The sequence below is a fragment of the Rhea pennata genome, chromosome 2, assembly GCF_028389875.1.
Source record: "Rhea pennata isolate bPtePen1 chromosome 2, bPtePen1.pri, whole genome shotgun sequence".
In the NCBI taxonomy this organism is placed as follows: domain Eukaryota; kingdom Metazoa; phylum Chordata; class Aves; order Rheiformes; family Rheidae; genus Rhea; species Rhea pennata.
In genome coordinates, this window is record NC_084664.1 from 16455809 (window position 1) to 16567733 (window position 111925).

Genomic DNA, 111925 nt, shown 5'->3' on the forward strand with positions numbered 1-111925 from the left:
CAGGCTATCCAAGGTAACAGGGAGAGGACGAATTAGCTGAAGGAAAAGAAAAAAAAGTAAAACATAAAAATGAGATTGTAACACACAATGTTTAGCCTATATGCATTTCAAAATGAAAATAAGGGGCTGATGACTCTACAGGAAAAAAAATGAGGTTTTGCACAACAGTATGGCATATCTGCATCTTGTATACTCCGGTTGCAAGTAATTTGAAGAGAAATAACTATACCCTGCAGCTATATCTTTTAATAGTATATTTGTATTTTATTAAGTATATTCTCTCTATATAGCGTAGATACATTTATATTACTGAATGAAACTAAATTTATCAAGTGCCTTGCTTACCTAAGATAACAAGAGGGCTATTTTGATATGCATCTCCAGCAAGTAAAGAGAGCAGCATAACTCAAATTCTTGGCATTCCTGAATCCACAAAACTGGGACTGGAGAAGGGCTCAGAGGACCCCCCAAATGCATGCTTTCACAACAGTGTATCCACAGCATCTCTTCCGAGTACCAAGCAGCACTGATGGTCCTCTATCAATGGATGCAAATTGTCTTCTGCAAAGGTGGAGTCAAGTAGAGAAGAATAGCTGATCACAAAGTACTGGTTTTATTTGGGCAGCTGCTGTGCCAGTGGGTGCTTGATTTGGCTTTATTTCAGCAGCAGTGCTGAGGAAGTGAATTAGGTTAACCAAGAGCATAAATGCCTGTGTTATCCTATCTGCTTTTCAGCTTCGCGGGCGGACGCAGCGCTGAGCGGCCCTGGGCGCCTCGTGCTGCTGTGAGAGGTGTTCTGCAGGACCAGCCTGTGGGCCGCCAGCTCTTGGCAGAATATTTCGTGCCGGTCTCTTCGTGAACGGGGGCGGACGAGTCTATGAATGCTTCTAACGCAAGCGATGCTTCTTGGAGAAAGCAAGTCTGCCGCCCGGGCAGCCTTACGCTGCCCTCCCGGGGACCCGGCACCAGCGGCGCGTCCCTCCGCGGGGACAAGGGGGGACCTGGCAGCTTCTCCCCGTGGAAACGTGTACTCCGGCAGGTGCCCGGAGGCTCCGCGGCTCGCCGGGCGAACGCCGCAGCCGCGCGGGGCCCTGGCAGTGCCCCGCCGCGCGAGTTGTAGTTTTAAAAGAGAAGTTTTCAGTCCCCGTGGGCCTAGGCGTAAGCTCAGCTGCCTCCAATTCCGCGTGCCGGCGCGCTCGGAGCGGCAGAGCGCGGCCGCGGGAGGGAGGGAGGCCGGGAGGCTCCAAGCGCCTCTGGGCCGCCCCAAACAGCGCCTGAGCTGCGCTCGCAGGAAAGGTGTAATTTATCGTTTTCAAAGGATCATTTATTTTTACGTTCAGATGTTAATCCTCTCTAATGGGCGCGTAGCTCCTCTGTGTTAAAATGATTGGACTTTTTGCATTACTCTTATCAGCATTTTCTTTATTTTTGTTCCCCCCACCTCCCCAAACGCTACGTTTTCTCACATTCGCTTGCCAGCCGACACCGGCAGCTGGGTGACAGCCCCGTGCAGCTGTGTTGTCAGATGCACGAAGTTTTGTCGGCTTTTGCCAAGTTGCTAGATATTTTTCTTGCTCAGAACATGTCTTAGCGATGTTGTGGAAGGGTCTTTCCCACCCCACAAACCTCTCCTCTGCCACGCGCCCACTGTCCAAGTGCATCTCAACTCCGAGCGGGCGCTTCACCCACTTCTTTTATTACTATCTAGTGTTTCGGAGCACATGCTTGGCCTTGCCAGTGCTGAGTATAGGGGAAAACTTAAAATAAACCATTATTTTTGCCAGCAGCTCTGCTGCAGGCGTGCAGAACGAGTGCCGTTCGTTACAAAGGGGGAGCAGCTCCTCCGTGGGCCTTCCCATGTTGTTATACGCAAAGTGGCGGTGCTAAAACTCCTCCACAGTCACACAGAGGTGCCTAGAAAGAAATCTTGACAATAAAATGCTGTGCAAGGCTGCGCATTATGTTTCTGAATAAATACCATAATGTTCTTCTAGACATTTCTATACCTTAAGTAAACATATTTTTGCATGAAGAGATTTGCAAATACTACAGTTTGATCTTTGAACTGCAAAACAGTGTGATAAGAGGCAGAAAAAGAACTCTGTGCAATGGGTGAATCACTTAAATGTACTCGTAGGTGAAACTCTGAGATATTTTTGTATTTTCCTTTCATTTCTAACTGACATGTCTCCACCAATCCACAGCACATAAGCAGAATAAAAGAAGTGGGAAGAGGCATTCCAGATGATAAATGGATTTTTCCCCCCACGCTCTTTATTTGGGAGGACTATCAGTTTCCCCGGGCAGCCCTGTACAATGGTGTTGGTCCGTAATAAATGCAAATAGTCTTAAATAAATGTCTCCTTCCCATGGTTACAAAGAGCGGCATCCAGCTCCAGCACAGGATAATTCAATCGCCATGCGGCAGAAAGCAAGGCCCTTAGCCTCCTGCGGGCTAATCAGAGACACGGAGTGCTCGGAGGGGACCAAAACTACCCTCGTAGCCCAGGGCGAGTTCATTAGCCTGGAGCCTCTGGCGCGATTGAGCTGGGAACCGGGAAAGGAGAGAATATGCGTAAGCAGATTTAAAAATATGGGTAAAAATTTCTTGATTTTAGTAAGTTTTCCTTCTCCTTTTTATTTGACTCTAGCTAGAGCCTTTCCCGGAGCTGTCGGGAGAGGGGAGCTGTATCCACGCGTGTAGGGGAGCAGGAGCGCGTGCGGAGCCGAAAAGGCAGACCTCCGTGCACCCGGGTGGTGAAGCTGGCAGGGATCAGGTCCTCTTAGCTGCCAGCGTGACAAACGGTGGAGACGACCTGAGCACTGGGCTTTGACCAGGGTTAGGCAACGTGGGATAAGGCAGGGCTGGTTAGAGAAACGGGGTCCGGGGTTGGCAACTGAGGTTTAAAAGAGCTGCTGCAGACAGGAGTGGATGATCGCAGCAGAGAGACCTTGGGGCTCGCAGGGCCCACGAGGGCGACCTGAGCCTCCACTGCTCATCCGCCGGCCTGAGAACGGAGCCGCTGGCCCTAGACAGCCACGACAGCCGGCTCGGAGATGTCACTGCCCCGTCTCCCCTGTTGCTTTTGCCCCTTCTGCTGCATGCGTGGCTGGAGCATGACTGATGATGGGGCTTCGTTAGGCCCAACAGCGAATGCAGCTCCCTTTCGAATTTACAACACAGCTGATGTGTAGACACTCTAGAAGGTACAAGATACTAAGACCTTGAGACAACTTGCAAAGAGGAAGAGATTTGCAAGGACAGGGAATTCAGCCTTTATTGTTATAACGTTATTATTATGACTAGCCTCAGGGTTTTGCTCATCCGAACGTCAGCAGGTCTGCAGGAGCAGGAGGACAGGCAGGCCTCCAGTTGGCAAAGCGGGGCTAGATGGTGCTCCTTTAACTTGCTCTCAGCTGTGGATAGCGCGTGTTTCTAAACGGCTATTTTGCAGCATGTGCTCAGTGAGGGCAATGCTTCAATCACAGCTTGGGATAAGATCTTATGGGGACTAGTTATTTTAAATAGCAGATGCTATTAAAGCATCTTATCCATGTCCCCTTAGAATTACTCTAAATATTCTCATATTTTTTTCTTCCTAATTAACAAAAGCTCTTGGAGCCACATCTGGCATGTTTTATTGATTATAATGTTATGGCTGGAAGCTGATCTCAGTAGCTATAGAAACAACTTTTTTTTTTTTTTTTTTTTTTTTTTTTTTTTTAAATCAACATAACTCTGCAAAAAGTCAGTAAGGGGGAGCAGGCCATTTAAATTATTGAGCAGCTAAAGAGCATTTTTTTTTCTGTAACTGGCACTGAGTTTTCTAATTTGATACAGTAAATACAGATGGGAACAAAATCATTTGACAGCTACATTTGCTGCGGAAGCTCATGAAAAGGAACAGCACGGATGCACATGATGTCTCGAGAGCCCTTTCCAGCACTCCTGCATGGCTCCCTTCTTCCGCTGGCCCGCAGAGGCTGCGGACCCAGCAGCGTGGCTCGGTGACGCACCACGGACCCCTGAAGGAAAGCAAGCGGAGGAGCAGCACGGCGGAGCACGCGTTCAGCGCCCTCCCTCCGTTACGGCCCGGCAGGAGGACCTCGTGCGCTTGCACGCAGCCGCAGCGCTCGCTGGGGCTCTCCGGAGCAGGGTGCCTAGGTGCTGATGACAGGCACCGGAACTGTAAAGCTCCGTAAATGCTCTCAGATGCCCAAAGACCCCTATGAGGGAGTGATTTTGTTTCTTGGGCACTGCCACCTTCTTCCTTTCAGAGACTGTCACAGCTATGTCTACTCAGGTGCTTTTCACCTCTCCAAAGCAGGGGGCTGCAGGTAGCCTGGGCCATGTGTCCCCAAGGGCTTCTCGCAGTGCAAGTAGGGGACATCTCTGAACCTCTGCAGGAAGCAGAAGGGCAGAGCCAGCTGAGCTGTGGTGGCCTGCCTCTTCCAGGTCTGCAAGAAACTAAGAATATAAATGGTGTCTTTTTCAAGTTTCAAGAGATTTAACCTTCTGAATCATTGTTTAAGCAGGTGGGAAAATGTCAGCTCTTTGGAACTGCTGGAGACCACCAGGTTGTGGTCACCAGCAAACCCCCAAGGCTCCTTCTCCACTGCTCCCCACTGAGGTGTCAGGAAGCCGCTCCAATTAGGTCCCCAGTCAGTGATCACTGCAAAATGCTTTGGTGGCCCGATAACACTCCTCAGCGCGTGTCTGCATTACCAAATCCCCACTCCCGAAATGGGAGGTCTCCCTGGGCATGGTGGGCTCGGCGCGGGCCAGCGAGTGGGAACAAGGCGCGGACTCTTCCTCGAGGCCGGGAGGAGGCGGGAGAGCTGGGCAGGGAGGGGAGCGGAGAGTGGGGACGCACCGCCGGCCTCTCGGAGCCAGCAGCGGCAGGTTGCGGAGGGCGCAAGGTCGCTAAGGGCAAGTGCAATCCTGACTCGTCGTGGCGGGAAGATTTTGGACTCTGAGATCTTGTTGCTACTGAATAAAAGAGAAAGTTTCCTCCTGAAAGAGTCAGACCATCTGCCCTCGGCACAAGTCCTTAGCAATTAGCTACGCCCTAATTCACGCTGCTAAGGGGTTAAAAAATCCACGGGCATGAACGTGGTCTTCCTGGTAGGGCTGCAGACAAAACATTGGTGATGTGTATGAGCCCTGGCAAGCGTGCAGTGTCTGCCAGGCTCACCCACGTGGAAGCAAGCGCGTGTGCGTGTCTGAGTGCAAGTGTTTGCAGGCCAAGCCCTGCAGCCAGGAAGGGGAGAGGCGGAGGAGGCTGGGGCGGAGGCGCTCCCCTCGGCTGGTGGTGGCATCCAACTGGACATGACGTGTCTTCGTGCTGCGCCCAAAGAGCTCCTCAGGGAAGGAGATAATGATTAGGAAAATATTTATGCAGCTACAGCTGTGCCAAAGATTTGATGTCACTAAGTATTCCTGCCGTTACTGGTTTCTGCTGGTTCGAATGTACCTTGCTTGCTTCTTTGATGTGCAGAAATTTAGTGAAGCAAGGCAATGGGTCCACCACCAGCAGTGAGGAGCAATCAGGCAGAGGGTCCGTCACCACCAGGAAGGAGCAGTCAGGCGGTGAGTCCACTACCAGCAGGGAGGAGTAGTCAGGCGGTGGTCCACCACCACCAGGGAGGAGCAGTCAGGCGGTGGGTCCACCACCAGCAGGGAGGGGCAGTCGCTGGCATGGTTGTGTTGCTCCCAGTTCAGCAGGTTAAAAGTGCCTTGCTAAGAAGAGCTTGCAATTTAATATCAGGGAAAGCAGAAGAGGAAGACCAGCCAAGCTTGTTCATAAGAGTAAACAAAACTAAGGGTAAACAGAAACTTAGAGATAAGTTCAAAGAAGAATTGGTTTATGTGGTCTGGGGGAAAAGCAAGGGAACTTCTCCAGAGAAGTGTGTGTTGTTTTCTGGCTGGAAAAGATTAAAGGTTTATAGATTTTTTTTTCTCAGTTTAATTTCTTCCACTGTCCCCATGTTTACCCTAATGCTATCCCAGGAAAAGCCTCTGGCCAAATATTCTGAAGCCTCTGAAGAATATATTTATTTGCATTAGCCTAGCTTAGGATCCCTCTCATAAATGTAAAAGTTTGCCTACTGCTCTTAATAGCAGTGAAAAATGTTATTAACAAGATCATCAGCAGAAAATCTGGTTCCCCTGGGGAGGTTTAGGACTCCTACAGACCTCAGACATTTTAAAGCAACAGTAATGAACACTGCCTTTTCTTAAAAAAATCCTGTTTTCATTTTACAGCAATGTAGATGTACACATCACTGCGCACATCCAAGAGGAGCCTGAGCCAACCTCACAATCCAACGTTTTGGTGTATTCACCGTACCCTGCCCTCATTCTGCCATGCCCTAGCTCTGCTACCAACTTCATGCCCGAAGCCACCAAAGTCCTTGCATGCCTGTGGCAGGAGGGCATCACTCTACGGCGCCCGTGAGCCAAGCGCAGCGCTCCTGGCAGCCTGCGCCCCATGGGAACCGTGCTGAGCCCCGCTGGGTCAGCAGACCCCTCTACAGCAGGATGTGGTAGTCCTTGCTGTGGCAACTGTGCTGCAGGAATGCTCCAGGATTTTGTGTTCGGTAATTATAGGAGCAAGGAGAGGGAAAAAGTCTTTTCCACTTTTGCTGATGAATGGTGACCTCCAGACCAGAGAATCATGCTTATTTAACTCTTGGCTTCCATGCAAAAAAAGGGAGAGCTTCAGCAGGGTAGTGAGAGTACACAGTTGGCCTTGGGTGGAGGAAGGGGCTGGACTAGGGTTTCCCACAACTTAGCTGGCATTTTAACCACAAAAGGTGGAAGTAGCAGCAAGGACAACAAAACCCCAAACCTAAATGAAACAAAACAGAAAGTCATGATTCATGCACAGGTCCACAGAGAGCATTCCCTGCTCCCACTTCCTCTGTACCTTCAGAGAGCTGAAAAACCTTTACCTCTTGCTTCTTAAAAGGTGAGATTAGATAGTTTTAAAGAATTTATGAAGAGAGGCGTTTAAACCCGTGCATGGAAAGGGGCTGGGATCGACCCTCGCTGGCAGCTCTTCCAGAGTCTGCTAGGGCGCCGTGGCACTTGCTGCGCAGGCGTTTGATGTTGTGGTGAGGCGCCTGCCTTCCCCAGGCCTGCTGCGCCGCCGGGATGTTGCGAATCCTCAGAGGGCCCTGTTGCAGCCCCAGCCTTCCCCGTGACCCAAGGCCCAAGACGTTCCCAGCCGTGGGTGACGAGTCCTGCGGGCAGTGCTGGGTAGCAGGGCTGTTCTCTGGGCTTGGAGCCTGAAAATGCCGGGTAGAGAAGGGGAGAGAGCAGGGGAAGGCGTCTGGCGGGGGGCAGCGTTATGTGCTGCACTGATTACTTACACAGTCATTTACAGATCCCTCAGCGGGTTTGCGTCCAAGATACGTTCTCTACGAGCCGTTCGTTAGGGTCAGACGGAAGCGAGCCGCTAGCTCCGATACCCCAAACGCCTCGCGCTGCTCGCGGCCCTGCGCACAGTGTGCGGTGTTCACCCAGGCTCGACACCCACGCGCTTGGCTATAGCTACACGTGTGTCGGTGCGGCGTGACTGTGCGTGTGTGTTCCTCCACTTGGATTTCTCATTCCTCTGGACAGTCCTGTTTTGCTGATCCTTCGATACAGAAAGAGGCTTGCGGCGAGCGCGCCGCGCTCCGAAGCGCAGAGGGCCGGCCAGCGCCGCGGCCGGGCTCGCCGCCCACCCCGCTCCGCTCCGCTCCACCGCCCTTCCTGCGCGGGCGCCCCCGGAGCGTCACTGGAGCGTAGGACCTTCTCCTCTACTCTGATTTTCCTGGAAAAATGTATGTCACTAAGTATCGACTCGCTCTGCAGAGACTAACGCCCTCCGAGCAGCTGCGGCCCCTCCTGCCCTCTGAACGGTCTTGTGCAGAGTGAGGTGGAACGTGGTCCCCTCCCAAACCTCGGTTTTCCTTGAAGCATGTGTGTGTGTGTCAGCGAGTGTGCAATACTGTCACGGAGATTACCCGAGGGAGCCACGTGCTGGAGACGCTGCGCACTTCATTTCTGTAACAACACTTCTAGCACCAAAACCTTTAAATCGCCTTTTAAAAATGAAAAGCAAACAAATGTTGGGAAACTCCTGATCTAAACATGGAAAATGGCTCCTGGGGGAAAAGAGCAGCAACATCTTTATTTCGCTTAGTTTATGAAACACTTCATAGAGGCCAAACTACTTTTCTCTGTTTGCAGATGACAAATGATTTTCTGAAGGACTCATAATGCTAGCTGCAGAGATAGACTATCTGTTATCAGTTAGTTTTAAATAATTCATCTTAATAATTAATTAAGATGCTGATGGAGGGCATGAGGGTAGCGGGGCTGCGTTTGCACCGAAGTACCTTGCTGTCAGTCTGCTTCCTGAGCTGCTTCCCTCTTGCTTTCCTGGGAGCTCGGAGACCATCCGGCTGCCTTGCCTCTGGCTGCAAGCCGGGGCTGCGTCTGAGGCCGTCCCTGCCTCCCCTTGACCGAGAGGCTCGTGTTTGCCCAAAGGGAAGGGAATATTGAAAAACAAACCCACCCAGTGCAGGAAAGGGCACTGTGCTTTGGGCTGAAGCACGCGGAGCAAGACAGCTTGCTCACTCGCTCCCCGGTGAGTCATGTCCTTGATGCTCGCGAGCAGCAGCCACTGCCTGAACTTTAATCAGGATGTTGACGGATTCCCAGGGCAGCGATGGGCATGTTTAGACTAACCCAGAGGCTTGCTCGGGGTAGAAGGGCTTCGGCAAGCACCACCCTTCCCGCAGACTTGGCGCAGCGGGTTAGGGGCACTTTGCGTGCTCTGCGGGTGCTCTTCGCTGCTCGTGGCAGCGTCCTGTGCGTCACCGGTGAGACTGCACCACGCTTGGGTAACTCCAGGGACAGACGGACAGAGGAGGTTTGCTGAGGGTGTTGGGGCAGGGAGGAGCCTGTGGCACCGGCGCATGAAAAGACTCTGTGAGTCAGTGGCAAGAGCCCCAAGGGGCGCTGGCAGCCGCGGGGCATGCCACCGCCACCACTGCCGCCGGCCTCCGCTCTGCCCGCTGGCGAACGGCCGGCTGGGGGGGGTCTCTGCTACCATTTCTCTTTAAAAGTTACGAAATTAAATTGTTTTGGAGAAGTAGTATTCATAATAATGTTTCACTGGATTAACCTTTAGGTCGGAGGTGAGACCAAGAAAATGCTGTGTTTAGAAATCAGGAGGTCAAAATGTTTTTCCTATTTGACTAAAGTATGTACAAATTTTGCTTTTGCGCCATGACAGGGGAACATCCCCCCAGCTGACCCCTGGACTTTTTGGTGACACTATCTGTACTTCAGATCTGTCATAATTTTGTACCTGAATGCCTGACTTGGACAGGTCAAACATCTGCCTTAGTCCCATCAATCCTACACATAAGAACGCAAAGAAGTGCAGAAGCACTTGTCAGGACAATAGTAATTAGCTGCAACTTCTGATTTGAAATATGCAATTAATGCTCTTTCACGTGCCAAGTATCAGTCACGCAATGAGAGCGCTCTGACGGTAATTAGGAATTCCAGAGTTTTAGGGCAATTGCTATACCAAAAATGCTGCTCAGCTTGTACAAATTGTCCTTGAGCAATTATTAATCCATTCTGCCATTAGTCCATTTCTCCCAGCAGCGGGACTGTTTGCATCTCTGAGGAACTCTCTTGCAACCTACTCTCTAAAGAGATTGAAATTTTTCTGTATTGAAGTACGTTTGTGGATAATAAAGTAACCCCAGAACCTGCTCTCTCTCTGCAAGGATCTGTCAGCGAATACTAAAGCTCCTCCTGCTCCATGCTTTCCTTGCTTGAAATCTCCCGTGTAACCTCCAAAGCCTCTCTCCCTCCCTCGCAAGCCTCTCCCTCCTCTATGGAGACAGCAGGGAAGAGGAGGACGCAGGCCTCTAACCTGCCAACCCATACAAGAGCCCGGGGACAGCGGTGACACCACTTCCCTCCACTGCAGTCACTGGAAGGATATACTAATATAGCACGTGGGTGACTCAGGAGGGTGTCTCCCTGGCAGCGGCCTGGGAAGAGATCTCCTCACCCGTCCTTCAAACATCAATCAAGCAGAATATCTTGTGTTCCGTGCCTGTTGTGGCAGAGGGTTTCTAAGCATGAGCTCTACACAAAATCATCTTCTTTTGCTAGCTGAGTCAAATAAGGCAGCTTTACAAAATCTAGCAGCTCTTATCTGCTGCCAAGCAATTCGGGCAAACTGAAACCATGGAGTTACGCACAGTTTACCGATGGCTATTCTGTCTTTGTTTTCACACAACCAAAGCATCTATGCCAGATCTGAGGTATTCAAGCCATGACTAAGTGTGTGACCCACCTACCAACAATATTTTCCCTTGCAAAAACATCCTGCAGGAGAACGCTGCCCAGCTGGCCACGATGCCTCCATTCTCTGCTCCTGACACAGGAGCCAGAGGAGCACTGCTGGATCTGCTCGACTGGGAACCAAGTGGGGTGTTGATTTCCATATGTTTGATTTTTCTCAGTTACAATGAATACAGGTGCTTGGGTATTTGAATGGTCATCTCAAGACATAGCAAAAGATCGGACGAGTTATGTACTAACCAAAGGGTGGACAGACGAGTGGTCTACCCGGTGAGCCTTGGCTGGGCACTCCCTCCCACCCAGTGGCCGTTGCAGGTGAGCTGATGACAGGCCTGGGTTTTGGCAGGAAACCCAGCTGTAGTCGTGCAGGCTTGCTGCACACCATGTAGCCTGGCAATAGGTGCCAAGGTCTGGGCACTAGGGACAAATCTGTTCCACAGCCAGAGTTGTATAGGTGCACTGGATCTGGCCATAGTCAAACTGGCACAGCGGGCCTTGGCTGTGCACATGCAGAGGCTCCAGGGCAGGCAGAGACTGACGTACGAAAGCAGCGTTCTGGGCAGGCTTGATCCTTGCTGCAGCAAAACCCGTGCCATTGCATTTCCCCTAATAGCCTGAGTAACCCAGCCTGAGCAACGGCATGGGTGCTTCAGCTTCTGCTGAAGTTGCCTGGACTTGTAGCATGGACCTGCAGAAGAACCTGTGTGCAGCGACTGTCAGCTGCATCTTTTCTTGATAAATTGTTTCACGTTGTCAAATAATTTAATATGATCAACTTTGAAGTATGGAACTTTGGTAACAGTACGGTAAAAGTATGGAGCATTGATAACTATCATTTCCTCAATGCCTTCTGATTTATTAACTAGGTGTTGTGCCCTTGGGAGGTAATTCACTGTGCAGAGAGAAGTGCTGCGTGATCCTGCTTTTCTGATGTTAGTACATAGCTGTGCTGTGTTTGCCTCCCTGCCAATGATTGCATTTAACTGTATATGACGGGATAACTTGATTTCACTGCTCTACACTCTTTGGCATAAAACTGCATATATGACCATATGAAAATGTCAAGAACAGCAGTCCCTGGTGCTTTTCAGTCCCTTGGTGCGATGTCTCTGTGGCTGGATTAGCTATGTTCAATACTGCAGCGATGAGCATAATAAAAAGTGACCTCAGTAAAATCAATTCCCCTTTTAATACCTGCTGCTTTTTTTCTTTTTTAAATATATGTATATATAAAAAACTGGTGTGTTCCGATGTAATAGATATTTTCATCTACGTGGTTTCCATTTTTTTTTTTTTTTTAAAAGCTACATCCAGAAATCTGTTCCTGCATACCCCAATGTGCACCCATCAACAGCACCTCGCCCAGCAGGTGGAAAAGATGGGTTCGGTTTTCCCTTTTCCTGAGAGAAATCTTTATCTCCCGCTTGTATCCTACAGTTAAGCTGCAGGCCACTGGGTATCCTGTCCTGGGGAGATGATTTCTTACCTCCTGTTTTTGTTGCTACCAACCCTCCCGACCAAAACAAGCACTGACTGTGCCAGGGACACCTTACATGTGAGTTACTGTATTAAACCTGGAAGTAAAAGCCGGAGCAGTCCAGGGCTTTCCCGGGAGCTTCTAGGGGAGTAGCTCCATGCAGCAGGTATAAACTGATCCCTGCGGAGGAAACCGCAGCGATTTCATTCCCTTACCTCCTACCCTATGGCATTTCTAGCATCAATAATATCCCAAAAATAAAAAATTGTACCTCTAAATGGGCCACTGACAGGGTAGGCTTTGCGCACTCTTGGTGCATTAGTTGGTTAATTCTTGCTGAAAGTCAGTGAAACACCGCAGTGAAGCATCCGGCCCTCGAACCGGGCAGCGTAAGGCCGATGCTGTCACTCGGCGACAGCAATTTTTGCTGTCTGTAGCTCGAGATTTGCTGGAAGAAGACAAGGTGGGTGGGGAAGCCGGGTCCCCTCCGCGCGTCCCTGTGTCACGCAGTGGCACGGCTGGGTAGTTCTCGGGGGATCTTCGCCTCTCCCCGTACCGCTGCTTTCTCGTATCCAGTGCCAGCTCCTCAGCCTGGGATCCGCCTTTCGCTGCGTTACCCTGGCTCTCGCTGATCCGCAGCAGCGCAGGCTGTAGCTGCGAACAGCTCTGAATTCTTTACTTACCCTGGGCCTCACTACACGGCTCTGCAAGCCGTCAGCGCACCGGGGGACAAAATAATCCGGATTTTAGTGCTGTCCATTAGCAAGAATGAGTTCACGCACGAAACACACGTAACAAAATTCTAGTGTGAGAAGCCCCTGCAACCTGTACAGAATCAGTTTTCTATTTCTCCTTATGAGGATTAAAAATCATTTTATAGTAAAGTTTTAGTGGCCTTCACATGTAAGTACTTGAAAACAGAACAAGATTTGAACAAATCAAAGGCTTCTTGGAGTACTGATTTTAACAAACTTATTTGTCCTTCTCTTGCAGTGCAATCACAGAATAAAAAAGCTGCAGAATTTACAGAAAAAAAAGTAACCAGCAGATCATCTTGTCAAACTGTGATTTATCTGGAGACTAATGAGCATCAGATTTCCTCAGCCTCAAAGCTGCCTGTGGTCTAGCAATTTCCCAAATTTTCCAGTACTGACACCATGCCAAGCATTCAGGAAACTAAAAGGAGGATATTTAAATATGTGAACTTTTGATAAAAAAATTATTCCAGGGAAGCATATGTAATCTTAGATCCATTCTCTTTTAAGTTATGTGGAATTATTTCACAGTTTTATGTGTAATCTGAACTAAGCCTTCGTGATACACCATAGGCTTGTCCAGTAATTTGAATTGTCCCCATTGGAATTCTGCTTTCCTTGGTCAAGACTGTCACTTCCTTGCGTACCTTACTTAGCCTTCTGCGCTGTGACAAACAAATCCAAAGTTATTTGGGACTTCAAGTAAAGAAGTAAAGGAAGATTCAGAACTATAAATGTAGTCTGCTTATCTCTATAAAAACACCTATCTGTGGGATATCAAATGACTGTAACATATAGTGAAGAAAAAAGGTAACACAGCAAATGGGGGCTGTCATTTCATCTCACATTAAGAATTAATTAATTTTCCTTTGACAGTGATAGCAGTTGAGCTTCAGCATAAAGAGACAATATGAAAGTACAAAAGCTTCCTTTAAAAGAAGCGCCTGCCCGGATCCCAGAACGTGCTGCAGGGTTTTTTTCACACTGGGCAGAGCGGGAGGTAAGTGGTTTGTCAGAGGCTGGAGAAACCCAGCAGCAGTGCTCTTTCTCGAATCAAGAGCTCCTGAAACTTGAGTGCATCCCTATTTCTACAGGGTATTTTCTCTGTTTTTGTTTGAACCTGCTGCTGGTTCAGATGCTCTGCTCCCTGCGAGCCTGCCGAAGGGTGCAAAGGCAGTAACAGGCTTATTTTAAAGTGTGCATGTTTCAAAGTAGCGATGACAAAACCAGTTAATGCCTGCTGTTAACAATTTAAATGGCCTGACTTTATTTCCAGGGATCCGGATGAGGTTATCGGGTAGTCCGCCCAGCTTTTCCAGCAGATGGCAATAAGCCGCAGTGGGTGAGCAGGGCGACGGCGCGGTACAGCAGCCTCCAGCCCAGCACCACCAAATCCCCGGGGTGCCCCGGAGAGGGTAGAAGCAAGAAGGAGAAAGCCGGCCAATGAATAATAGATCACTAACATTGGGCTAGCTAGGAAAGTGCATACACAGGAGACGGGAAGAGTGCATAATTCATCTGTAATTGCTATGGGGGGAATTTTAAATAAAAAAGAGAGACAAGTTGCACATTCCCTTTGTTTCTTTTTGAGGTTTTACTTTTTTGAAGTGTGTTCTCGTTCACTCACCTGCGCCTCAGTTTGCAAAGGTGCCCTAACTCCTGTTGTGCTGACCACCAGGTGACGTGGCTGGTCACCCAAGGGACACCAAAGCACAGCCTAGAAAGGACGACAGCCCGTGACGCCACAGGCAGTGGTGGCGACTGCAGCTTGAAGAAGGTTAGGAAACAATTCTGGTAGTGTGTTGGGGATGGCTATTTCACAGCTGCTGAAAATACCACGGAGGAATTTCTACCTTCTGGTTTATTGCTCATCATCCTGTTCACTTTGCAAGCCATCTAGCTGACGTGAGATTAGCTGTTGTCATATCTAACTTTCCTGCATTCTTACAGAATAAACCAGAGAGAACAACACAGGACAGCTAATCTAGAACCTATAAGTGATGATTCCTCAGGAATCAAGCATGTATGTGTCCAGAAGTGACAATTTTATGTGATAAACTGATATCCTGTGCTTGTCAAGATGTCAAACATTTGCCAAGGTTTGAAGCCTCAAAAGTATTATTTTATCGGGATTACAGAAAGCAATGTAAATACAGTCCCATAATGTCAGATGGACCCAGGTCCATCCATACCAATATCCCTTCTTTAAAAGTCAAAAATTTCAAGCAGTTTTGGAGGAATAGTAAATAAGACAACATGCCCTGGGGTTCTTCTCACCAGGGTGAGGTACTACAGACTGGTTTATGTTGTAAAACCTGAGAGTTTATAACCACTGTTATTACAGTGCTACCTATGTAAAGCTCCTTTTGTTTTCCATCTTGCTGCACTCCTGGACTCAGTGAAAGATGTTGGCAACAAGTCGCAGGTTCTAGCTGTGTGAAAAACTTCCTGTGTTTCTAATCTGTAACATTTCAGTATCACTGAATGTTCCCTTCTTTTTTCTTTTCTTTTTATGAGACAGAGTAATTATGAAACTCTTGATCTACTTTCTCTTTACCATGATATTGTATTTCTTATTATCATATTTTCTTGTGCTGGTCTCTCCCTAAAAAGAAAGCATTTTAATTTTTTCATTTTTTTTAAAAAAAGGCAAAATAAAGTGGCAAGATAGAATGGGTAATGCCTACTTATAAAATTTGTAGAGTAACACTGAGATATTCCTGTCAGAAAAGATAGTTCTTCCCTTGTTACATCTCCTTTGCCCGTTTTTACGAAGCACATGAGAAAGGGCTCAGATCACTATTTTTGGTGGCCATGTGACTGAGATCTTAGTAACAACGTAACTGAAAGCGCAAGAGCTGAAGACCTGTAGCTGTTAAAATATAGCAATCTTCTATTATTTACGCATCCCTGTGCCATCAGACCTATTTTGATTTCTGTTGACATGGCAGATTCTCGGCATTCCCTGCACTGTTTCATAATTATTTTTGAACTGCTGTGTGTTCAGCGCCTAATGAGACAGCCTGTTTGCAGCATGGCTGGAGCATGTGGTCAAGATGGCCAGTTCTGCGTTTGTTTTACTATTCGGTTATGAAAAGTTGATGCAGTGGGGTGAGAGCTAGCAAAGCGTTCAGTGCCAGAGGGACGGACACAGACAACGGCACTTTGAGAGACCCACTTCAGAACCAACTATCTTGCACTCTATTTTCTGGCCAAGAGACAAAATGCCTGCAAATATTGGGCTTTGCTAATGATAACTTCTGGTTACTAATGCATTGAAGCTATTTCCATTAAACAAGTATGGATGATGTATTTCCCAGTGAATAGTAAAATCATGAAAAATATGGTTTCATTCATTCCAAAACTTTGTAAATTTAATCTGAATTCATTTGAATGATGCTGCCTAGAGAGAGAAAAGAAAAAGAAACGTTGCTCTGTTTTTATCACAGCACTGGGGAGGGAGTGGTCTCTGAAGGCTCATGTGGGAATGTGAAATGCGAAAGACAGGCTCAGTGCCTGCTTAGGGGACTCAAGTCCCTTCCATCACCTCTTCCTTAGCACTTCTTTACCCACTAACCACCATGCCAGTACAGATTCTGGGGTGCTTGCAGTCTTTCCTGTTGCTGCTGTTTCACTTTGCATTAATAATTAAGTATTCACTGCCAGAGGGACTGAGCTTCAGATATCACCCCTCCCAGATCAGTGCCTTAGAGATGAAGCTCAGAAGCATTCATGTCCTTTGCTTAAATGACTTCATATATTTTTGACAAACCAAAACTGGGCTGAGCAGAGAGACTGAATGTGGCCCACTTTAAAGCGACTGTCTCATGGTTAGGATGCTACTCTGAGAGAAATGGTAAACATGATTTAAAACCCTGTTTCTGCTTCATTTCAACTAAACTATGAGGTCTTTGTTTTGGGAGAGAAACTCTCACAGCTGAATTTGTTTTGACCCAGACTGAAGGCTAGTTTTGTTTTTAATCTTCTTGCTCCCCCCTGCTTTTTCTTGTCTTGGCAGGAAGCCTAACAACTTTCTCCCCTTTTTCGTTAGCTGTAAACATAACGATGACAAAATTCTAAGCCAGTGAACACCTCTCCCTTGGCTTTGGAGTTTACTCATCCCTAAGGTGCAGTTCTTACTTCATAACTGGAAGCACCTTCTAGGTATTCTTTTATCAGCTGTGTTATACATACTTGGGGCTATTACTTCCTTGTGAACTTGGTTTGGTGTTAACAGCTTTTACCTTGGCTCAGCTGTTTTCTACAGCTCTGGGGCTCCTCCCTTTTAGGACGTAGTTTCATCATGAACAAAACCAGCATCCTACACAGCACGACTCTGTCATGAGGCAGGAACGTGATGAACCATATTTCTTCCCGCCCTGCAGGGGAAGATCTTGACCTCAGTTATGTAAAAAGGTGGCTAGAGCTTACGTATTATGTATTGCTAAAGTCATGACCTAGTACGTGCACTGCTTCTAGACATTCTAATTAGGCACCGAACTAATTAGAACTGGCTAAAATGGCCATATTTTGGACATGTTTTTATTTCGTGGAGTTCAAAGCAGACACAAGCCTCTCTCCCTGCCAGAAACACTCATGAATATTTGCCATTAACATTTGCACTGAAAAGTTCAGCAATTATTAAATTGAAATCTGTTTTTCAAAATAGATTTTGCAATTACATGAATCAGTGGTTTTGATAAGAAGTGAGTGAGCTTTGGGATTGGTTTAATAACAGTTGTATTAGATGTAATTTGTGCCCCTTGCCTCTTGTGCTGTCACCAGGCGCCGCTCAGAAGAGCCTGGCTCCACCGTCTTTGCAGCCTGCCTGAACAGCAGGGTGAACCACAGAGGCAGGGGCAGAAGGAACTGCACAAAGGCTACGGTGCAGAGGAGCAATGCTGTGCCACCGCCTACGCAGTCTTTCTTTCCCCCTTTCTTCATGCTACAGTAACCATAAAGTCATGCTATGATCTAGCCCAAATGACTTGCATATCATCTTGGCGCTTGAAACATGCACTGCTCTGGTCAAAATACTACAACTCTCCATTCTTTCTAATGACAAGTTAGTTTTACTATTAAAAAAATACAAACAGTAATTAAGACTAAAGCCCAGCCAATCTCTTTTGATGAATTTCTTCCATGGTTTGCTCTCTAGTGAAAAAACAGAATGACTCACTTTGGGCTAGAACCAGCTGAGACAACAGAACTAAGGGCAGTGCTGGCTGCCTCACGGCTACTCCAGCCTCAGAGTAATGAAATAATTTGCAAGCATTTCTTTTCCATTTTCAGTGGAAAACAAATGGACAAACAGAAACAGCAAGGAAAATTAGCAGAGAAACTTGCAGGAGAGCAAACATAAGACAAAACAAGGACTTGGATTCCTGATAATCTCTGTTTGAGGAAGGAGCGACAGGAGTTGAACAGGTTTGGTCCCTGAACTCCAGTGACTCCTTGGGAATGACTACGATATGCTGAAATAACTAAGGACTCGGAGCCAGCACATAGTTTCCTTCATACCAGCCCACTCAGGGACTGGAATAACTTTTTTGTTAGAAGCAAAATAGAAAACTGAAAGAAACAAATATGGCATGTCATGGAAATGTCATAACCTGGTACCTGCCTCTTTCTGTATGTACTGGCACAGAAGGTTGGGTTTATCTTTTACCAAATAGAGAATTAAGCAGACAAGAGATAATGCGGGGGACAACAAAGGCAACAAAGGAACTGAAGAAGCAAGAATAAAAGGTGACATCCATACTAGTAAATTAAACATGGTCACAGGCACTGAAACTTGATCGCCTGTACGGTTCAGTTGTGAGAACCGTCCTGCCTACAGTTTTGGGCAGAGGCTCGCTTGCCGTGGCCCACATGCCTCCTGTGATGAGAGCTCGGTCCCAGCGGGCAGCTCAGAACTGAAAGCAGACTCTGAAGAACAGGAGGGTTTTTGGTACAGCGGAGGGTCTCTCCCAGGCCAGTTGGCCTCGCTGCCAGAGAGCAGCCTCAGGCCTCTGCAATTCAGTCACAGGCACAGCCACCGAGGGTCCAGGGGCCTGCAAGCTCACCGCTCACCCTTCCTTCGACACAAGCAACCGGTGCACTTTATCTTTTCTCTAAATGTGTCTGACTGCATCTCGGAAGGAGCTGGACTGTTCCTGATCCCAGCGTTCCTACTGAAGGCTATGTAAAATCTCCATCCTCCTGACAACAAGGAGTGGGTTTTCTTTTCTTTTTTCTTCTTCTTCTTTTTTATTTAAAGGCCAATGTATATCCATTTTGCTTAGAGAAAAAGCTTTTGTCAGTGTTTTTTCCTTAGGTTTATCCCCTGACATGTTTACAGAGAGTACTGAAACCCCTTTTCACCTTTGCTGTATTCAACTAAATACAGGAGAAAGGATATGGCTAGGGACCCCCCCCCAGGAGCTGGACTGCACCACTCAACTATCTCAAACCGCTGTGTCAGATACAGTTTATTTCTTGGGCTGACAAGCTGAATGTCAAATTAGACAGATACTTTGTACTCTTGCCACTACCATCAACAGCAATTTCAATTCCAGTGTCTGTCACGCTTGGAAAGCCTCTCCTAATTTCCAGCTCACATCTCTTTCCAGTGAGAATAGGAAAGCCATTCTGCACATACAGTATTACATACAGCAGCAGCTTGTCCGGTAACATACACAGCTCTGGACACTAAAGCTATATCTGTAGCAGGAAATAAAACAGGCCAGGGCTATACTCTGGCCCTGAGGCAAACTAGCAACATCCGTCAGCCAAGCTCTTTCACCCTCAAAAGCTGAGCGGATGCAACCGAAGTGCTCAGTGGGAGCAGTCCTCGGGCTGTGCTGAGCCTCAGGCTGCTCGGCATTGGCCGAATTCGGTTTGGCACGTGCCAAAACCACACCAGGGACCACGCTAGTAACTTAACGCTGTGGGTGGCCCCGTTTGTTTACTAGCGCAGTCAAAGCCTTAGACTGTTATTTGCAACATGGTTTATTGAGTTGAATATCCCAGTTACCAAATGAAATATTTCTCTGAATCCCTGGATCCATAGAGTGAAATTTCTTTCATTGGGCTGGCTCCCTAGTTCTATCCCCTTCAAGATCAACACCAGGAGTTAGTGTGGTCACCAAGCCAATTTTTTTAAGAAGATCATGCTTTTAGAGCAAAAGATTTCAGTGAAAATCTGAAAAATAACACATGGCTGTGTATTTTGTTTATGCAGCATTAAATTTACTTTAGACAGCTGAAAATTCAACATCTAAGTCTCCTGCGGTCTCTCTATAATTAGTAGGGAAAGATAGGCACCTCCTGAGAGTAATTCAGAAGACAAGTACAGCTGTACTTTGTCAAAACACAGTATATCCCACACAGTACCCTCTGACTGTAGCTAATAACTGAGTCTAAGAACAGCGGAAGAATACAGTGATACTTCCACGGCATATTCTCCCAGGTTTCCCTGATCTGAGCTAGAAGTGTTTTTGTACTTAACAGCCATTGCTCAAGTCTCTCATGAATTTGTCTTATTGTTTTTAAAGACACAAACTTCTGGCATTCACCAGTTCCCATGACAATGCTTTCCACTGTTTAACTACATCAACAGAATCTAGATGCACCCGGTCCGACCACATGTAGGTGCCTGCTTGAAGATGAGTTGTTTTTCGGACTCCTTCGACTACAAAAAACAGATCTTCACAGCTTATAAAGGGAGCTACAGACGTCAGACGTCTAGCTTAGATATAGATACATACTCTTAGACATCTAAGCTAGGCAAGATGAATCCCTCTAACTTTCAGTTCTGCGTATTATGGTGACATGAATCCTATCTATTTGATCTATTTCTGCTGTTCCTCAGAAACAGCATTCAGTGTAAACTGGACAGCCTTGGACAACTTCACATTGACAGCCCATGGGAACTTCCAAACCCTCTGCTAGTGTACGGGATTAGTAAAGCTCAGCATAATTTTGAAACCCTAGTTTCAGACTGGACTCCAAAATGTGTGGTCCAGAAGCGAGCACATTGCTAGTTCAGCCACACTTGGCCCTTGCACTGGAGAGAATTCTGAATTCATATGATTTGGGGAACCAGAAATTACCTCAGGTTTCTTCTTTAACTCTGAATTTTGTGCATTATTAAAAAAGGAACTTCAATATGAATAAAAGTTCATTTAACACAAAAGGCTTAATTTTATTCTTTTTGCACAGCTATGTAATGTCCTTGTATTTCTTTTGTTCCTGCTTATCAGTAATTCATAAATATCACTATTTATTCCTCTTCAGGCAAAAAAATTAAGCTATTTTGAAATTACACCAATTGGTGAAGGACTCTCCTCAACTCTCCAGGTTATAAAGGGACATTTATATTGCAGTCTGTTGAACGTCAGTACCTTTCATTACAGGTTTACTCCAGGAAAGACACATAACTGTTTAAGGATTAATTTTGCATTTGTGTATTTTGTCTGCTAGCCGAAGACATTGTCTAGATCAAGATAAAACTAGTTGTGCTGAGCTGACTGGTTTGACGAAGTTTTAGCTTTGTATTTCTGTGCTTATTCAGGTCTTAAGTCAAGGTAGTACAAAGAAATTTCCTCCTTCACTCATTATTTGCTTTAGTGATTCTATCAGAGAAACACTTGGGTACCTTTCTCCATTTTAAATGTTGTGCTGTGAGTCAGAGAAATACCTTCATGCTCAACACAAAAGTGATATATATTAGAATATTCTGCTCAGAAAGAGAAAAGAGATACACAGTTTTACTTAGCAGGTAACTAACAAGCTTCTCTTCAGCAAGAACAGAATTGTTCCAATTCTGACCAGTTAGGCTGACAATCAGATAGTTGTACGAAGTTGGCCTTTAATCTGAAACTGAGACTGTTATACAATTAGATCTGAGTTTCTGTAACATTTCATTGGATGAGCTCAGAGAAACATAGAAATATTGAACGTCATAGTGCCCACGTGGCAAATGAACAGAACAAGTTAAAAAGGTATGTATTAACCACAGTCCATTCTAATTCACATGATGTAAAAAAATAAATCTGCTGGAAAGATGGAAGACAAATTGCTCTCTGAATTTTCATGGTAAAACAAGCATCTTGTCTAAACTCTTGGTCAACTGTTCTTCCTTAAGGCAGAGAACACTCCTTTGTATTGTAATAGTGGAACGAGTTCTTTGCTGAACTTTGGAGAAATCTGGGTTCCTTTTTTATAGTCTTTGCTTTCTTTGTTCCCTTCTCACTTAATTTTCCTTATAATGTACAGTTACATAAATAAAAATGGCTCATCTGTTAGTTGAGTCAGGAGATGGGGAGTAAATTGACAAGTTCATGCAAAAAAACCCACAGTATTTGCACTTTGTTAAAAACTGCTTTTGTAGTAGTTAGAAAGAAAAGAAAGGAAGAATTGATTGTATGTATATGTGTAGGTGGTATAACTATTTTTAGATAGAGGTGAGAGGCTAGAAGCCTGTCAAAAAACTGAGAATAGGAGCAGAGTAGACAGGAGATGCCCCAGGAGATGTACTTTGTATCAGGCAAATTGAAACATTTTTTAAAATAAAATTTTAAGTCATATTTGAAGCTACTCTAAAATAAAAATATTTTCTATTTATATCAGAATTTTTTGCTTAATTAACTGCAATTCTGATATAAATTCAGAATGGTTTCTCCACTGCATATCACTACCTAGATTATAATATAAAACACAGAGAAAAAGCCTCTGAAAGAAAGGAGTGAAAAACAAAGGAGAAAGCAAAATGAATAGATATAAAGTAGTTACTTGCAGCATCTGTCTCCTAGATGTGAAAAGCATTTGGTGTTTGCCTTTTCAGTGAGTTCTGAAAGAAACAATCAAGTTCATAATAAGATTAGTCTGTTTGGTAAGGCCGGGGGGAGTTAAACAATGAATTAACAATGTGGACTTAATAATGATCACAATTTAGGCAGCACATTTCTATTATTTACCTAACATCAGTTCTGGCATTATGAATAACAGGATGGCAACATATCTTAGAGATGCATTTCAAATGAATCAGAATAACACACTCATCTAGAATTCCTGCAGCTGAGGTATACGATAATGAACAGCCGAACTTGCAGAGCTTTGAATTAGAGGATTCATAGGGGGAAAAAAGTGTCAAAAAAGTAAAATGGGATTTTGGCCTTACAATTTAATGGACTCAGGTTTTTGTACATGTGAACCTGATATTTCTAAATTTTTAATCTAAGTTGAATAAGTATCCCTTCCATGTCCAATTCAAATGCCAGAAATTCAGTTTTCTGAGACTGGATTTTCACGACTATGAAATGTTTCCAACGGATTTGTGTTTTATCAAAGATTGCAAGTATCGGGCCAATCTCTTCTCCATGATTGGTGCCATTTATAATGTCACTTTATTATGTGGCTTCTCTTGCATTCCTTTATGGCTGCCTGTTTTCCCCAAACCTGTAGGAACTTAATTATCTTTGAAGACAATTCCCTTTTGGCAAACAGAGTTGAATTTGGACAATGGTTTTGGAAGATAGGAGATGACAGCACAGAGAAACTCGAAGCAAACACTGACTTTCAATGTGGAATCAGTCTGCAAAGTTAAGAGATTCAGCACATTATGAAAGATATAATACAGAAACATTCACAATTCAATAGATACAAGAACTAGAGTAGCAGTTTCTCCCACAGCTCACTTACACTGTGTACAGCATTTGTATTTAATGGTACTTTTAATCTGAAATTCACTGGATCTTTCAGGCTAATTTATATATATATATATATATAGTCCTATCTGAGGTGTCAGTATGATAGCCATCCTACGCTAGCACATCTCCAGGAAAAGCAAGTCACGATGAATAAATACTCTGAACTCCAGTGAAATTACAGAGATATTTTTCACAGGCAGAATGCGTAACAGATGCTAAAAGTGGAACATGTGCTGGACAGTTTATTTGTAATACAGTAGTATGGAATCTTTCATGACTGTACTTGGGCAGGGACTCAAAATTACATATCTCCTGGCACCTTCAGCTCTATTATGCATGTCAACAGTATGTGGGACCTCAGTTCAACACTGACTCAGAGGGCAGAGTGCTTCACACTGAATCATTAATGCCATATCCTGCAGCACTCTCGTGAAGCCTTAGCAGTCAGGAAAGATAATAATATGGTTATTATGACTGATTTTTGAGATGCTTTTATATATACCTCAGGCATATTAGTAGATAAATTGCAGTGAGCTTGATTAGAAATACTCAAGGCTTTTAAGTGTATCATTTTCTACTGCTGAACTGAGTATACAAATAGAATGCTATGACACAAAAACATGAACTGGACACTGTATCTTCAACTACTCTGTATCTTTTAAATATATATGTATATGCATATATTTACAAAAAAACATGAATGCAAAACTACTTTTCTTTTAAAAGGTTAATTTGCCTTTTAATGGTATAAATGAACATCCAATAAAGGATGATGTTTGCCTTGCATTAGAAACCCTAGTCTCTGCTCTGTTTTCCCCAACTGTAGGTACCTCTGGAGCGACTAGGCGTGACAGCAGCCCGCCCGATCAGCCTCGCTCCATCAACAGCGCTTGCAGAGTTTTATTAATGACGTTCTGTGCCCAGGGAGGTAGCTCAAAGTCGACCCCAAAGTCCTGGGTACCCAGGGGACGTCTGCAGAAGCGTTCAGGTGACAATACTCAGAAGCAGAACTGTAGGGTATCGCAGTATTTACTGTTTGGCTGGAGTGTTGTCACACATCACCTGACAGAAGGTGCTGCGGAAATACTGACACCAGGCGCATCACTCGGTACGAAAACACGTCCAGGCGCCCGGCTGCACCTGCTCACGCCGTCGCTTGCCCGCTCACCGCCCTGTCTGCCATCCCAGCCCCCGCGTGCAGGGCTCTCTCCGCGAGCACGAGGGCCACACACTGCTTTTTAAAGAGAAGGATTAGATTACTTGGGGGGTGAACGCGCTACCGAGGTCACGGCAGCGCTTCCAGAGCGGAGGGCTGATGCGGCCGGGGAGGCCCGGCAGGCCGGCTCCGCCGCAGCTCCCGAGGCCCTTCCCCGCCTCTCCCCCGGCAGGAGCGGGGAGGCCCGGCTCCTCCGCTCGCCAGCGGGGCCGCCGGCGTCACCGGGCCCTCCGCGCCGCTTCGGGCCGTGGCCTCCCGCCCCGCGCGCGCCCGGCCGCTGCCCGGCCCGCTCCGGTCCGGTCCGGTCCGGTCCGGCCCAGCGTCCCGCCGCGGCCGGTCCTAGCGCCGCCCCCCGCCTCCCCCCCTCCCGCGGCACACCCCCGCGCGGCCCGCCCGCCCCCGCCCCCGCCCGCGCGGCCCCGCCCCGCCCCGCCGCGGCACGTGACGCGCCGTGACGCCGCCGTGCCCGGGAGCTGACACTGCGGCCGGCGGGCGGGTGGAGCGGAGCGGCCGCGGGGGAACCGCCGCCGCCGCGGGGAGCGGGCCCGGCGCCGAGGTAGGCGAGGGGCCGCGGGCGGGCGCGGCGCGGCGCGGCGCGGCGGGGGAGCAGCGCGGGCCGCCGGCGGGGCCGGGCCGGGCCGGGCCGGGCGGCGCTGCGCTGCGGCGGGCACGGCGGCGCCCGCGGGCACGCGGCGCCCCGCGGCCGCTCGGGCTCGGCGCGGCGGCGGCGAACAAAGGGCCCCGCCGGGGCGGCCGCGGCGGCGGCGCTGGGCCGCGGCTCGGGGGAAGCGCGGGGCGAGCGGGGCCCGAGCTCTGCGAGCGCGTTAAGGTGCCGAGAGCTGTAGCGTGGCTCCGAGTTGCCCTGACAGTTTAAAATACATCAGTTACTCAGGGCTCTGAGTCAACAGGCAGCTCCTAAAAGGTTACTTATTAGGGCTTTAATTTTTAAGGAGGCCGGGGCTCTGGGAGGCTAGTGTTTGAAACGCTGCTTGATTCCAGTCGCGCTTGTGTCTGAGGAAAGGGTGCAGGATTCAGCTCGTTTTCAAAGGCTTGTGAGTTGCCTGCGTGTTGTGTGTTTGTTCCTTGCACTCGCCTCTGGTGGTTTCTCGTCTTTTCTTTCTTTTTTTTTTTTAATGACTTTACCTTATGAGTGATTGCTGTGAAGTTGCAAGTTGATGTTTCCTGTACGATTCCAGTATAAGAAGAACTTGGCTTGGTGATACTCTGTGATCAGGGAGAGTGGGTTTCTGCGTGTGCTAGATGCGTGTTACAAGTGCTACTCCAAGCTTGCATACTTAAAAGCCTACGCTTTGCAGATGATGTTTTTCACAGGCGCTAGCTCAGGGAGGGCTGATTGTCACTGCTGAATTTGACTGAACTGAAAATTTGGCTGAAAAGTTAGTTCTGCTAGGTAAAGAATGGTATGCACTGGGAAGAAAGGTATAAATAGGATCAAATTCTGAATGAAAGTCTTGTGGGATCAGTCACCCAAGAAATGGGCATGCACTGTATCTCCTTGAACTACTGAGAAAACCGACTGTGGCAGATGTAATCATGAATCTAGTCAGCTGCAGCCAAAGTATTCTGTCTGGCCTGAATTGATAAGAATTCATCCTAATTTAGCTTCAGTAATTGAGTTTATTTCTGTATCAGCATCATGGAAGGGTTCATTTCAGTAGTGGGTGAAGTTTGGTACTGAAAATGGAAAAAGATTATACAAGGCAACTGCTGCTTCTTTGTAGGGCACCATGAACAAGGTCACAGGAAGAATTTTAAGGAGATCAATTGAAATCCTCATTTTTTTTTTCTTTAACCTAACGTTTGTATTATGAAGCAAATAAAAATTTGCTAGCTGTGGTGATTAAGGTTTTTCTGAGAGGGAAATGAAAGAACTAGAAAGAGTTCCTGATGTATTGCAAAATTTTAATAATCTGGTTCTAGAAGATCAGAAAAATGTATTGTGTTATGATAATTTCAGGAGAGGTATGAAACATCTGTTGTGTATGTGTTTGGTTTGGTTTCTATTTTCTGTTTTGTTTTGGTCTGAGTTCTAGGAGGATGCTGAAGTTAGGCATGACTGTAAAATATGTGTACGTACATGCATACATTTATTGTGTGTGTGTGTGTGTGTTTTAGCACCATGCTGGTTTCAGGACCATTTGGATAGGCTTGAAGATAAAGTTAGTGAGCGTTTTTCTGCAGTTAAGATCAGATTGATTTGATTAAATAGGTGAATATGTTACTGTAGGGCTAATTTGGACTAGAAAAGGCTTACTTGTAAACAAATATAAAGATATTTGAAACAAAGCAGTCTAAGAATGTTTGAAGATGTCATGGCAGTAATTCAGATTTGATTAGAAAGGATCCCAGTTTGTCTAAAAATACGTAAAATCTTGTTTTTGTCAAGTGCTACTATGCAGAATAAAATATTCCCCCCTTGAGAAAAGGATTTAATTCCTCCTGGCCAGAGCTGTCTAGTGAGAGCGGGGAGGGCATGCTCCTGTGAAGGAGCAGCGTTGCACCGAGCTGCTGTCGGGGCGCAGGCCCTGCTGCGGGGAGCCGGCGGCCCGAGGGCAAGGGAGCAGCAGCACCCTCCAGGTAGGGCTGGGAGAGGGAAGGGAGGAGCCGACCTCTGTAAATACCAAGCGGTGCCAGTTTTACTCAGCCTTAGCTGAGTAAGAGTTGGGAACGGTTCCCATCGGAAATTAGAGCCTGAAGAAATCTATGCCTGAATACCTAGCAAAAGATCTTTTAACAGGATTTCTTTAGTGTAGGGAGTCCAGTTGGGCGCTGGCTTGCGGCTAGTTTCCTGGTTAGATGAGGAGAGGCAGTGCCGTGTGTATAATCGCCAGCTTGCTTTCTATCTGTGTGCACGAATGCGCTGCAAAATGGTGGAGTGCAGTTCCGTGTGGGCATGTAGTCCACCTTAAATTAACTACCTGTGGCCTTCAGGTTTTTACCTTAGCTAAAGACAAGTGTGGCTTGAGTTTGATTTTTTTTAGTGTTCACCATGAGTTTTGTTATGCCTTTGTTAGTGAGTCTGTCCATGGTTATTAATCTCTTAAATGGGTAAGAGAATTCAGAGACTGAGATGTTAAAGCTTACAGATGTCCTCTATGGAAGCAAATTGTTTTGTTTCATACTTATCATTCCCTAATTAAGGCTCTTGAACCTTCTTTACTGAAGTGGGTATCATCTTGCATTACAGGTAATGGAACAGGAAAAAACACTGGGAGGTTACCGAGTCTGTCCCACTGTGTCACTTCAGTTGCTGACCAGTGGTACGATAAAGTCAAATGCCCCACGTGTTAGTACTGCGCGCTTGCTTCTAGTCATTCTGCGCCCTTTACAGCAGAGGTCTGGCCAAGGCTGCGATGCCTCTTTAGCCCCAATTCACAAGACTGATGCTTGGACCCTTGAAAGAGCATTACAAGTAGCTGTCCCCTGGGGTATGTGTAGGGTCAGGAAGTCTGCCTTCTGTGATGGAAGAAATAAAAATAAAAATAATACCTCCCCGTCAACTTAACTGCATTTGAGTTTGTGAAATCAAGACTAGGGTAGTTGTTTGTAGACCTGTGGAGTTAAGCTGATACTAAGAAAACTGAGTATTGAGCCTGTCTTGAAACAATATTAAGCATGCATGTCTGTGTATATAATTATATGTAATGATTGTTTTTCCCACCTCTCCCTCACTGAGTAGATATATGGAGCAGGCAAAAGAGAAATGAAAATCCAAGTTTTTAAATCCCTGGTAGCTCTGTGGGAAAACAGAGGCTGATGTTTTTTCCCTGGTTTCTGTATGGGATAAGAGAAAATTGAGTCCTCCTCCTTTTCATTTCAAACATAGCAGAGCTTATGGTAGACAGTAACTCAGAAACGCTTGCATTTTTCTGGTTTACGACCTTGAGGCTGTGAAAGGGATTAGTAACAGTTTTGAAGAAGTGTTGGGATGAGTCAGATTTAGTGACAAGAAAAAATAGCATTTGAATGAGACAACTTCCAAAACTAGGGTGAGAGTGACTACAATTTGTATATGTTTATCTTCTGTTACAGTTGCTAAACAACTGTAGATCTATGTAGAACAGCAAGTAAGCTAGTTATGTTTTACTAGTACTGTAAACAGGCTATAAAGCTGCATATTTCAATGTCTGGCTTTATGGCAGAGAGAGTAAAACAGATGATCCTGGTATTTTTTTCTACTATTTTGTGTTTCTTTTATTGTAGCCAGCTTTGTTTGGATGTGGTATCATCATTTCTTTTTGCCTAGGCCTCCAATAAAATTGTAAGTCTGATCCGGTGATTCCATTTGGAATCTTGTAAAGCAATTACAGCTTTAAAGCTACCTGTAGGAAGTACTTCCTGGATGTAAAACAAGATGGACTGTGTGTTTGGGGGGGGGGGAAGGAGGGGTTGGGAAGGGGAAAGGCTGTTTAAACACAGGTGTTTCTTTTTAGGCTGTGTTCTTGAGCTTTTTTAGTTTTTTTTTTCTTTTCCTAGTGACTTAAATGGGAAAGGTATTGTCTTCAGGAATCAGACCAAATAGCAGAAGTGATAAAAGAAAAATGCAAGAAATGTTACAGAAAGAGATTTTTGCTTCGATTTTTCCATAGATGTTTTTATCACTAAGTGACTGTTTCTGCAATTAGGTCCTAGTATGATAGTTGAGATAGTTGAGTTCATGCTGAATATCTCCATGACTGCATGGAATTGCATTAGTTCCACTGGGTTGCGGGTTAAGCTCTGCAGATCTCATTGTAAGGTCTGAATTTGCAGAACTGTAGATTTTTAAATAATTTCCCTTATTCATGAAAAGCTTTTTTAAAAGAATTATTTATTAATCTTTCTAAAATTAGCTATGGCAGCATTTCTATCTAAAAATTCTGTCTGAATGTTAATCTTCCACTCTTGTTATCTGCTTGCTTTTTTTCTAAGAGTAAGAAATAGGATCTTTCTTGTTAACTAGTTGCGTAGTGTTCGGTATAATTTGTTTAGATGAGTTAACAACTCAGGCATTGTGCGTTTGATGCTATATGATTAAACAGGGAGCACTTGGAGTTCATGGACAGGAATACAGTTATCTAGACTATGAGGTGCTGAAAGTCCTTTCCAAAATTTTCATTTATTGTCCTTTCAGTCTATTTATTGTCCATTCTTGGTTTTGGTTCTTACTCTTGTTTTGTTATGTTTTGGTTTTAAGCTCTTGTATCTTTTGGTTAGCTTGGGTTTTCTGTGCAGTAAGTATTTTTAAAAGTTCTTTTAAAAGCAAGGTAAATAGTAGCATTTAGACCACTAAAATCAAAGCATTTCAAACTCTAAAATATTTTAATTAATACTGCCATGATTGTAGGTAAAATTTGCTTAAATTAGTTATGCTAGCAATTTAAAGAAATAAAAAGTAATTATACTACCAGTTTTAAAGATGTCTAGATGCAAAGGCAGTGAGATCTGTATCCAGAGACAGAGAAGGTTGCGTTTTTCCTAGTGATCAGCTTCTGTTCGGTGAAAGTTGGCGTAGTTTGGAGAGCATGCCAGTTGCCTGCGACAAGGACTCCCAGCCTGTGCTGAACTGGTGACCGGGCTGTGATATGGAAGGGAGAATTAAAAGATTTTGTAAGGAATTCTGAGCACTCTGAAAGACTCCTGAGCTGAAAGAGAATTTGAAATAAACAAACAATTTAAATATTTATTTTTAAGCAAAACAAAGCCTATATGTAAGAAAGAGATTGACTCAGCTGTTCCTCCAGAGCTACCTGTCATGCTCCACAAGCCCCCAAACTTGATCAACTTTACTTAGTAACAAAAAAAAAAAAAAAAAAGAACCTGGCTTAATTGGTAACTTGGTAACAAATTTAACCTTCATATGCATACAAACTTCTTGCTATCTCCAGGTTTCACTAATGACTTTCTGGTTCATGAGTGAGGAGTGTGTCAAAAAATTTTGCTATTTTTCATTGATTTATTTGTCTGAGGTCAACATAAATTGAATTTGTGGTGGTACTTGTGAAATGATTTTCCTCTAAGGTGCTCTTAGACAATTACTTCACTACATGTATATCTCTTTTTTTTTTTCTTACAGCTCTGATTAAAAGCAGGAAAAAAAAATTTCAAACAGAATGCGGCTTACGTTTTGCCGGAAAAGGTGAAATCTTTCAAATAGAAATGGCTGACAAAGGCATGAAGATACTTCCAGGACAAATGTACATTGAAGTGGAATATGACTATGAATATGAGGCCAAGGACAAGAAAATTGTGATTAAACAAGGGGAGAAATACATCTTGGTCAAAAAGACTAATGATGATTGGTGGCAAGTCAAAAGGGATGAGAATTCTAAACCCTTCTATGTGCCAGCACAGTATGTGAAGGAAATACCACGAAAAGCACTGATGCCACCTGTTAAGCAAGCAAGTACGCTGCCAAATAGTGCATTGAAGTTGACACATGGATTACAGAGATCAACAGAAAACGTGAATAAGTTACCAGAGCTTTCTAGTTTTGGAAAATCTTCTCCAGTTCAAGTGTCTTGCTTAGTTCGTGATGCCAATCAAAATCTGGGACCAAACAATAGCCCCAGTCAAACTCTTGGTTTGAGTCTGGACCTTACCCAAAACAATGGAAAACTTAACAATGAATTGCAGTCTCCCAAGATTTCCAGTCAGTATAGAGCTCTCTCTGTGGGCCATTTCCCATGTCCAGAGTTCTTGGAAATAGAGAAAACCAGCTTCTTGCATGAGCAGTCTTGTGATTCAGCAGGAGAAGGCTCAGAAAAAATCCATCAAGATTCAGAATCCGGGGATGAACTCAGTAGTAGCTCCACAGAGCAAGTGCAGGTAAATTTTTTTTGTGTGTGTGTTTTTAATCTCTATAGATTTGGGGAGTTTTCTTATTTTCTTTCAAGCATTACTGTAATTGTTTTCCTACTGTTTTGAGTTTTCTACCTAATAAATTAAGATTTTTTTAGACAAAAGTATGTACAAGTAAAAAGTCTTGCCTCTTAATTATTCAAATTTAGAGAGCTGATATGCATCTATTACTTGCAAAAATACATTGATTAAATTGATTTACATTATCCTGTGATTTAGTGTTATATGACATTTTTTCTTTACTAAGGTTGTTCTGAGGTGACATTGAATTTGGGTAGTACAGTGATTCTCTTCCAGAATCAGAGATCCTACTGCTGTAACGTCTTTGTTTCTAGGCTTGTTGAACTTTGAAACTAGTGGAAGATAATGGTGCCAGTTACAGTAGTCAGCTTTTTCTAAGTATGGGTACGGATAGTCCTATGAGCTGTAAATTCATGTATTAGTGAATTTAATATTTTAGAATGGTACATTTAGATTTTGTATAGAGCTTAATTTCCAGCTTTATTATTTTATTTGTAGACTCTCATTGTAATGAGTCAGTCGCTAATTCTGCTTTCCAAAACTTTTTGGTTTTGAGTAAAACTCAAAACAAGTGAGTCTACATTAATTAGTATGGAAGAATCTCAAGAATGATATATTCCCTTCTTAGGCTAAAGCTGAGCATTGATATCTTTATTTAGTAAAATGATTTATTTTTTTTATCAAGTTTTAAATCCCCCCCTTCCCCCCCCCCCCCCCAAAAAAAAAAAATAGTAGTAGTAATCTGACTTCTATCGTCAGGGCAATTGTGGTAATGGTAACCAAGTTAATTCAAGTCTATTGTAATTCCAGAGTTGTTCTTGAATGACTGATGTGTGGGTACATACAGATATGGATGTATTTATGTGTGTGTTTATATAGGTATAATTTTTTTGGCCCCTTATGTTTTTCTGTAGGGATGTTAATTTTTTCAAAATGTCCAGGTTAATAATTCTGTACTCTCTACACTTAATAATATGAAACTTGTGGCTTGAGTACAAACTGATTATTATAGTAAATCTCACTTGCCAGCATCTGATCAGAAAATGAAAGGATCCGACTTTAAGTGTTGTATTCATGTAAAAATTGATATTGGCCTTCTTATCATGGAGAGTTTGCTAGTAAGATACCACTAGGGCAGTGTTGTTTAGTTAACAGGAGTGCATGTGGGAAGACCTGAAAGATAGAATGGATGATTTATTTAGTCTTCAATTGCCTGAGCTCATGTATATATACATATGTATAATGTTATACATATTAATCAAAACTCAGTTGTTCTTTATATCTCATTATAGTGTGAAACTGAGTGAACTCGTCTCTATATTAATTATGCCTATTAATCACTTCTATTTCATATATATATCTTATTGTGCTCTTGACCTCTTTCTAGAAATTCTGTGTTTCTCTAGGTACAGGACTTCATGCCTCTATTTGTTATTTTTTATGACAAATTTAACTTCACTTATCCTTTTTCCCCCTCTCAAAGAATAAAAAGGATTGCTGTATTTAATTCTTCCGTATTTTTTCATACTTATTTAGTGTAAGGACTGTGTGTTTTTTTTTTTGTTTGTTTTTTTTGTTTTTTTTTCCAGCAGTGCCCTAGCTCACTGTTGTTGGTTTGAGCCACTTAAAACTTGTAAGGATAAAATATTTATTTGATATTTACTTTAGCATGTCTTTAGCATGCCCTGACGATAGAAGTCAGATTACTACTACTATTTTTTTTTTTTTTTGGGGGGGGGGGAAGGGGGGGATTTAAAACTTGATTAAAAAAGCATGTCTATTAGCCCATCTACTGTTCTAGTAACTATTTGCCAAATTAATGAGAGCATTTCTTTGAATTTTTGAACATTTCTTTATATCCTACTTTAAGTCGTTTACCATACTTACATTTATGTTGCCTGTCAAGTCCATTCCTTTTGCTGTATTGACTATAACTTGATGCGTCACCTTCTGTATTTAAAGTAGATGAAATTAACATTGCATGAGTGTATTTTGGCAAACAATAGTAAATATATGGCCTGCAGTTTAGTCTCCAGGTGACTTTGTCAATATTGGTATTAGACTTACTGCTTTCAACTTTTTTTTGTGTGTGTGTGCATCCGTCCCAGTTAACTGATTCAACGCCAAAACCTATTTATAAGTCTGGATTTCAGTGGGGCAGATAGGCATGGATACGTACAGACTTTGCTATATTATGCAAGGTCTGAAGATGGGAATTTTCTCAAAGCTCAAAAGTATAGATTCTAAAAACATTATATTTCAGCTATGGAAAAAACCATGGCCTCGTTTTACTAATATTGCAGTGAAACTATTGCTGGTTTTAGTCTTAGACAATAAGAATGTGGATGCTCAATATGTTTTTGCAGCTGGCTTATTTTAAAACTCTGAAGTAACTTAATTTCATCATGTGGAATCATAGTCTCTTTAAACACAATTAAAATATTTGACATTTAGTAGCCATAGGGATTAAAGCAGTAGTAGCACTGATGTCACTGTTAGCTCAGTCTAGATATTATGAGTGCCAGCCTTCTCCACTGGAACAGTCCCATGTTTTTTATAATTCTTTCAATAATGAGCATTGTTTGGCAGAAATCAGCTGTGCAGAAATTAATGGCTTAGAAAGCTGTTTTTATTGCTCTTAGTCCATAGAGAGAACATCAAGTTCCAGGCGTTCACACACAAACACAACTTTCACTTCACGGGACAAGCTGACTGTGGATCTCAGTCCTCTCTGCCTGTTGTGGAATTTAGTTTTATGCAGTCTGTGTCATTAAAAAACTTAAAGTTACAGTGAAGTTTGAATAGTATTTTGTCTTAGATTTGTAAGAGTGGAGGCTTGAATGACCTTAATATCTTCATGTAGATGAAATTTTCTGCCTGCATAAACTCATGGTTTAAAAGCTATCTGGATAGACAGGCAGTTACCGTTGATGCCAGTGCAGAGCAGATAGAGGTGGACGGAGAGTTAAGGGGCCTGGTTTTTGTATCTGTGTCCTTTTGGAGAAGGAAACTTTAATCGAATGAGCTCCATGGCTCTGTTTCCAGACAACTGTAGAACTGAGGGATGGATTAGTCTTAGATGATAACATTCATCCTTAGTCCGTCCTTCAGTGTTTTTTTTTTTTTTTTTGCCTATATCCTGAGTACAAATGTATGAGATGCAAGGGAGTGCTTGTATTATGAGAAGATCATTCTAACAGTTACATTTTTCCAAGATTAAAATAACCTTCAGAGAATAGAGTTGTAAAGTGCAGCTTCTGTAGCCGGGCAGTCTCTGGCTCAGAGGTTTGTTGGCTGTGGAAATGCTGGAGGATCCTCATTCTCCAGTGTGCTCCACAAAGGAAGGGATTCTTTTTTTAGCAGCTGAAATCTTGCATGAAATGAAAAGTAGAGAGGTGACAATGTGAGAGCAAAAGAATTTGCTGATGAAGATATGAGCAAGTGACCTGGTCAGGAGAACAGAAATGAGTATGAGTGCTGATGCCCTTTTATACAGAGAAATATCAACAACTGGGTGAAACTCTAATGCATAAAGTGTTCTAAGAATCAGATGATTGCTTATGGACTTGAATTGTAGGAGGGATAGAGATAATTAGACGGAAGTACAGCTTGGGCAGAAACAAATTCCAATTTAACCAGCTTTAGACTAACAGCAGTCCATTCTGGTGGAGATGGCGACTGCAGGTAGAACCGGGATTGAATGAACTGGATCAGGAGTGCATAAATAGACTTAAGAATCACTGCTTATAGTGCCTGAAGCTGTGAGAATCAATGAAATTTTACTTGAAATTTTAGGAAAATAGTATCAGGTATGAGAAGGACAGAAAATAGTTCTCAGAGGGGGGCTGACATTAGGATAGAAGAAAGCTGAGAGGAGAATTTTGTAGCTGAGATTGGACAATACGTGAGAAGCGGCAGGGAGGTTATGGCGATACGAAGTCTTGAATAATTGTTCTGGAGAAATAATTCTGTATTTAGACCTACCTAATTTCTCAGGAAAGAAGAGTTGAAGCAAAACTGAGAGAAATTAAAAATGGTCTTGAAAAGGAACTTTGGACAGTATTTGCGGGTAAAAATCTATTAATTGTTTTGAAAGAGGATATGCAGGGAGAAAGAGTAGGAAAAGTTTGGAGGTCATGCCAAGAAGGGAGAGAATAGTGTGTTCTCACATACTCTCACAAGAGTGTAAGGCTGGTGCTACAGGACAAAACAGTTAACAGACAGATATTAGAATCTACTTTCAGCATTGCTATGCATAACTTACCTAAAATACTTTGTTTCAGGTAAGGATGAGTGTTCATAAAAAACATGGAATATATAAAATTGTAAAATATTTGCACTGACTTAATATTACTATTTTATGCTTATTAAAAAGATACTTCTAGCAACAGACTACTTTTAATCATTATAAATATAGACAGTGACCTATTTGCAAAGATTGTTCTTTCATCCTCTTTAGTAATTGACTATTGCATAAACTGTGAAGCACTAAAGGGGATTATCACGAGGATGACTGTTTTGCTTTGATTAATTCTGAGTAGTAAAGATCCTACAAGTGGAGCTGTTTCTCTTTGACCTCTGCAGTTTCTGTGGGAATTGCTATAACTTTGTTTTTGCTTGGGTTTTTAAAAAAAAAAAAAAAAAAAAAAAAGTGAGAGTGCTTTATGTGGAGATCTTAGCATTTGTCTTGCCATTTAGTTGATAGTCTAATGTTAGTGATTTTCCACCGGTCATTCTTGTTGGTCAAATATGAATCCTGTAAATAAATGACTGCTGGTTTTGTAGGCCCCATATTTAATTTGCTTCTATTGTAAGAAATGTGCTGCTTTTTTTGAACTTTAATTGGGACCACTATATAAAAAATTTATGCTTAATGAGACTGAACATGTTTGCAGACTGTTTGTGGTAGTATGTATAATTTTAAATTAGGTTTTAAGTGCCATCTTAATCTCTTAGCTTCTAAAATTGCATTAGAATAACTGTGTAAAATGCTGAAATATGACCATTATAATGAGGTGAAAAACACTTCATAACTTTTAATGAAAAGGAGCTAAAAGCTCTGTAACTTAAGGAATCTTGTAAAGTGTTAACACTAGCTTTGTTTCCCCATAACTGCTGGTAGAACCATAATCAACTTAATATTTTCTGAAAATCATATTGGTAGCTGTGAATGCTGTCTCTCCAGAACCTTTCAGGAATGGTGGTGTGTGATTTCCCACCACCCCACCCCACCCTTACTCTATGCTAGCAGGTCTGGATAACCTGAATTCAAAACAGTGCTGGTTTTGATCAGATCTTAATATTTTTAATGTGGAATAATCGTGCAAGTCAGCTAGCAGATAGCTCTCCCTCTGTCAGGATGAGTAATTCTGGAACTAGGCACCCTAAAATGAGAAAACTTGATGTCCCACTAACATATGCCTGTAACATTGTGTGTAGCCTGTATGCTCCTCTGAACTTCACCGCTGCAAATTAAATTGCTCTTCTTGCCTTTTTTTAAGAAAAAAGTGTTATCAAAACAAGACAATCGTGGAAAAAATCATAATATGGGAGAAAAATGTGTTTTAGTTTTCAGGCTTCTTCTAGTACTGACATAAAAACTGATGATTGAGTGTTTGGCTGTGTAAGACAAATCTGCTTGGTATATACAGTTTTATGAGCTCAGAATTGGAATGCAGGTCTAGAGCACTGTAAAAATCCTGCAAGTGCCAACACAGTCTTCTGGCTTTCCGCCCCTATTTACCTTCATTTCATGCAGAAAATGAAGTGGAACTTTCAGCACATCTGCTTTCATTCATAAATGCTTCAAACCTACGCTTCTGATCCTGGTAGGACTCTTTAATAGCTCAAACGAAGCTCAGGTTGCACTGCTTACAGAATAATAGTCATAATATGGAATTAAAGTTTCTGGATTTCACCCAGAAAAGTGTCATTTCTGGTGTGCAATGTGAGTTAGTGCCTGCTGTCCCACCTGTCTTTTCTTTAAGTCCTGAAAAATACCACCCTTAGCAGCAATAACAGCAGCATCTTTATGGAAGACAGAGTAAATGCTTAAACAGAAAAGCAGCACTAGGAAAGTGAGCTGATGTTTTGGCTGACTGCTGCCTACACTTAAAGCAGTTGGAGACACTGGAGATTTCTCCATTGGCAGCTCTTCTGTCAGTTTTAACTTGGGATCCTGCAGGCGTAGAACAAACTCTAACCTGCTTTGTAATAAACACAAACACTACTGGAAAACATTGGATCATATCTTGTTCTTATGCATTACATAATGTGAAATTAAACAATTATATTCTGTCATTATACGTAGTTGCTATCTAGGCAGTTGTTTAATATTGCAATGCTTGCATATTAAACAAGTTTGCTGTTAATTTGTAGAATGTGAGAGAAAGTGTCACTTGTTTCACTGCAGTGAGACAGAATGGTGGGGAACGTATGACCGGGCAGAGTAAAATGCACAGCACTTCTTTCAGATAGGCTGTTCTCTCTGGAATAGTATAGACTTTTGTTTTTTTAAAAAAGGAAATAAAGTCTATGCATATTTAGTACCTGAACAACTGCTATTTCTCTGCTGTATCTTGTTGGATATGTTTAGTAAAAATAACACAGAGAAAGGCGTTTTGTTCTTGCTTAGGTTTTATTGTAATGCTGAATTTGTTCACAGTCTTTTTCCAGTATAGTAAGAATGGATTATGATTAAGAGTTTCAGAAGACTTCTGTGATGGTGAGTGATTGGGAAATCCTGTGATAGGTTATGCTTACTAATTTTGAATTTAGACTGCCTTTATATGTGCAATTGATGGCTTCTGAGTTAGTTCTCAAGAAAGATCTTCACTTTTTACTAAATTATTTCACGAAAAAGTGTCAAGTTAATGCAAACAAGCAGTCAAGCAAAGAGAAGGTCGATAGTAGGAAACAGCAAAACAACAATGTGGAACTTTGCAACTAGTTGAGTGTTATTTCTGTATTTTAAATACTGTATGCAGTTTTTGGCTCCCTTCATCTTGCAAAGGAGATAGTAGAGCTGCAAACAGCATAGAGAAGGGTGAAAAGTATGAACAGAGGCATAGAACAGTTCCTGCGTGAGAAGAAGCGGGTCTTCAGGTTGGAAAAAACAGGAGTGACATGGAAATGTAACTGACTTTGAAGAAGCTGAATATAGTGTGGTTGGTTGTTCACAATATCTTTCAATACAACTGGGGGTTAGGAAATGAAATTAATGTGACAACAACAAATTAAAAAAGGAAATTCTTAATACAACCTGTATGCAACGCTTGACTAAGCTCCGGAAACTATAACCATTGGAAATTGTGAATGTTAAAAACTTACCTGTATTAAAGGACTAATTTCATACTTTCATGGAGGAAAAATCTATCAAGGACTATCAAGAAGAGCGCCCTTACCTGTGGCTTAGCTGGCACTTGAGCTATGAATCAGTTGAGACTAGGAATACATTTGGGATGCCAGTGCAGGCCTCCCATGCCTCCCCGGGCAAATGCAGTTGATGGATGTTTGGTCCTTATTATTCCTTAACGCAGTGCCTTTCAGGAGTGTATCCCTGCTATCAGAAAGATAATGGAGTGTAGGAAAAGTTTTAATTAAAAAAAAATGGCAGAAGTCAAAGGCTTTGAATAAGAACTGTGCAAAAAAAAATTTCATTGTGGTAGATGCACAGTTAGTACTGCATACAGAGAGCTCCTAATTAAGCAGATACTACAGCTACTGAAATAGCATTACTACTGAAATGGCTAAGAAATTGTTGAGAAGTAAGATAACCTTATTTCTGACACTTTATTTTCTTTCTACATTTTTTCTTCTCCTTGCTCTGTCTTTTCTTTTGGAGCAATTGAGAAAACTTTCTGGAGAGATAGAGAGCATCACTGAGAACAGAGATGTGCTGAAGACTGGCACAGGTATTCTGCTAAGCAGAGTCTGCATTTCAATGAGTTCAGTTCTCCCTCTGATAAAACAGTTCTGTAAATGAAAACTAGCAGTTGAAGTACTGTCTGAATGGACTGGATTTATTGCTTTACATTAGTTTTTGATGTTGTTATTTGGTCTCAACTTTTGACTGTAATCAAAGTTCACGATTAGAATTCATGGCCACCCCTCTTTAATCTTGCATAGGACTTTTTTGAATTTAATTAACAGTTTTAATTGTTTCCCCTTTAAATGGGTTGCTTAGGGCTTGTGAGTGATCTTCAGATCATCTAGCTAGATTAAGTAGCTTCTCTGTATTCTATTAAGCTCCAGAAAGCAGAGTTTTATGTATGTTTTTAGTGGTGGCCAGTGTAAATGGTTGTCATCTTTCTTTTGCTTTCCTGCATTATCTTTCAGTTGGAACACTTTGCTGCTGTAGTCACCGCTTGGCTCTACAAATATTTATTGCCAATATAGCACTGAGAAGGAATGGTGCTGGTTTAAGCAGTGTTGTGACCAAGTATGTAAATACTGCAAAGCAGTATAGCAAAGGGCATACTCCTTTGTAACAGATTGAATAGATATAAATAGTTCAGTTTAAAGCTCTGCAAATCTCTCCAGTGAAAGGACACACTTGCTTTTTTAGTATCACTTATATGATGAGACTTCTGCTACAAATATGCTAATATATAGAAACACTCTGACAAAATATTGTCTGATTTTAAAAAGAAATTCTGCTCACAGTAAGTTTCCTTACTCTCAGCTAGTTGTTCAGTGTAATAGTGTTGCGTATGCATTTCTCTTCTAGATAGCTTGATAAATTGCCAGGATGTTGTTTAGAAATGATTGGTGCTACAGCAGAAACTTGGCACCATGTTGCTTTTGGTCATTGTTCTTTAAGCATTCAGGAAATACATTTTTAATGGGATGTGTTAGAAGAAACTTTGATCTACGGAAAAGTGTTGTAATGCTTAGAAAAAATGAGGTTCTTGAGTAAATAGTTGACTGCTTTTCCCATTGAAACTGAATAAAGGCTTTTTTTCTCCCCTGAGGATCTGTCAGTACATTTAGCACTATCTGTATCAATTCCTGATTATCTATGTCCAGTTCAAAGAGCTAATTAGTATCTGTGCTTGGCACTTGGCGTAGTGCTTTTAGATGCAGGGGAATATATCTGTATGTCTGTCTACGTACGTGCGTGTGTGTGTATTTGTTTTCTCTTTTTGAGCAAAACATAAATAACTGCTTTTAACCAGCCTAAAAAAAGGTTGGTAGTTTTCCGCTACAGTAGTTTCCTGACTTCTTAGGTTGGGGGGCCACTGTTCTGTTTCTTGGTAGCAATTTTCTCCTCGTTTGTACCCCTAAAGGTTTGAGGGCACTCCTGCACAATAACTTTCTGGGATTAAAACCGTCAGTATCTGACATATTGGGTGGGTGGGGGGGAGGAGAAGGGAGCTTGAAGGTGAAGGACTTATGTCCTCGCTGAGGTCTTACTTGTCCTTATCCTCCTTACCAGGTGGTCTGTTCTAACTTTCAATGGTATCTTCATGCTATCCTAAGGCCCTGCACTCTTCGCACTCCCTTGTTACTCCAGGATCCCTATTTCTCTGCCTACACAGATATCCCAGAGATTTCACCACTTCTCCCAGCCTGACTGTGTGGCCGCCTGCCTTTAGCTAGGGCGCTTGAGCCTGAGCTCCCCGGTTGGAGGAGTCGAGGCCCTGCCAGCAGCCCTGCTCTCACAGCGCGTTTTCCTTCCAACCCCTTTGCTCGCTCTGGGCTTAGCTGCTCGTACCTGTGCCAATACGGTCAGTCATCCTTCACGGTTATGAACTATCACCTTTAGCTTGCTTGCTTTCTTTCCTCTTGCCTTTGCCAACTCAGAGGGCTACGTTCCTGGTGTTCTTCCATGCCTGTCTCCCCAAGACACCCATCTCTGTTCCTTCTCTCCCTGAGTTTGAGAAAGTTTGCTCTCAGAGCAAGGTGTGGGTTGTTATGTACCAAGATAGAAATTTGCGGGTAATTTTGTTGTTTGCTTTTCAATTAAGTTAACCATGTGTATAAAAACTGTGCTGCATCCCTCTTTTCTGCTTCGTTTTATATAAATATTGAGAATATGCTCTTAAGTACAGCATTTGAGGACTGTAGACAGTACTTCCAGCAGATTGTTGCAGCTGTGTGTCTTCAGCACACATTTTTACTGGCTTACTTAGTAGCCAGTGAGAAGGGCCACCCCTGGGGTTAATCCTTCCTGTGACTGTTTGATAAAGCGGGTGTGGGTGGTATGTGTGGGGTTTTTTTGTTGTTTTTTTGTTGTTTTTTTGTTTGTTTGTTTTAAATACTGTATGCTAGACCAAGGTGATTTTTTCACTCATCCAGTGAGTGGGAATGACAGAGCAAAATCATGTTGCACTTTTGTGACCTGTCTTGGTTAGTGATCACAGCTGTGCTCAGAAAGACCCAATTAAGTAAAACTAAAACAAGTAATGATAAAGCTGCAAATTGTGCAGTAAAGTCTCATTCTTTCTCATCTGTAGCAGCTGCGTTTCCAGACAGACGGTAGGGCTTCCTTTTGGTTAGAAGAGTCTTCTACCTTCTACCTATTCAGCGTTTGCTGACGAGTTGCAAAGCTGGCGATGGGTTGTTCACGCTGAACACCACCAGTCGAAGAGGGCTGATTAGGCAGCCGGCTGGTACCAAGAAGACAAACTGATCATTGTAGCTTGAAGGACTCTGAAAACGATGTCTACTGTTGGGCTCAAGGATTTCATGTTCGTTTCCTGCTCTCAGGACATCTTCTCGCAGTGCCACCTTACTGTCTGTCCAGAAAAAGCCGCTTTGCTTTGCTGATGTTACTTTGTAAACCGCAATTTGCGTTCTGAAGACGAGACTTCTGTATTGTCCTTTGTACAGTTAGATCTTGGCTGAAGTGCAGCTTCTAAAACATTTTAAAATCCTCAAATATCGTATCTTTCTGTATCACTGTAACTATCATAGGAGGAAAAATGCTGGTTTAGTATCTGATTTCATTGAAAAATGTAATGCTTTAAGCTTATTTGAAAATCTGTTTTAATTTTGAAATACAAAATGAAGTGACAAAAGTATACTTTATTTCCTCTGAATTCTGAATTACAGAAATAACCAGATTCTTAAAAATGAAAGAAATTCTTGCTAGAGTAAGGAAAATAAAGGGGAAGAAAGTACAGAAATGTGTAGCTGAGTTTCATGTTTTCCACTCTAAAAGCAAGTGTCAACAGACTGTCTGCAAACAGAGAAACAGACTAAGAAGCACAGTTGCAGGACAAATGTGTGTATTTTTAGTTCTTGCAGGGAAAAAAGATGCCACCTGGTTTAGATTGTTGTGGGAATTACTGCTGTACTTCTGCTCAACTAGTACATACAGCTTGTTGCGGAGTAAAGTGATTGAGTGTCTCTGGGATTTTGAGATAGGAGTTTTAACAGTACAACTGTTTTGTTCTACCTTTCTGTATTTAACAAAACTGAAAAGTGTAAATCTCTAACTTCATGAAGCTGTGCACAGCGGGTTGGATATATTTCTAACAAAATTTGTCTTACTGGTTTTAAACTTTGCAAAATAGAATAAAAATGTTAAACTCTTTGAGTTATCGTAGCCCATTCTAGCTCATTTAAAGATTCAGAATTAAAAAAAAAATAGAACCAACATTTGTAGACTTTTTTGTGTTGATTGGGTTGATTAGGTGTGTTTTTCTTTTAACATGAATGTTGGCATCCAAAATCATTATTGTTTTTCCTGATCAGAGAGGTTTAAATGCGTGTGTAAAATGTTGCAAAAACAAGGAACTTAATTCTAAATGCATAGCTGAGATCATGCTTTTGCCTTCTTTTGGTTGTTGCCTTAAAGTTTCCTTCAGGCTGTTGGTGAGAATGTCCCAGTCCAAAGTCCTGGAAGCCAGTAAGGATGAAAAAGAAATGCAATATCCTAAAATAGCAGAGACTCCTTTGAATATTAAGAAGCAATCACTGCTCTGAGTTGTTTCACAAGTGACTTTGGCTTACGCCTTCTATAAATCTTGCTGTCTATCATGGAACCCACTGATTATATTCAGTGTTACACAGTGAAAATATTAGATAATACTGGCTGCAAATGCTGATTTGGTAAAGGATGATCCAGTAAAAGGGACTGATATGTGGCAAGTGGGTTTTAAAGACTGGGCAGACTTAGCTATTCACTGTTGGTTGAAATTTCCCAGGTAAGAGTTTCGATTTCAAATACAGATGTATTAATAATGAGCTAAATCAGTATGGGAGCTTAACATTTGATTTTAGTTTAAGCAGTCAAATGATTACTCATATTAATTGAAGTCATGTTTACATGTGTTAAATTTTGAATAACATGTAAAAATATTTGTTGTATCATATATTGCTTCAGCAGTGCTTGTAGGGAAGTTTATGTGGGGAAAAGAGCCCATCAAATAGGCAAAGCCATGCTAAACAGCTTCTTATCCCAAATCCTTTCCAAATAAGTTTATATATATATATATATATTATATAAGTTTTTATATATATATATATATATATATATATATATATATATATATATATATAAAATATAAATGTATCATGCTAGGTCTTTCAATAAAGGCATGCTTAGTAGTGACAGAAGTAACAGCTTTTTAATTGATTTTTCTAACTTCTTGCTGGTACTAGATTTTCATTTCTCTGTGATATGTCACTATTGCCAAAAGCTAAAAGTGGCAGAAAACTTCTACTTTTGCTCCTGACTCTGTATGATAAAGCACAAAGTATGCACATGTGTTCTAGCAATGTTTAGCAGTGTAAACTCTTCCAGTGACTTTTCTTTTTGTTTCTTTGTGAGATGAATGATGGCTGCATGGCTTGTGCCACGTTGAGTCCCGCTGAAGGGCTTCAGATGTATGTGTCTTTAGGGCCGTTATACTGATGTTGTGCCAGACTGTTCGCTCATCTTCTCACCCCTTGAGTTCAGTGGAATTCTAAAAGCACAAATTCTAATAATTTCATTAAGAGTTATTGAGAAAATACAGGTGACCACCACATACTCAGTTGCAGCTCCTGTGAAGATGAAAGAAGTTGAGTAATCTTACTGGGAGATCTAAAATACCTTAATAGGCTTTATAGTAAGCTTTACACTTTTAATATAGCTGTGACTGAACAGCAAACTTTTAAGTCATTTAACTTTTAACAGCTTTTTTTAATGACAACAATATTTCAAAATGCTTTGTGGGTAGCTGGCTGATCAAATTGCAGCTCTTTTAATTATTTTACTGATCATCACAAGGACCTAAAGCCTTGAACTCCTTGAATGCCTACAGTTTCCAGTATCTACATTTCTAGAGAAATTCAATGCATACATTGAAAATCTCTCTATAAGAAAGCATGGAAATCAATGGCAATGCATTTTTGTGAAAATGTTTTTATAAAGCAATTTTAAATACTTTAAAATCTTATTTTTCTTTCTGTTTTTACTCATGGCAAGTTATCCCATTTCCCACAAATAGTAATAATTTAAATATTTTTCACTTGTTCATGATAAGCTCCTTTAACTCATGGTATAAATGCAACAAAAGTCTAAGGGCACATCGTTTACTGTCATATGTAGTAGAAGAATAACATGCTCTTTACCCTTGTATATATTTTTCTTGGAGATGACCAGAGAGTTCAGCTTCCATTTTAACCTGTGTATTTTCTGTAGCTGAACAGCTGCTTTCTGTCAGCTTTCAAGAAAAGCTTTAAGAGCCGAGCTTTGCTGCGTACCTTAGTGCCAAGAGCCTGCTGCATACGTATCCTCAAAAGCATTTTTTTCAAGAGCTTGGCGGATAGTGCTGTAATACTTTATTATACTTGCAGTTCCAATGAGAACCTTCTCCAAAGGTTTGTCGTTGTGGCTGATCCTCTGCATGCTGAGCACAGTTATAATTCAGTCGCCTGGGGGATGGTGATGTTTGCTGTAGTGAGTGCTAGGGCATCTGCTTACTGCCGGTTGCTTAATCAGCATGAAACTATTAGCAAATTCCTGCCATCTCAGCTAATAGGTTTGCTTTATTGCATAGTAAAGTTCTTTTTTTTTCTTTTTTTAAAAAAAAGTCTGGAATGTTTTAGTAATCTCAAGTAGCATAACATTCCCCTTAATGAAGTTTGACAGCATTTTCTACACTCCCTAGCATAATACACAGGAATGCCTTTATCGTACTCTTGTTATACAAAATGCTGGTAACCTACTTGTGTCTTTTTCAAGGAAAGTTTTGCTGACATGAGAACTTTCTACATAATTTTAATTCATAACTTACTACATAAAATGCATTCCTGGCATCGAAGGGAGCTGTATAATTAGCTCCCTTTAAAGTAATTTTGTCAAAATCTTATGTTTGTCAAAAGATCTTGTAAACTTTATTTCAGTCTGAAGATGAGTGTGTTATTTTTTGGTAAGGTTTTCCCTGTAGCTTAGGAAAAGCTTTGTAACCTGGGATACGCGATGGCGAGGGTGTCAGCGCGGCCGTGTTCACTCAGACCCTCAGCAGTAAGTTTCAAAGGGGGCTGATGCCAAGTATCTCAATCCTGCTTTTTCTTTTACTTCTTCTCTGCCTTTTGCTTTAGAGGCAGTATTCATTTCCATATTTTGTGGCAGTTTAATCACTTCTTCATTTTATTGATGAATCAGAATGAATCTCTAGTATCTACAGACTTTCATTTTTAGTTGTGAATGATGAAAACTGGTGTTATGTGGCAGAAAGCCCATTTAACTATGTTACTTTGTTTTATCTCTGTTATTAATTTGTGGAACTAGTCAATCTCTGTAGTCATGGGAGAAATTGGAAGGTCGCTTTGTTTCCCCGCTTGCCAGCTTGGTGCTGGTTAGTCAGTATTAGTGGTCTGTGGTGTGGTCAGAAATGTGGCAAAGAATAAAGCTTCCCATTTTTATTGCAGGATCTGATTCCCTCGCAGCTGCATTAGCTCATTTATCTCTTACAACTGAGAGTCTTATCTTGCTTCTGGAGCCAGGCTTTGAGAGAGATTTTTAAAGTCAACATCCAACAGTCCTGTTCATAATTGAAAGGCCCCTAGTTTGCAGGCAGAACTGTAAATGGGATGACAGGATGTCATCTTTGATACGTACATCTGAAGAGATGCTTTCTGGGTTGATCTGGCTGCAACAGCCAACCCTTGGAGATGGAGCCTTTACTGAAATATCAAAATACTTGAATTTCTTTGGTATTTCTGGCAGGCTGTACCTCTTTGTTACAGATCTTTGTGAGAGATCTTTTTGTATGAGATCTTCCATCTTTTGAAAGCTTTGAGAAGGACTTGCAAACAAGCAAGAGTATTTCTTTTAAGTATTTAACTTATCTGAAGGGTTGAAATCAACACAGAAAGCTGGAATCAGACTTTTTTCCCATTTTTTATTTCTGTGTATTGTTACTTAGCAGTAGATTTCTATAGCAAAAGCAGCATTTTATGTTAAATGTATAGTTGCAGGCCTTTAAATAAGAATTTTCGAATTAGGATGCCAAATGTCAGGTAGTGGCTTGTGATTTGGGGTTTTTATTTATTTTCTAAGATGTCAGAGAACTGATAGAAATCACAAAGTTAGTGATACTTGAAGTAACTGCCTAGTCCAGTTAGTCACTGAAGTTATGTACATGGTTACAGTGGAACAGAGTAGTCCAATCTGTAATTACTTTTATATTGAAATATGTTATGAGAAACTTGGCTGGCATTCTGTACTGTTTAACCTTCCTTTGTTTCAGGTTTTAATTCTAGGGCATAGTTGGAAATACTAAAGTGATGATGTTTTCTTAGGAAGTTGATTGAAGGAGCCAGAATATTAAATAGACATTTTAATTTGATTATTGAAAAAATTATGAGGAGTTGCTAATTCTCAAAAGGCCTAAATTTCTATTAAAATCAAGTGACTCTTCTGTGGCATGGACCACAATTCTTAGTTCTCATGATGCTGGACCACTAAACTATATGGCACCCAGTTCAAAACTAGTCACTCTTGGGTGGCTGTAGAAAGGCTGCCAGTGTTTTATGTTTGTTTGTTTTCCTTACAGTCATGAAATTTTTAGCTGAATGTTAAAGTTTGATTTTTTTTTTTTTTGAATTGCACAATAGTACATATTTAAGGACAAAAGGGACCATTAGAATCTGTTCTGACACATCTTTTGTAAAACTCACCGGAGAACTTAATACAGTAATTTTCTGTATGAAACCTATAACTTGTGTGATTAAGGAAGATCACTTCTTATTTATTTATTTATTGAAAATATTCAGATATATTTTTGGCTTTTGAGGATGAATTGCTGTGCAGGGCTTCTGGGAAGAGAGTTTAGTCCACTGAGAACTCCATTCATTATTATTCTTTGACTATTTTGGCATGCGCTTTGCTTGTCAGAAAATAAGTTTCTAGACTACATAATATGGCCTTCATCCCTTCACCAATTCTTTTAAAAGATCGTATAGTAACTTGCTGTACATTGTGCTTTTTTTGTGATTCTTTTCTCAGTCCACACAGTCTGCAGAAGTTTTTGTCTTAGTGGCTACACTAAAGGCCATAAAGATGATTAAGGGACTGGAGGATCTGTCCTGTGAGAGGCTGAGAGAACTGGGAGCATTCAGCCTGGAGAAGAGAAGAGGGGTCTTTTCCATGTGTATAAATACTAAATTCCTGATGGGAGCAAGTGAAGATGATGTAGCCAGACTCTTCTCAGTGGTGCACAGCGACAGGACCAGAGGCAATGGGCACACACTGAAACACGGGAAATCCCATCTGAACAAAATCTGAGAGTGATTAAACATTGGAACAAATTGCCCAGAGCAATTGTGGTTTCTCCATTCCTGGAGATATTCAGAACCTGACTGGACACTGTGCTGGGCAGCCTGCTTTAGCTGACCCTACCACTGCTTTGAGCAGGAGAGTGGGACTAGATGATCTCCAGAGGTCCCTTACAACCTCAGCTATTCTGTGATTTGATATTTGAACCAAAAAAACCCTGCAACTAGCCTGTTCTGAAAAGCTAAAATATTTAAGTTTGGGTTGTCCTGAAGTTGCCCAGAAGCTTAGGAAAAAAACTCAAAAAACACCCCCCACCCCATACCTGTTCACTTTGTTTGCAAGAGCTATATTTTGTATTACAAATAAGTGAATGATGAAACAATTTGCATTTTGTAACTTCTCAGGGAAGATGAGTGACATGAAGTTTCCTGTCAGTGCTGCAGCTGTGAAAGTTTTTAAGTGGAAAATAGCCACAGGTCTCAGACCATTTTTCGTAGAACATGTGGGTATGCTGGCCGTGCATACTGCCATCTATCACTTCACGTTTCATGCTTTTTGCGAATTGTATCTGGCAGGTCAATACTTGCCAACTCCGTTTCTGATGGTCATGAAGTGGTAATATATAATTAAGAAAGAATAATTCAAGTACAGATGTTTCCAGTTGTCTAACAGGCTTCAGTATTTTGCTTCAGATGATTTAAGTTCTTATCTAGGAAACTTTAATATAGGCATGATTTCATTGCCTTGAAAACATAAACATGGATTTTTCTGTTGTTGAAATTACCTGCTCTGAAAAATCTACATATTCACTTTGCACAGTGCAGTGTTGAGTGTATTTTTGTCTGGTTTCTTTTGCTACTGTCTTACCAAATTTCTTGGTTAACTACCTTGCTGAACAGGACCGGAGTCATGATGGAGTTGACTTGACTGAGTAAATGGGGCATGTTTTTGTGTGAAATCTAAGAAGCTTGATTCTCCAGAACGCAGCTCTCAGATCTGCAGGAATGTTTGAAATGCATGACTGAAGTGTGGAAGTGTCTTGCTTTTATTCATCTCAGCTTTTCTCCAAACTGAAGAAAAGTGTCTTCAGCTTTTGAAATAAATCTTTCCTTTACCGATACATTTCTAAATGTTTTATAACTCTTCTGGGTTGTAACTTATTTTAGGTATTTATAGGCTCTGGAGATTTGCAGAGGATAGAAAATACAGCATCTTTTCATGCTTAAATTGATTTAGATATTCCCACCATACCTGACCCGTTTTTTGCTACAAATTAATATAAGTAAAGTGAATTTTCTTAACTTTACAAGAAGTGACTATAGACGTTCTAAACAATGTGTCGTTCCTCTTTTCTTTTCTGAAAAACTGTCAGACTGCAGTCCAGCAGAGCTAAGAATAGGTATTAGTCCTTTCCTGCCTATACTTTCTATTCTGTCTCTTTGACACTGTGGCAAAAGTGTCCTTTTTCTTTTAATTATATCAAGAAATACGTCTGATGCAGAGGACAGAAGCAATAGGCATTTTTTTGTAGCTGCAAAGCAGACTGATGAAAGACATTCTGCGTTACCAGAAGCAGAGGGTGCCTCACTGGTAAAACAATCAGCTTGCATCCTAGTCCATGTAATAGCTGAATTTCCTAGATGTGCTGAATTTCCTAGATGTGCTGAATTTTCAGGTACCTTGTTTTCCCTGTTTCCTGAGAGTCATCATAGGTGAAGCTTATCATGAAGTTTCTTCTTGTAGCTATTTCAGCTGTCAGTAAAATGCCCTTTCGTTGTCATTGGAAGTGCTCGTATGGCTGTGAAGAAAATATTTTTTTGTATTGCATATGTTCTAATATACAATAAAATAGCTTTCTTCTAAACATCAACCAAGTCCCTTTGTTTCTTTGCAATCTAGTGGTTTTTTTCCTTTTCACTCCAAGCGGAAGACTTAATTAGGCTAGTGGGCAAAACTATATTTCTATTCTTTGCTCTTACCATTCATACTATTACTGTGTTCATACTATCTGCTTATAGGAACAGCTGTCCTTATTTATCTTAGTCCCTTGTTATTCTCTATTTGAGCTGCTTTGTGGTGGTTCTTCCTTTGGTTGCATGTGGCCTCTTCTATTTAAGATATGTTCTTTAAAGCTGTACATTGCCTCTTACAGGCTGATAACTTCTCCTACGAAAAAGCAAGAACCTGAGCTCAGCATTTCATCGTGCACACTTGCACAGTCAAACAGCTTCTTACTGTACACTTTCAATAGCTTGTTCCATTTCTGTCTAATTTGAGATGAAAATGTACCATCCTTCAGAATAAGGGTTAAGAATATCTCGAAACCTTCCAAGAGTAATAAAAATAGAGAAGACACTGTGAAGTACTTTTCCCTGCACTGAGGCAGAAGCAAGTATACCAAAACTGCCACTGGAAGTTGTGGACTAACCTGCTTTCAAACAAGCCTTCAAGAGGAGCCTCTATTTTCCTGATTACATTGTTACAGAGTTTCATTCCTTTTACCCTGCCCATTTCCCCCTCATACCTAAGTAAACCTTTTTAAGATTAAGCCAATTACTTTATCCCCAGCAGAAATTGGCAACTCTTGACTTCCTGTTGTTTTTAAAGCAGATTCTGTTTTAGATGTTGGAAGACTGCTACCTCCCAGCCTCCTTAAAATGTGGTTTCGTGATGCAACTAAACTTACCTAAGAGCTAGAAGAGATTCTGAAAGAGAAGGTCCTGCACCCTGCCCTCCTTAGCTAGTAATATGCTTAAAGGGCTTCTCTGGCTCTTTAATGACTTTGCAAGCTCCTAAAGGGTCCATATCTTTATTTTAAAACTGGAAAGTGTGTGTGTGTGGAGGGGGAACTTGATGGAGTTGTCTTTCTGCCCTTGTAGTTTCCTCCATCAGCTTGCTGCAGCTCTTGTGATGATGCCATGGAGGCAGCAGTAGCTTATAGCTGAGGAGGAGGGAAGAGGGGTTGCTCCTCTTGATCTACCCCACTACCTGCTACCAGCTTAGCTGTATCCTAAAACTATATCAGTAGGCTTTTTTTTTCTTTTTATTTCTTTTTAGAATATTTTTTTTGTTTTCTAAACATTGAATTGTTGGCAGAGTCCTTTGAACTGTGTGCTCTATTAACCTGGTGCCATGAACTGAATAAGCAAAAGTATTTGCTGAACTTTTTGGTATAAGCAGAAGTGTCATTGTGGCTCCTGCCTTTATGCACAAAGTAAATTCTTTTCTTGTGTGCACGGGGAGTTAGGGTAACTAACTTATTTAAAACTGCAGATTACTTTTCTCTTGGCTTCCCTTTCTGTTAAGATGTGCAAACCAAACAGTTTTGGGGGGAAAAAAAAAGAAAAGAAAAAGAAAAAAAGGAGGAGGAAAGCAATTTTTATAGTAAATATTCTGATGCCTTAAAAAAGGCCAGCCATTGAATAATTTGTCTGAAATTAGAAATATGGAAAAATTGTTGATGTTGATCATCAGGATGATGATATATGGCCTGTAAGAATAATTGCATCCTGAGACTCAAATACCCTAATCTAGATCTGTCTTGTCTTACAGTATGACTAAATTACTTGATGAAACATTTATCATAATTTTTCCAGACTTTGGGCATATAGCTTTTTGGCTTTTTGTTTGGTTTGCAGAGATTCAAAGCTAACAAAAAGTATGTAAAATATAGCATTTTTTTAAAAAGTCGTATTTTAACATTGTACAGCCTTTTAGAATCTTTAAAGCATATTTTCCAGATGTTGCTTTCAGTATATAAATTGTACAGTATTAGAACTTGTTTCTCAGAATTTCTTTTTTTTTTTTTAAACAATAGCTAATGTAAATAGCTATAATAGCTGTTTTCTGAAGTGACTTCTTTCATAGTGAGATGTTCTAATCGGGTAACCAGCCTGTGGGAGATTTGGGGAATGCAGTAGCTCGATAATAGTTGCAGTTAATAACTTGAGAAAAGTCTGAGAAGCAGATGTGGGGGGTAGCAGCTGTCTATTAAACTGCGTGAAGTACAGCTGCCGACTTACGGAAAGGCTAATGCGTATGGATTGCACTACAGAATATGTTCTTGTTAAGTTGTAGTGAGCTAAGCCAACTGACATTATTCTAATATCTGATTTTGTCCTATCCCTTGATTATTTTTCAGGCCTGTTAGCTGTGTATTCACTAGGTTTTCCTTTCTTAACTTATTACTGTACTTTCAGTATAGCAGTAAGTATACAGATTCAGCAGGGTTTTTTCATACTACTTGAATATTGGTGATGTCTTGTAGCTGCACGTGTTATCTAACACTTCAAAACCTTGCAGCTGACAAGTTCAACAAAACATCTTGAAGTTATGTTAACACCTAACAAAGAAATAGTAGCGTAACAAACGTTTGCAGAACTTGCTGCCACAAGATTTACTGAATCAGAATTTTACACAAGTAAAATTTGCTTTTGCAGCAGAGTAAAAGGACAACAGCTGTAAGCAGATTCTGTGGGAGTTCTGCATTTTCCTGTAAAGTATTTGGAACTGAATACCCTTCTTGACAGAACACAGATTTGTTGACTGCTGTGTTTTAGAAGTGTCTCGCAAACTATTTTCTTTCCTTTTAAAAAAACTGAAATATTTAGAAAGTGAAGCATCATTATTTATTTATTTATTTATTTTTAACTCTTAATGATTCTACCAATGATGGTAGAACACTTTTTTGGAAGGGGATAAGTTTAAGTGGTGTTAGTTGATTTCAATGCACGTTTGGTCAAAGGGTACCCAAGCTGTTGTGTAGGCTTTTTGAATGTGCTTGTTCGTATAGCCTCAGTAACTTTTCAGTAACTTGGGAATCTTATTAGAGGTGATATTTGCTTTCTAATCTATATTTTCCATGGGTGCCCAGCTTCACGCTGTTTTGCACCTAAGAAGTACAGTTGAATGCTATTGGATTTGTATTTTTGAGATGTAAAATGTAGGAAAAATAGCTATTTGGTTTGAAGTGACTTAAACTAATGGAAACTTTTTTGACCACTAAGCTATTGTAAATTCAAATAACACTCTCCCCATACCACAATCATATTTTATAGGTGCTAACTTTTTAGATGTGCTTTTATACTATAATGGTGACAACGTAGAAGTTCAGAGAAGATAATAATCTACCTTAAAAAAATAACTTTGATTTTTCTGAGGATGATATAGAGTTACACATTAAAATGGTTAAAACAACAAATGACTTGAATAAGAGCTGTCCAGTACTCTTGAGACTTTACGTAAAGATCCTACAGTTATTCTCCTGTAACAAGTGTAAAACAGTTAAAGAACTGGTGCTCCTGTGATGGCAATGTCTGTTATGGACATATTATGGAAATATTATGGAAAAACTGCATTTGTATTAGTGAACTACTTGTTTATTGACTGAGAATCCAGTTGCCAAACCACTATATGTGATTCTGAAACACATAAATGTGACTCTGTAAGAAAGAAGCAGACTTGAAGGATTTCAGCCTGTGCTGTCTATACTGAGACATGATTCCTCCATGGTGGTGCTAGGGAAAACTCGCAGAACACTAGAAGAAAACTTACTGTTGCCCTGTTGTGTCCTTTTCGTACTTAAAATGCTTCAAGCTCATTTTGCAAAAATGCCAGTCAAATAATATAGAAAACTAAACAACTGTAAAATGTGTCAGTGTTACCATTTCTGCTTTGCATGGTTTCTCATAACAGTGGAAGAACTCTTTCGTTTGCTTAGTACTACGCAGCTGTAAGGACGGGAGGAATGAATACTGCTGCCTCAGAGAAGCAGTAGCCGTAGGGATGTTACAGGGCAGTGTCTGCGTTGGAGAAAACAAGTTACGTTTTTCTGGTATTTTCTTAATGTAATATCTTTTTGTAGAAATTAATCCTTAGATATCACAGTGATACCCAGAGAGCTTTATTCTTCACAAATCTGCATTCAAACATGTACTGCAGTTTCCCTATAGGTTAAGAACTGACACCAGTTAAACTAAAAGCCAAAACAAACTTTATTTCTACTAGTTTTCCCCAAACATCTACATTCCAGAACAGTCTTTATACTGCTTTCATGAAGCTGTAAGAGGAGAAAAAATGTGTAAAACTATTACTCTGTGTTTAAGATGCATGGCCGGGTTGTTCAAGATGCTGGCTGAATTTGTGAATTATGATGCAGATGCTATGTTATGTCTGTTGAAGAGTATCAATATGTATGATGAGGTAGAGAGTTTTTTTAAAAAAAAAAAAGTGGAGGAGATTTACTGGCTGACTTCTCTGCATGTTAAATTTGACTACTTTTACTAATCTGGGTAAGCTTTTCGCATAAGCGTGTATGAAGCAAAGTGCTTATTTAAGTGTTATTTAAATTTGCTGCTATAGGAAAAGAAGCTTTGTCCATATCCTTGGACAAAAGCTTTTTTATTAAAGGGAAAAGCTAGAATGTGCAAGTGGCAAAGTACAAGTACGGTAAACACTATCATCTTTGTGCATATTTTACAAAGGATCTCATTGTATGATTTTATTTTTGTTTTTTTATAAAATACTTGACATCTCTATTGCAGTTCTTTGATCAGCTATGTATTTCCTATTTTGCCATAAAACTCCGAAGTCCACGTGTAGCAGCGCTTCTCACCGAGACTATTCCTTTGATGCCAAAGGAAACAAATCACTGTGTCCCTCTAAGTTTTTATGTAGTATTGTCCTTAAAATGTAAGTGTAGGCTTTTTGCTATGCTTCTAGAATTTTTTTTGTCGATAAGAGATTCCGCTTTCACCAGGCTTATATTTTCAGCAACTTTGGGGGATGTGTTTGTTTTGTTATGGGACAGCTAAAGCAGAAGGGAACTTAAATGGCTCAAGTAACACAAGAGCCTTCTGGCAGAACATCATATTCTGTGTACTAAGGCAGTTTGTTTCATAATCTAATTTCATAAAACAAAATATTAATAGAAATGTTTCCATTAAAATTATTTCTGTAGTTATTTACGTAGAATTAGGACAAAGTAACAGCTATGCCTCTACTTCCATGGAAGTAAACTGCAAAGTGACCAAAAAATATATATATAATGGGCAAAAGTATATCAAATGCAAAGGATTATTTTAAATCTGAGGAAAAGTTACTCGCTAGCCATTTTTTAGATTACTTTCTTGAGAGTATCTAATTAACTTTTAAGTGGATCATTTTAAACATTTAACTGTTGAATGGCCTTATTAGGCAAATATTATTGAGGCAATATATTAGGCAAATATATATTCAGATGTACTTCTGAATTCTATTTGTTTTCCTCCCCCCTTATAGCTTTGTAATGTGAAATAAACTGAACAAGAAAACTTTAAAGCTGTTAAGTAATTTCCACTAGTACAGCTTGTCCTAAATTAAGTGAACTATTAATAGGCTTGTAACGCTTACTGTCTTTGTTTTATGCTTTCCTTTAGACTTACCCACTGAATTATCCAGTTAAGTATTAGGCCAGAGAAGGTGACTGCATAAAGAATTGCTGTGAATTCCCATTTCAAATTAGCTTTTAAAATTAGTTGGTTATTCTCACCTGTTAAGTGGTAGAAGACTTGCTGAAAATCGCTCTCCTATTGTTAGGTGTCAGCGTAAGTTTTAAATGTGCCTGGAAGTATTAGATGTGATCCAGAACAGGGTTGTAAAAGCAGGCCGAGAGCAGGAATAGGACAAAGGAGATCAGCTAATTATTCAAGTCGAAGACGTTCTTCCCCAGCACAGCTGTCACTTGATGAAAGATAAAATGTAGTGTTTTTCAGATTTCTTTGCTATCATTCCTGACTAATAAAGCTAGTATTAAAGTCCCAGGCCTCACTAAAGACAGCGGCAATACCTTGGCAATGAGCCCAGTTGCTGAGGAAATTGGGATTTTCCGTCTCTGGACGCTGCAGAATATGCCTGTTCCCTTTGCCTTCCTCCCAGTGCTGTGAAGAGGCAGTATTCCCTCTTCTGCTTTCCCTGCTCTGTTGCTCTCCCACCTGAGTATGGACAATCTGTTGTATGTTTGTATGTAACTTAGAGTAGTAAGGTGAGATTTATGTGATTATTTTTTTCTTTGTCACTTCAGCAGTGACTTTCAGCAACATGAATGCTGTTAATAAAATTAAGCTCTTAACTTCAAGGTTGTAGTATTCAGAAAAGCTGCAAAGAGTTGCTGGACAACTAAAGCTATTTATTTGTGTTCCGGGCAAAATCATATTACAGCAGCTTGTATTTTGAAAGCTAGCATTACAATCATACTTTAAGCAGTTGTTTTCCAGCAGTTTTTGACTTGGATTTAAGTGTTGTAAAAGGAAAAATGTAGGCAACAGTTTCAAGGGAATTTTGTTTTCTGTCTTTTAATTGCTGGCATTTTTCAATGCAGTATGTTGTAGCCACATGCTATGACACGTTTTTGGGCAGTGGCTAGCAAAGCAGAGATCTGTGGTCCTTGTTTCTCCCGGAATTGCAGTTGTATAGTCTTGGAGTGCACTGGACCTTTTCTTTTAAAGTTTGCTTTAATTTAATTTTACCTCAATGAATATTGTCACCTAAAACTCATTTATATAAAGTAACACTAAAAGTTAAGGAGTTCTCAGAGAAGCTAATACCCATTTTGGTATTGAAACATACCTTGTGAAGCATCCTAAGTTTGCTTTTCGTTGCACAGAGTTAAAGTAAGGTTCAGAGGCCTGATTGTGGCCTTCGTTGAAAATGTTGACTGTTCATTCATGAATGATTAACAAGTTGTTTTATTTAAAGGCACGTATCTGCTTCCTACTGTGTCAGTGTAAAAACTAAGCTCTGGAAAAGCTGTGTGTACAGTCCACATCTGAAGAATGTTTTGTATTGATCCCGAAAGCTTTGTCCTGCCTCCATGAAACTCTCCTCATCATCAGTTTACAAGAGTTCACAGCTAGCAGACTTTTCTGTGCAGATACTACATTAAGATTGAACTTAAATGCAGTAGATTTCTACAATGTTAAAACAGAGAAGACTGTTGCATTTGGTGAGAGCTTCTTATGTTCCTAAAGTTGTCGCGGTACATCATGGGCTGTAGAATTTTTATTCAAATTGTGGTAGATTTAATGTCATGTTTGTGAGTCTTTTGAGAACTTTAGTGCAAAAAAAAACAGTTCAGGGAGTGAGCTTCTAGCTGAAAGTCCTCATGTACATACAGAAATATTTAATGTTTAACATATGTTTAAATGTCCCTTAATTGTACGTGTCTAGCTTAGGGAAAAAGTTCATGAAAATTAGAAAAACTGTTTTATGTAGTTAATGCTTTATCTATTAGATGTAAATTTACAGTAAGTAATGGGTTTAGTAAATGAAAGAAATAGTTTCAAATAAAAAAGAAAAAAGCCTGTTGAAGATTTTTGCAGAATACAAATTCTTTTTAACTCATAACACTTTGACCTTAAATGAAATTTCAGAGTTGTCTGAGGTCCTGGAGCTCTACAGTGACATCTAGTGGGAAGTGTCTCTCTCTTAGCAGTCTTCCCCCCCCGCACCTGCCCACCCCCCAAAAAAGGAGGTGGGATTGATATTACTGCCAACACTGATCTAGAAAGTACGTTGGAGTTAATTTCATGAAACTTGGAGCTTTTTTAGAATTGCATTTATCATCAATAAATGATAAATTTGTGTTGCATAAAATCAGTTGTGATGAGCGGAGGCGCTGTTGAACGGAGGGTTGTAGAGACGACACTGTAGGACTTCTTGCTCGCCTTGAGGTAGGAGGAAGTGTTATTGCCTGCTGCTTGCTTATTCGAAGCAGTTTCTGATAAGAATATTCTATCCCTCAGAGATGTATTTATGTAAATATGCTTATATATATATATATTTATTTTCTTCGCTGAAAATAATAACTTACAAGGATGCCTTTTAAAAATCTGCTGTAAGATTTTTTTCTAGGTGAATATTGAGAGAGCAACAAGGAGTGAAAGTAGCTGGAGGTTTGGTTGGCAGAGTGGTTAGCTGTTGTTTGTTCAGGACAGAAGCAAATTATGTCCTTTACTCTGGCTTTTCTTCTTGAAAATCAGAAATTGGTATTTTGAACTTAGAAATACAAAGCATTCAGAAGACAAATGCTCATTCAGCTGTACCTACTGTGTCACTGAGTTACAAAGCAAGCAGTATGTTAGCCATCAGCTTTCAGTGTTGTCCTAGCATAACATATATCCTGCAGTCTCATCTGGAGCTACTTTAGTCATAATATTGAAACCTTTGAAAATATTGGCATGTGAAATCTCTGAACCAAATTCTTCTCGTGTGTGCCTTGACAAAATGGTTTAAAAATAATATTAAGCATACTGCATCATCAGCTTTATATTTGGACAACATTTTTAATTAATACCAAGAATTGTTACTTTAATAATGCTCTTTGTTCCCTTAGTTTTTTTAAAAAAGGGCAACTAGTAAACACGAGCTAGGCAGAGAAAAAGTTTTCTCATTGTCCTTTCTGTGGAAGATACTGAATCAATCAACTCTTTATTCATTTGCCGCTATTTTTTTTTTCAGATTTTAGTAAAATGTATAGGTAGCAGTAAGAGCACTTACTAATGTTGCTTTTGCCACTTCCTTTAAAAAGGGAAAGAATCTAGAGGTTTGCATATTCTCCAGTGCCAGGTGTATGTTGTTTCCAGTGACAAGCCCAGTAATGGCAGCACAATTTACATGGGAAATGCAGCTCCTCAAGCCTGTTAGGAAACCGATGCAGAGACTGTGCAGCCTAGTAGAAGCTTTGAGTGGTGTCCTTAGGAAGCTGATCAAAGTTATCCTCACAGCATCCAAGGCGATCCACTCATCTCTGAAGGTAGTAGGGTGATTCTTTCTTCTTATACATTAAAAAAAAAAAAAAAGTTCTACTGTTTCTATCAAGTTTTGTAACTTTTCCTTTTTTTTCCTCTGAGTTGGGCAGGAGTGGATACTCTTTTTGGTTTTTTTTGGCTCACTAGTTTTGCCACTGGGGCAACTTTTCATTATTTTTTTCTATGATTTGCCTTGTGTTCTGCTAAACATACTGTACTTGCTATATCTCTATCTAGTGAGTTTCTTTCCTTTTTTAAAAGCACAAAACAAGTCTGTGCCTGTTTTAATCTCATTAAGTTCCTCTGTAGCAATTTCCCCTTTTGGCTGTGGGTATTGCCCATATTTGGTTAGAGCTGTGGTGCAATCAGCTTATATCTGGGTATGTGGTACAATATGCTGTCTTGCCTGAGCAAACCCCAATAATTTATGATTAGATGTGGCCTAGATTAGCAGATTGGTTTTAATGTTTAAAAAAACATAATTAAAAGAACTTTTATGTAAAGCGGGATGTTCTTTTCCTTTGAAAGAGGCAACAAGAAGGGACAAGGACTTGCTTCCAGCAAGGCTTAGTTTTAAAACTAAGTAGAGGGAAGGAATAATATAAATTATATTATTGCTTCCATTAGAGCTCCTATATAGCATGCCCTAAAATAGTGAAATAGTTGTGCATTAACAGGAAACTTTATACAACTTGGAAGCAGCTTGTTACTGAACATAGTCTTATCACAGTCCAGTGAGAACAGATGCTATTACATTCTGTGTGATGTCTTTTATATGTTTTTGTAGTCTGTTTTAAAAACTGAACACCAGAAAGTGTACTTTTTTCCCCTTAATGCTCTTTAACTTACTTAAAAGTACTCATAGTTTTGGCAAGTGCCGCAGACATTTAACCATGTTTTTTGCTGACCTTCATGTCTCTTCAACTCTATTAATGAGGCACTGTAATTGATTTTTTTATTTTCTCGTAGGTATTTTCCATTCTACTTGTGTGCGTATGTATGGATAAAATTAGGCAGAGTAGTCACTTAATTTCTGTAAGAAAGGAGTGGTAATCAGAACGCTGTTAGTGATATTGTATAAAGTATTTCTCAATGAGCATCTACTTGGAAAGGCTTACAGGTAAGCCATCCAGGTGTTTTCCAGAGTTTTAGTTGCAACATTGTGCTCATCTTTTAAACTAAACTGTTGGTTTAGATCTTGCTGATAAGATAGAAGTGCTGTAGATACGGTGCTATGTATTAACCATCATCTATATAGCAGGAGGGGAGAAGGTTGGGGGACCATCTTTGCTTAACAAGTGACATCTAAGAAACAGTACACTTTGTCTTGAACAAGATCGCTTTACTTACAGCCACTGAGCAATACTTGAACTGTAAAGCTGAAGTTTTCTACCAAGACAAGCATGCAGTTATTTTGATTCCAGTGAATTATGCTTTTTAATAGATATGAAATAATCAACTGTCATCTGGAGAAATGCTGAAATTGTTTCAGTATTAAGTAGATATAGCTTGTGATGTTAACCTTATAGTTAACAGCCTAATGTTTTCATGTACCAATGTCTTGTAGTTTTTTATTCTTCTATATGTAACAACAAAAAGAAAGGGAGTTTGTTGGTTTGTTTTACTGCATAAGGTATTTTGACTTACAAGGGAGCATTGCAAAACTCATTTGCTCTTTATTAATGCATTTCTTCTCTTAATAGCCAACAACTCCACCAATCCAAGGGAGGCCTGATTCACCAGTTTATGCTAATTTACAAGAACTGAAAATATCTCAGTCTGCACTTCCTCCACTACCTACAAGTGCTCCAGTCCAAATAAATGGGGAATGGGAAACCCATAAAGATACTACAGGACGCTATTATTACTACAACAGAGGAACACAGGAACGAACCTGGAAACCTCCACGTTGGGCCCGAGATGCGAGCATAAATAAAGGGGATTCCCAGAGCCATGCAGATCATGAGGTAGTTCTTTTGGAGATCGCAAACAATGAGCTTGTAATGCATATGACTACTGTTTTTCTATGGATTTTGATAATGGTTTAATTTCCAATCACATATCGCTGAATTTTGAGATTTCAAGGAGTGTCTTCATTTGTCTTCAGTCATGTGGCTTGATATGAAGTAGTAAACATAAACAATTTATCTTTTTATTCACTTCCGTGTGCAATAATGAGTATGTGACGTGTGCAAGAGATCCAAAACATCAGTATTATAGTTATGGAAATGCTGTACAGCTCCTCAGCTGAGTATTGCAGTTTTTCTTTTAATGAAAGACAGGAACTAGTGGGAAACTTTGAACCTAATAGGATTCTGTTTGGTAATGGAATGAGACCAGTGTAACTTCTGTGCCCAGGAGCGCGTTCTCTTTCTCAGTGTATGCAGGACTCCGAGTGTGACAGTGCTTCCGGAAGCAGCATTTTTGGGGAGGAATGGAAAGGGCATCTGAATATTTCTCTTGAGGGAGGGGAACTGGTGGAGGGGCAGATATATGTGACTGCTCAGACCTGAATCATATTCCATTCGTAAGTTCTTAGAGGTGGAATAATCTTAGTGAATAGAAAAAAGCGAGTTTGATTGTATGACTTGTTATGGCATTTTATCTTAGCATTTGCTTAGGAGATTTGAATTTACAGATTCTTCAGCCAAGAGAAGAGGCAGTTAAAGGAGCAATATTTTGTTAAGAAAATTTTTAAGTTAGCTTTGAGAAAACCCTGTTCTTCATTCTGTGAATGATATCTAGGTATCTTAAAACTTTAAAATTGCGATGATCGAAGGTCTGTGTAGCCAAGTGTCTTGGTCCAATGGTGCAAATGCTTGGAAGAGAAGGGGAGGTGGAAGGCATTTATCCCAGCTTTTGTCAGTCTGGCTAAGGAGCTTTTGGAGAGATTGCATTCAGACAATAAACACTGAGTAGGTCAATGGATTTCTTTTGTCATTTATGCAAACCTTTTTTACTCTAAATCTTTGGTCCATGAGGTACTTTTGAAAGCTTCTTCTATTGTCCTGGTTTGCCACAGATCTTGCTTAAGACAGTTTAAACTTAATGCAAAGCTATTTACTTTAAAAGATTGTTCAGGATAGTTTTTCTAAAGTACAGATCCATGGTGTGCAGCGGGTTGCTAGGGAGAGCCAGGCAATGGTGTTAATTTATCTGTGATAGTTCAGATAAAGTAATAGTTGAGAGATGCAGATTACTATTTAACTATGCTTAAAATAGTACTCTTGTATTTAAACAATACTTAGGCTAATTAGCTTCCTGATTGAAAGACAAAGCAAACATCTATCCATAAGTCTGCCACTTGCTTCACTTTTGTATACCCTTTAAAAATATATGTAGTTTAGACAGATTCCCTCTGGAGTGACTGTTTTTGTGTAGTTTTAAAATTTAATTTTGAACTGCCTTAAAATTTTAGATTGCTAAGAGTCCTGTTTTAGAAGTCTATCTCTGGTCACTAGTGCCAGAAATGAGTAAGAATGGGGAAAAGAACCCCCCTTTCGTTGGCATTTGCAAGCGCTTCGGCAGTCTTGGTGGCCTGTCTTTGGCTATTGGCAGCAACAGTGAAATTTCTGAAGTGTTTCTAACTACCACTTTGCCATCTCTACCAATTGTCTATTAATTTCTCACTCAACCTATTGCTGTGTAAGGCCTTGGTTCTTATTATGGGCAAGACGATTGCTTTGGGGATTGCATTCCTCACAATGAATGCAACTTTTCTTTTGTCGTGGTTCTTCCCTCTCCTCATGGAGAGGACTTCCAGTCCGTCTTTGTCCCTTCTCTGCCTCTCATCTGCAAATGAGGCATTTGACTGCCTTATTTGTACCTCTGTACTTCATCATGTGGTTGCATGTTCAGAAACCCTGATTTTTACTGCCCGTATCTTATTTTGCAAACAGCTCAGTTCTTCAATTTGTGGTGCCTAATGCATTTGACTTTCAGATAATTTTGTTTACCAAATTTCCAGTCTTCGTAATAACTAGTAAAAACTTACATAATTTATTTTAGCAGAGTAAGTTAAATTAGCTTTTACAGGACTAGTCTGAGTTATCTTCAATCACTTCAGATTTAGTAGTAGAAGAATACGCAGGAATGTTAAAAGCCAGTTGTATCTCTAATAACTTGTCCTCAGAGAACTGGGCAGCTTATATTTTATTAGATACCAGATGGTAAGATGAGTAAATCTGAGGACTATTTGTAATTTAAAAATATTAGAACCTGAAGTAGCTTGTAATTGGTCTTAAACGTCATTATTAAGAAATGGAATTTTTTGGATAACTAGTAACAGATAAAATTGTATTCAATTTTGACAAGGAAGTTGATGACTTAACAGATGACACAAAGGAAACAGCTGTAAATTGTGGCAATTATTTACGATTTAGGGGGAAAATGGTGAAGACCTAATGGTAGGGAATATAGGAAATTATGAAAGATTTGGAGTTATGGATAAAATATTTCAGAGGTACTGAACTTAATGTATTTGAGGAAAGAAAGCCTGCTGAAATATTAATTAGGAGAAATCTGTCAGACAGTAAATTGATTTAATTAAGGTGGACCGCATGTATGTGAAATGAGATGTGTTGGCATATCTGAGTAGAAGGGCAAAGCTCTGAGATGTACCTAGGCAACTGTAATGTGAAGTAGAGATCAGTGAAATGCATAATCTGTAGAAAAGCAACAGAATTACCTTTAAATTAATATGTGACCAAAATATATTTTAATTGTTTGTTTGTTTGTTTCAAGATCAAGCAAAATATGTTGGAGTGATGATAAATTCTTCAGTTTTGAGTAATCTCCACCCCCCCCCCCCCCAATAATAGGAGCACTTTAAAATCTAGACAGGTTAAACGATAGAAGGGAGACCAGAACTGTCTCCTGAGAGTGTTTCCTTTTTTTTAGGTGCTATATGCCCTGAAGAATTTCCCATGTAAAGGAAAAAATGACAAGAAAGATGGTAGAGATGATGACCTGGGGGTGTTCTTGTAGGGAGCTTTAGTCCCATAGCTGCGTCGTTAGGAGGTGCAGGGTTTGGTGGCGGGCTGCACATGATGGTTTCAGTGAGGTGTGGTATGGTGCCACCAAGAAGGAGACTCTGGGAAGAAGCATGGGGGATGTATTAAGTGACAGCGAGGTGAAGAGCATATAGGTAGTTAATACTGAAGTGTTGAAAGTGAAATGGAAAATTGTTGTCTGGTTTAGCCAGAGTTCTCTTTAATGCCCATTTAAGCAGCTGTAGCAGTTGTCCTGCTAGCTGAGGGATAAACAAAGCCTTGGCTTGATAAACTTAGTAATAACGTAGGAATTTTGTTCATGTTTTAGATTTGCAAAGGTTAAATTCCTAGATTGTATAGTAGGTGGGATTAGTTAAGGCTTGGAACAGCAAGACTATTATTATACAAATACGTTGCAGATAGATGCACATTAACAATCCTTCTTATCCAACAAAATCCGCCCCCCCCCCAGCAGAATTTTCACTTGTGAGCCTTCTGTTTTAATATTAAATATGTATGGTGGTACTTTAGTGTCAGAAGTTGCTTGGAAGAGGCAAGTAAAAATGCATTATGTTGTTTGGCAGTAATTTCTGCAAATAGAAAAGTCTGAAGTCCTACTTCTGAACAAATGTGCACATGATATTTACTTATTAAAACATAATGTAAATTATGTGCATATACTATAGCTATCTTTTGAAACAGCTGTTCAAATCAGGCCAGTAGTATTATTAGTTTCTCAGATTGAATTCTTTAACTATAAAAAGGTGATTGAGGACTCCCTTACCCCATGTTTAAAATTAGCATTTCAGACCTTGGTTACCCCATGTGCAAGAAATATGGCATTAATACATGCTCACGTTCTGTATGTCCTTGAAGACATTTACATCTTTCATGTTACTTTATTAGTGACTGAAAGACTTCCTTTAGGTTTTGCTGTGCTTGACAAGCAAGCTTCGGTATATTTAGGGAGTCTCCCTTATGCAAGGTGTAAGCTACTCTGAAAGACAAGACTTAAAAAAAAAAAAAAAAAAAAAAAAAAAAAAAAGTAGTAATCATATGGAAATCTTACTGAATTCTTAGTCCTTGGGGGGAGGGGGGGAGACTGACTGAAATCTGAATTTTTGGCACACAATTGATTCTTTTTTTATTTTTTTTTTTTTTTGGATAACACAGACTTTTCAGGAGAGGACTTCTTGTATAGCTTAAAATCAGAATAGTCTTTCGCCCGCCTTGCGGTTTTCCTTCCAACCCTTATGCTTGTCTTGTAGAACTTTTGTCCATATTTAACTATCACCGTTTTGAATAGCAGGATGTGTTCCCTCTTAACAGTTATACATGCTGTTAGGAGCAAGTTAGTTGCTCCTAGGAGCAAGATAGCACGAAAGGAAATCTGCCCCGAGTTTCTTGGGAGATTGTGCTCGTGGTGTTGCGATACTATTGTTGTCGGAGACGAAACGCGTGCAGGAAGACTCTTGATGCGTGGAACGGATGCTTCCAATAATACTGCGTTAGATCAGCACAGAGATGAACGAGGAACATTAGGGGACAGAAGGCGTCTGGGATGTGTGCTCTAAATCATTTCTTTTTACTTTTCATGTCAAGCTTGTTTGTTTGTTTGTTTTTTTTTTTAACGTTAACTCCTACCTTCACAAAATAATCTTACAGCTCAGATGCTTGTGACTTCACTTGGTATACTGGCTGTCTTTTCAGTTGTTCCTTGTCCCATCTGTCAGAGTTGAAAGAATGAGTGTGCAAATTCCTAATACTTTAGGATGCGTTACACAAGTACTGTGAAGTGTTGGGACTTAACTTAAAATTCCAGATACATCTGTTTATCCTTAATGTTTATTGTATTTTTGCATACTGTTTGGGAAGGAATGAAAAGGATTTAGGTATGAACAACAGGAATGTTGCCGGAAGACCAAGGCATCAGGTCTTCCAACTTCTCTGTGCAATCTAGGTTATTAAAGCTAACTCTTCATCATTCAGTAATCTAAATTTATGGGAATAAAATTTAGATTGAAATCAACTAGCTTTCACTCCAAACTTTTTCCAAACTGTTGTATGGCGTAGTATGAATTTGAGTTGTTGAAAGCTGGTGTCCTGGAACAGGTAAAGCTATATCACTATAATCTTAGTTGCTCTGAAAATGTTTTGGATTACCTAGCAGTTACCAAATATTTCTGTACTTTAAAAATGCATCTCTTATTTTCCAATGTAAGATATAAAAGTGTGAACTCCCTGCAAATCACTACTATTCTCTTTCTAGCCAAATAATCTTTGATCTTTCAGATTTTAAAGCATTTTCACTCTTAAACCTGCCTTGTGTGTTTCTGACTACTTGTAGCCTCTTTCATCAGAAGAAAACGACCACAGTTCTTGTTACAGCCAGTCAGATAGTCAGTATGGTTCTCCTCCAAAGGGTTGGTCAGAAGAGTTGGATGAACATGGTCAAACCTTATATACCAATGACTATACTAATGAAAAGGTACTTTTTCCTTCTTCTCATCACAACTGTTCTAAATCCTTTCAATAAATTCACTGTTAGACATAGAGATTTTATTTCTAGGAACAGAAAAAATTCCTCAGTGGTGCCTTCTTTTATTTGTAAATATGCAGAGCTTTTTTTTTTTTTTTTTCCTTTTTTTCCCCCTCCTTTCCTTCCTGTTCAGTGAAAGTTTTCTTATTTCCATTTGGGTATCAGATCATTTTAAATGAACATACTATCATTTTTTTCCCCCATCCTCTTTGTTACACTTGAGGACTGAAGTTCCTACCAATGCCTCTTATTGTTTCTTAGAGGAGTTGTTCTTTTCTGCATATGGCTTCCAGATAGGGTGGTTTCAAATGGAAAATAATACTGCTTTATTATCAATTTTGTCCTGCATCTTTTTTAAGAGTCTTTCGGTAGTGTTTTTGGATGTAGTCAAATTTAGACATCAGTTAACAGCAGTATCGTCAGATTTATATTCTAATTACCTAATTGCTGCTGACAACTTTCTGTGATTCTGAGCATGTCACAAAAATTTCTTCCATGTATGAAAAATGACGGTCATATTCATATTTGTAGTAGTCTGGTTTTTTTATTGTTTACAAAAGTTGTGTTTTTAATCTTCAAAAAGTGTCATTTGAAATAGTGATACATTTACCATGCTATAGCACTAACTCTTCTCCAGTTAGAGTTGAGTATGCAAGTCGTCATCGTCTTTTTTTTTTAAGAAGCTTTTAAGTAGTTGTGTTTTATGTCAGTTTTCAGATGACTTACCCCTGTTGGCAGTGGGTGCAGTCTTTTAATGGATTTTTCAAACAATCCGCAAGTATGTAGGGTTTTTTCCCAAAGAATTTTGTATTTTTTTTATCCTGCTTAATCTAGTTGTGCTAAAAACGTACAGCATGTACCTCTGGTTAGGGAAACATGTAAAAAAATTTTTTTTTTAAATTGCACTGAGATTGATAAAAGCAGTATTTCCTATCACAAATAATTTATTGGAAGATAACCCTTGTGAAACCTATTTAACCTAAGAGCCGTGCTGTGAGTGTTCATGTGGATATTTTTATATGATCATTTTGTAGACCTTTGCCCATTACAATTCTGTCTCTTCTGCAGAACTAGGTGATGATTCTTGTGTGGTTCTGGGAGTTGTTTATAGAGCAGAACTGAATTTGATAATGCAATTATTTCTGTAACCTTCTTATCTCCTTCATAACTGCATTAGGAACTGCATCTCAAGTGCCTATTGTTATTATCAACATTGAATTGTTTAACAAGTTGTGTAGTAATCTCATTATCAGCAGCTTGCTAGTTAGCCTTATCGGAGACTTGATTGAGCTTCCTGTAATTTTGTAATTCTACATATAAAGTCTTGACACAGATTTGGTGCAAAGCCTGCTTGCTTAAATTGACATCATAATGTTGAGAAATGTTTGATATGTAATCTTTTGAAAAATACCTTTTTATCACAACTTCTTTAGGTAGGTTATGTGAGTCATCAACACTTTGAGTTAACTATGATATTGCAGGACTATTTTCTAGGAGGTTACAGAGTGAAAAAATAGTGAATCTGATTCAAGGAACTGAAATGTTCAGTGGGTTGCTATTGTTGCTTCTTTACCTTGAGACTATCAGATTTCCTATGTTATGACTGACTCTCATTACATTTCTTACCATCACGTTTGTTTCTGCAGTGGATAAAACATGCAGATGAACAAGGCAGACCGTACTACTACAGTGCTGATGGATCTCGATCGGAATGGGAGTTACCTAAGGTGAGTGACCTAAAAAATAAACTTGGGCACCTTGGGATTTTTTTCCTCCCTCCCCAGTACGTGTTCTGTGAGATCTTTTGGGGAGTTCCTTACAACAGGAGGACTTACACATTGTCTTCAGTTATTTCTGGCATTTTTGTGGGAATTTCTGATTGTGAAGAGAAACACAGTATACTAAAAGACGTGAATACCTTTATATAACAATATTAAGATATCAGGGAAGATCTTGGATCTCCACTGAACAGAGTTTTTGATGTAAGGCTACAGTATATCTGTGGTTTTGCTGTAATAATCACAGGTTATATAGGGGGAAATAGGTTGAGTTTTTGATTTGTTTGTTTAACTATAAAATGTTTTTGAAAAGCTGTCTGTTTTTAGTACCTCCTAAAATACGTTTTTGTCGTGTATTTCTAAATTTGGTTGCTTGAATCTTATAATAGTGTTTTATTTTTATTGTGCGAAGAGGTTGAAAACCAAAAGTTTCGACAGGCTTGTCTAGTATCTTGTGGATACACTTTTGAGGATGACACTGATAGTTTTACTACAAATACGTTGTGATATTAGTTTGGAATGAAAACGGAGCTTTTGTAGGTAATTGGCAGAGCGAGGGAGACTTGGTAGTGTTATGATGTACCTAATTATTTAATTCTCCTTTTCACTTTCAAAAACTAGGGCACTTGTCATAATAATGTAGTGGTATACATTTTTCTTGGTACTAGGATGTTTGCTCAATGCTAAATAAAATACGACAATAAAAAGTAATTCACATACAAGTGTGTGATAAGTAAACAAAAGAACATGTTGCTCAATTATTTTATTTCATCAGTTGAAAAATCAGTGTCCTAAGGCATTTCCCCTTAGAGGTCAATGTCTATAAATTTGCATTTGTCTATAAATGTTTTCCGCAGATATTATGAAAACACTACTTTTAAACTGATTTATGAATGAAACTATGTACTAGAATTTTTGTTATATCAACAAAAGAATTTGTATCCAAGTCACTTAAAAGTTAACTTATTTTTATGGATTCTCTTATGTCAGCATGATGTGTTAAGTATTTTAAATTTTGTGACATCTGTAAACCTAACAATGTATCTGTAACTATTGGTTTTAAAAGTTACATAGTTATTGATTAGCTGCTTCATTACAGGTCTTAAATTTTGGTAGAACCTGTTCTACCAAAAGGAATTACTAGTTCATTGTGCATAATTTAAGTTGTTATTTGGAAACAATGTCTTGGATACTTCATTCACAGAATGGTGGAGGTTGGAAGGGAGTTCTAGAGATCTAGTCAAAACTCCTGCTCAAGCAGGGTCACCTAGAACACATTGCACAGGATTGTGTCCAGGCAGGTTTTTGAGTATCTCCAGAGAAGGAGACTCTGCAGCCTCTCTGGACAACCTGTTCCAGTGCTCTGTCACTTTTGCAGGAAAGAAGTTCTTCCTTATATTCAGGTGGAGCTTCCTATGTTTGTTGTGCCTGTTGCCTCTTGCCCTGTTGCTGGGCACTGCTGAAATGAACCTGCCCCTTGTCTTCTCTATGCCCTCCCTTTGGATACTTATAAGTCTTGATAAGATCCCTCAGTCTTCTCTTCTTTGGACTGAACAGTCAGCTCTCTCAGCCTTTCCTCATAGGACAGATGCTCCAATCCCTTCATCATCTGAGTAGTGCTTTAGAATCGTAGAATCATAGAATCAGTAAGGTTGGAAGGGACCTCTGGAGGTCATCTAGTCCAACTTCCCAGCTCAGCAAGGGTCACCTACAGCATGTTAGACAGGGTTGCATCCGGGCGGGCCTTGACTATCTCCAGAGAAGGAGACTCCACAACCTCTCTGGGCAACCTGTTCCAGTGCTCCGTCACTCTCACAGTGAAGAAATTCCCCCTCACGTTCAGGCAGAACTTCCTGTGCTTCAATTTCTGCCCTTTGCCTCTTGTCCTGTCACACGGGACAACTGAAAAGAGTTTGTCCCTGTCCCCTTGACACCCTCCCTTCAGGTACTTGTACACATTGATAAGATCCCTGCTCAGTCTTCTCTTCCCCAGGCTGAAGAGGCCCAGCTCTCGCAGCCGTTCCTCATAGGGCAGGTGCCCCAGCCCACTGATCATCTTTGTAGCCCTATGCTGGACTTTCTCCAGTAGCTCCATGTCTCTCTTGTCCTGGGGAGCCCGGAACTGGACACAGTACTCCAGAGGGGAGGATTGCCTCCCTTGACCTGCTGGCAACACTCTTCCTGATGCACCCCAGGAGACCATTGGCTTTCTTGACCACAAGGGCACATTGCTGGCTCATGGTTAACTTGTCATCCACCAGCACTCCCAGGTCCTTCTCTGCAGAGCTGCTTTCTAGCAGGTCAGCCCTCAGCCTGTATTGGTGCATGGGGTTATTCCTCCCTAGGTGGAGGACCCTGCACTTGCCCGTGTTTAACTACAAGGTTCCTCTCTGCACATCTCTCCAGCCTGTTGAGGTCCCTCTGAATGGCAGCACAGCCCTCAGGGGTATCAGCCACTCCTCACAGTTCTGTATCATCACAAACTTGCTGAGGGTCCACTCCATCCCTTCATCCAGGTCACTGATGAAGCTGAACAAGTCTGGACCCAGTATTAACCCCTAGGGGACACTGCTATCTACAGGCCTCTAACTAGATTTTGTGCCACTGATCACAACCTTCTGAGCTCTGCTTTTAAGCCAGTTCTCAATCCACCTCACTGTCTATTCATTTAGCCCATGCTTCCTGAGCTCGCCTGTAAGGACGTTATGGGAGACGGTGTCAAAAGCCTTACCGAAGTCAAGATAGACAACATCCACTGCTTTCCCATCATTCAGCCAACTAGTTGTTCCATCATAGGCTATCGGATTGGTTAAGCATGATTTCCCCTTTGTGAATACCTGCTGACTACTCCTAATCATGTTCTTATCCTTCACGTGCTTAAAGATGGCATCCAGGATGATCTGTTCCATCACCTTTCCAGGAATGGAGGTGAGGCTGACTGGCACAGTTTCCTGGGTCCTCCTCCTTGCCATTTTTGAAGACTGGAGTGACATTTGCTTTCTTCCAGTCCTCAGGCACCTCTCCTTTCCTCATCCTTTCAAAGATGATTTAGAGTGGCCTAGGAATGACATCCACCAGCTCCCTCAGCACTCATGGGTGTATCCCATCAGGCCCGTGGACTTGTGGACGTCAAGTTTTCCTGCATGATCTCTAACCTGATCCTGCATGACCAAGGAGAAGTCCGTCTTTCTCCAGACTTTCTTCCTGGTCTCCAGGGTCTTTGTTGCTTTTGTAACACAAAGTTTTGACTGTGACAAAGGTGCTTTCTGCTAAAACAGTTTTGGATGTGAATTATGGTTGATTTGAGTTGGCTTTAATCCAGCTGCAAGAGGTCACACAGATAATCCAGAGCTGTTGTCTGAGGCGTATTAGTATAAAGAGGCAAGATTTAGTGATGGTGCACTTATGCACTGTAGTCCAGTGCTTCGAACTCTACCCCTAAGGTTCCCTTGTATTAGTGACCCCAACAGAATGAAAATCAGCCCAGTTCTGTTTGTGGTCTTGCATGCTTTAGTTCTTGTTTATACGAAAATCATCAACTGTTACTCTTGAATAATTTTCAAGGAAAAGGAGTTATTTGGGCAGAAATATATATATATATATATATATATATATATATATATAATTTATTAAATGATCTTGAAACTACTAAATCTTGGGTGGCCACAAATAGAAGGTTAATAGAAGTAAATGAGAAATTGATTTCTGGATTACAGGCCAATGGCTTGTGTATTGCCTGAAATCCCTAGCTTTTAATTTTAAATGTTGTAGAGTAGACTGAAAATTTCAGCAAAAGTTTTGGCTAGTTTATATAATTGTGTGGCTGAAGAATATACAATAGAAATGTTAGTGTCTGTAGATTAGTCTCTTGAAAAACTCTCTGAAGCGGATTCCAAAGTTTAGGAACAAATGGATTGGAAAGACAATGTAGACTACAGAGCTGCTTTGAAGAAAAAAATCTTTAAGAAGAAACGAGATGCAGTCTATATTAATACTCTAAGTCACTTTTTCCCCCAACATTTTTAGTTCATATATTACCTTTCAAGACTTGTTGTGAAATAAACCAATGGACTTGCATGATCATATATGGCTATGAAAGCGGGAGAAAAGAGGCTTTTGTTTGATCTTTTACACCATCTGGAAATCACTTAGAACTAAAAATTATCTGAAAGTTTCTAGCAAATGATGTATTAGTTTAGCTAGCATTATACTATTAAAATAGTATACTATTATAGCATATAACTGTGTATATGTAAAAGTAAATACACCCACACTGTGGAATAACACCTCCAGTATTCTTATGTGTGTTTAAAAAAGTTGAGGGGGCATACATTTCCTGTGGAAAAAATAGCTGAAAAACAATTAGCTTTAAGAGAGTCTCATAGAAACCCTTCCAGTCCCGTATACGAAGTGAGCACAATGCCTCCAGCTAAAAACGGCGTTTTGAAGGGAGTAGCTTTGACAGCACTTGGAAGTTCTGTTAAGACTTTAAGAGTGTGACCTGGGTTTTTGTAGTGGAACTGAAGAACATACTGAATTATTCTTTAAACTGGATAATAATATTTACCTACTGCCTACGGTGAACTTTACCAAACACTCTGCTTTCCTGTATGCATTCTGCTGAATTCAGTGGTCAGTTCTTTTTTTTTTTTTTTAAAAAAAAGAAAATAAAACAGCGTCTATAAGTTCTTTTGTAAATACTTCACTATGATAAAATAGCTTTACTTCTTACATAGAGAATGAATAATATCTAAATCATATTGAGGAATGACGTAGGCTATTTCAGAAACCTAATAGTTTTCTAATCTGAGTTTTATAGTTCATACAAATGAGTAATCAATATTAAGGGGAAAATTAAATTGATCTTAGAAATGAGAACTGTCTAATTTCTAAATTAAAAATTCATCAATGACAAAGAGCAAGGAAAACTATGTAATAAATATTGGGGAAAAAATATCTCAGAAAGGGGGAGGAGAGAGGACAGCCTAATAAAAATGAAACGTGGATTATTAGGTTTTCAAAATGTGTTCCTAGGCTCACATACAGCGTGATGGTATAGTTACAGGCATCCTCTGACTGAGTTTGCTAGTTCAAAAGCAGACTTGGAAAGAAGATGGTTATAAGCATCAGAGCGAAATCATAGCTTTTGCTGTTAAGTATTTACACAAACTGTGATATCATGATTGCATTTCTCTTAAAAGTTAGTGTAGCATTAGCTGCTCTCACTGTATCCACAAAGGAAGCACGGGTAGAGGAGCTTTTATTTTTGGATATCTTGTTAGACCAGTAGTCTATTAATTCACTGTTAACGGTTAGTGTTAAGAGCTCAGAGATCTCTGTTCCGATACTTGGGTCAATGACTTCCCAAGTTGGGAACTAAATGCACACACAGTGTGTTAGTGAAAAATTGTGAGAGATAAACAAGATGCTAGTAGTATCAGGAAGAGATCATGCAGTCAAATGAAGAAAGAAAATAGAGATGAAGAGAAAGGCAATGTGAAAATACCCAGCTAAATAACTAGTGAGAAGTACAGTTTGGTAGTTAACTCGTTTCTGTATGTTGGAATAGCTGCAAAGCAATAATGTATTCTTACTCATTAAACCCTTTGCATTAGATCGATTATAGAGCTAAGCCTATCAGTTTGGTGCCATCTCCTGTTGCTCTTTTCAGCAGTACAAATGAGCTAAGGTCCTGCTTAAAAACAGGATTGTTTTTTTTTTTTTAAAAAAATCTACTATGATCAGCGCTTCAATTGCAGTCCTGCCAATGTATTTTTCTACGCTGTTGCATAGTGCAGATTAAGTTGGTTTCCAGTCTATCAGGTCAGGTGTATTGTAACTTTCTTTGTGTGGGTGGAACCATCAGATCTTTAGGCTAGTGACAGGTAAGTCCTTCTAAGGAGGCTCTTTTAGCAGCAAACATGCCAGCTGCATAATTACACTGCAAATGGAGCTTTATTTTTCTTTTAAAAGAAAAAAATGGTGAACTGTGAACTTTGTGTCACTCATTTTTTTTTAACTTTGTGTAAAGTGAAGTATTTAGCTTCACTTTGTACTTTTTTACTTTTACTTCGCGTGTGATCTCTGACTGTGTGCAGGCGGTGATGTCTCAAAGCCATGTGCAGTGACTGCCATGCCACTGTTGCCTTCAGTGTTTCAACTGTGGTCTTTGCTTTGAAAAACATAGTAAAAGTACTAACATACTAAAAGTAAAGATGATGTAAGGCAGATTAGTTGTCAGATTTTAGTCAAGCCCACAAAAGATTGAAAAGATTGATCAAGCTTACTGGCATGGCAAAAACGTATTAAAGAGTCAGAGGAAGTAATTGCAGATCTGAAGGAAAAGCAGATTTTGGCATTGATTGGAAGTATTCTGTTATTTTATGTAATCATGTCTTCTCTTTTTCTTTTTTGTCATTTTTAAAATGTCAAATTTGTCAAAGTCATTTGTAAAAAGTTTTGGATTGTGGACTAATGTAAAAAAAAAATCTACTTGTATGGTGTGGTTCAGGGAGGTCAGAATCAAAACTGACTAGAAGATTAGTGGAAAGGTCTCACAGTACTGGCTGACTGGTAGAATGATGCATCGAATTCAGTACCTGCAAATGCAGAGTAGCGCACTGAACTGAAGATGTACATTGACAGGCTCTAAAGCAATTACTACTTTTTTGAGACGTAGTATTTTTCTGGAAATAGCAATTTTATCCAAGTAGTTAAGTTTAGCTCAGTTGCTTAGAGCATTATGCTAATAATATCAAGGTTGTGAGTTTGAGCCCCATGTGGGCCACTCGTTTGAGGGTTGGACTAGATGACCAGCAGAGGTCCCTTCCAACCTTACCGATTTTATGGTCATATATATGTAGGCATGTTGAGCTAAATGATCATTATGAAATACTACGGAGGGGGGAAAAACAGAAAAAAAAATCCTACGAAAAAATACGCTATTTCTAAAGTTTGATACACCTATATCTTCAGCATTACATGCAATTCTAGTCTCTGCATTTCAATAAGTATGTAGTTGTACAAGTACAAAACAGGGTGTTAAGGATTATTTGAAGTGTGTAACGGTTTCCATACGAGGAAAGATTTAATGGAGATGTACTGCCTGGAAAAAGAGGCAAGCTTAAGATGGTGTTTTTCACTCAATGACTAATAAATCTGGAGTACTCTTTCACAAGGTTATTGTAAATGCCCCTTTTGAATTGGTTCCAAAACTGACCATCTAAATGGATGGAGGGTGCACCAAGCCGTGCCTGCTAAACAGCACATTGTTTCATAAAGCTTCTGATCTGCTGGCTGCTGGGAGCTATACAGAAAAAGGAGCTCTGTAGTCTTCCTTCCTTCCAGCAGCTTGCATAAGACGCTGTCTGTCTTCATCTGGAGGCATTTCAATACTAGGTGGTGCATGGAGCGGCTAGAGTAAGTCCTTGGGCTGTTTTCCAGCTCCCAATAGGAATTTTACTTTAAGCCTTGCTATTAAGGGCCTGTCAGATCTTAAACTGATAAACAATGTCACTTTTGATCTTAAAGGCTCTTCTGTTCATGGAGGTGCTGTAATTCCTGATGATACCAGGATGCACATATAGTTCTTGGACAATCTTCCAGTTGCAAAAATTTATGTAATATCAAACCACTGAACTGAGGATGTATTTGACTCTAAAGTAATAGGCGTAGGTACTATGCTTGATTATAGATGTTTGTAGAGGTTGGATGCTGCACTGTGTGGATCTCTGGGCTGATGCAGTGTAGTAGATCCTATGACAAGGCAAATGCTTCTCATCTCAGATGGAAGCAACTCTTCTTGAGAATTTGGTGTCTGTTGGCCATTTTTTCATTTGCTGAGGAGGGGGGGAAGAGCTGTGTTTACTTTATCAGCTGTTAGTTTATATTAGAATCCAGTTTCAGGCAGAAATGAATGACTTTAACTGTCACTTGTAATTACGCAGTTCTAAGCATTAAGGCTATCATTTGGATAGCAGGATTTTTTTTAATTGTAGAATTATCCCAGATGTTATATGGTCAGTCTGCATGAAAATTGTTAGGATACTTCATTGTTTTAGATACATAAGCTATTCACTCAAATAAGCCTGAAAGGTTTTAGGACTACTGAGTAAGAAGTAAACTAGTGATATTCAAAAATAAAGTTCAAATTTATTTGAACATTATTCTTGAAGACTACTCCATACATAGTAATTTTGTTATTTTTGAAAATATCACAGCACAACGCTAGCTATTATGATTACTCCTTCCACAGGTAGGATGCAAAGCACTGAACCTGTGCTTGATCGCAGGATTTTAATGTGTGCTGCTTTACAACAGATATGAAAGGTAACAAGTACACCTAAATTTCTTCTGGTGTATATAAAAGTAATTGTTACTGCTATCAATGTGTAAACTGGTCCTGTTCTGAGCAGCGCTACTTGATTTGAGGCAATGCATCATGTGTGTTGGCAGTAGTATCTACTACAGGTCAATACACCAAACCTTATCTTTAACAGCAATGAATAATCTTCACATTGTTGTTGTAAAAGTTGGTTTGTTCTGAGAAGGTTGAGACCGTCTCAGCTGATGGGAGGTTTGTGAGTTTTTTAAGGGCAAAACTGTAGTAACTACAGTTGTGTATTATGACAAACCTGAGATAAGATTAAGAAGGTAGTATTGCCCCCCTCATTTGTATTTTCTATTTTTCTGTGTTTAACTTACCAAGTCTTTTTCTCAATTGCTTCCCACTCTTTTTTCCTTTCACCTCTCCCCCCCCCCCCCCCCCGCCCCGCACCCCTCCAGTTCCTTTCATTTGGCTGTGGTTGATGCTAATGCAAACAGAGGAATCTTTTTTTTTTCTTAAAGCTGATAGATCTGTATCATCCCCATAAGAATGGGGAGAACTGCTACAAGTAACTCAGAGGTGTTTTATTATTTCACTCAGGCTAGGACAGAGCCTTGATCCATGCCACATTGTCAGGTTAAAATTTAATATAAATCCCGTTGAGAGGGTTTAAAAAAAATCTAAACTGAGCAAAGAAAGCTTTTAAGTAGCTGATGAAGTTGTTGAATTAATTCATCAATGGGAATAACCTGGTGTGACCTAAACTTGCAACACTTTTCCCTACACCAAGACCTGTTATAACAAGAAGTTTGTGTTACTTAGTGTATGTGGACAGATCATGAGCAATTTAACAATGTTGTCACTGTTGAAAGAAAGTGGCAGTGAAATAGGGAGCAAACTGAGGTTCTGTGCTAGAGGGATTAATGTGAGGGCACCAAAATAGTGTTTGATGAAGAGTTTTCAAGAAATAGTAATGTACATATTTGGAACTCTGTGCCAGATTATCAAAAGCTGTAGAAGTAAGAGAATAGCAGCACTTTCTTGTGGTGTGGGATTAAGGCAAGTGGTGTCACAGTGACCATGCTACTAGGCAGTACATGATCTGGAACATGTCAATTTTGTTAAAATGAATGACCCATGCCAAACCTGCCTCAAAGACTGTGCCAAAGTTTATGCATAGAAAGTCTGCTTAGTTAGGGAAGCACCATCCCAATGGGAGAGGGGGAGCCCAACTTCCTCACTTAGTTTTGTTGATAAAATGTTGGAAATATCACAGTAAGTGCCCGTAACAAAGCAGTTTCTGCGGCAGCACTGCTGTAGAGTGTTAATAAAGGAATCTGACCTGAAACTGTTCTGCAAGGTATTTTGAGCTAGGAACACTGAAGATAAACTGAGATTAAAGAGTAGAGGAAGGTATTCATCGAAGTGTAGGCATCTGACCTGGTCACTCAGATCTCTTCAGTCAGTGGGATCTAGAGGATGGCTAGTTCAGTTGGCCAATGCAGAGTCTCAAATAATACCTGTATCCCATCTGAATTCTCTTAAGAAATCAGAACCTATCTATTTTAAAGGTTGAGTCTTGGCTTGAGTCCAGAAATACGTAAGCTTTTTCTGATTTATTTCCCCCAGTAGTGTATTCTGTTACTGCTAATGAGAAAGGAAAGAAAGCATAAACACTCGAGTGAAAAATGTTTACTTGACACCCATATTGTGAAAAAATAGGTAAAAAATGGCAAATGTTCCCCTTAAATTTGTCAGGTTATTAACACCATTTATATCACCAGTGCAAAGTATTTAAGCTGCTAAGATGCAGGGCTCTGTGTTTCTGAATTGATAGCTGTGCTTTGTTGATGAGTTCATTTACTTTCTTGCTAAGTAAGTTTGTAAAATTGGAATTTTGTATTGCTGTGCAAGTCCTTACCCCTTCAGGATGTGGTAGTCCGTTAGCTGAGTAAACTCCTGAAGGCTTGTGATGTTATCAAAAGTACCTTTTAAATATAGATCACCTGAAATTAGGTTATGCCCATATTACAACCCTTAACATAGATTTAAATTCAAGATAAATTGCTTCATAATCAATTATTGATTCTTTGAGTTCAAATTTAAGTTATGGAAATCCTTCATCCACTCTGCACTTCCTTAAGTGATATCACCAGTGTCACTGAAATGCATAAATAATTCTGAGATAAATAGATAGTTCTGCTTCATAGCAAGAAATATTTGACCTGATCACTTAAATACTCTAGAACTGCTGCAAAGAACACTGTTTGCAGTGACTTAAGCATAATTTCAGTGAAAATTACTTAGGTTTTAGTTGTAATATGGGCAATTCTGCTGCATAATGCTTAGCTTGGTGATGCAGTTTGAGTTACCTACAGGGTGGATACTTCCATAACAGGAAAGTAAACTAATATTAGATACCCTGCAGCTTGAAGGATGGGAAAAAGGGAAATAAACTATGAGTTCTATGCATCTCACCATTGTAACATAGCAGCTGTTTTCTGAATGTAAATGTGCTGAACCCAATGCAAATAAGATGTCAGTGCAATTTCAGATACGAATCTATACAGTGATGACAATACATTTGTGTCTGTAAAAGAACTACCAAATTTTATTTTTTGTACTACAAGATCACTTCAATTAGGAGTATTTTATTACTGTTACACATGTTGAAATAATATGAATGAACCACTAAAATTATTATTTATCATTTAAGTATCTATTGACTTATTGGAGCTCTATTCATAATAAAGTACAAAGCTTTTAACACAAGCACAGTGTTTACCATGACAGGCAGTAATAATGTTGGCTCTTGACTTGAGTACTAAATACAGCTTCATTATATTATTTAGCTTTAATCTCACCATATTTTGTACATGTGCATTGTTCTGTCTTTGAAGATGTGAGACTCTGAGGTTACTGCAGTAAATTATTAGCAACACTGTAGAATTCAGCATGCTTTTAAAGGTTAATGTGTTAGCCTTTTTTAATAAAAACCCTCTGCTTTCCTATGTTACGTCTTATCCAATGTAGTCTAGTCCCTTATTTGACTCCTCAAATACTGACTCCTACTTCTTTCAGTGTGCAGTTTTTAATCTCCTAATACTAAAGAATGTAAATAGGAAGAATGATATTTTTACTAACTTGTTTGGGGCGAAGGGGAGAGGAACTTATCAATGCTCTCTTCTTGATTGTATTTTCAACATTAAACTTTGTTGTAAACATTTCCATAACTTTTTATAATGCTACATGAATGTTGGAAGTGATCATTTAAATTGGCTATACAGCTGATAAGTTTGCTGTAGTCCTGAGATCAAATGAAATGTAGGGTCCTTCTCGCGGTCTTCAGTTTCTCAACTTGTGCATCTTTAGATGCTGTAGCATTACTAGAAAGCTCTATTCTGCTATATCCATTGTCTCTTCTGCTTTTATAGCTCCCCTAAATCTTAAAATTATTTCCTGCTAAATATTTACGTTCTGTACATTCCACAGCAACAAGTCCTTCTTAGTGGTTTGGTGTAGTCCATTCTGAAAAAGGAAGTCCCCACTGCCTAATATTTCCTTCCTACGCATGCCAAACCTTAAATCAAAGAGAATTGCATCCACAACAGCCGGTCATAACTCTCTACAGGATTTACTGTAAAATTACCGGATTTTTCTTTTCTTATACAAGAGCTCAACAGGTGGTAGAGTACTGTTTGCGCAATGAAGACTGAATGTTTAAACTCCGTAGTAATTCTAATTGTATAGTGACTGGAAAGATTATAGTTTCTTGGTGGTTCTCAGTGTGCTGGTTAGTTAGAGAACTGGTGGTAGGGTGTTACACCAGAAATCAAACATCTCTCTGGGGAAACACAGTACTCTCCTGCCAGGCCATTTTTAATTACTACCTCAGAGAAGACTACTGCAGACAAGTTAGATCTGAATGCTAAATGCAGAATAAAAGGAAGACTGGTTTTCCCCCTGTTGGGTGAAATCAGGAATCTGAAAGGTAGTACTATTAAGATGTATAAATGGTCCAGTTTTTGTATGAATTGGATTCTACTTACAGAATGATCTTTTTTTTCCTCCCTCTCTCTCCCCCTCCCCCCCCCCCCCCGCCCTTTTCTTTAGTATAATGCTTCACCGCAGCAGCAAAGAGATATAATAAAGAGTAGGAGTCTGGACAGGAGACTACAAGAACCAATAGTTTTAACAAAATGGAGGCACAGTACAATCGTGTTGGACACCAACGATAAGGTATGAGCGAGTTAAACAGCGTGCTGCAATGCTGACTATCTCTGCCTTTCTGTAAGAAACCAGCATGCACTGACTTCTGAATCTCATTTTTCTTCTGCATCTTTGTGTGTAAATATCGAGTAAAATCAAGGTCTATCTGATAACTTTGTGAAGTAATAGTCTTTTTCTTATTATCCTTGGAATATTTTAAGTAGTGTTAGTTCAATGTTTGTGTGAAGCCATTTTATTTATAATTGGGAATTTCCTGTACTTCAGTTCATGCTATGGAGCATAATCAGGATTCAAATTCAAGAATTATGGATGTGATCATAGTTCTCATATAAGGTATATTGATATTTAATATCTGAATATCTTAATTTTTGGAAGCATCAAGTGTAAATACACTTCTCAGGTTGCAGATAAACAAAATAAAACATTTTATCAGGAAAGTCTATGCAGTGTTTAGCCAGTGGTACTGGATAAACTAAAAATTCTATTTTAAAAGTAGAAGTAGTAGTAATATTACATAGTGGGCTTATTCCTTTAACTGCTCTGTTGATGCTGTAATGCTTCAATTAAGGAGAAGTTGTGCATGGTTACAGCAGGGATGTACTGCTGTGTTTGAAGGATGGAGGACAGTACTGAAGGCACTATAAAGCTCACATTTAATCTCGGTCCAGTGCCAAGTAGGGAGTTTAGTCTGAAAATAACTGAGAACTAGAAATACAGAAGCAGTTTTCTGTGCATTCTTAGGGCATATTCCTGATGGTCTCGTGTGGACTATACAGTGACAGATTTGCTTACGCAAGCAGGGGACAACCTCTCTGTTGTTGCCCTCCTGCCTCTCCCCCATTTGCTTCGTTGCAGCCCTTTCTGCTTGGGCTACTGCACTGCTGCTGCGTGAGGAGTATGGGTGTCAGTAGGGAGGAACTGAAATTGGAGTTGGAGAGTGGTGACTTACTGGTTTCTGTAAATTTGCAGTGGTCAACCCCAGGATTCATTGAAATTGCGAATTATTTTGCAGTAGTGAAATTTTAGCACAGAATCCAATACCAGCGAATTGGATTGGAAGCTCCCTTTTTGTAGATGTAAGGAAAAGCGAAGCAAAATGAATGTAGACTTGGGAGAATGGAGAAAGACCTATAAATGGGTGGCCTCTGTGATGAAAAATGTCCAAGAGGAACATAAATGGGCAAAACAAAAACAGCTGTAATGAAAATGAATCTGCTGCCCAGAATATTAAGACTCAGCCTTTGGTTTCCTTTATTTTTCAATAGCTTTTCTTATTGAAAAGGAGTAGTTTTAATGGAAAAGGAGGAAATTTTCGGTGTCCAGATTTGACTTAGTTGCTCAGAAAAGGCTTTATTGGGTTCTGACTTAAGCTTTCGAGCTGTCAGTTCAGAACGTCGTCTGCGGTGCTGAGGAGCCGGTGGACCAGACTTGGCTGGAGAAGGCACAGTGTGCGCCTGTACGTGTTAGTTTAGCTTGAGCAGTTCTGAGGTCCGTTTACTGCTCCTTTGTCCTCCCTACTCCTCTTCAAACACCTTTCTGTACCAAATGTGATTTGTCACTGCATAAAAAAGTGGATGGAGTCCTCAAAATCACAGCTGAAATGACAGTTCTAGCTAAGTTTATACTTCACATGTATGAATGATTCTCTTGGAGCTAAACTTAGTATTTTGGGCTCAGTTTTAATGGAAGACTTTACTTTTTCTAGTATAAGATTTAGTTTGGTTTTGGAATGGCTTCTAGGTGCCTCTGCTCTAAATCAGGAAGCCGTGCAATTCCTCTTTTTTTTTTTTTTTAATGACTTTTTCTTCAAGACTCTGTGCTCGAGTTCCAAGACTTGGAACCCAGTGAAGCAAACAAGTGTGTAGTGTTGTAGCCAAATGGTATATATTACAATTTGTAATGTTTGTAGAGCCAGTAGCTTGAAGCTTCTCTAATTTTAACAGCTGCAGAACAGGTAGGCAGCATACACTTGCTAACAGTAGGGAGACCATTTCATGTACAGCACATGTTAATGCTTTGGGAAAATTAAAAGTATGCAGGAATAAAATATTTCATGGAGAGCATGTAGATTGCAGATTTTGTTCAGCACATTGATGTATGTTTTTTATCACCCCTGGCAGACACACGATTATGCATACTGGTTTAAACTGGTGCATGGTAAGGGAAATTGTTTGCGTATACTAGGTTTCTTGTTGCAAAGCTGCTTATTTTATGAAAGCTGTGTGAAATTCAGAGAGAATTCGAAGAAAACACAACTACTATTTAGGTAAATACAAATATCAGCCCACTGTTACCTTTGTAACTGATTCCTAGGAAAGATATTTTCATTTATTTTCCTTGTTCTGTTTTTCCTGCAAAAACAGTATAACCCAGTTCTCTGAAAATGGGCCCATCAAAAGAGTGCTTGAAATATGCCTGAGTGAATGTATGTGTTGCCATACCTGACTAGAATTGGATGGTATCAAATAAACTTGTTAGCTGTTTATTGGTGGTTGTATGCATTTGTACATAGGCAGCAGGATTTACCAAGCTAAACAGTTTGGTACAAAATCAGAGGAAAAAATGAATACCCTTAATGTGAAAACTTTTTCTATGGGCATCTGAAAGCCTGGAACATTTAGTCCGTTTTTAAGAACGCTAATGCTATTTATTAGCACAGTAGGAAAGGAGTTAATGTGCAGCCTCTGGAGGTAGATTTACAAGTGGATTTTGAAGTGCAACTCTGCAGACTGTTAGGTAATATTGGAAAACAAACATTTTGCTCAAGTTGTAGCGCAGAATTTGAGAGAAGTATCAAGGGTATTAAAAACTGAGGGGCGGAGGGGGCTGGAGGAGGAGGAGGATGTGTTAACAGTAACAAAGAACAAGTGACATTTTTCTTTAATTTGAAATTCTTTACCAGATTTTCAGCAGTTTGTGCAAAGCAGTCATTATTTGAGAGGAAACAATTATGCCCTTTTGGTTCCAGCTGGGCAGTTTCTCAAGTTTTCAGAGATTTAGTGATATTTTTTTTTTCTTTTGAGACATAATTAATGCCTAATTTAAGACCAAAAACAATCTCTAGAATATTTCAGTTCTCAATTCCAAGGAAATTACCTTTTCTGACTTATAAATTAATAATTTTTGTATGTACTCTTCTACATGGAAAGCTATTTATTTTACTAATCTTATGTCTGTGTGGTTAGCAAATACAATCTTTCCTTTAATATAGTGGTATTTTATCAGAGAGTGCCACACAACAAGTTAGCATTATGAACATGTTTTATAATTTGATGGCAATGTAGTACAAGCATTTTGTTCCTTAGTAAGGATGAAAGCTTTGCTTTAGAAGTTACTGTGTTTATTAACATTTTGTTTTCAAGTAGACATGCTTGATTTGCAGTCTTTAGATCTTTTAAGAATTCTATTTAGCAACCAGTTTTATAATACAAATATGTCAGAATATATGATTCAAAAAACTACTTTTTTAAACCAAATCTTGTAACCAGGAATGTAAATACATTTCTCTGTCTGCTTGTGTATATTTATGCATCTCTGATGTTGAAAATAGTTTCTTTTCTTTTTTCTTTTTTTAAAAAAAAAGCTGTAATAAAGAGTAACTTATATTGCCTATTTTATAGGAATCATCAACTGCTTCTAAGTCGTGTTTTCCTGAAAATGAGTCCTCTCCTTCCTCACCAAAGCATCAAGCCACAGTCAGTATGCATATTATCTAAATATACAAGTAAATGTTGTAGAAACTGGTCTATATATAATTAGATACTTGGAGGGCAAACCTGCTTGTGTTCTTGAGAAAAATGATGGGATAATAGTTCTGAGGTTTTATATTTTAAAAGGAATGCGTTGCATCTAAGCTATGCTTAAAGAAAAAAAATAAAAAGGAAAAGTAGGTATCCTTGATTTAAATACAGTGTGGTGTTAGAGGAGATCAAGTTAGAAATTCATGGTAGAGTACAGTTATGTCCAGTTATGTAGGACTCAAAATTTATCTCCTCGTGACAGTTATGTCTCCTTGCCTAGGAACTTGGAAGGTAAAAGCAAAATCAAAATACCTCTCCTTTCAAAACCTCTTACTGTCAGTAAGCAGTAATAGTTTTTTGTATGCAGTGTTTTTGATTTTTTTTTTTTATTTGTATTTCAATCTCTTTTCAAAGACTTGGGAATTGTGAGAATTCACATAAGTAATGTGAGTAGAAGATTAGCTACAAGAAGGAAAACTTGAGCTTAATTAGTTTTGTGGTATTGATGGAAACTTAAGCTCACTCAACTTTGTTATGAATGTTTAACAGCATTTTCAATTCAGTTTAAATTTCAAATGTGATCTTTACTTTTAAACAATTGGAAATAATTCAGAATGTGAAGCACTTCTCTTTTGAATTTAAGAACTACAATAGCGTTGAAATGTATCCCTTGATCAATTTTAGCAGTCCTTTAGTAGGCAGTTCAGGGCATTAAATGCATGAGTTCTCCTATTTCATCCTCGCTGTGTGCACAGAGGAGTGGTTCTCTGCCTTTTATGTGCTGATCTGTTCTTACGACTTTTCATATTGTATTCCCCAAAATCAAGTAGTTTATTTACTAAGCAAGTATTTTTGATAGCTTTACACACAAGCAATCATTGCTGCATATGTTCTGATTTATTTAAATATAGCATGGACTTTGAGTTATTAAAATTGTATTTTGTACAAGAAGTCACTGCTGGTTTTAGACCATAGAAAAAGTTACATGTTTTCATTGGCGCTGTCCTGGGATTTAAATATTACAAATAAAGCTGCTGAATCATTTGCTTATTTTGATGCTTAACTTGCTTTCCTCCTCCTTTCCTCTCAATTAAATATTATGTTAATTTTCCCATTAGTACCCCCTAGTGTTGGTGCTAAGTAGGACATTATACTTACTATTTTTTTTTGTACTTTTGAATAATTTTTCCCCTTTGGGATGTTCTCAGTGATTCTACCATGTGTAATTTATTAATATCATGGTTTGTTTGAGAAGGTGGACCTGGATTGCTCAGTCACTGCGAGGGTAGGAATAGGCTGTTCAACTTACTAAAGCCAAAGGTTTTTTAGGAGGGTGAAGCATGTAGGATTGTTAGTGGTGGTCTGTATGGATCATGAGTAGAGTAATCTAAAGATGATGCTCATTTTAGAACTACATTTTGGCTCATTTCTTTTAGGAAAAATGTGGATTTTAGCAGATACAGTACATTTGTCACTGGCTTTCGAAGAATTTACTTTATTGAGTAGGAATAGCAATTAATGTTGCACCAAAGCAGTATCTGAAGCACTGGCTAAACGTTAGTCTCCTTGAAAGCATGTCTTTACGCACAGTGCAAAAAACACGTAGATAAAATCTGTAAGTTTCATGAAATACAGTTCGATGTCTTTGGTAAGTATGTCAGCAAAGTATTTCTCTTCACTGTCCTTTTCTGCAGTTATAGTCCATTTAATAGTCCATATAACTTCGGGATTAGAAGAGAATTCTAGAGAATGGGGGGAGGGAAGGTTTCTCTTTTTCATTGGACCTAAAATTGAGGATGTCTTGTTGGGATAAAACTAATTTGAATTCTTTCTACAATTGATAGTTTCAACATATAGCTTAGTTCTTAAATTAGGAACTTCTAATTCTGTAACTGCAGTTACTGAAAAGGAATTGATTTAAAAAAATTTTTTTTGAATGTTCCTTTAGCACCATTCACTGTTAGGACAAAGGGATTGATATGGGAAAATTACAGAATTTATTAGCTTATTTTGAAAGTCAAAAATGGTACAAATGTAGGTTCATTCATAACATGGAATATTCTTTTCAGACAGTTTATATGTATTCTTATAAATCAGATATATTTACCTGTTGACCCTTGCAAAGTACCGTTCTTGTTCTACAGTGTTTTTCTCCCACCATTCAGAGATTGATCTCCAAATTTATACAGAGGCAGACCAGTTTAGATGATTTTCATCAACAAGACAAACTAAGTAGTTTAGAATTCTAATCTTTTGCTTGGGAGTGGGGAAAAAATAGGACACTAAAATGATTTGCTCATCTATTTTTAAAGTGAATATATTATATTTTTATTCATTTTAAGCATGTTTTATTTAAAGTATGTAATTATGTTAGAATAATTTTGACAGAAGAAATCAGAATTAAGGATGGACTTGTTCGTCAGTAATCTTATTTTTCAAATACCAGTGTACTGGCACACAAATCATTACACCTTTGTTTAAAATTTCCCCTGTATTGTACCCCCGAAGAGTTTGTTTGGCCTGCCCAAGGAACCTAGACCTTGCCAAAGGAAAGCTTTTTACTTTGTGAAAGGTAATGAATATTTTCCCAGAGAAATCTTGTATATTTAAATATACTTGCTGGAATTTCTTGAAGTTGTAACGTAGACAAACATGGCTCATTGCCAAGCACCGCTTATCTGGGGGAGGTTCAGTTCAGTGCCTTGATGACCATAGAAACAGATTTTCTTCTATATTTATGTCTAACTCCATCTTACAGGGTCAAGAGAAGTATGGGTTATTAAACGTGACAAAAATTACAGATAATGGGAAGAAAGTTCGGTAAGTCTACCCTGAGACTTCTGGAAGTGTGTGTGTGTGTAAGAGTTTGTGTAAGATTTCTGACTTTAATACTGGTATTTACACCATATCAATTTTTGCAATTAGTTTTTTTGTTTGTTTGAATTTGCCCTAATTATTTGTATAGGACCCAACGTTTCCCTGTTCTGAAGAAAAGCATACAATTCTGCCAGTGAATTAAAGATACTGGGCCTCAGCGAGCCAGTGCGTGCCGGGTCTCTAGAGAACCCGTAGCTCCAGTTGGAAGTGCTCAGCTACTATCCGTATGGGACTATGATTTCATGACGGCATACCGATGACAGGGGGCTTTTTAAAACTGGGAACGTTTATTAGACAAAGAAGCTATTTGAAGCAGGTTATATATAGCCTGTTTCTTAACTATGAAAGAATCGATGTAAAAGGGGTCTTCAGACTTTCATTTCATGTCGCTTGACTTCCAAGGAGCGTGCGTTATGTGTACGTAACTCATTCTTACGGGTCACCTGCGAGGGGGTCCCAATGCAACATATCACCAAACACCAGTGTGCCCCATAGGCATTTCCTCCCATAGGTAATGACTTCGTTTCCATTACCTCCTCCCATAGGTAATGACTTCATTTTGCGTTTCCTCTCCCTGTCTCACAGGGAGGCCCGTACAGCATAAATCACAGCAGATAATGCTGTGCCACTTAAATTCTACTGTTTTGCAAATAGTCAGTATCAAATACTGAACAAGTATGGCTTTTTCTTTTATCTAGTTTAGGTATGCTTCCCCCAGCCCTTTTTTGTTTACATTCAATTTTTGAATTTAATCTTTTAGGTCTAGTATTGTGTATATCTAGATCTGTATTAGCTGGTCTCCTTCTCCTGTGGGTTAAATTGTAAGCTAGCTGATAACCAAGAGGTTAACGTTGCCAATCATCCAGAGTCCCGCTGACCTAGCCCTGCGCCGCTGCACAGCAACTGTCACCCCTGTCTCGCTGACCTGGGCTGCTGTGCAGAAGGATGCTGCATGGCCACCCTGTCACTTACACTGTTCAATAATAACTTAGCTTTGGGCAGTGGGAATAAGCTGTCGGAGCTGGACAAGCTTTTTTTTGTTTGTTTTGTGTTTTGGAGTTTTTTTTAAAAAAATCAGCAGGACAGGTATTCAGGCATAAGAACAATTTGTCAGACAGCTGGAACAACTCTGTATTTTATAAATACATAACACCTTATTGCTGATGCAAATCAGTTTGCCATATCAAAGTGGGTTGTTTGCATCTCAGTTAAGGGTGATCAGCAACCAATCAGTATCAGAATTGTGCAGTACTTTGATATAATTTATTTGGTTCTGTGTGTCTCTTTAAAATTATACATGTATGATGTTTCTCCCGCTGAACTGCTTTTGCAACTAATTAACTTTTTTGATTTAGGCTGTGGTCAGATTAAGGCTACTAATATATGGTCCCTTCTACAAATATAGTAATTAACATTTACTGATGGCACTAATGACTGGATGTATGGTTAAGTATATTAACACATAGGTCAGCTGGCCAACAATATCAACAGCGTAAATATCTACTCTCTTAAGTCAGTCTATCTGATACTTCTTTGCAAATATTTGCAGAAAGAATTGGATGTCTTCATGGGCAGTGTTACAAGGTTCATCATTGCTGTTTACTAAAACCCAAGGAAGTGGAACTGGCTGGGTAAGCTCAAGAAAAAAACCCTCCAACCCCATTTTAACATTAATCACATTGAGCACAATAAAGTCCATGTATTATTTGTAGGGCTTAAATGCTAAGATGTATGCATAATTTATAGGCGGGGGGGAGGGCTGTGTTTGTGTAAAGAAGCTGGCAGGAAAATAGATTAATGCAACAATAGTGATGCAGGGTGAGAAGAAAACCAGATGTGCTATCTTGTATGATGGAAACACTTTGATTAAAAAAAAAAAATATAAAAGGGTATTCACATATCCTATAGCTTATTTTATTTTGAATAAAGAGTAGACTGAAATCTTAACTCCAGATATTTTTGTGTTCGTTATGAATGTGTTTGTCTAAAAGGGTTATTTTTGTCTTACTGTTCTTGGATATCTTTCACAAAATGAAGGTAATTTTGAATGTGAGATATATAACAGAGAAAACAGTCTGCTGTTTGGCTTGTTGCATTGGATTATGTGAATAATAATATAAGTGGAAAGGGCTCTAACAGTGGATGTGTAGACAGGAGTGCTTTGAAGCTCAAGGGAGAAGGCGTGCTTATAGTGTTGTTGTCTTGCATATTATTTACTTTTTTTTGTGAACTCTGTATTTTGTTTTATATCTATATAATGCATTACAAATATTTGTGTCTGTTTTGTTACACTCAAAATAAGAACCAGTTGTTTGATATTTCACTCAAGATAAGTTATTCAATTTTTATATTATCTCTTGTTTAATAGCATTTGTAATTAAATTGACTGTATTTATCCAGCTGCATTCTTGCCATTGATGTTATAGAAGTAGTTCTTTATCTGTGGGTTACTTACTCACTTTGGGAATTCTGATTTTAAACTATATTTAGTTGCCTTATAGTAGCTAACAGAAGATCAGATACACTGTTGATTATTGCAGCAAATTGTCATGCTAATATCAACAAAACTGCATGTGAGTGATTCATGTTCTTCTATACTTTACTGGCTCACTTTTTTCACTTTTTTTTCACTTTTTCTTTCTTTCTTTTTTTTTTGGGTTGTGTTTTGATTTGGGGTGGTAGTGAGTCGCTATGTTGCTATTGACCGTTGTTTTCTAAAGCATTAAGTTAATTTCAGAGGTGTAAATGTTTTCTGCCTTTCTCTTTCTGTTGAAAGGGTGGTTGCAGAAAATGTGCCAGAACAGATGAATAACAGTGGGATAGGAGAGGATGGAAAGAATAAGGTTGGGCAAGATGGTCAAGCAGAAGGGAGAGCAGAAAGGAAGGAAAAAGTAAAAGTTGTATGAAATAATGTGAATTACACCACTCTGTGCTAGGAAGTAGATGTTGTGACATAGAGATCTGCTCACACCTTAAATGGGAAGGGTGAAGAGAAGGTGGTACTCAAAAAGAGGAAGCACAGCAAAATGAATGGAAATGTATATACAGCTGAAAATAACTGACTTTCCCACCTGGAAATGTTAGGACATGAGGTAAATCTAAGTAGTATACTCATGAGTGAGAAAAAAATATGTCAATAAATAAATGCACAGAACTTGTGAATTAACTTTTTATATAACTTTCATAATAAAATTTGTTGAAGTATTGGCAAGCGTTAAAAGCTGAGCTTTGAAACAAGAAATATTGGGATTAGGAAAGTGATTTAAATTCATTTCTCTGCCTCCCTTTGTATCCTTCAACCATTGTCTATAGTTTAGTCAAGTTCAATTTCATCAACCTACTTGATAAAATATATATTTATATGTATAAAATTAGAATACTTTTTGAGTCTTTAGCTATAAAATAAAATCGCAAAACTGTCAGTTTACATCATTCCTGTTAGTGTGCTGCAAAAAGAAGTAATAATGTTTATGCACAGAGACTAAATTTCAAGCATGGCGTTTTCTATCTGGAAAATAAATCATTTCACCTAAATGATCAGTCACGTTCCAGAGATTTGATTACAACTACCAATATTCTTTTCCAAATTTAGCTGTAGATCAAAAAGCATATTGATTCATATAATCAAAACATACACTAAGCTAGGAGTCTTTTTATGAATGTATGATATTGTTAGGAAAGTATGTATCATAGAATCAGTAAGGTTGGAAGGGACCTCTAGAGGTCATCTAGTCCAGCCTCCCTGCTCAGCAGGGTCACCTAAAGCATGTTAGACATGGTTGCATCCGGGCGGGCCTTGACTATCTCCAGAGAAGGGGACTCTCTGGGCAACCTCTTCCAGTGCTCTGTCACTCTCACAGTGAAGAAATTCCCCCTCACGTTCAGGCGGAACTTCCTGTGCTTCAATTTCTGCCCGTTGCCTCTTGTCCTGTCACATGGGACAACTAAAAAGAGTTTGTCCCCGTCCCCTTGACACCCTCCCTTCAGGTACTTGTACACATTGACAAGATCCCTGCTCAGTCTTCTCTTCCCCAGGCTGAAGAGGCCCAGCTCTCACAGCTGTTCCTCATAGGGCAGATGCTCCAGCCCTCTGATCATCTTCGTAGCCCTATGCTGGACTCTCTCCAGTAGCTCCATGTCTCTCTTGTCCTGGGGAGCCCGGAACTGGACACAGTATTCGAGATGAGGCCTCCCCAGGGCTGAGTAGAGGGGCAGGATCACCTCCCTTGACCTGCTGGCAACAGTCTTCCTAATGCACCCCGGGAGACCATTGGCCTTCCTGGCCACAAGGGCACATTGCTGGTTCATGGTCAACTTGTCATCCACCAGCACTCCCAGGTCCTTCTCTGCAGAGCTGCTCTCCACAAGGTCAGCCCTCAGCTTGTACTGATGCCGAGGGTTATTTTTCCCTAGGTGCAGGACCCTCCACTTGCCCTTGTTGAACTTCATGAGGCTCCTCTCTGCCCACCTCTCCATCCTGTCCAGGTCTCTCTGAATGGCAGCACAGCCCTCAGGTGTGTCAGCCACTGCTCCCAGCTTGGTATCTTTGGCAAACTTGCTGAGGAGGCACTCTGTCCCCTCATCCAGGTCGTTGATGAAGAAGTTGAACAGGATAGGACCCAGTCCTGAGCCCTGGGGGACACCACTAGCCACAGGCCTCCAACTAGACTCCACGCCACTGATGATGATCCTCTGAGCTCTGCCTTTCAGCCAGTTCTCAATCCACCTCACTGTCCTCTCCCCTAACCCACACTTCCTGATCTTATCTAGGAGGATGTTATGGGAGACAGTGTCGAAAGCCTTGCTGAGGTGAAGGTACACAATGTCCACTGCTCTGCCCTCATCTGCCCAGCCAGTCATTCCATCCTAGAAGGCTATCAGATTGGTTAAGCAGGATTTCCCCTTGGTGAATCCATGCTGGCTACTCCTGATCACCTTCTTATCCTCCATATGTCTGGAGATGACATTCAGAATGAGCTGTTCCATCACCTTTCCAGGGATGGAGGTGAGGCTGACCAGCCTATAGTTGCCTGGGTCCTCCTTCTTGCCCTTTTTGAAGACTGGAGTGACATTGGCTTTCTTCCAGTCCTCAGGCACCTCTCCAGTTCTCCATGACTTTTCAGAGATGATGAAGAGCAGCCTGGCAACAGTATCTGCCAGCTCCCTGTATGTATGCTGGATTGAATTATCTGTGAGGGAGACTCATGCAACTCTGCTTATTACGTAGGGAGACTAATGTAAATTGTGTTGTACCTTTCAAATATAGTCATTCAGTAGAAAAGAAAGTATCAGATATTTAAGTGCAGCAAAAGTGTAATGGTCACTGTATGATAATATTTGTGTGAGAGACTGTCAGGTCTCTGTACTGTCAGATATCTAAGTACTGTCAGCAAAATAAACATTAACAATATGAATAAAATAACCTGAAGTTGAAAATGTTAAGGGAGAATTTCTTTCAAGGACTTTGTGTTGCATATCTGTTTGCCTACTCACAATTGGCTTGGTAGATCTGTAAATATTCAGTGCATGTACTTTTTGCTTTGTGCTAGGGAAATATTCTGGGGATATTTAAAACTGAGATCTGTATCAATATTTTAATATGATGAAGTCAAGTCTAACAGTCTTTCCTATGGTAAGAATTACATTTTATCTTCATCTTGAATAATTGTTTAGCACTTGACTGGTGATTGATAAAACCATATCTTTTTTTATGTGCATTGTTTTGTGACTTCATCATTCTTCTTTTTCTTGTCAAGTCATTTTGCCAACGGAGCTCAATTCCTGAGCTCTTGCTCTCGCTGCTTTCTTCTTGGAAAAATGCTCTCAGTCGTCGGCCTGCTGTCACCTATGTATACTCTGAACAAGTTTCAGCTATCGCTGTATGTTTTCTTGTTGCATGCATCTTGTCACTGTAAGGCTATTTGCCACTAATCTTGAAAGTAAATTTGAACTTCTCCAATGTCTGTTTTGTCATTTCATGTAACACCTTGTGTATCCTGTTTGCTATTTTGTGAAGGCTGTTTAAGGAACAAATTAACACAAGTGATTGTAATGATCTTATAATTATTCTAATGGAACAAACTGCAAAAATTATCTGGTTCATCACTGTCAGCACTGTAATCCCAAATTTGCCTGCTATTTGAATCACTAGTGTCTTAAGTAATAAAGAGCATGATACAGTCAGTTTTTAACAGGTATTTTATGACTAATTCTTTCTAACACAACTAATTTGGTATGTTTGTAAGATACCTATGATGCCTTTGGTGTAATGATGTACGTGATATTGATTCATTATAGCTATAATTAGAACACCTGAAAATGTCTTATTCCTAAGAAGATGGAAGTAAAAGAGCTGAAGGATGTTCTGTTTATATATCAAATGAAGAAAGCTGATGTAAATTGTAGGATGCTTTACTTGTAATTTAAGCCTCTGTAGATAGTTATGTGATGTAGATACCAAGTGCAGAAATGCTGTTTATGAGAAATTGATATGGTAGTTTGTTGCTGAGAGTGGGTAAGGAGGCATTTTAAATAATAACGTCAGCACTGGAAGAAGAAACAGGCCTACTAGCTGTGCATTTGACTTTTAATCTCTTTTTCAATGCTTTCATATAATCAGACTCAAACTATAGTTTACATGAAAAAAAAAGCATATAGAAAACATTAAAAGCAATGTCTCAATTTGGCTTCTTGAGGACTGAAGTTTTGGTGGCTTATAAAGCCATTTGAGCATCTTGATTGTATCCCCTTGAAATTAAGAAGAGAACTATAAATTTGGAGTTTAGATGGGATTCCTGAGACTTAGACTACTGTGGTGATCACTGCCTTGTTTTTCTGGGGAGCCAGTAACTGCAGGCTTATTTAATTAACCTTATGCTAAAAATGATGCAACTGCCTTTCCTTATGTCTTCAAATGTGTTACACCGTGTGTGGAAGCTCAGACCAAATAATTTGTAAAAGTTCTGTATTCTTTAAAATACCATTATCTATATGGAAATTTGTGGGCTTTTTCAATATTATTTCAGAGAAGTTTAAATTTTCAACTGTTTGGAAAAAATAGCCCCTCAAATTCTGATGTGAAGGAACTGTAACATCCATTGCAGCTTTGTAAAACACAGCAAGTAGTAATTGCTTGGAAAGGTTCATCTGCCAAACTTCTGTAGTAGCTGCATGTCATCGACATCAAGTGGATAAACTTCTCAATTAAACATTAAGGAGATAAATGCTCTTAAAGTTTGAACTGTGCAAATTCATTTTACTTTGTTGTACCACTGTGTCTATATGCAAAGGTGCTGTAGTGCATTACTACAATTCATCAGTATTGCACAGCTGAACATACAGGAGTTCTGATTGTCGTGAAAAGTTTGGATTACAAACTTTTTCAACAGAGTCAAGCTGCAAAACTTTTGTCCATCAGTTGCTGTGACAAGGCAGAATATAGTTTGATTCTTCAATGGCATCTTCGAAAGTGTTAGTCATTCCAAATACTTTTCTGTACTGATAAATGCATCAGACATCGTAGAAGTGTATGGAAATTACTCCAAATTGTTGATCAGAATTACTGTAGGTGACTGCTGGCGACTGTATTCTTGCGTGTGCATTTCAGTTACATCAGTGAAAGAAGAGTGGAACAACAGTCTGGATTTAAAATAGGAATTAAATTGAATTCCAGTTGCTCAGAAAAAGGTAGAAATAAGGGAAGTAGTGTTTATTTTAAGAAGTTTCAAATCCATTTACTAGCAGTTCAATGATCTTAGAGAAGTTGTTTATGTTATTTTTGGTCACCTGCCACAGCTGATTATGATATAAAAAGCACAATACAGCTACTAGAAACTGTATGGATACCACAAACCAACGGAAGAAATGTCTCTCTAAATACTATTTTTGTTTCTTGCCAAAGCTGTAAGTTTGGAAGCTCTGTTACCAGCCACAAAGAAGCATTTGTCCCCTCAGTACTATTTCTACTTTCCGTCTGTATGTGAGGAAGACTTGGAATTAAATGTTCTACCCAACTCTAATCAGGAACAAAATCACAGGAATGGCAGGTGTCATGTGTACATGCCTCGTGTACAAGTGTTCCCATAAGTAATACCTAATTTTGTTGCTGAAGAATGCTGACTGAAATGTCTCAGTACTGACTGCATGGGTCGCCCTGTGGAGGCTTCCAGGACTTTCCACAAACTCCTGCAAGACTGAAGAGCCCTTTTATCTTTTGGTGTCAGCACAGATCTTCAACATGGCCCCTCAACTGCTCATATCTATCCTGTCTGAAGAGGAAGATGGGGGGAAAAAAAATCTATTCTCTTTAAAAAGTAAAATTACCTCTGGCATGGAAATAGTGTACAAATCTCATGATTGCACCCCCCTGCCCACCACAAAGCAGGGGGGGGCGGGACCCTCAAAAGTGAGTGTAGGCTGAGTTCATGTATAGATCAGCTGGCAGTGCCACGAATAGACCTCTCTCTTCGTTTCAAAGTGCTTTTTTTTTCCTGCCCTTTTTATTTTTTTTTTCCTCTTCCCTAGTTGCTCGGGCAGCTGAAAAGAGGAATCACTGAGAACAGAATTTATCTTGGCTAATGCGGACTTTGACAGTGCCCTCTGTTTTGGGAAAGCAGAATTTGGCTAGCTGGTTGCAGATGCTAAAGATTTTCTCTCTACTACTCTCAATAAAACCTGTTTGCTTGAGGAGCCCCTGTATGCAGAGCATCTGAGCAGCTTTATAGCGGATTTGCTCCTAGAAGATTTCAAAGAGTGAAATAGCTGTTGGCTTCTCATTTTCACACACACACACACACACACACAAAAAAAAAAAAAAAAAAAAAAGGACATAAGACTGCTCTAGTGCATCAGAGTGATGCTTGCTTGCCATAGGGACTTCTGGATCCTCATACAGGAGTAATTAAATGACTATGCTGACTGTATCTTAATATAATGGATTGAACTTGATCCTGAAATGCATGGATTTGGGCTATTAAATAAGAGTATCCTTTGTAACATGGGACACTGATCAGTAGGGGAGTACAGTTTAACCAAACCAAATCAAGTCCAGAAGGAGTACAGCCACTCCTTGTGCATCTGAGTGAAATGTTAGTTCATGTTGGGGAGGAGCAGATCAAAACTGAAGAAGAATGGGAACCATTTGTTTTAAAGGATAAGAGTAAGTTAAACGTGCAAAAAAAATCTGATTTTTTTTTTTTTTAACATTTCTTCAACATTAAGTTCCTGAGTAGTCTTCGAAATATACAGGGCAGAAGAGAACTAAGAAGGGAAGCCCAGAGGAGAGGCTGAATGTGCCTCAGAAGAGGCTCCTTGAATGTGCGCTCACTCCCTGAAACGCACTGTGTGAAGAACTCCTTTTCCCCCCTTCTGAGAAATGTGGCTTCTGATTTTTGGGGGAGTTTTGTGCTAAAGGTAGTTGGGCCAAAGACAGGGCAAGAGTGCACTGGCATGTCAAGGGATGTTCTGGCTCGGCGTTCGACAAACTAACGTACTCAAAGTCGAGAGGGTAATTTTCCCTCTGGTCAAGGGTACTGACTGTTACTGTTATTGCTGTCGCTGGCTGACTTCCTTCCCAGCAGATCATCTCTTGTGCTGCCTAGGATCGCCTGGGAGGCCCTTTAACGAGCCCCCGATCCTGCAGAGGACTCTGCCACGACTATCCTCCTCTCTCCAGTCACAAACGCTATCAGTAGGTTTTGGACTTTTACAACAACGTGTTTCAAGACTGTTCTAGGCTGTCCAGCAGCATTTTTGGTTGGTGTACTTCGGTCATATGTGAAGTAGCTGTGTGAATCTAACTTGAATAGTAACTTAGGTAATGTTTTGTAGTTGCCTACCGCTGTGAGGACGTAAGGATGCAGAGGACTTTTTCCCAGTTCACAGTGCCATGTCTGAGTGGGACCTCTGTCAAACTGGTTATTCAGAAATGTTTTTGGATGAGGAATCAGAGAATCATGTTAGAAAGCTGACAGTTTTTTTAGGTGCTTTTTTTTTTTCTTCTTTTTTTTTTTTTTTTTTTTTTTGCCTTGGAGAAACTTGAAATATTCTACTAGTCCGATATTTTAAAGGTAAAATAAGGAAGTTTGGTTAATGCTACTTAGGTGAGCATAGGTTAAGGTTAGTTAGTTAATGCTACTTCCCATTCAGTGCCTAAGTTAGGAACCAAGGGAGGAGATTTACTGGAATAAACAGCCTGTCTAAAACATAATGAGCATATATTAACAACCTTGCTGGGAATTTAATCAGAAGCAATTAGTTCTATCGTCTAAGGCAGTTTTTCCTCACCTTAGATAAGTTCCTCTTGACCAGAATGGAAACCCTCTGCTTGCAGTCAGGAGCATGTCCTGAAGCTAAAGTCACCCAGAGCTATTGCACAAAGAGTGTTCAGATGGCAAATACATTTTTTTAAGAAATAGAGGACAAGCTTTCTTACGAACCTGATGCTACAAGCTGCCCCTAGGATTAGTACAACGTGCAGTTTTTGTACCAAAACCAACTGGCTTACAGCTTTGCCTGTTCAGTTATTTACTTATTTTAACCAGCTATTTTTGTTTGTTTGGATCACTGAATTAGTTTCCCTGGTAAATGGGACCTTAAAGATGTGTTGTGTAGGATGAAATTCTAGTAAGTATTTTAAAAACTTACTGAGGAGAAATATAAGATTAGGAAGAAAAAATAGGTCACTGATGTTCTCAAATTGTTTGAAGGCTTGCTTGTGAGCAAAATGCTTTTTTTTTTCACTTGGTCAGTTGATATTTCTGTAAGAGCTAGACAGTGAAATTATTGTTTACATTCAAGGATATACTGCAGTAGTGCATTGGAAGCACTGAAGGAAAATATGAAATTTAATGTAAAAAGCACCATTGGATTTATTAAAAGAGAGCTTCTGAAAATGTGAAAACTGAAAGCTTGCTTTCAGTGCAAGAACACCTTGTGTATAAGGGCGTAATGATTCCTGTGAAGCAGGGCTACTACTTCTGATTAGTTTTTTTGCTTTTACATACAAATATTGGTTAACTAACAGTATTTTTTGTTAGCTAGGATTTTTTTTTCTTTTTTTCTTATGCTTTGGACTCTCTTAACTAAAGGCTACTCCAGGGAATATATAATATCTATGTATAGTCTACTGGATTTTGATTGGCATTTAAAATTATTTAATTTTAAAAACTTTAAATTGAATAGCTTTAATCAGGCATACTTAAAAGATTTGTGTGGTGTGTGTGGGGTTTTGTTCCCTTTTTTTTTTTCTTTTCTGCTATCACCTCTGGTTTGTGGCAAGGTACTGTTTTGCAGTTAAATTGTGTAGACTGCAAATAAAATGTGTTAGGGGATTTCAAGAGTTGGTGCACATTAGGAATTCCCTTTAAAAAATAAATTCATGATCATTGTTCCTTTTGTTTCAGAAGTTTGGTGTCAATCAGTCTAAGCCAGAATTTACTGTGGATCTCAAAGGGGCATTGATTGACTGGGCTTCAAAGGACAAATCCAGCAAAAAGAATGTTATTGAGGTGAGTTATTATATTTATATGCAGAATTACTTGTACTTAAGTATACTTTCTCTAAACTTAAACCTAAAACCTTCAGTTAGCTCAGTTCTAAAATTCTATGTATTCTCTTGTTTCTCAAATATATGTGTAAGTTTACATTAATACTTGTAAGGGTTGTGCATTCTTAGTGTACCTATGTGGGATTTACTTTGAGTTGTAAGTGGACTGTTACTGTTTTTATTGGTAAGGATTCTTGAGCTAATATTTGTTATCTAAAAGTTATGCCAGGTAGAAGTTTACACTGTCTTAGATAATTTCACTCTGGAATTCTAGCATGTTTACAAAGTCTGACATCTCTTTTTCTTTCTTTAAAGCTAAAAACCCGCCAAGGAACTGAGCTCTTAATTCAATCTGATAACGACAGCTTTATTAATGAATGGTATAAAGTTCTTAATTATACTATCAACAATCAGGTATGTGTTTGAATTGTGAAGACTCTGTTTTCAGGGTGGCGTTATTTAGCAAAAAATTTGTGTACTATCTACATGAGTGCTTCATCTTCGTTTCCTGGTTTTCTTTGGTGTGGGCTGGAGGTTGAGGATATGGCAGTTCCTGCTGATGACTAGCAAAATAAAATTAATAGTGATGAAAGAAGAAAGATGGTCCACCTGACTAAGAATCAGGAGATGGTGGACTAAGTTTCCAGCTCAGAAGTGAGCTTCCTTCTTCAGCCAAATGCTTGTTCTGTCCTAGTGACTTCAGAGGTGCTGATGGAGGGGCACTGGAGGGGGAAGGATGACCACGAGAGTGCTTTGTGAAGTACATCAGTCACAATTTGTTACTAGCCTTCGCTTAAGATTTCACTACCATGTAAATTGAAAGCCCTGACAAAATGTGTTATCTCCTCTTGTCAGACCACATGATGCTAACTTTTTATAAATAGAAAAGTGATCGAGCATTTGCTCTTGATACTAACAAACAAGATTTAACACTTTTGAATTCAGAAAAAGGAGAAAATATTACCCTCATTTCAATATAATTTCTTGTGTATCCTTATTTTTTGTGGTTACAGGCCTAGCGGCTGTCCATAAATACAGCTTAGGTTGGCTATTGAGTCTCCAGGCTATGGGTGATAATTAACGTTGATGCTTTTGTTGTTGCTTAGCAGCCTTCATTTCTTGTAGTCCTGATAGCATTTTCCATGTATGAGAACCCAAACATAGCAGGCTAATATGAATCATTTAGGTTTTTTTGAGTGCTCACAGTTTAGGGCCCTAATCTTCTGCTATGAATACTCTGCTGGTATGAAAATGTCATGACCATTCATGAACAAGCAAGGCAATCACTCGGTAGTACCTTTCTCTTGTCTGATCCATGTAACACAACTGAGGCTGTTTCTGCCCTGCTTTAATGTATATGAATATGAAAAGACTGAGACATAATTTGGACAAGCATGAGGTATTACATGTTAGATTGAGGAGACAAGTGGTAGAATAGGGAGCGTTTTCAGTACTCTTGATGAAATGTGAAGTATTCCTGGCAAGCGGTAGCTGAAAGACCAAAGATTGCCAAGGAAAAGATAAAAGGTATCTTTTTAAACTACAAGATAGTTCAGAGCACTGAATCTTTCAGGCACAAAAATCCTTTAGATCTGAAGTACATTTCCAGTTGATAGTAGTAGTGGCCATAAAACCTTTCCTGGAATGGCTAGGTCCAGTGTGGTGAAGCCTTTCTCAGAAGGTTATTACTTAGGTTCTAGTCTCTTTGCTCCTTCAGGATGCTATTTGGCAGTATGTTATGTAAGAGGAGTATCTGTAAACCAGTCTGTGAATATTGCAGCTGTTATTTTATATGCAGCATAGAAGTAGAGTTCATTATAACGGAAGTAAAGTAAGTAGTATACCATTTCAGAAGTGAGTGGGGTACTGAGGCCAAAGGAAGCTTCTTTATCTGGTGACTGATACATCTGAAGTCACATATGAAGTGAAGGTATCAAGCTGCAGATATACAAACCCTTCAGATCTGAAGCAAACTTTTTTCAGAATTAAGTTTGTTTCAGATCTGTAAGATTGGTGTTCCCACTAGAACAATATCTACATCTTTGACTATTTTTATTACATTTTATTGAAAATATGTTGAGAGAACAGTAATATGCAGAGCAGGAATTTTAGATTCTAATATATTAACTTTGTCAGTGACTTCAGTGTATGTTGTAACAGTGATGAAACTCTCCAGCTGGCATTTCTATTTTCTATCACAGGGAATTCTAATTGCTGAAATTAAAAATAGGTAAATGCTCAAGAAAAGTTTTTTAGACCTTATGAAGTGCAAGACCACATAAATGAAATAATGAATTTGTCTACTGGATTGAAAAAACACTTTATTGTTCAGTGGTTGATGTAATGAAGTGTTATCATTAAAGGCTGGTTATACTTCAGTGTCCAGCAAAATTTTCTCTGTGTTGTCATATGATCAAGTAGTGTTTCATAAAATTATTCACTTTGCCAGTGAGAATGGTATCACCTTTGAATATATTTTTAGCATCTAGAGTTCAGGAAGGAACCAACTGACTATCATTAAAGGGAAAAAAGGTATACTGTAGAACCCTACAGGAAATGCTGTTGTTCATCCTATATTCTAAGTACTGACAAACTGACTACTGTATCTTTTTAAATCAATAGGTAGTAGAGTCTGATGAAGCATTAGAAGATGAAGTACCAGATTCCCCTGGGGTTGAAAAACAAGACAAAGAGAAAGAGAATAAAGACTCTAAGAAACTTCGTTGTGAGTTTTAAAATTTTTAGTGATGGATTTCAGTTATGCCTAGCAAATTAAGGTTAGAAGTGGAAGCAAATTAAAAATAAAAAACTCCAAAGAACTGCTAGTACACAGGAAAAAAAATTATGATTTTTTTTCTGACTTTAGTGTTATTGATAGAAAAGAATTCCAAAGGCCATTGAAAATGAAACTACTCAAGTTTGGAAAGAGGCTTTGATATAGTTCACTCTGTATAGTGGTGCCAGTTAGCAACTGTTTACTCACATTTACTTAATAATGCTTAAAAATAAACAAAAATGTCAAACATCATTAATGCTTACTATATGGAGCACAAACAATAGGAGAAGCTGGCAGTAGTAAAATGGATTATTTTCATGATGTCTAATGCACAGAAATAAGCAGTGGTTTTTTGATCTAACTTTTAAAAATGGAGTTAGATAAGACTTTTTGACTATTTGCATATTCATATCTGTTTGATTTGGATTATATTCCTTAGCTTTTGCCTCTAATACAGCATCTGTAATTATTTTCATTATTAACTTAAGCTGCAGTTTCATTGAGTTGCTAATTCATGTTCTAGCAGCTCATTTAGAGAAACTAATAAATTTTAATTACTTCAGAATTGAGAAATTAATATTTATTCCCTAACCACAGAAATATATTAATCAAGCAGACTATTTTCCATCTTTTGCTTCCTGGCCTTATATTAAATTTGCAAGAAGAGGCAGACTGAGTTTTGAAACACAGTTGTAGTTTTAAAATGCCATGCTCAATTTATACATGTCGGTCACCATTTAGTCAGTGTTACAAGCAACACTATTTTACAAGACCTTTAGGAAGGTGGTGTCTCTAGGTAGTTTGAAAAATGGATAGTATGTACAAGAAACTCCAGAAAGTTAAGGAAAAAAAGTGTGAATGTAATGCAGATTTAAACAGTTTTATGTTAATCTCTTTGGGCTTTAAATTAAGTGTTTTTCTGTTGCTTTTTTGGCAGATGGATATGATGTGAATTTTATCGGTATTCACACTAAATGCATTTTCTTTTTCTTTTTCCAGCAGTGAAAGCACCTAGCAGTATAGATTCTGCAGAACAGAAAAAGACCAAAACAAAGCTGAAGAAATTTCTTACACGGCGCCCTACATTACAAGCTGTCCGTGAAAAAGGCTACATTAAGGGTAAATGAACCTTTTAAATAAATGAAATAGTTTGAAAGGCTGAATTTCATGATTCAAGTGTGAAATGAGATTTAAATGGTCTAGTTTTAGAGTAAAACATGTACACAGCTGGCTGAACAAAAGTCTTGGTTGTAGAGTGGAATTAGTGATTCTCATTCCTCTGAGCAATGCTGCTAGCTGCTAAGCTTCGTGGAGGCTATCCTTTACTTCAGCTCATTACTAGCAAAACTGAACTGAAAAATCAGGGCCCAGGCGCCTGTCTGGACTTGGAATGCTTTTGAACTAGACAGTCCATTCCGTCTGCTGTGCTGAGCAGGAAATTTTGGCTAGCCAATATTCATTTGCTCATACAAGGGAAGGAGAAGTTCTTTTTTTCAGGATGGGACTGAACACGGGCAGGTTTTCATCTGTTTCACAGGGATTTTTGTCCATCTGAATGGAACCAGTCATGTGTCATCTCTTAAGAAATTGCATGCTCAGACAAACAGGAGGAGACTAAAGGAATCTTCACTCAATCTCCCTTCCCCCCGCCCCAACCATTTTTGTTTAATGTACATACTTTCTGAAGTGTTTTGCAAATACTAGATCTTGAAAAGATATTCTAGAATGAAACGTATGAAGGAACTGATAGCTTAATTTGTAATTCTGTTTGTCCCACTTGTAGAAAATTAAAAAAAGAATAGTATATGCGCATGTTCAAGTTAATATGTTTAACTTATTGACTTGATACTCTATAACTTTATTTATTTGTATGCTTTAGCAACACTCTGTAGGTGATGCTTTACTAGTTAAGAATAGCAGCGGGGTAGGCAAATACCAGGCTAAACCATACTGCAATTTGCCTGACTACATATTTCTACCAATGTGCTTCTGTTACATGTGATGTTTGATATATTTGTGTACCTGCAAATGGGAATTTAACTGTAGATTATGAAGTTTTAGTTTGGAATAAGAAGGCACTACTCCCAGAGTTCACCTTTTTACTCTGCTTTATAGCTTAGAATTAATATCAGGACTGAGTGACTTAACTTCTGATATCAACAGTGAACACTAAGCAAAGTTTAATTTTTGCTGATGCTATTGGTTGGATATTTAATAAAGACATAAAGGACTGAAGTTTGTTATAATTTAAAAGCATAGTGTAAATTTTGAAAGTTGTATCTGTGCTGTACACTTTTACGTTTACTGTTTGTAGTGAAAAAAAACAAATCTATCTAAAAGTAGTGTATTTTGGTTGTTGCTATAAAACAAACCTAGTAAACTGAAAAAACTTGGCAAAACCAGTATGAGCAGAAAAAAATAAGTTCTGAGCAGAGAACTGTTAATTTTGTTACATGCAAAACAAAACTACAAAAGTTACTTTAGGATGGGAAAAATAAGTATGATTTCTGTGTATGTGGGAATTTAATGTCAGAGGCGTTGGTAGCAAATTGGTTTTGTTACACACCATGTCGTCTTGTGCTACCTAATCTGCATCACTTTGCATGCTTCAGCTTCTTGCTGGCCTTGCTTTCTACTACATGGGCTTTTTCAGTCTGTTGTTACCAATTCTGCTTTTACAGCTGGCTGCTTCAGCAGCAGCAGGAGGACTGAGGTGTTCTGGGGCGTACAGCTCACAATAGCATTGTATGCAAATTTGGATGTTGTATATTTGGTTTGGTGTGCTACCTGGATTTCCCAGAACAGTTCTTAGATGCAGCATTATTAGTTAGTCTGCTTAGGTTACTAAACATTAAAAAATGAGATAGGTGCTGTTCATGATGCAAATGCAGTTTCTCTCCTGAGTGAGCTTTGAAATAAGAGCTACTGGATATTGCAAAGAAGTTTACTTACATTCTTTATTTAAAAAAACAAAGCAAAACTTTCTTCCTTTTATATTTGTGAGCTATGAAATAAAGTTCTCAAGTAGAGAGGTAGTCTCATGGACATGAGCTGGGGAGATACCTGTCATTCAAGCATCTTTAAAGAAAATGTGGAGATAGGTTTGCGAAAGATTTCAGTGCTAACAAAATCTAAGTAAGAGGAGTTCACAACATTATAAGAATCTGTTCTCTGCTCAACCTTATTTTCATTTTTGTTTCAGTTTATAGGTTTATAGAAAACTCACCCTTGGATTGTCCAGTTTTGAAAACAAGTGTCAAAATAATCAGTGTGCATGAGTGTCTATATTTAGATTCCAACCCTACATGAGAGTTGCCTATGCACAGCTCTGAATGGATGTGAATGTCCATTGTTTACAGATCCATTTAGAAGTTAAAGACTACATTAAAGCCTTCTTCTGTAAATGAATATCTAATGGTAAATCAGACAATAGTTGCAATGAAAGATTACATTTTACATTTTTTTCTTAGTAATGCCAAGAGTTTCTAAGTTTATTAAAGTTTCTTATCTCTGTTCAGATTTCTTAATAAAGATTACAGTAAATGTATTTTATACTCAAAACAAGAATTCAGTACAGTAGAACATGTGAATCCTTTGCCTTTCTCATTACAGTAATGACAACATGACTCTCAAGATGAGTTAAAGTGACTTCTGTAGCTAAAGTTCCTTACTCAAGCACTCACACTTGGATATCTGCTGATACCTTTTCTTACTGGGAACTGTTGAGAACTCACTTAAACTGTTTCCACTTCAATACTGTGCTCATCGTATACAGTAGTTTTTGCCCTTTATAGAAGACAGTTTTAACCTGAACTACTTTTGTCACTTGAACTCTGTTCCACTGTAAATCTGTCTTTTTACTTGTCTTTTACAGATCAAGTGTTTGGTTCCAGTCTCACCAGCCTGTGTCAAAGAGAAAACAGCACGGTGCCAAAGTTTGTGAAGCTGTGCATTGAGCATGTTGAGGAACATGGTACAGTGACATTTTTTTTGTTTCCAACTCTCTTGCGCATCATGCTATCTAATTTTCGATGTTTTAATCCTTAAAATTCTGTAGATTCCTTCAGAAAAATAATTTGAAATGCCTATCTGTAGTTAGCATTGAGTTACCAAGTGTGGGGAGGTAGATTGGATCCCATGCTGGGAGTAGGAGGGAATCTTAAAACTGAGAAATTGGTCTGCTCCAGTGTCTTCCAAGATGAGGAGAAGGCCGGGCAACCTCCTAGCAGCAAGCCTCTAAAGAAAGAGGTGTTAAAAGAAGCAGTAGAAGAGCTCATCTTGTCAAAATTTTTCATATGAAAGAGAGACTATCACAGCACAGCCATCAACATTTGGAAGGTTTAAACATGTTAACAAAATCATTTACATTAAAACTTACCTGAAACAAACTTTCAGGAAAAAGTTGTGTTCTAGCTCTGCATATACTTTGACAGCCCGAAGACAAGTCTATCCAGTTACACTGATTGCTAGGTAATGCTTTATTCAACTTTGGATATTAACACTGTCCACATATTGACCCATTTTTTATTTGCTTTCATGGAAAATAAGTTTCTCCTGTATAACAGAGAAAGTGCTATGTTTGAAAGCTGTGTGTGATGTTCTGGATTGTCTGATGTGAAGGACATCTGTGCTTTTTTTGTTAAAACTGTGTTGGTTGTCACGGATGGATATGGCTCTAGTCTGGGCTGGCTTTCTTGCTGGTTTCTTGCTGGTTTCTTGCTGTTGATGTCATTGTCATCTCTCTCTGAAAAGATAACTCGCAGTGGATTATAGGATATCAATAATTACCATTCAAATGTATACCAGTCTGTTCATTTGAGAGCATTCTCTTGAAAATCAGGTAGCCGTCAAAGGAGAGTACTACAAGTGAGTTTTAAGGCATCTTCCGTGGAAACTTCATTTTGTTGGAACCTATAGCCTTCTTTCTAAATGTTATTTTATTGTGTAGTGTGGGAAGGGAAAGAATAACTACTTTTGTTGCCTCGCTCCAGTTTCACAAACTGATAGCCCGCTTGTTACAGCGGGTGGCTTTTTTCTTTTTGTGATCTACAGTTTGTGAGAAAGGGTGTTTTTTTTTTCTTTTCCTTTAAGACAGGATTGCATTGAAGATAGTGGTGAAGTTTTCCTTTTCTGAATACCTGAGGGGAAGCTGACAGAAATGAACAGCTTTTTCCCCACTTCTCCAACTCTTCTTTCTACTACCAACACACTTCAAATCAGTCCTTTCTAAAAAAGCAATGACTAGTGGATTATGGGGAAAAGGGATGTGTCAGATGGTGCTGGTAACTGTGCTATATTGCATCAGACAACTCCTTGAGGAGCTTCAGGGACTGAAGGTATTCTGGCAGCACTCACCCTCTTGGTGACACTGATCGCATGCTGCATTCAAGTAGCATTTCAATTAAATTCTTTACATTCTAATCAATTTTGATTATCTGCAGTAGTAACCATAGGGACACAGTTTTTCTTCTTTGCCTGGTTAAGTGTACAATACTGTAAAGGCAAGGGCAATCTGTTCAGTTTTGAAGGCTGTTGAGTAGCAATGAGTGTCCATGCACATCATTCCTGCTCCATGCAAAACCAGTCACTTGTCAGCTTTAAGGTGCTCTCTATGCATGAATTAATTTGATTTTCTTAACTGTACATTAAAAAATGGAACCTCCACCAAATATGTGGTCCTTGCATGTTGGACTCTCCATTTCCCCATTGCCTACCCGCCAAGAGCATCCTAAGTGAGATCCCTGATCTCATTGGGAAAACCTAGAGCTGTTGCCTCATTACTTCTGTTCTAATACATAAAAAATTTGAGAGATTATTTGATTTTGATGCTACCAAACTTGTGTCAGCCAACTAAACCAACTCTGCTGATGTGCCCTGCCCACCACAAAAGCTAGTTTAGCTACAGTTTTAGTTGAATCAGGTATTCTTTGTTATCGTCTACGTGGATTGTTTTTGTTTTTATTTTTGCTAAGCAAACGTATAAATAAGCAACCTAATGCAGATTTTAGAATTTGTAAGTATGTAAGGTATTAAAATGGATTTTAACTTTGTTCTAGGATTAGATGTTGATGGCTTATATCGGGTTAGTGGCAATCTTGCAGTGATACAGAAGCTAAGATTTGCAGTCAATCATGGTAAGTTTCTTCAGCTCTAATGTTCTTATATATATCTTCAGCTTGTTGGCTGAAGTTCACAGAAAGGCCTTTACTTTTTCATGACAAATGGTTGGCATCTTTCAAAGTAAAATTATTTATAAATAGCAGAATTTAGTGTCTAATAGCTAAATATGAGTAAAATATCTAGCATCTTGAGGTTTAGTTGTAACTGGAGCACTGAGAAACTACTAGAATATAATCCTAAAGAAAACTACTAAGGCAATTTGAGGGGCAAAATAATTTTAAATTACGTTCATATCTTTTTGGGGGGGAAAAAAACACAGTAAGCATATAAAGCTTCCATTGGCTTTAAACTTGTAAATTTGTGCTTTGGGCAAGATTTGCTACTGCCTGTTGTTTGGGGATCCTCAGCTCCTCTTGAGCCTACCCTGTGTATAAAAACCTCTTCAAAGGGCTATACCTTAGTGTTTTGTTTGGTGGGAATTGGTAGGTAACTTGCAGCTAGGAAGAGGACCAGAGCTTATCTGTGATATAGAAGCTTATTTCCTGATGTTCAGGGACTGGATGTCTGTCATGTCAGCAGTTTCTGTTCCCCTCTGGAAAGCCCCTGTGGTAGGGAAGCTGTGTGTGGTGCTAGTCACAGTTGGGCCACCTCTGTCCATTGTGGCCCAGAAAAGATCCTACAAGTGGAGGTGGATTTACTGTTGTGATTTCTCTGTGCCTTTCCTGAGCAGTCTGAGGCCTATTTGTTTAAACTGTAGTAGTTCTTATAAGAACTGGCCTGTAGACAGTGTTTTATTTTAGTTTTTCTACGAGAGCACAGATGACTGTCACTATAGCCTTATGAGTATCTCTCACAGTGCTCAGTCTGAGAAGCAATCTCCTAGCCGGACACAGAGTTTTTGCATTACCTTTGCACTACTGTATTCCTGTATCCCAGCAGAAAAGAGGCTGAAGTGGAGTAAGTTTACACTGCTTTAAAAACAACGAGTACAGGAAAGAAAGGGGAGGGAAGAAAAGCTTTTGTAATTAAATTGCTAACATTCATTATTAATTTTCTCTTGCAGATGAGAAACTAGACCTGAATGACAGTAAATGGGAAGATATACATGTCATCACAGGAGCTCTAAAGATGTTTTTCAGAGAGTTGCCAGAGCCACTCTTCACTTATAATCACTTCAATGACTTTGTCAATGCAATTAGTAAGTCTGGAATAAAGCATGTGTTTTTTTATATAAATCCTGCTCAATATGCAGAATTCACTTAATTGTTTTAGACAGTAAAATGAATGTTGCAATTATGAATATCTGCAAGCTTGCCTAAAATTGCTTGTCAGTAATATACAGTCTGACCAGGAGATGGCAGTGTACTATCTAATATTAGTGTTGCAAAAGGGTATATTTTGTTTCCAATTTAAGTTTTATGCTAAAGTTTTAAACAAAAGTGATGACATATTGCTTCTACACTTGTTTCTCTTGCAGAGCAAGAGCCAAGACAGCGTGTCCATGCTGTTAAAGATTTAATCAAACAGTTGCCAAAACCAAATCAGGATACTATGCAGGTACTCTTTAGACACCTGAAAAGGTAAGTATCAGATGGAAGGAAAAACTTTGTATTGCTGATAATCTAAATAATCAAATTAAAACTACTATCTGTTAGTTCCCATTATGCTTTTCTTGTATATGTTGGACTTGATGAAAGTAATATATCAGTCTGTATTTATACAAGCTTGCAGAGAAGCAAACAAACTTTAGGTAGTATGTGTCATAGCTGTGATGTTTGCTGCCAAGTCCTTTTATGCTAAAGGGATTGTGAGAGTATCAGGAATAGTATTTCAAAACAAAACTTCCTTAGAGAAGGGAATCACAGCAGCTGTATATCCTAATAGCAAGAGTAGTCATTAAATAAATACTGTGAATACTTACTTGCCTTAGTCCGTTTCTTTTTTTGTCATCCCATTGCTCTAACACTGATAAGTCTTTTTTTTTTTTTTTTTTTTCCCTCCTCCTCTTCTCACTTCTAGAGTTGTAGAAAATGGAGAAAAGAACCGAATGACCTATCAAAGCGTAGCAATCGTTTTTGGTCCAACCTTATTGAAACCAGAGAAAGAGACTGGTAACATAGCAGTTCACACAGTATACCAGAATCAGATTGTAGAATTAATTCTACTGGAATTGAATTCTATTTTCGGACGCTGACATTTTTCTAAGAGTTGGAACTGGAAGTGACGGGTTGGCAGCAGTATTCCGTCAGAAGTCAAATCTCTCACTGTACATGATGAGTATACTATGTTTGTGGACCAAGCAGCAACTTGAATTTGCACTTTTGGGGAGGGGAGAAATGGGAGAAATGTTTGAACAGTTAAATGCAAATTAAAGAGAACACTTTGGATTTCTTTGAAAAATTCAATGTAGAAGTGAACTGAAAGTTTATAGTTTGCTTTTTTTAAAGTAACATCTAAAAATTGCAATATAGGTTCATACACTGGATTTCTTGGGAGAGGAAAGAGTATTAATCTCAAACTGGATAGTCTGAAATTTTATTTAAAATTTTTTCTACTTGATAGAAGTCCTGTTAACTGGTTATGAAAAAAATTCCATGAAGTTGTATCCTAAGCTTATGTATTAAAACCTACACAGATCTGTATGACACCATTCCATGGGTCTTCTGCATGCAATGAATGTCTTAAAGTTGTGCTAACAGTTTGGTTTAGTTATTCTGATCTAATCCCTCACTTGGTACCTGCTATCTTTTTTTCCCCTCTGTTTTCCCTGCTTTCTCCCACCTTTTTTTTTTCTTTTTCCCTTCTTTTCTTTTCCTCTCCCCCTCCCCCAGTCATTCTAGAACTTCTAAGTTGCTTTATAGAGCAGCACACTATTTCAAACACTGAACTTGTAAGAGTATCCAGCAGCGGATATTTCTTCCATGGCATAATAGAAGTCATATTTAATACACATGTTCTTCTTCCCCCTCATCCCCCGGGATATTTCCTGGGTTTTGTGTTATACTGATTTACAGCTAAAATCCTAAGTAAATGCCGACTATAACACTGTACTGAGTCCTTGGTATAATCCTGTGGTAGTGGAAGTTTCTTGATGTAAATACAGACTGTTTTTTTGGATTGTGTATATAATTCAGTTGTTGTATAGTTTAAGAACATTCTAGTCGCACATTTCTAATCATGGGTAGACTAGCTACAATAGCATAACGTTTCCCGTGGATGTCTCTGTTTCAGCAGTGGAACAGGTTATGGGGAGGGAGGGGAGGGACCTAACTGTGTGCACTTTTAGATGTTAATTACATTTGCGGGCAAATAACTGTAATGCAAATGGTACTGGAAAAATACTGAGTGTGCTTGCTAAATCGTTAATGCACTACAAGAGGAGCCTTTTAGGTTATTTAATATGTACAGGATACATTAGAAAAAAATGTATTATGAATTCTAACATCTACAAATAGTGAAACTCATGTTTTGATAGATAGATGTTTGATGGAATCCATGATACTAAATTTAAGAATTTCTTTTTACATTAATGTAGAATTTGTAAAATTGGTTTTGAAAGATTTTGTTACAGGGAGCATGGTCTGCTGAAGATTTTTTTTTAATGTATTTTTCTAGACTAACTGCTGTATCTGACATATTTGTTATGTCTAACCTGAATAAAGAAAACAATTATTTTGCAGTTTGCCATTCCCAGTTCAGGCAGCATGGACTCCATTTCAAACAGTAAGACTGCTGTATCTTATTGCTTCGCATGGATGCTGCTTACAGCAGAGACTCGTCATGCCGTATTAGAAGACAAGTGCTTACTTTATAACTTGACAAATTTAGGAATCTCCCAGTCCCTTTCTTTTAACAACTTTAACTCTGTCATAAGATTCAGAGAGGGCAGAAGTAATTTATGGATCTAAATTTGTGGTCTTTAAGACATATTCCAACTTACTTCATGTCTCTCAACTTATTTCACCTTTGATCTGTTATATACTTTTAACAACAAAGTTCCACAGCAAAGGGGATAAGTAGTGAAATACTGAAGTGCGATCAGATGAACAATCTGAGAATTTCATGACCGTAAGACTTGCATGAAATTCGGCATAGATAAAAGA

General features: G+C 39.4%; 1 protein-coding gene across 8 annotated transcripts; it reads left to right on the forward strand.

Moving 5' to 3' along the window:
- The first annotated feature begins 24997 nt into the window (after window positions 1-24997).
- Window positions 24998-111077, forward strand: ARHGAP12 (Rho GTPase activating protein 12). 8 transcript variants are annotated; one of them, XM_062568944.1, is made up of 18 exons: window positions 24998-25076; window positions 30597-31348; window positions 60604-60867; window positions 66239-66379; window positions 68077-68157; window positions 80648-80773; window positions 84385-84459; window positions 87263-87324; window positions 88931-89012; window positions 98787-98888; window positions 99242-99340; window positions 101549-101651; window positions 102702-102821; window positions 105577-105675; window positions 107759-107836; window positions 108886-109020; window positions 109300-109402; window positions 109842-111077. In XM_062568944.1, exons 2-18 carry the CDS (start codon window positions 30680-30682, stop codon window positions 110014-110016), a joined length of 2514 nt encoding a protein of 837 aa, XP_062424928.1. In that variant the 5' UTR covers window positions 24998-25076; window positions 30597-30679; the 3' UTR covers window positions 110017-111077. The 8 variants fall into 8 exon arrangements, 7 of the variants coding, with proteins under 7 accessions (XP_062424928.1, XP_062424929.1, XP_062424923.1 ...); XM_062568939.1 differs by lacking the exon at window positions 24998-25076 and adding an exon at window positions 93138-93260 and having other exon boundaries at window positions 30601-31348; XM_062568945.1 differs by lacking the exon at window positions 84385-84459.
- The last annotated feature ends 848 nt before the right edge of the window (window positions 111078-111925 follow it).

Coding starts and splice junctions, on each gene's coding strand:
- ARHGAP12 (XM_062568939.1), top strand. CDS start 30,680: ATGGCTGACAAAGGCATGAAGATACTTCCAGGACAAATGTACATTGAA. Junction 87,325..88,930: donor GATAATGGGAAGAAAGTTCG/GTAAGTCTACCC, acceptor AAATATTTGCAG/AAAGAATTGGATGTCTTCAT. Junction 93,261..98,786: donor AACAAGTTTCAGCTATCGCT/GTATGTTTTCTT, acceptor TTGTTTCAGAAG/TTTGGTGTCAATCAGTCTAA.